Source organism: Corythoichthys intestinalis, chromosome 3, assembly GCF_030265065.1.
Source record: "Corythoichthys intestinalis isolate RoL2023-P3 chromosome 3, ASM3026506v1, whole genome shotgun sequence".
NCBI lineage: Eukaryota > Metazoa > Chordata > Actinopteri > Syngnathiformes > Syngnathidae > Corythoichthys > Corythoichthys intestinalis.
The window spans coordinates 34,037,205-34,160,830 of record NC_080397.1 but is presented as its reverse complement, the minus strand read 5'-3'; the positions used below and the strand labels follow the sequence as shown (position 1 = coordinate 34,160,830).

Here is a 123,626-nt window from a genome sequence, read left to right as displayed (position 1 = left end):
CAACACATCACCCCAGACTCCAGTCATTGCACGCTACAAAACCAATCCCTTTGAAAATGTATATTCATTTATTTTGAAATACATGCGCCATTGTTTATGATGTTATGTTTATCCAATGGCCCCGATGCAAAATGGCTGATAGATGACGACGTCATTCCTGATTAGCTCAGAGCGGCATCAGTCATCTGGCTTTGTGTATGTATGTATCTGAGGTCTAGTCCATCGACTTGAAAATGGTTGTATATTTCACTGCTTGTGATGAATTGCAGTATACAGATCATCCGTACAAATGGCCCTCTCAGTGCTACGGATAACCATTGAGACCAAATAAGCAAAGTATGGCGCCAGTTAATTGCTCCTCTTGCCTAATTTTGTTCTTAAATTAGCACAACAGAAAACAGGAAGTGATTACAATCGGAAGGCAATCAATTAAGACGTTTATCCTACCATAATTATACATGCTTTACTCTGGAATGTGAGCAAGAACAACAATAACAAAAAAAAAAACAACCAAAAAGGGTCAGTAGATCAGCCCCTTAATGAATTTTAGCAAAAGTAAGCCTACTAGCTGTGTTTATAATTCATCTTAATGCTGTAACTATTTTAAGGAAATTGCATCGTTTGTACGAAATAATATTCCACAGCACACATTTACTTTTTACACCATTTATGCGGTTGTCTACAAAACAGCTGTAACAATTATATGGGCATCTTAAAATCTGAGGATAAATACTTAGTGATTGTCGTAAATTCTGTCAGGCCCTAAACATTTACCAAAGGTCAAAGTAAATGACTGATTTTAATTGGAATTCATTCTTGACCCAAATGAATAAAACACCAAATGGAAACTAAATACAAACCATTTACAATGAATACAAAATTCAGATTATGCAAATGGAGAACTTTATAATACCTTGATGGTCTCCTTGACATTTGTGTCTGCCATGATGCTTTGTTTAAAAGAAAGAAAGAAAAAAAAAAAAACGTGAGATACTGTGAGAGCTGACAGCAATCGCTGGTAGCCCTCTCAGTCAAAATGGATTGGAGTTAAAGCAAAAGATAAGACTGAGTGTAAATGACCTTAATGTCAAGGTCAATTGCACAAAGTATTTTTGTATACAAATTGTGCATTTCACAGAACTCTGGTAATGGAGGAGATCATGTTTAAACTAGGGCTGTCAAACGATCAAAAATTTTAATCGAGTTGATCACAGCTTAAAAATGAATTAATCGTAATTAATCGCAATTCAAACTATCTGTTAAATATGCCATATTTTTCTGTAAATTATTGTTGGGATGGAAAGATAAGACACAATATATATAATATATACAGTATATATATATATATATATATATATATATATATATATATATATATATATATATATATATATATATATATATAATCATTCAACATACTGTACATAAATACCGTATTTGTTTATTATAACAATAAATCCACAAGATGGCATTAACATTATTAACATCTTTCTGTTAAAGGGATCCATGGATAGAAACACTTGTGGTTCTTAAAAGATAAATGTGAGTACAAGTTATTGTAATTTTATATTAAAACCCCTCTTAATGTTTTTGTTTTAATAAAATTTGTAAAATTTTCAATCAAAAAATAAACTAATAGCTCGCCATTGTTGACATCGCCTAGCGGGACGTCACATGGGCTCCCTGCCGTTCTTCCACAGTGTCTTTAAATACGTAAGGTAGTGATTTAAAATAAACTACAAGGTGTCAATGGTGAGTTTTAAATTAATCAGAGATCTAGCCAAGGCAAAGTCTGAGTAAGTTGTATGTGTATTTTGCACAACTATTTTGATTTGGAATGCCAGTTCTCTTTTCATTGTGCGCTTTTCTTTTTGTGAACATTATTTTTTTGAGAGATAGGAATATGATTCTGTTGTGCTTTCACGAAATGATACTGTAGCGAATTAACTGTTCCGCCCAAATGCATAATGGGAAGTTGAGCAACCATGACTGTCAGTGTTGGCTGCAAATGGTATATATTCTGCATTGTGTTCAACAAAGCATGTTATGAAAAAGATCATCTCCTGTCATACCTACCCACGTCGCTTGCCATAATAGTTATGTTTGTTGTGCAAGAGTTGCTAAAGCGTATGCCAATAAACAGCGCAGTCTAGTGAACGCCCGTGTTTACTCGCATTTCTCTGCCTGTTAGTTTTCAATGGGCAAAAAAACGGCGTCATTGTAATATGTTTGTAGCAATACATGAGCGAGTCAATCCGCGCATGCGTTAATGCGTCAAATATTTTAACGTGAATTAATTACCGCTCGTTAACGCGATAAATTTGACAGCACTAGTTTAAACATGAAAAATATGAGCGCAGCCACTGTATGACGAACATGACGTTAGCCACGCCACACCTGTACAGCATAAAAACGCTGAAACATTTGAAACAGGAAAAAGTAGCAAAATAAAATAGGTACACACTCTTTATAGTTTCTGTCCCCGTTCAATCTGTCGCTGTTTTCTGTTTCTGTCTGAGAATCATACAAAGCCCACTTCACTTCCTGGGACCATTAAAGCTTGTTCCCCCAATAGCCGTTCAGAGCAGAGTAGCCTATGCGTGACAAATAGGTGGGGCAATTAGATACTCCCATTTGATTGATCGAAGTAGCACTTGCATTTAAAAATGTCTGACAACAGCTATTTCTATGTTTTTCTCTCCACTACTACACATTTAAAAATTAATTTCTGACTTTCCACGATATTAAGGCCACATTTACACAACAACAATCTTGCGCAATAAAGCAAAAGTGGCGTTTTGTTCATGTTGAAGGCAGTGCTCTATGTCAAATACTTTTTACGGTGCTTTAAAAACGCCACGTGATTGAACAGGCTGGCGTCATCATAGATTGTTGTAATGGAGTCGTGATTATTGTTGCGACGTCTCATTGGTGAAATTGGTAGAGCTACTCTTGGCATCGCTAGCAAAAAATAATAAATCTAATACACAGAATAAAGAAGAAAAATGTAACGACTCTTGTGTAGCCCGAAGTAGTGGAGTAAGAGTAACGTTTCTTCATTAACGTTTCTTCACAAATCTACTCAAGTAAAACGTATGGCTTAGTATAACTACTCTTAGAAATACATTTTCCTCAAAAAGTTACTCAAGTAAGTGTAACGGAGTAAACGTAATGCGTTTCTACCCACCTTTGGTTTACAGTCGATACATTATCACAAATTTTATGAAAATATTTTATAAAGGTTACAGGTTGAGAAGTTACTTAGTGTTGCTTTAAGTAATTGAAATTTTAAGAACATCTTTTGAAAATATCACAAAAAGGCAAAACTGTAATTTGCCAAACCGCATGGCGACAGAGAGCAAAGCTTCTGGGGCAAAATCATATGGACAAAAACAAAAGTAAAACTTTTTATGGTGTCGGAGGGCACACACTGTTGGACTCAAATGCACAAGACGAGTGGGAGTGGCAGGTTTAAATAAACAGTTTATGTAAAGGAAACGTGAAAACAGGAAGGCTTCGGAGTTCCCAAAAAACACAACTGGGAGCGAGGACGGTAGAAGAAAAGAACAAGACGAAAATTTGATTTAAGTAAAAAAAATCCAATTTATTGCCAAGTTTTCTCACACCCTTGAATATGGTATCCCGGTTGTGGCTCTGTTGTACAATTAGCGTCTTTAGTGGACAAGCTGAAACTCCCGGCGTTTCATTATCCACATCTTCAATCCTTGGTTGACGCTCAGTAGTTGTTGTCGCTTTGGAAAGCTCAGGTTAGAAAAAAAATACGTATATCCATCTAGTTTCTTCTGTCCTCAGGTGGTTTTGGCTAAGCAAAGCAAATGACCATCTCTAAGGTGCTAGTCACATGATCTGTTCAAAAATTAATTTTGACTGATTATAGAAATATTTTTTTGTTCATTTCATTAATTTTTGTTGTGTTTTACTGCTTTACAACTTTTATATACAGCATTTTGTCCCGGCATAGTCTTAATTTTAAATTCATGTACCGCAGTACCGCTAAATACAAAGTTAATTCATTCCAGGACCTTGTTTGTAAGGCGAAATGGTCGTATGTCGAGCAGGATTTTCCCATATGAATACATTATACATTATAACTCCATTAATTCCTTCCATAGCCCTGGTACTATTACAAATTGCAATTACACATAGCAAAACAAATAAATTATTAATAGAAACCGGAATAATAAAATAATAATAATTACTGTAATAATGTAACGAATCGTTTACTTTCACTTTTAATGTTTTGTTGAGAACGCGGTCAACTGTGGTGGACATTAGGTGTATTGCGTTAGACAAGTTCTGAAAAAAATGATAAAAACCTGACTAAGCTGGCAATTTCTTTGGCGATGTTACAACAATAATAATTGTCACCTTAACTTATAAAGACTGGCGAACGGAGGTCGGAGGACGACCGTGGCGATCGTAGACATTCTACAACTGTATTGTTAAGCCAGTCCACGGATGCGCACCCCACGCTCATATTTTTTCTATCATTTGCATCTTCATTTCAATGGTTTTTCCTTTTTTTTTTACCAGCTGTACCAACCTTTTTGAAACCTGTGTTGATTTCTCTCACAAGAGAAATCCACCGTGCATTCGTCTGTGGCGCTGTCATGTCGTCGTATTTCGAGCATGTCGTCGGATGTAGAAACAAATGGCGAGTCAGATTTTATCTCAAAACATCGGGCGTCGAAGCGATCGTATGTCGAGGTACCACTGTATTGGAAAGTCAATTACATGCAATGACAATTTCGGCCACCAGGTGGGGGCATAGCCCCTCTGGCCCCGCCTTAATCTCCGCGTATGGGTGGGCGCATGATAAACAGGTGTGGGCAATCAGGTAATTAGGAGAGGAATGACAAACAGAGGAACCCACCAAAATAAAACTGAATAGGAACAAACATTCATCAAAGTGAAACATTCAGCAGATATGTTGCCAAATGAAAAATTAAGCATACCAAGAGAAGTACACTGCCTTACTGTAAAACATGGAGGCGATACTTTATGAGCTCTGACTCTGAAAGGTCTTTTTTGGCGAAAAGCAGAGGTGGAGCCTGACTGCCTGGTTCAACCCATTTTTACTGTACATTTACTGACATCCAGCACTCCCTCAAACAGACACAGAAGGCCACATCCACACATATTAGATAATGAATTTATAAATAGACAAATCAAGTTTGGGATGAAACCTGATTGAGAAGGATGGCCAGGTCAAAGGGGCGACTATATGCATGCATCGCACTGATAGTGCTCTTCTGCGTCATTGTCGTGTCTGTATGCATCAGTCAATTTACGAGGCGTGGATGTCCAAAAGATTCCTTCTCTCATGGTGCAGTCGCTGCAGACACTGGCACATGTTCACAGATTGGACGGTAAGTGACATTTCTCGTTCGTTTGATCATAGTCCAGGTGAGACAGAGGAAAAAAGACACAACGAATTGCGACATTGAGTCAAAGGGAAATTTGCGTCCGCCCACTCGAAAAGTCAATCTTATCACCTGCACTTAATGCACGTGAATAGGCCGACGTCAAAGACCTGCGCAAACCTCCTTTAAAATAAAAGCCAATAGGCAGATAAATACTTGGAATAAATATTTGAATTGTAATAACAAATATCTGTTATTAGGCAACCAAGCCACTTCTAGGAGACAGTAAACTGTTCCAGGATTGCAATTTTCAAACCAGGAAGTTTTATTTATAAAGCATTTGATAAAGGATTTTCATTAAATATCTACAAACTCAGGTGCAATATGATTGTTATTTTTCAGGGACATGCTTCAAAAAGGGGGTTCAGCGGTAGATGGCGCCATTGCTGCGCTGGTCTGCACTTCTCTCCTGAACCCACAGAGTATGAGCCTCGGGGGCGGAGCCATTTTCACAGTGATGGATAGCGCTGGTGCCTAGTACCACAGTCATTCATGCATTCTTCTAATAAGCCGAAATCAGAAGTGAAAACAACTTATCTTCTCTTTTCTAAGGCAAAGTAAAAATCATCAACGCCAGAGAGCGTGTCCCTGGGAAGTATAATGCTGACACACTGAAGTCCTGTCCCAATCCCCCCAGGTTCGTGGCAGGTATACCACAGTTTATTTGCATTAATGGTACAGTTTTATTTTCCGACAAATTTATGGCCCATAGTTTTAACTTATATATTTATTGTTTTTATTTATTTTAAAAAAATACATATATTTATTGGTTTCTTCTTTTAATAAATAAATAACATCTTTTAAAAAGAAATATTGAAAAGAAAAAGTGAGTTTGATTGTTAATATTTGCAATCACTTTCATATTTACATATTTATTGTAATTCTTGCACTGCTCACTTGATTTAGATGTACATCACAAAAAAACCCATCTGGTTTGAGACTGATAGATATACATATAGTATATATGGAAAAAAAAAAAAAAGAAAAGACTGTGGAACAAAACATGCTACCTGACGAGTAGCGAAAACAATTCACAGTCTACCAAATGTAGGAGAAAAATGAAGTACAGACAAATTGGTAGAGGAGGTAGTACAACGGTAGCGCCAACAAACTAGCATGGCAGAATTCAATACGGATTTGAAGACTGTTAATCACATTGCACACAGGTGCGTACCTATAGATATCACATATTAGTGCCCCCCGGAATCAACAATTTTGCAATCACGGAATTTAGCGCATGTTTTAATGTCATATCAAAACAGTCCATGGAAAACAAGGCGAGGTGCAGACTATTACATTTTACCTGTAGTTTTCTTCACGGCCCTAGATGCAGTTTGTTAAATAGCACCCAAAAGAAACTGCATTTTATTGCCTGACTGAATGCTAACATTTTTTCCCAGCAGTCAATAGTAATATTTATTTAAAAAAAAACAAAAACAAAACGTGGATAATTTACCCTTTGTTTTAATGGTTTAGTTCAATGCAATGTTCTGTGCTTTACAAGGTTTTTTTCCCCCCTGCTGCATAATGTAAGTCTGTGTACGATATCCAAGTGGCAAGCTTCCACTTATCTTTCCTTAAATATCACCTCTGCCCCAAACCCATTCTTTGCAAATAAATCCGCCCAAGAGTGCAAATAGTTTCATAACTGAATATTCATGTCATTATTGTGTAAAATTTAGGGCTGTCAAACGATTAGAATTTATAACCGAGTTAATCACAGCTTAAAAATTAATTAATCGTAATTAATCGCAATTCAAACCATCTATAAAATATGCCATATTTTTCTGTAAATTATTGTTGGAATGGAAAGATAAGACACAAGACGGATATACTGTATACATTCAACATACTGTACATAAGTACTGTATTTGTTTATTATAACAATAAATCAACAAGATGGCATTAACATTATTAACATTCTGTTAAAGCGATCCATGAATAGAAAGACCTGTAGTTCTTAAAAGATAAATGTTAGTACAAGTTATAGAAATTATTTATTAAAACTCCTCTTAATGTTTTCGTTTTAATAAAGTTTGTAAAATTTTAAATCAAAAAATAAACTAGTAGCTCGCCATTGTTGATGTCAATAATAATTATGGAGCTGAAACCCATGAAATCAGTCGCACCCAAGCGCCAGCAGAGGGCGGCAAAACACCAAAAAACACAAGTAACAAGTGGAAATGACACTTTGCTGTCATTTTAATCTGAGCGGGGCATGTGCGTTAAATGCGTCAAATATTTTACTGTGTTAAAAAAAAATAATTAACACCCGTTAATGCGATAATTTTGACAGCCCTAGTAAATTTGCTTTATTACTGTTCATTTTATTTTTTAATTGCCTGTGGAAAGAATTTCAAGCCACAAAATCAATAATTGCTCTCTGCAAAATCAGGATTGTGCTCTGTGAAATAGAATAGGATATAATATAATATAATATAATATAATATAATATAATATAATATGAGCAGCACTGTGCCTAAGTGGTTAGCACATCTGCCTCACAGTTCTGAGATCAAGGGTTCAATCCCGGGCTTCGGCCTTCCTGTGTGGAGTTTTCATGTTCTCCCCGTGCCTGCGTGGGTTTCCTCCGGGAACTCCGGTTTCCTCCCACGTCCCCAAAACATGCATGGTAGGCTGATTGAAAACTCTAAATTGTCCGTAGTTGTGAGTGTGTGCGTGAATGGTTGTATGTCTCCTTGTGCCCTGCGATTGGCTGGCAACCAGTTCGGGGTGTCCCCTGCCTACTGCCCGTAGTTAGCTGGGATGGGCTCCAGCACCTCCGCGACCCTCGTGAGGAAAAGCGGCGTGGAAAATGAATGAATGAATGAATAATATAATACAATACATTTTTATTTAACAGACTCATTGTCCAAATCACTACAACACAACACAAGAGAACAAAAACATAATAATAAAAACAATAAAAATAATCAGAATCAGAATAGAATAGAAATCCTTTTTTGTCATTGTACAGAGTAGCTTCGGCATAATGCTTAATGTTTTTCGCCGCTGATTCCTTGGTGGACTAACATATATAAAGCGAGATGTTTAAAGGCGGAGTCGTCAGCGTAAGTAACTGGCGGCCACCTTTTTTCAGGAAAATTCGTAAAGTTAGTGATTCCCTCCACTAAAATACTCTTAATTTGTTGAATTTTTACCAGATTTAAAAACAGTTTGGTTTATAACAAACCATATAAACGAGGGTATGATTCAGGCTAGATGTTGAAAAATCTATTATAATTATTTTTAAGTACACAGTTAATTTACTGCATCTTTGACATTTATGAAAACCAACCGTTTGAAAATCGGTTGAGAAGTGGAAAAAGTACACTCTCCATTTACTAAACTGTTATCGAAATCATCGCAAGATACTGTAGCCGACAAGTGATGACGCTCATCTGCATTAGTTCACAGCGTACATCAGACACCTACAAGTAGTTTTATATACAGAATACTGTATGATATGTATGTGTGCACCTCGATGCTCAAGTCCTCATTACATCAATTGTAGGCAAATCAGTTCTACACAAAATCAGGCAGAAAACAAAACAAAACAAAACAGGAATGTTGCATGCTTTGTATTTCAGTGGCTCCCTCTCCCACTGGTGTATGGATTGGAATCCCAGGAGAACTCCGTGGTTATGAAGAAGCACACAGGCTTTATGGCAAGTTGCCATGGGCAACACTCTTCCAGCCAAGCATCAAGTTAGCCAGACAGGGGTTTCCAATTCCAAAAATCCTTGGTCAATACCTGCCTCTGATTCCTTCCAATGAGTCGCAACCACTTCGGTAGGCTACAAAGAAGCACCAACACAACATCCTAACTCAGGGGTCTCCAAACTGGTCCTCGGGTCCTGTGGGTCCTGGTTTTTGTTCCTACTGATCAAGCACAGACAGTTTAACCCAGTGATCCCCAACCTTTTTAGCACCACAGACCGGTGTGATGTGGGCCCTTTTTTCACATACCAGCAACGTGTGGCAGAAATTTACAGTAAATATAAAATAACACGACGGGGCTAAAAACGAACACTAAGTGGAGGGAAAATGTAACTCACCATACACTGAATCAACCTTTTTAAAACAGCGGCCTCTCCTAAAATTTGACGAAAAATATCCTTGGTTGAAGGCATAATGAGTTCTTCTCCAATCGTGAACGGTTTCTTGGCTTTAGCGATACGATTCGCCACGAGGTATGATGCTCTCAGTGCCTTCACTTTTGTTGCCTTGTTTGCTAACTTTTAGCCATATGTTATGCAGAATGGACTTGATTGTAGGCTCCTCTTCTGGCTCAGCAGATTTTTTCCCCGTAAAAAGAGCTGCTGTTTTTCAGACATTTTCGTTAACGTTTGGGCTTACTATTTCCGAAATCTGAAGTGCCCACATCATAATCAAGAAAAAGCGCACATAGATATAAAAAACAGATGCTAGCATTTGTTTAAAGATAATATATTGATGTCATATAAAAAAAAAACACTACAAGATTTCCAAATCAGAGGTGTCAATTTCCTTCAAAACAATAAAATTAGGGCAGACATCAAAAGCAAATTCCCATCACTGGCAGGTACCCTTGATCTACCACCTTTTGTAAATATAATAGTAAATATCCTCCCTCAACAACAAAACTTTCAAACGTGTATAAATTATTCTCATGTAAAAACTCTACTTGTTTACCATTGAAAATTGAAAAATGGACAGTCCAGAAACCTGATTGATCTAGAGAAGATCTGTGTGAAGCAGTAGTGCAAAATCCCTGCTGCGGTGTGTGCAAACCTGGTGAAAAGTTATAGGAAACGTTTGACCTTTGTAATTGTAAACATAGGCTACTGTACCAAATACTGACATTGAATTTCTCAGGCGTTCAAATACTTAGTCATATGAAAAAAATAGGACACCCCATTAAAGATTCAGTTCTTTATTAAGAAATGTTTACATATCAGTGTCTGATCTTGTTTTGCAAAGAAAGTTTATTTCTAGATTTAATTGCAGGTAAACAACAAAAATTAACATAGTTTTACTCACTAAACCAAATATATCAACAAAAATGCATATTCTAACTGAGGAAAAAGTGATTCCACCCTACCACCTAATAGCTAGTGTTACCCCCTAACTTCGGTGAGACGCTTTTTGTAGCCATCTATCAGTCTTTAACATCGGTCTGAAGAAAGATTTCCCCACTCCTCAACGCAGAATACTTTCAGCTGTGAGATGTTTGAGGGGTTTCTTGCATGTAGAGCCCAATGGGATTAAGATCTGGGTTTTGACTCGGCCATTCCAGGACTCTCCATTTCTTTTCAGCCAGTCCTTGGTGGATTTACTGGTATTTTTTTGGGGTCATTGTCATGTTGCAGGGTCCAGTTCCCGCTTCAGCTTTAATTTTTTCACAGATGATCTCACATGTTCCTGAAACACCCTCTGATACAAGATAGAATTCATGGTGGCTTCACATTTGGTACAAGGTTATTTTACCGGAATGCTGTATTGGGTTTACGCCAAACATGTCCTATGTTTTGGTGTCCAAATAATTCAATTTTAGATTAATCTGTCCAAAGAACATTATTCCAGAAGTCCTGGCCTTTGTCTACAGTCACTCTGGCAAACTTCAGTCTGGCCTTTATGTTCTTCTTGGAGAGCAAAGGTTTCCTCCTTGCACACCCCCCATGAAGGTTAAACTTGTGAAATCTGTTTCTGATTGTAGAGGCATGCACTTCAACATCAACAGTAGCAAGAGCCTGCTGTTTCCCCCGTGATGACATTTTAGGGTTTTTGGAGACTTCTTTTAGCTTACTGCGGTCTGCTCTTGGGGTGAACTTTCTTGGACGACCAGACCTGGGAATGTTGGCAGTTGTTTTGAACGTCCTCCACTTGTAGACTACCTTCTGGACAGTGGAATGGCGGATTTTATATTCTTGACATCTTTTGAAATCCCTTACCTGACTCGCAAGCGTCCACAATCTTCTTTCTGAAGGCCTCAGACAGCTCTTTTGATGTCACCATGGTGTTCTCTCTCACTTCAACAGTCAGTCACTGTTGACAGTATTCTTGAGGAGTGGGAAAAACTTTCTTCAGACTGATGTTAAAGACTGGTAGATGGCTACAAAAGTGTCTTACCGAAGTTAAGGGGGTACAAGGGGGTAACACTATTAGGTGGTTAGGTGTCCTAACTTTTTCCTCAATTAGAATATGCATTTTTGTTGATGTATTTGGTTTAATGAGTAAAACTATGGTTATTTTTATTGTTTAGCTGCAATTAAATCACTGTCTTTTCCACAGATAAAAAAGATCAGACATTAATATGTGAACATTTCTTAATAAAGAACTGAATATTTAATGGTGTGTCCTAATTTTTTCACGTGACTGTATTTGCAGCAGTATAATTGTTTAAAAAATACACTGTGATTAATGGATTTTTTAAAAGATTATCTCTCACAGTGAACACGTGCCTACCATGAAAATTTCAAACCCGCCCATCATTTCTAAGTTTCAGAACTTGCAAAATCGCAGGGTGTTCAAATACTTATTTTGCTCACTGTACAAGTGATTCACATATTACTGGGTTCTACACTTCACATTGCTGATTTGTGTACGATTTGTGTATTTGACTCACCCGACCTCCTCTTTCTTCTCGACCCCCCCACACATGGTGTCCACTGGAAATACAATTAGCTAACAATACCGCCACTAGATTCATAGGTAGTGTAGGCGTTCAAAGTACAGTATTTCTTGTTGTTGTTTGTTCTTCTCTTCTTATGTCCCCCCATACTCCTTCCTGCTCGCTACTTTCTCCTAATGAACGAAACACAATGAATAATCACAGCGGAGTGTATCATACTGTACTCCCATGTGATACATCAAAACTGTTCAGACCATAAGGACACTCAGATTCCCATTTTCCGTGTCAAACAGCTGAACAGGACAGGTTAAAAGGAAAAAAAAAAGAGCCAATGGATTTCAATGACAACTTCCTATCCAGTTTTATTATTATATTTATAGAGTAGACAGACATATTGATGTGTCAAGAGGCACAGGCCATATTTCGTTCGTTAACAAATTATTTATTTCTCTGCGGCCCGGTAGCAAATGCGCCACGGACCGGTACTGGTCCCCGGGCCGGTGGTTGGGAATCCCTAGTTTAACCAATAAGGTTTCTGCTAAATCAAGATGCACCTGATTGTAATCAACTGATTACAATTGTTAGACACGACATTAGTGGAAAGTTTCATCTTGTTTTGGTGGAATGAAATCCTGCACCTACTGCGGCCCTACGTGGAATAGTTTGGAGACCCCTGTCCTAACTGAATACAGGTTATCCTAGTGGTTTTGCTTTGTCCATATCATCCATATCAGTTTGACACTCGCAAAGTCATCTACTGTACCTAATTACAGTATAGTATGTAATTTTGTTCAAATTGTACATTAGTGGAAAGTTTCATCTTGTTTTGGTGGAATGAAATCCTGCACCTACTGCGGCCCTAGGTGGAATAGTTTGGAGACCCCTGTCCTAACTGAATACAGGTTATCCTAGTGCTTTTGCTTTGTCCATATCATCCATATCAGTTTGACACTCACAAAGTCATCTACTGTACCTAATTACAGTATAGTATGTAATTTTGTTCAAATTGCACATCCTTTATGCAGTGTTACTATTACAGCTGTGTGAAAATTACTATTCCTACATTCGTCCTCTAGTGAGCTGTTCTCCGATGAAAATGGAAACCTGCTGCAAACAGGAGACATTGTAAAATTTGAGAAGCTAGCCGACACATTGGAAACCATTGCAAAACGTGGAGCAGATGTTTTCTACATTGGAAAAATCGCAGAAGATTTAGTCCGAGACATACAGGAGGCAGGTATTGTTGGATGACGTCAATCATGATCCATTTACAAACATTTTTTTATTCTCTTGTTATGTTAAAAAAGAAAACAAGTCCCTTTTGTAACCATCCTATTAAAAATTAAGCACCATCAGACCATTAGCGAGGACTTTTCAGAGTTCGAAAGATTGCAGCTTAAGTATATTCAACCATTATTGGTTTGTATTTAGAAAGCATACGATTTGTTTTCAGTGTAATTTTATAGTCATGTGATGAAATGACATTAAGACCTCTGTGACTTGAAAGACTTCTAGCAAAAGTTAGATTTTCCAAATTAGCCAAGTATTCGCTCTCATTCACTCTGTTATATACAGTGCATATGTGAACCAGAGGTGGGTAGAAACGCATTACATGTACTCTGTTACATTTACTTGAGTAACTTTTTGAGAAAAATGTACTTCTAAGAGTAGTTTTACAAAGCTATACTTCTTACTTTTACTTGATTAGACTTGTGAAGAAAAAAAATGCTACTCTTACTCCGCAACATTGGGCTACACGAGTTGTTACATTTTCCCTCTTTATTCTACATATTAAATTTTTTTTTTCTACCAGCGATGCCAAGAGTAGCTCGACTAATTTCACCAATGAGACGTGGAAACAATAATCACATGATTCCATTAAACCAATCAGACGCAAGCTTGCTGTTCTACGATCACGGCGGCCTGTTCGATCACGTGGGGTCTTTAAAGGACTGTAAAAATGAAGTATTTGACATAGAGCGCTACCCTCAGCATGACTCGAAAGGTGGATTAAAACCTCTCTCCCAGTTTTTATTTGGCACTGATTGACCACGGAAAACCGGAGATATGATCCTTTTAATTTCATAATAGTAACTTTTCAAGGAACTATTCAAACTAGGAACTATTTTCTCCACTAGAGGGCACTCATGCTCTTTGGATGAATAATGCTTAATTTGTTTTTTTTCCTCTCGCCATGATTCAGATTTTTTTTTTTTTTTTTAGTATTTCTCAGGCTTAATGTGGTTATGTAATGGGTTATTGTGCAGTATCATTATAACAACAGTTTATAAAAAAATAATTTAAAAAATACCCCCCTAAAAAAACATTGTTTAAAAGAAAAAAAATCAAACAAAAATAAGCAGTTACTCACAATGTTACTTATTACTTGAGTATTTGTTTCACTGGATACCCTTTTTTACTTGCACTTGAGTGCATTTTTTGGATGACTACTTTTATTTGAATAATATTATTTTGATGTAACGCTACTCTTAAGGCCGAGTTTTGCTTCCGCGTCAGACCTGCACCGTCAAGGAAGACCCGATTTACGACCCTGCGCCGTAGCCTGACGTGTACCTATTGATTTCTCAAACCCTAGCGTCACTTCAATGCATATGACGTGGCGGAAATGGACTGTCATTGGTCCGCTCGGACTTTTGTTTCCGGTTCAGCGCGAAATCAGCGCCATTGTAAAACATTATTTTTCTTCACGCAAAAATGGACCAAGCCGACAGGAGTATCATCGAAGAGCAAGTCTCGTCAAGAGATCATAAAGATTGCCAAATGGCAAGGTCAGCGATTGAATAAAAAAATGGAAGAACTACCGAGAGGCGTGTGTTCGGATTCGAGTGGCCACACGAAGTGGTGACCCAGTCGGCCAAAAACTGCCAGCTTTTTATCACTTTATGTCGTATTTTCTGTTGGTGCGCTTCATCATTTATTGTGTACATATGATTGCTGTGAGTTTGTGACTTATTTACGTGTCACACTTCAAGTATATGAAGAATAAAGCATAGGTTTGGTGTCAAAAGAATTGTTTTAATGTTTAATTTTCAACAACAGACAGTTCACACACAATACATCATCACTGATTGAGAGTGCCTCGGTGCTTTTATGATCACATTAACATCAAGGCTTCCGACGCAGTTTGGGAAGTTCCATAGACGCCAGAAATCTGCTATGACTTCTCACTGGCTGGTTGTAGAACAGGGCACACAAATCTGGCTGGAGGGCTTTGCAGAACTCTGACAAAACGCTGGACTCAGTGCTCAACGGCAGTTTGAAGCTAGCCGCCACAGCTAGTTGGTTTTCACCCGAGGCTACTCTCTATGCGGCATCAAAAGTTGGAAAGACCGCCTCGAAACAGTCTTCTGCGTCGGCTGCGCCTCAACAGTTGTATGATCAACATTTATTCAATGTTGATGAGCTGAAGAGCCACATTCAAGAGTTCCATCTTGCATTGTTTATTTTTTTCTCCGTTAAACTAGACAAGAGGAAGTCAACAAGCATGCCCCAAAACCGTAAAAACATAACGCAACAACCCTCTACTGGCTTGGCGGTGAATTACAGAGCAATGCGTCACCTGGCCGTAGAATCATCGAATGTCGAATGGCGCCGTAGTCGCTGCCCCGTCACCGCAACGCGGGAGCATAACACAGGCTTTACTAGAGTAAAATTTTTGGCTACTCTACCCACCTCTGATGTGAACTTAGAATACCCTCCATAAAACCAAGCTTTTAACCCAGAACTAAACATAAAAACTAATTGTACTTATTTTACTTTTGCATTTGAACTAATTAGTCTGTAATTCAAAATGCTCCACGTTTCTTTGTTTCTGCTCAGGAGGGGCAGTAACATTGGAAGACTTGGCATCCTACAGAACAACCGTTAGTGATGCCTGGACTATTCCTTTGGGAGAATACCAGATGTATAGCGCTCCACCACCAGGAGGAGGCAACATCCTTAATTTCATACTAAACATCATGAAAGGTTACTTTAGCACTCAGGCCACATCTGCAGCTCTGCAAAAATCAAATACCGACTCAGTGACAGTTGAGAGTGTGCTGTATGAGCAGACATTTTTTTTTCTTTCTTTTTTTTTTAGGATATGACCTGAAACCGACATCACTGAGAGGTGAACAAAAATCACTGTTTTATCACCGCTACATAGAAGCACTCAAATTTGCCAACGGATTAAAGAAATATTCCAATGATCCTGTATACAGTGCAGTAAGTTCATACTGTATATTTTTTGTAAAATGCAAGAAGTCAATTAGTCAGTAGGCAAATAACGTGTTCCAATTATGATACTACTGTATATGAAATATGAACAGTCTGTATTCACTGCTTCTCCTCACAAAGGTTGGGGGTGTACCATGCATGTTTTTGGGATGAAAAGGAAAACAAAGTCAGACAATTACAATTAAAAACAACAGCACTATAAGAAAGGAAGTCTAACAATGAAGGACAACATACAGTCGGGCGAATAAGTATTTAGTCAACCACTAATTGTGCAAGTTCTCCCACTTGAAAATATTACAGAGGCCAGTAATTGTCAACTTGGGCAAACCTCAACCATGAGAGACCGAATGTGGAAAAAAACAAACAGAAAATCACAATGATTTTTAAAGAATTTATTTGCAAATAATGGTGGTAAATAAGTATTTGGTCAATACCAAAAGTTAATCTCAATACTTTGTTATGTACCCTTTGTTGGCAATAACGGAGGCCAAACATTTTCTGTAACTCTTCACAAGCTTTTCACACACTGTTGCTGGTATGTTGGCCCATTCCTCCATGCAGATCTCCTCTAGAGCAGTGATGCTTTGGGGCTGTCGTTGGGCAACACGGACTTTCAACTCCCTCCGCAGATTTTCTAAGGGGTTGAGATCTGGAGACTGGCTAGGCCACTCCAGGACCTTGAAATGCTTCTTACGAAGCCACTCATTTGTTGCCCTGGCTGTGTGTTTGGGATCATTGTCATGCTGAAAGACCCAGCCACGTCTCATCTTCAATGCCCTTGCTGATGGAAGGTGATTTTCACTCAAAATCTCTCGATACATGGCCCCATTCATTCTTTCCTTTACACAGATCAGTCGTCCTGGTCCCTTTGCAGAAAAAAAGCCCCAAAGCATGAAGTTTCCACCCCCATGCTTCACAGTGGGTATGGTGTTCTTCAGATGCAATTCAGTATTCTTTCTGCTCCAAACATGAGAAGCTGTGTTTCTACCAAAAAGATCTATTTTGGTTTCATCTGACCATAACACATTCTCCCAGTCCTCTTCTGGATCATAGAAATGGTCTCTAGCGAACCGCAGGTGGGCCTGGAAGTGTACTGGCTTCAGCAGGGGGACACGTCTGGCAGTGGAGGATTTGAGTCCCGAGCGGCGCATTGTGTTACTGCCTTTGTTACTGTGGTCACAGCTCTCTGTAGGTAATTCACTAGGTCCCCCCATGTGGTTCTGGGATTTTTGCTCACCGTTCTTGTTATCATTTTGACGCCACAGGGTGAGATGCATGGAGCCCCAGATCGAGGGAGATTATCAGTGGTCTTGTATGTCTTCCATTTTCTAATAATTGCTCCCACAGTTGATTTCTTTACACCAAGCGTTTTACCTATTGCAGATTCAGTCTTCCCAGCCTGGTGCAGGTCTACAATTTTGTCTCTGGTGTCCTTCAACAGCTCTTTGGTCTTGTCTGTGGACAAGTGTTTTTTATACCGGTAGTGAGTTAAAACAGGTGCCATTAATACATGTAACTAGTGGAGCCTTATTAGACCTCGTTAGAAGTTAGACCTCTTTGACAGCCAGAAATATCGCTTGTTTGTAGGTGACCAAATATGTATTTTCCACTCTTATTTGGAATTAAATTCTTTAAAAATCAAACAATGTGATTTTCTGTTTTTTTTCCCCCATATTCTGTCTCTCGTGGTTGAAGTTTACCCATGTTGACAATTACAGGCCTCTCTAATCTTTTCAAGTAGGAGAACTTGCACAATTGGTGGCTGACCAAATACTTTTTTGCCCCACCGTAAGTCTGATAAAAGAACAAATTTCAAATTTCACTTTTTCAAGTTGTGGTTCTTGTGACACACACATTATGTTCTGTTTTTCTTCCGGCTGACAAAGAATATCACCAAGTACAGTTTCGCCGATCACATCCGCAGTTTAATCAGCGACAAAATGTCACATGAGCCGCAGTATTACGACATGACACCCTTCCTGGAGAGTATGGGCACCACACATGTCTCAGTGCTGGCCCAGGATGGATCTGCTGTGTCTGTCACCAGCAGCATCAACCACCTGTCAGTTTACCAAGAAAACTGAATCCATTGTGTTGCTACTGTGGACGTGAGTAGTTTTTCATTCTTTATTTTCTCAGATTTGGCTCAAGAGTCTTATCGACCAGCACAGGAGTCATCCTCAACAGTCAGCTGTGTGATTTCTGTGAAAGAGTTGATCGCTTAGTCGCAGGTAGGCCCAAATGCCAATGTACCAGTACATAAGTGTGAATTGTCTGTCACAAGTATGACCGACATCAGTGATCCCTAACCAACTGGCCCGTGGCGCATTTGCTTCCAGGCCACAGAGAAATAATAAATCACTTGTTAACGCCCGCAATCTGGCCTGTATCTTTTGACACATCAATATGCCTGTCTACTCTATTTACTAATCCGAGTAGAGATTTGTGTACGTCCCCCTTGTCATCCACTGTCTAGTGGATGGCCGCCATTACTGGGGTGTTTGCACACCTCTAGCAGCCCAGCGTTAGTCAATGTAAACAGTAATATTAGCTGCTGTTGGAAGTGTGCTGTGGGCGGCGACCTCTTTAAAGCGCTTTTTTATGGGGAAAAGGCCACCTGCTCAACCAGAAGAGGAGCCTACAACCAAGTCCATTTTGCATAATATGTGGCTAAAAGCTAGCAAACGAGGCAACAAAATCGGATGCACTGAGAGTGTTATACCTCGTGGTGAACCATATTGCTAAAGGCAAGAGACCTTTCACGATTGGAGAACAACTTATTATGCCTGCGACCAAAGATAATTTCTTTCAAGTTTAAAAAGTAAAAAAAAAAGCTGTCAACAAAGGTTAATTTAGCATATGGTGAGTCACATTTCCCCTGCACTTAATGTTCATTTTTAGACCCTTCATGTTAATATAAAATTTACTATAATTTTCTGCCACACATTGCCGGTCCGTGAAAAAAAAGAAAGGCCCACATTACACCGGTCCGTGGTGCAAAAAAGTTTGGGGACCAACTGACCTACATGACCAAATTTGTAATGTTTACATATCGATGCCTTCTTAAAATAAACGCCTAGGTAATTTTTTAATGATTTTTGTAGGATTTGTTAAAAATGGAAACTTTTGCAGTTTTTTTGTATTTACTAAGAATTTTTGTTAAAAAAAATACTTGCAACTAGTATAAGGTTGAAGAAGATAATGATGTGTAGACGCCAGGTAATAATTATTATTGTATTCTTAGTAGAGTGATCCCTCGTTTTTCGCAGTTAATAATGGGGACCAGAACCCGCTGTGATACGTGAAAAACCGCAAAGTAGCGCCCCCCCCCAAAAAGATTTTTTTGGGGGGCTCCAATGTATTTATTCAGATTTAACATTGGAAAGAGATACTTATAAGAGGTTTTTTTCAACTTATTATTATTTTTTTTTTTACCCCAAAGTATAATAAACCCCTCCAAACTTTTAAGTATATAAATACATATTTTAATAGATATTTTTTAAGCACTTCAAATGTAATAATTATGATAAGTTTCAAACATGTTACTGTCCCCCCGAATATTTTTTAAACAAGAATAAAGTAGAAAAACACTTTTCTTTATGAAATGCTTCATTGAGTGAATCCACTCAAATCTGCTCAAGCTGCTCACTTACACACAATGAGCAACTGTTTAACAAGTTAACGATGATTGACACATGTGGCGCTTTGAAGCTTCGACTTCCAAGCATCTGTGGCAAGATGAAACATTGAAACCTCAGTCAATCATCATTAACTTTAATAAGCAACTCCAGTGCACTGCCTGACCAACAAAGAGCAGCAGGAGTGAGAGTGAGACTACGTGATCGGCTCGGGACGGCTCATCTGTATTTATTTTTTTTTAATTGAAAAAAAATTCCGCGTTTGACTGAGAGCGCCAAGTTTGCAGCGCGAAGTAGCGAGGATCAGTGTATTTCTAATTATTTGTACTATTAATCAGTATTGTAATTTTTAATATGAATAGTTTAAAAAAAAATCAAATTCATCAATTGATAAAATGTTCATCAAAAACAAAATTAATATAATCACAATAATAGAATACAATTACAATGGTTATGGCCGTGATTAAATTCCAAGGTGCATTAAAAAAAAAAAAAATTACATCATCGTACATTTCATTGCCTACCATTAGGACCGATAGACATCCAATTAATTTCAGACTGGGACGACTGGCTGTGAATGCTCATGCTTCCCTGCCATGGACTGTGCTAGACGTCCATTCTATTTTGACTGGGAGGTCTGGCATCGATCATTCGTTGCTAGCCTCTCCCAGTCAAAATGGATTTGATATCTAGCGTTGTTAATGGTAGCCAATGATTTAAATGAGTCCCCTTTGTGCCATGAAACCATTTCCTATAATAGTCATTTTAAATATGATCTTAGAGATGCTGACCAGCTGGGAAAATATATTTTTAAGATGATTAAAAATGGAAAAAATGATTGACGTTACGAAACATCCTGAACCATCTGCACTGTGTGTGTCTATCCTGAAAGGTCAGAATGATTGTCAGTAATTCTTTTTGTGCAAGAATCAGATGGACATGAAATGTGGAAAAATGTCATCTTCCAAAATGTCAGTTCTTCCCATTTAAAAAATGACATGTGCTTTATACAATTTCTAGGCTATAAATATCCCCTCTGCAAAGATATTCAGTGGAGCAGCTGTGATCCTGCATAGTCAAAAGACGCCTGCTGATTGCATTTGCAGATTTTGCACCCATTATTTTCATGCATTATCACATTGATGAATCCAATAGTGGCTGTCAAGGTTTTTTCCCCCTCATTGCAGGGGACCAGCCTCCTTCATCCATGGCTCCTACTGTGCTCAAGTCCAAGTCAAAGGTGCTGGTTATTGGATCCACAGGCGGTAGCATGATCACCACTGGAATGGCTTCAGTGCGTGGCAATGCAAAGTGCTTCTAACAATGACTGCTCTCAATGTGTCATAGCATGTTCTTTGTTCACAATTGTGTCATCTGCCTGATGTATAATTATCCTTTTCAGGCAATTATGAACAACCTTTGGTTAGGAAAGAGCCTTAAGGAGGCAATTGCTGCTCCAGTTCTTTATGTCGATTCTGAAAATGCAGTGAAGTTTGAATCCAACTTTGATAAGGTGATGAACCGAATGCATGCTTTTGGCCTTGCTGTACCGGCTAAATCTTTTTTCATTGTCTTTCAGGACGTAATCGAGGATCTGAAAACTCTAGGACAAATTCATAAACCTACTAGGAAGTTTTTCAATGTTGTAAATGCTGTGGAGAAGGAGGGTGGATGCATCAGTGCAGTGTCTGATGCAAGGAAAATGGGTAAAGCAGTTGGTTACTGATGGTTTGGCAGCAAAATTTGAGGAGGTAAATTAATACAGCACCTACTGTTGAATGTTACGTTGCTACACGAAAGCACAAAAAAAGACCAAAATATATAATACTTTGATCTTAAAATACAGATACCTCTTTTTGTGCAATTTACTGCATTGATGATCAGATATATTATTCTTTTACTTTTATTAATTTCAAAAGTATTTTTCCTACTGGTGGGTTTAGGGTTTGGGTAAGTAGAGGCATAAAATATATCATTGTGGTAAATTCCAATAAAACCTGTATGCACTATTGTAATATGATACATTTGATTAAATTAAATTGAATGAAAAAAAAAAAAACCTAGACATTTAATGTATAGAAATAAGTTACCTGTGTTTCAAACCTATTTGGACAATAAAAAAGGGAGCCAAGATTATTATGCTTCCATCATGCCCTGAATATGATACTGAACTATGGTGTTTATAAGGATTGGCTTTTTGGTCTGTATTTGTTAAAAACATATACAAAATTTGGAATTTTGTACGTGGTTCAAATAAGTCAAAGACTTTAAACTTGATTGGCATTTCTAGCAGATGACATGACACGTTTCCCCCACACCAAAAATGATTTAATAAGACATGTAAGACATACTTTGCATTAATTCTCCTTTAACAAGAAAGTTTTCTTTTTATGATGAGCAACTCTGTAAAATATCACCTCATGAACTGTTGGATGTCGTATTGTTTAAATTGCCCAAAAATGAAAGGACAAAATACCTGGTGCTGAAAATGCCAGTATTTTTTTTTCACTTGGACGGTAACACTTGACGGAGGACACTGATGTTATTCATTTCCTACTGAAATATTGCAGTTGCTGCTATAATAAAAGCCATTTTGGGGTGGTTCTGTTGCTGTGCAACATGAAATTTAGACCTCAGGGGGTGTGACAGTCATACTGTGCTGTTGAACTTATGGGAGCCACCTGTTGTAAATGGCACATTACCATGTCAGACAACAGGAACAAAAGATTGCCCTAGGAGGATCGTGTTTCTGATGACAAACTCGGATAGCCAACCTGGCGATGCAAAAGGGACACAGATGATCCACAGCCTGCTGGCTTAGAAACATGTTTAGTTCTGGCCTAGCTATTCAGAGCATTAGTCACAATAATCACTGGCCTATTTTCAGACTCCTCAGAGTAGCAGCAAAAAAAGGACCAGGCATCACTTTCTCCGTTAGGATAGATTTTTTTTATTGGTCGTTTTTGGTTTTGGAATGTACAAACTACATCAAGGAAGAATTGCTCAGAGATGCTACAAACCAATTGGACAGTGTTCACTCCCACTCAGATTAAACATTCAACATAAAATGTGCCTGATTTCAATGTAATCAAGAATTAAATATGCTAATGCAATACCTTTTGCCACATCTACTTTTGTTTTCTGTTTCTTTCAGTAAACACAAGAAGGCCACTGTGCTCAATTTGATGAGATTGGAGTCACAGAATTGGACAAGACACCAAAACACAAATAATTACAACAATAACCAGACGTTTCAGTGTGACAAACATATATATTACATTTAGACATTGAGTGTATATTCTAACGGAGCAGCAATTGTTTGTAGAACTTTCTAACAATCACGAGCCATTTGGATCAGCAATTTAAAAGACGACAACTTCTGCACTGTGAATGATCATTTCAAACAATTACCCACAGAGACTATGCTTATATGTAGAGGTCGAAACATAAAAGTGCATTTAAGTGCATTGCACTGTTTTGATCTGCCTGACCATGTGCTACTGCAAATGACATGACCCTGAAAGTCCGTCTAGATACATGAGATAACAGTCATGGTATTTTTTAGTGAACAGGAAAAGGTTATGAAGGGACAGAAAGGAAGGAAGACAGAAGAGGAGAAGGACAAACAACAACAAGAAATACATTATACGCCTATGCTACCTATGAACACAGTGGTGCTATCATTAGCTAATTATATTTACCCGTGGACACAATGTGGGGGGCCTGATAACCGATGATAACCGATGAGAAAAACGAGAGTAGGTAAGTCAAAAGGAGACGTAATTAGGTGAGGTGGAGTGTGCACAATTCAGAAATGTGAGGTGGGGAACCCGGTATTATGTAAATCACCTGTAAGCGTGGATAAATTGACATCCTATTCTATGCTACCTGATCGCTAATCCTGGCACAGACAATTTCTCTACCTGAGTGTCTAACTGCACCCAGTCATGCGTGAACCCACTCAGACGTGTGATAGTTCTGCAGAAAAGTGGAAATGCTGTGTGGTGGCCACCCCAGCACCACCCCCACCAATCAGGAGGGGAGTGAGTGTGGCACACCCCTCCCCCTGTAGCTCTGGCAAACGGGCCACCGTCATCCCCCAAGACCCAGAGCAGTCCCCTGGACCATTTGTACCCCCATTAACCAGTCATGGCATTCTAAAAACAGAAATAGAGCCAAGCAAGTGAGGCAGTAAATTGGGGTGGAACGGTTCACAAATACTTCCACATTTCTGTTCGGTTCTCGGTTTTGTGCTCACGGCTTTTCGTTTGGTACGCAAAAAAATTAATTGTCCTGTATAGTTGGCTAAATGTGTGAATCATTATATTTAAACACCCCCCCTGCCCCTGAAGTTTCGCCTTATTTAGTACACTAGTACACCTGTTAAAGGAGCCGTGTGTGCCGATGAACCGAAGAGACACATGGACTGAAACGAACAGTGGAACTGAACAATTTGGACAATTTTCAAAAACCGTTCCATCCCTCAAGTAACACATAAATGCCTACAAATGACAACACAGACCAAAGAATTGAACAACAAACAACAACAGTTTTGTACACTTTGAATTCAGAAGCCAGTACTAAAACTTCGTTCAATTGAAACTGCGTTAACAAACACATGTATTTAAGCAAGTAAAGAAACAATTAGTCATCGCTACCACTGTTTAGTCCTATTTGTTAAATTCTACGATTGTTTTGCTCACCAAAAGTGCAAAAGAAAAACAAAAAAACTGTGGTAACACAACAGAGCCATGTTTTGTGCCCTCATTTACATACAAACAAGGGCAGGGTATTCACAAGTAGACATTAGGAAAGGGGTGAAAAAGTCTTGACCGAGCAGTTTTGCCAGCGTCACGTGACAGGTCAGTGGCTGTGTAGTCTGTTGAACTTCTGTCATAGCTTTTGTTGAGAGATTAACAGAGAACACACAATGTGGAGTGAGGCTCTGCCTGTCGGAAATCGTCTCAGTCTTAGTTGAGAATTCGGGGGAACCACTGCTTCCAAACGGACTGGTCTTGCGCTGGCAATACTGGCGAAATGCTGCTCAACCAGTCAGACAACTGATCGAAATCTCCTTGGGATTGGTTTCTTCGCTGCTACAATCAGACAGATATATAGTAAAAGGGACGTGAGAGGGCAAGTGAGAGATGATTCTCCAATGAATTCAGTCCTCCAGGCCTTGTTCCCAAGAGCATCATCCACCTACACAGTAAGTCCATTGCGTCAACCTCATTCTGCTGTCAACTAGCGCAGATTCATTTTGAGACGTCTTGTTGTTACTTGGTGTCTGATTTAGTTTCACAATGTGGTCCTCCTTCATGCCTCAAGGGTGACTGGACTGGAAGGTGTGAGAGTGATCAAGTTAAGGAAGGTCTCTGATTGATAACATTTCAGCCAGAGTTTAGAAAGCCTCTTAGAGAAACACCTGATCACCTCTCACAGTAGTGAAGGGTAAAGTCTTTAGAAAGCTGCTTCTCACCTAAGCCCCATGATTCCAGCTCAAATTTTTTACCCATGTCGTCGATGTCGTCCTGCTCATCCTCTTCTTCCTCATCTTCCTCATAGTGGCTGGGTTCCTCAATTGACGTCTCTAGCCGGTAGCAGTAGGGTTGACCCTCTGTGTACTCATAGATTGTGGGTAGACTACTTTTGAGGCTACAACGTCGACGTAAAGCTACCAACAGCGGTTGAGGCATGGTGAAAATATCAACATTGTTTCCAAGGTCTATCCAGGCAAGGCTGGAGAACTTCTTGGGGTCTTTCAGCATCTCAGTCAGGTCTTTGAGTATACTCAGGGTGAGACGGTTCCCGTTGAGGGCAAGGGTGTTGAGTTTGGGCAGTGAGGCAAGAAGAGGAAGAAGCAGCCTCAGGTTTTCATCTTGGAGTTCCGTAAAGCTGATATCCACGGCCACCACGCTATCTCTATTGTTTTGGAGGTAGAAAGCCACTTGACGGACATCTCGGGTGGACAGAGGAATGCCTGACAAGTCCACAGTGTCATTGGACAGTTTCTTCTGGAGCGTTGTCTTGAGACTATAATGAAAAGAAGAGCAAGAACATGATTAAAGCTTTAAAAGCACAAACTAAATAAGGTGTTAGTAGGGCCACTGATCTGGAAACATGGCTCTGGCTTAATGTTGTGTTTTCTGTGTTTTCTAACTGAGGGACCGAATGGCTTCAGGCAAAAGGCTGACTAAGACCGCGGCATGGTCACTAACTAAACAGAGGAGCCAAAACATCCATGCCAGCCAAGAGCAAAGAGCTCTCAGCAAATGTCCCCAAACATTAGATACCTCTACGTTTGGAAACAATGTGTTATTTTTAGCCCTTACTAGCACGGCTCGTTGATTGATCTTTTGAATTATGAAAATGGAGGTACCACTCGTAATCTCTCGTATGCCCACAGCTGCAAGGCCTGTCACTTCTGTTGCTTCATAATGATACATGGTGACAATCACAAGCGAGGGCTGAGGCAAATGTGCCCCATGTGACTCACTCCCTTTCAAGGCATTCAAAGGCCAATGTGAAAGAAAAAAAGCTATAAAATAATGTTAAGCCAGTTCAACAAGAGTTCAATATACTTTTAAGCACATAATATATAGACCACCCCTGGCTATCTATTTATCATACTGCTAGCTCACAGTAAAATCTTCACCACAGACATGAAAGTCATTCATGAATGTTTGAATAGGATTTGACCAAGTTATTGCCCCCCCCCCCCCCCCCCCAATTTGGAGCTCCCTAAGCATAAAAAATAGATGTCATTGTCAGCGCTGTACCGATACCAATAATTGTACCGGTATGTGGGAGTATTAAGAAATAACGTGCCGAATCGAATCTGCTGATGTTGCGCAATATGTACTTTTCGACATCTCTCTGAAAAAAACAAAAACAAAGGAGCGCTTGTCGCCCTTCTCAAGATTATGATAAAAAGACAAACTTGTGCGGCGTCCGATCATTCTTTTACCATGAATTTAAATAGGTTTACCACTAGTAGATGCACAAACTGTAACCTTTGAGTCAATAACTCAAGGTCTCAAGGGCGGCGAACAATCACAAAATTGATAAGATTAATAATGACATAATCGCAATCAGGTAACTGTTGATGATCAGCATGCTAAGTGTTGATCCATCATTTATTTATCAATTACATAACCATGCTTTCAATGAAATTTATATTGCATAATCAAGAGATCTATTAGGTAAAATATAAGCCTTGTCACATGAGGATTAACAACTGCTAAAAATATAACACAAATTTGGGATTGAGATCTCTTTTGAATACCATACGAAATTGAATCATAACCGTTATATTTACAGAGTGGATATTACATTTCATCATGGATGTATGGTGCGCTTTAAGTGAAGATGATTTATGATAATCACACTTCAGTTTAGTTATTCACAGTACAGATAATGGATTCTTAACCCTTTATTGCCAGACGTATCACATTTGATACACCTAAAATTTCATGATTTTGAGACTAATTCAGAATTTTGACAATTCTTTTTGGAAAAAAAAAAGATGCAAGTCAACACATGCATCTGCAGGTTCCATGAGAAAAACAGACATGATTTAGCAAGGGTTATAGATATCAGAGCGCTTATTACAGATATTCATTTTGACTTTTCTTTTTACAAATTTGGAAAAAAATGTTTCATTAGGACCTTATTTTTCAAATTTTGGGATTCTCTGGTAATTGCTTCATGTTGGAGCCTTTTTTTTTTCTTAAATTTGGGCACAGAAATTACCAGTTTTTTAAGCTTCGATTCATTTTTTAAACAAATTACAGCAACTATTTTCTTGTTTAACTATGCCAAAGAAAAGATTCAGTATCAAATTAGTGGTAAATGATGGCAAATGGATGACATAATTGTTCTTCAACTAAAAATAGTAGAAATTACTACAGACAGGTATTGCCAATTTTTTTACCCTTTTATGCACAAATGATGATTAAAAATCTTTTATCTCAAATGTATTATTTGTATTACATTCATATAGGACAGTGGTCTCAAACCTACAGATCAGGGGCCAATTGCAGCCCATGAGACAATATTGTGTCATTTGACGCCAAATTGTAGTGTTTGTGTTCAGTGTTGTTAATTTTACTTTACAGTTTACCTCATTGTAAGAGTAAACAGTTACTCGGCAAAGTAACTGACGTTACTTTTCATGTTCTACACATTCTTGAATTAGACATTTTATAATATCTTTCACATCTAATATGTGTATATGAACTGATTGAATTAAATTGATTTTTTTCATTTATTAAAAACGTAGGGCACAATGTAAGACTTTTTTTGGTTTAAATAAAATCACCTATATAAAAGTGCAATGGTTTACAAACTTTAACTTTCAAATGCTGTGAGAAAAAAAGCCTTTTTGTTTTTTCTGTTGTACTGAACCTGCACCCAACCGTGAAACTGTACCAAGGTAAATACTAAATCGTGACTTGTGTGTATTGGCACAACCCTAATATACAGTGATCCCTCGCTACTTCGTGCTTCAAACTTCGCGCCCTCAGCAAGCTGTCCTGAGCCGATCGCGAAGTCTTATTCTCGCTCGCTCCCTCCCTCTCCCTGCTCGTTGTTCATCAGGCAGTGCACTGGAGTTGCTTATAAAGTTAACGATGATTGACAGATGTTTGGGTTTGATCTTGCCAAGGACATGAACTTCAGAACAGCCACATGCGTCAATCATCATTTAACTTGTTAAACAGTTGCTGTAAGTGAGCTTGAGTGGATTTGAGTGGACTCACTCAATGAAGCATTTAAAAAAAGTCCCCCAAACAGAAGAAATTATTATTATATTGTAATGTCTACAAGGACAATGCCAACTTGGTGATGATAATGCCCTCACCAGGAAAATAGTACATTATTTCAATTAGTTGTGTCCACCTGGACAACACGAACTGTATGTGTAAAAAAAAAAAAAAAAGTTGCACGAGTGTTTAAGATGACGCTTCCCACGCTAAATACTAATGCTAACAGTGTGAATGCTATGCTAACGCGCCGGGCTACGTAGCCAATCATCATCGCGTTTGCAACGGCGTCACTACCCCTTCCCCTCTCCCGCTCTGCGCTCTCCCAGGAAGTTTTGACAAAATCAGACAACTTGCGTTTCATTCAACTAAATTACAGTAACACGCGCCTTCACATCCTCAGTAATGGTAACGGCATTGCAAAGATGGGAAAATTAAATAATTAGATTACTCACTACTGAAAAAAATAACGCCGTTAGAGAGGCCTTATTTTTCCAAGGGCAATAAAAAAATAAAAATAAATCATTTTAGATAAAATGAATTGAAGGAGCCTTTATGGGGGAAAAATGAACTACTGAAATAGTAAAAAAAAAAAACACACAAATAAAAAGCCATGAATAATAAAAAATATATTTCTCACAAAATTATTTAAAAAATATCAAAAAATAAAATTGTGATGAAATGAAAAAAGAAATTCAAAAAATTGTGGCCCATGTGTATTTTTCTCTGGGAATAGTTGTTTGAAATTTTTGTTTCGTTAAATAAATATCTTGCGACCTCACGTAACTCTTTGCCTGCCATTGAGGTCCAATGCAGGATTGCTGGAAGTGATCAAAGCTCCTCCCAGTTAAATGGATTGGACGTTTATTGACGTCAATAGGTGTTTTCAATATTAATTCGTCTTTTACCAACTACCACAACACATATTGTGATCTGGGCTGGCAGGGAATGAGTTAAACTAATGGTAACTTTTGAGGGACCATTTAATTGCAGGCAACGTCCATGTCTGCTGGCTCAAATTGTGTATTTCACACTACAAAAACACATTCAGAAAACTAATATATTATTTACAATTGCTATAAGTATCTTTTCATGCCTAAAATACCTGAGCCGCACAAGCGCTATGAAAGCTTATTTTGTATTCACCGTGCACTCTTCAAGTAGTTTTCTTCCTCTTTCAGACAGATGGAAAATGTGTTGCAGTGCTACTTTTTATGGGGGGTCGGGAGAGTGCGACAGAGAGAGGGAGAAGCCGGAGGCAACGGACAAGCGATGCACGTAATCAAGCACTTAAAACGAAAAATGATTGACAGATGTGGTTACCATGGCTCTCCCATCAGGTCGGCCTGTGGCCAACGCTGTTCTAATTCAATGTCAGCTACAGAGATCGCTACAGCCCGACATGGAGTCGTGCCCTGCTTTGTGTTGAACTGGGCTGCAGATTTATGACTGTTATGATTAGTGGATGTCTGGACACAAGGGCTTACCATGCCTGGGATTTCCGACGGGACATGCTCTGCCTCAGCCATTTTGAATGTGGGGTCAGGTGGTAGATTAGCTGTCTGCAAATTTTATCCGACGACTTTATGGTGTCTGAATCCTGTGGACCAAAGTAGATCACATTCAGCAAAAACAAACTGTTTTGCAATTCTCATTTCCATTCTGCCGATACAACTACAGTGGTATGAAAAAGTATCTGAAGCTTTTGGAATTTCTCACATTTCTGCATAAAATCAACATCAAATGTGATGTGATCTTTGTCAAAATCACAAAGATGTAAAAACAGTGTCTGTTTTAACTAAACCACCCAAACATTTATAGGTTTTCAAGTTTTAATGAGAATAGCATGCAAACAATGACAGAAGGGGGAAAAATAAGCGAACCCTCTGCCTAAGGAGACTTAAAGAGCAATTGAAACCAATTCTTACCAAACATTTTAAGTCAGCTTTGTGCCCAATCACTGATGAGTGGTTTAAAGCTGCCCTGCCCACTTTAAAACAAACACCTGGTAAGAATTGTCTTGATGAGAAGCATTGTCTGATGTGCATCATGGCTGGGTCAAAAGAGCTGTCTGAAGACCTGCGATCAAGGATTGTTGAGTTGTATAAAGCTGGGAAAGGATACAAAACCATCTCTAAAAGTCGATGTTCATCAATCGACAGTCAGAGAAGTTGTCTACAAATGGAGAGAGTTTGGCACTTTTGCTTCTCTCCCAAGGAGTGGCCGTCTACCAAAGACGACGCCAAGAGTTCAGTGCAGAATATTCAGAAAGGTAAAAAAAGATCCCTAGAGTGTCTGCTAAAGACTTACAGAAATAACTGGCAGTCTAATATCTCTGTGCACACATCAACTAAAAACCAAAACTATGGCCAAGAATGGTGTTAATGGGAAGACTCCATGGAGGAAGCCACTGCTGTCTAAAAAAAAACAACAACATTGCTGCTTGTTTAATTTTCGCAAAAAGGCATTTGGATACTCTAGAGAAGCTTTGGCGAAACATTTTGTGGACTGATGAAACCAAAGTTGAATTGTTTGGGAGTAACACATGTCATGTGTAGAGGAAAAAAGGAACAGTTCACCAACATCAACACCTCATCCCCACTGTGAAGCATGGTGGAGGGAGCATCATGATTTGGGGCTGTTTTGCTGCCTCAGGCTGACCCGGCAGCATGGGCAGGCATTAGGGGGCCGTGCCCGCCCTGAGGGACGGCTGTGCCCGCCCTAGCTCGATTAAACTGTACTGTGTAATTTTTTTTTTTTTTTTAAATCTTCCACAAAAACACACACACACGGGGAGAATGAACCCTATATTCCAGTGTTTTTCAACCGATTGTGCCGCCGCCGTGAGAGATCGTCAGGTGTGCCGCGAGAAATTATCCAATGTCGCTTTTTTAAAATTCGTCGGGCAAAGTTGCAGTAGGAAGGAAGGAATGGGGAAAAAGTTCTCGGTTGTGTGCAGATGAGTCGTGTTGCGTTCATGAACTGCTCGGATTTCTAGGCATCAGCCACCTTGCTCTCCGTAACAATGTGGACCCCAGTACTTCTACTGTTCATTATTTGACTCGTCAAGTGTCGATACATACAAAAGTGTCCTTTCCATTTTATCCATATGTGACGACCGTTAATCCTCCCTCTTTTTTTTATTCCAACACATTATCGAGGACAGCTAGGTGGGAGATGCCTAGAAATCCGAGCAGTTCTTGAACGCGACATGAGCGGCTATCTAGCGCCATGGCGCCATACAAGCTTAAACGTCATCTCCAAATGAACGCCCGTCGCTTCAGAACAAGTCGATGGATTAAATAGGCAACTTTTTTGAGAAAAACTACAAATGTAAATAAGAACGCCCTGAAAGCCAGTTACTTTGTTGCTATTGTCAGCGAGACGACCAGCCCTGATGTGCTTAAATGCATTGCTCAAGTCCCCTGTCTCATAGTTTTTCAAGCCTAATTGCTAAACGTTTCACATTGAGTAAGTATAAATACTGAGAAATTATTTTATAATTAAATATACTATACAGAAAGTAATTTTGGAACATTTTGGTGTGGTGTGCCGCGAGATTTTTTCCAACGTAAAAACGTTCCATGACTCAGAAAAGGTTGAAAAACACTGCTCTAGTCATCCTATCTTGATCTGTTGTCATTCAATTCAACCAATCAGAGCAGCGAATGTAGGCAATTTCTAGCCAATCACAGATAAGGGGGGCGGGCTGAGTAGCCGGCCATTGTGTACTGCGATTGGATAGGGATTGCTCCGGTTACAGAAATGGCGATTGAGCGGCTCCTGTGTTGCTAATTCAAATTGGAATGGACATCCGTGTTTTTTTCAAGAAACTAAAGACGAACTCAAGCCATGACAAAGACGCGGCCGAAAGTCAACATGAAGGGATAGCGCTGATAGCGCTGCCACCTCCTGCAGTTTCACTGGCTGACACTATCATCAGAAAATATAATGGGTAAAAACGCCACTGTTACGGCTAAATTTACATTGAAGAAGTGTGTCCCCCCCCAAAAAATGTAATGCCCCCCCTGTAATTTCTTTCTGCAGCTGGGTCTGGCCTCAGGGCCTGGACAACTTGCAATCATTAATGGAAGAATGAATTCAATAGTTTATCAAGATGTTTTGCAGGAAAACCTGAGGCCGTCTGTCAGACAGTTGTAGCTAAAAAGAGGATGGATGCTGCAACAAGACAAATGATCCAAAACACAGAAGTAAATCAACTTCAGAATGGTTTCAGAAGAAGAAAATACACGTTCTAAAGTGGCCAAGTCCAAGGCCAGACTTGAACCCCATTGAGATGCTGTGGCACGAGCCAAAGATGGCGATTCATGCCAGACATCCTAGGAGTCTTACTGAACTACAGTAGTAGTAGAGAAGAATGGGCCAAGATTATTCCTGATCGATGTGCCAGACTGATATGCAGCTAGACGAAGTGTCTGGTTGAAGTTATTGCTGCCAATGGGGGGGGGGGACAAAATATTAAATGTGATTACTTATTTTTCCCCCTTCTGTCATTGTTTGCATGCCATCCTCATTAAAATAAGAAAACATATAAATGCTTGAGTGGTTTTAGTCAAAGCAGTTTTTCATCTGTGTGATTTTGACAAAGATCAGATCACATTTGATGGTGATTTTATGCAGAAATGTGAGAAATTCCAAAAGGTTCAGATACTTTTTCATACCACGGTAACCACCAGAAATAACACGTACTATTTTACTCACTATTCTCCTAATCAGATTTTTTTCCCATTAACATGGATTAACAACCAGTTCATGGATACAGTATTTGGCTTCTGTAGCTGTCAAAGGCAGTGAACGACTTTCGTGCCAGCTCTTTCTGTCAAACTATAACAGGATTTTGCATGGGGTGCATTGCTTCTCGAGAAAAAAAAAGCTGACCTTCTTAGGATTTTGCATCTCTCGGGCCAAACTCAGCAGCAGCTCGTGTGAAATTGGATCCACCAGATTGAGGAAGGCAGCATTTTTATATAAAATGTCATTGAGTGAGGTACCTTCCAATCCCAGATCCTAGACGAAAATAGAAAATGAATAATCATTTCCACAGAATTGTATAAAATGATAATACGGCAAGTAAGAGTCAAGTTAAATTGTGAAGTTAATTGAACAAAGTGACATCCAATTATTTAATTAGTCCATTATAAAAATAATTGTTAGTTGCAGCCCTAAATTACAACTATATATGAAATGCAGCAGTTTAGGAATGTAATGACAAGACGGGCTGCTAGTAAGCGACACAACTGTCCAACAGCCTTCATCAACAAGTCTAGCATTGCGGCTCTAATGAGTAAAACTAAAATGACAAGCCAGCCAAAAGAACTTTAATAAGAAGTAAGCCTTAGAGACAGATACACACTTGCACACATACATTTGTTTTCAGCATATCACAATAGGCACTGATTGCAACAGACAATGTGAGTGGGAGGCCAGCAGTACATTACTGACTCTCTGTTAAACAAAGATAACAGTAAACAGACGGACCTCGGATTGAGTTTAGTGCTGCAACGATTCATCTAGAGCTGTCCCGACTAGTCGACGTCATCGATGACGTAAATACGTCGACAGGTAATGACGGGTTAAAAAAAAAAAAAATTACATGCGGATAAAATATAGAATGGCGGACGCTCGCCTTGCAAGCGGTGAAAGCGGCATAAAGCCAAAAAATGTGGACCAGAATGGCCATAGCCTGGAATTATTTCAAGGAAAATATGTAGGGTGCCACTGTGTGTCTCTTTGCCAAGCTGAACTCTCATACCACGGTAGCACGTCGGCTATGAACGAATACTTGAAGCGCAGTCACGCAGGTGTAGTTTTGGAAGACGAGGAGAAACAAGCTAGCGGATCGTAAGTCCATACAGCTTTCTAACGATTTTTTAAAAGTTGAAGTTGCCTTTATGTGCGCCGTATCAACATGCAAATTTTTTTTCCCCCACGTACTTCACGTTTTTAATCTACCCTACTAATGCTCCCGAAAGCTGTAGATCTCGACATCTCTGTGTACGGCATGCAGATTGTATTTATTAGGATCATGGAAGCTCCCATTTGGGGAAAAACAAAAAAATATATATACATACATAATTTAATAAAAATATATATGGAAGCACAGTGCTGGCCTGCATGCTATAATCCATGACTGCACTAATGTTAGTTACTTTATATTATATAGTAGTGCGGCAACGATTAATCGATTAACTCAAGTATTCGATTAGAAAAAATTATTTAAATTAAATTTTGTTGCTTCGAGTATTTGTTTATTTAAAGTGGCGTTGTAATGGTTTATTTTGAAAGTGTTTGCATTTCGTTTTATTGATTAGGGTGGCTACACTACCCTTTGGTCTGCCTCATTTCATATGACTGAATCCAACTGCTCCCTGTTCAGACCAACGTAAGCTTTTGTTTGAGCTCATGTTTTTTAATGCATTCATGATTAAGTTTATAGGTATATTTAGGCTTTTTTGTGGGAATATGTGTCTGAACCATTTGTTAGGAGCATTGTAAAAAAACTAGGGCTGTCAAACGATTAAAATTTTTAATCGAGTTAATTACAGTTTAAAAATTAATCGTAATTAATCGCAATTAATCGCAATTCAAACCATCTATAAAATATGCCATATTTTTCTGTAAATTATATATATATATACTGTAAAATAAATTGTTGGAATGGAAAGATAAGACACAAGATGGATATATACATTCAACATACGGTAAATAAGGACTGTAGTGGGCATTTCACTCTACTGTCATTTAAATCTGTCTATGCTGTCCTCACTCCGAAGCGTCTACTTTTTCCAAAGCTAGACAGCTAGTGAACGGCGCCTTAATAATCAGACTTCTTCCTTTTTCATCTGATTTATTAATAAAATGGCCTCAAACCATTGTCCTCTTTAGACCGTCGTAAAACTACAAAAAAAAAAAAAAAACACAAGCATTGCATTAGCAACAACGTTAGCTTAGCACGCTATACAGGTTCACTAAACATAAAAAGCGTCTCATACAAAAAATATAACATTTCGCTTACTAACATGATATGTACATTCTTTACAACAACCATACTTACGGACAAATCTTGTCCAAGGATCATATAAGCACAACATTATAACGTAAGGTAGTGAATGAAATAAACTACAAGGTGTCAATGGAGAGTTTTACATTAATTAGAGATCTAGTCACTCTGTGTAAGTTTTATGTGTATATTGCATAGCTATTTTGATTGGGAATGCCAGTTCTCTTTGCATTAAGCACTTTTTGTGAACATTATTTTTTTTGAGAGATAGAAATAATATTTTTGTTGTGCAAAGTTGGGCAACCATGACTGTCAGTTGTGGCTGCAAATGGTATATAGTATGTTCTGCGTTGTGTTCAATTAAGCATGTTAAGAAAAAGATTGTCTCCTGTGAGTGATAGCACAACACAAATAATATTATTATCTTATTTGGAATACCTTTGGACACCTTTTAACCAATTAGATCTTTTACATGTATAATCAGTTAAACTTTTTCAGGTGCTGCTTGTTTCAGCAGGAAGTTCATTGGTTAAACTCCCTGCGCGTTATCGTTTGGAAAGAAATCCAGCACCCACTTGGCCCTTTCTGGAATCGGTTTAACACCTGTGCACTAAATGATACAGTAGCGACTTAACTGTTCCGCCTAAATGCATGATGGGAAGTTGGGCAACCATGACTGTCAGTGGTGGCTGCAAATGGTATACAGTATATTTTGCACTGTGTTCAATTAAGCCTGTTAAGACAAAGATCGTCTCCAGTCATTCTTCCCCACGTTGTTCGCCACAATACTATATATTTGTTGTGAAAGACTTGCCAAAGTGTAAATCAATTAAAGAAGCGGTCCAATGAACGCCTGTGTCCACTCGCATTTCTCTGCCTTTTCGCTCTCAATGTGTTAAAACGGCGTCATTGTAAACTGTTTGAGACAACGCATGCACAGGTCATTCCGTGCATGCGTTAATTGCGTCAAAATATTTTAACGAAATTAATTAAAAAATTAATTACCGCCCGTTAACGCGATAAATTTGACAGCACTAATGGAAACACAGCGCTGGCCTGCATCCTATAATCCATGACTGCACTAATGTTAATTACTTTATATGATACAGTATTATTGTGCATATACATATAGGAGTATACTCTAAAATTAATACTATGTATTTCATTTTTGTTACTATGACTGTGTGCCTTTGATTTAAAAAAATGGTGGTAATATTTCAATATGCCTTCTGCTTGATCTATTTTCAGGTTAAAACAAAAGTTTAACAGTTTTTTCCCTCCCCAAAACATGCGGAATGCACACCAGAAAGAGCATCTGAACTCACATACACACAAGTATTCTGAAATTGATTGTCCGGACATGAGGCCGATTGCAATTCATTTCAACATTTAGAATATGGACACACCACAAAAAGAGTAAGAATTGTTTTGACTCCTGTTAAAAAGGTGAAGTCAGTGTTTCTATTTACTGTACATTTTTCTTTTGCACTAGTAAATGCCAGCAGCATTTGACCTCATTGTTTGTGATTTATTATTGATATTTATGTTTTTAAACGTTAATAAAGAATTTAAGTGTTCCAAAATGTTTTTTATGAATTAATAAGCTTAAAAAAATATTCATTAAATTAGTAAAAAAAAAAAAAAAAATTAGATTAGTCGACTAATCGTGAAAATAGTCGGCTGACTAATCGGGAGAAAATTAGTCGTTTGGGACAGCCCTCGATTAATCGATTAAGTCAAGTAATTCTGTTAGAAGATTTGAATCAATTTTTCCTGCTTTGAGTATTGTTTAATTAAAGTGGCGTTGTAACAGTTTGTTTTGAACGTGTTTGCATTAATTTTTTGTTGATTTGGGTGGATTTTAATGCATTCTTGATTTTGTTTATAGGTATATTTAGCTTTTTGTGGGAATATGTGTTTGAACTATTTGTAAAACTATTTGTAAAAAAAAAAAAAGTTAGGATTTTATAGCATTTAAGCTAGCGGACTTTTGCTATGGAAATTAGCCAACTTTCTTTTGCTTTACTTAGATCCTCAATTATTTATACCGTTTGAGGCTAAACTCAAACTTCGAACTAACTAGTTCATAGATTAATCGACTACTAAAATAATCGATAGCTGCAGACTTAATTGGGTTTACACATTAAAAAAGCAAAGGCACATACATGACTTTTGAATCTTTAAAGCAGCTGTAAAGAAGGTTTTAACATGAAATAGAATTCGGTATGCTTTCTTCTGGTTGATTTTACACTCAAAACAGTGTTGCAGTAAAATTAAATTCAAATGTCATATTTAGGAAAACTTGAAACCACCAGCGATGTACTCTTTTTTTTTTTTTTTTTTTAAATCGGGAGGGCAGTTGCAAATGAAACTCATCTGTAGAATCAATTCAAATAAGATTGTGAGCATTTTTAGAGCTATTTAAAACCTATCGCAGATAGCTAGACTATATGGCTGGATTCCCAGATGATTGCCAGCCAAATAGGCCAGCCAACAGGGGGGGAGAAGGGTAATGTAACCTCTGGCAATAATGATGGAATCTTTTCCTTTTTACGGTTGTTATACACCAATGAATTAATTGCCGATTCCATAAATCTACAAGGTCCAAACTCATTCGGCTGTCAGGAGGCATTTTTTTGGGGCACAAATTAAGTTCTCAAGTATCTGTGCAATTCTTCTGTCCAACTACACCAAATAATCAATATTTGACACATTGTTTTATTTTCAAACAAGGCTGAGTTACTTGAAGGGTTACACAAAAAGCATTATATATATTTACTGGATGTTTTACATTTTTAATTCACTTTAATTAACATTGTAGGACTGGTTTTATTTCCCCTTTTATATTTTCTTTGTTAGGGATGGGTACCATTGTCTGTGGTAAATCAGGCACGGTGATTAGAATCTTGCTGCAGACTTAAATATGGAAATTGAACTTGCACTATGAAAGGCACCAAAACCCTACGACTGTGCAGACCCGTTCATCTGATATCTTTACCTCTTCTGCATGTCTGTAGAACAGTTTTAGACTTGTGTGAGGAAGGCCTTAGAAAAATATATACACTGCTGGCCAAAAGTATTGGCACCCCTGCAATTCTGTCAGATAATGCTCAATTTCTCTCAGAAAATGATTGAAATTACAAATGATTTGGTAGAAATATCTTCATTTATATTGGTTGCACTGAAAAAAAAAACACAGAATGAAAGAAAAAAAAAAATCACCATTTCACAAAAAACTCCAAAAATGGGCCGGACAGAAGTATTGGCACCTTCAGCCTAATACTTGGTAGCACAACCATTGCACAAAATAACTGCGAAAAAACGCTTCCGGTATCCATCACTGAGTTTCTTACAATGCTCTGCTGGAATTTTAGACCGTTCTTCTTTGGCCAACTGCTCAAGGTCTCTGCCTTCTCTAAACTGCCATTGTCTGATCTCTCCACAGGGGTTCTATGGGATTCAGGTCTGGACTCATTGCTGGCCACTTTAGACATGTCCAGTGCTTTCTCTCAAACCATTTTCTAGTGCTTTTTGAAGTGTGTTTTGGGTCATTGTCCTGCTGAAACACTCATGACCTCTTAGGGAGACCCAGCTTTCTCACACTGGGCCCTACATTATGCTGCAAAATTTGTTGGTAGTCTTCAGACTTCGTAATGCCATGCACATGGTCAAGCAGTCCAGTGCCAGAGGCAGCAAAGCAACCCCAAAACATCAAGGAACCTCCGCTATGTTTGACTGTTGGGACCGTGTTCTTTTCTTTGAAGGCCTCGTTTTATTTCCTGTAAACTCTATGGCCTGGCTTTTTTATGTCTCTGGGTCAGAAGTGGGGTCTTCCTGGGTATCCTACCATAGAGTCCCTTTTTACTCAGACGCCGATGGATAGTGCGTGTTGACACTGTTGTACCCTCGGACTGCAGGACAGCTTGAACTTGTTTGGATGTTAGTCGAGGTTCTTTATCCACCATCCACACAATCTTTTGTTGAAATCTCTCGTCAAATTTTCTTTTCCGTCCACATCTAGGGTTAGCCACAATGCCATGGACTTTACACTTATGACACTGCACACGGTAGACACAGGAACATTCAAGTCTTTGGAGATGGACTTGTAGCCTTGAGATTGCCCATGCTTCCTCACAATTTGGCTTCTCAAGTCCTCAGACAGTTCTTTGGTCTTCTTTCTTTTCTCCATGCTCAATGTGGTACACACGAGGACACAGGACAGAGCTTGAGTCAACTTTAATCCATTTTAACTGGCTGCAAGTGTGATTTAGTTTTTGCCAACACCTGTTATGTGCCACAGGTAAGTAACAGGTACTGTTAATTACACAAATTAGTGAAGCATCACATGATTTTTCAATGGGTGCCAATACTTTTGTCCGACCTATTTTTGGAGTTTTGTTTAAAATGATCATGATTTAATTTTTTTTCCCATTCTCTTTTGTGTTTTTTCATTGCAAGCAAAATAAATGAAGATATTACTACTAAAGCATTTGTAACTGCAATCATTTTCTGGGAGAAATTGAACATTATCTTACAGAATTGCAGGGGTGCCAATACTTTTGGCCAGCAGTGTATGGCAGGATAACAAACATGGAATTCATTACCTAAATTTTAATATCACCAGGGGCAAGGAATGATACCAAATTAAAATGGCTGACTTTGTATTGTTCTATGGCATGGCAATATAGTTTGATCAAGAATTTGCAATTCAAAGTCAAACACAATTAGTACAATGATTTCACATCCCTACATCAGGGCGGACAACAGAATAAAAGGGCAGAGGCAGCGCCATATTTCCTTGTCGGTGACCTTCTTTTCATAGAGCGCAGGCCATTATAGAGCATGTAGTGCTCAAATCTGCTCTAATGGGCATGTCGAAACAGCCCAACAGTGAAACTCCTCTGCAAAGTGGTGGAAACCAGGACAAAAACATAAAAGAAGATAGAAGAGGGATGACTGCAGGAAAACCCTGTCCTTTTTTTTTTTTTTAAATAGATGATAGTCTGGTCAAAGACCATGATGCATTTCTTCACTTTGCGAGTGGAGGTTTTGCTGTTTCAAAATAACAAAGCACATTTGACTGTGAGTGAACTTGACCACTGAGTTACATGTTGTGTCTGCTTGACCATGTGTCTACACAACGATTTCAGTGGCCTACTTTTGATGACTAACACATCAGGAGGTGGCTGAATATGCAGACTGTATTTGGAAAGGATGAGGTCTTATTGTGAAGCTTATGGCACAGTGAATCTCTAAACCACGGTTTGAGCTTTATCACCTCAAGTCAGAAAGATGGTTCCTCACAGAAACCCAAGTTATCCATACCGTGTGTTGCCATTACACCAATATTCATATAAAAGGGGGTAAATCACAAATAATAATATATCGACTATTTGGAAAATATACCATATTCTGCCATGATTCGAGTCGATATAACGGCCTTTGATCAATGTTGTGTACACATTTAACACTGCCAGTTACAGTTAATCTAAAGCAATAAAAAAATACAAGGCAATTATAATGTTTTTGACTCTTTTGATGCTTAAAAAACTGGGAAAATGGTCTAACTAAAAGAACGATGTTGATGGATATTTGTCGTTTCCATCGATTTAAATTCATATCCAAATCGTGAATTTCCTTGGCCTCTGATAATGGAGGAAATGTGTAAAAACAAAAATTAACATCCCTTTGTAAAATCAGTCATACCTAAGCACATACAGTGGGGAGAACAAGTATTTGATACACAGTCAATGGGAAAACCCATTGGCAGTGTATCAAATACTTGTTCTCCCCACTGTAAACACTGATAGGACTCCAGCACAGGTACTGTACATACGGTAATAAGTATTAATGAAGTCACAAGGAAGGGCTGGCAATCTGGGAAACTCGCATTTGACTTGCTAAAATATAGTGGGCTACCACCATTGATGAAATATCTGCCCACATTTCAGGCAGCCACATCCTGGAAAAACTGGTTGCTTTTTTTTTTGTTTCAGTAAAACCAAACTTTTACCTTTTTGATGCAACTTTTTCATTTAGTTTGGACGCAAGCAACACAAATAATACAAGCTAGGAACAATTATTATTATTATTTTTTACCTGTAACATGGCGTAAGCTGCACGGAAGATGAATGAATGAAATTATAATTGAGAGCTGGCGTCCACATATGTTGACATCAAATTTTGGGTCGTGTAGGCCACACTTGAATTCCAAATGTTAATATTATGAACAACCTGAACCCAAATGTGATGTTTATGTGCATGGACGTCAGATCTTTATTACAGTGGTACCTCTACATACAAAGTTAATTCGTTCCAGGACCTTCTTTGTAAGTCGAAACGGTTATATGTCGAGCAGGATTTTCCCATAATAAATTATATTTCCATTAATTCGTTCCACAGCCCAAAAACCTACACTAAATCCTTACTAAATATTCCTGCTACTATTGCAAATGGCAATTACAAAGAGCAAAACAAATAAATTATGCATAAAAATCATAATAATATAATAGTAATAATAATAATATTACCTGTGATAATGTAACGAATCGGTTCTGATGTGGTGGACTTTTTTTGCTGTACCTGAACGCACCGCGGGGCTGACGTGATGGTGAGCAAGAGAGTACGGTTCTATTTCACTTTCTGTTTTGATACTGGCGTCAACAACAACAGACACTAGATGTGTTCTGTTGCACAAGTTGATGGAATAAATGATTAGAAACCTGATGAAGCTGGCAATTTCTTTGGGGATGTTACCACAATAAGAATTGTCACCTTAACTTATAAAGAGTGGCGAACAAAGGAGGACCGCCGGCCAAGATCGCCATTCTACAGCCCTATCTTCGACCCAGTTCGTGGATGCACACACCATGCTTATATTTTGCTATCATTTACATCTTCATTTTAATGGTAAGCGTCACCTTTTCTTTTTTTCTCCACCTGCATTAACCTTTTTGGATCCAGTGTTGATTTCTCTCACAAGAAAATCAGAAGTGTGTCCGTCTTCCGGCAAAACAAAGAAACTGCGGCACTGTCAAAAATCGTCGTATTTCGAGCATGTTGTCGGATGTAGAAACAAATGTCGAGTCAAATTTCACGTCAGATGTCGAAAAGATCGTGTGTCGAAGCTATCGTATATTGAGGTACCACTGTGGTCTTTTATTTCTATTTAAACAGTTTTTATTGAGTTTTTAGTTTTTTTTAACAATAGCAGTGTGGAGCATCAAACATAACAAAATGACCGACAAAGATGAATAAAATGAATTACCATATTGGCCCGAATATAAGACTTGTGTTTTTTGCATTGAAATAAGACTGAAAGACTGGGGGTCGTCTTATATTTGCGGTCTAGACATTATACCCATTTACGACGCTAGATGGCGCCAGATATCATTGAAGCGATGTATTGTCATGACATATTTCAGGTTTAACCAGTTTGCATTATTTTATTGCAATGTTTCAGTTAGACTTCCATTTGATGGTTAATGCAGTTATTGCAATTTTGTTGTTTTATCACAATAGATTGGTTTATTTACATTTCAAAGACCAGAAGCCATTCATTTACAAATGTGATTGCACTTTCATTTAGTTTACATATTTAAATGTTCAGATATTAAGATTTGAATGAGGCAAAATAACATGCTTTTTCTCTCAAATACATCGTTATAATCATTTGTTTCAGATGTACTGTAATTCTTTTCTTTATAAAAATTAATTTGGTGTTCAAAAAGTCTTTTTTCAAACTTGAGTCTTGAAAAAGAGAGGGTCGTCTTATAATCGCGGCCGTCTTATATTCGGGCCAATAAGGTATTAAATAAAAAATTATATAAAAGGGGGTTGGGCATCCAGGGCTTGTCTATAGGAATATGCTAACATAACGATCACAACCCAAAGTTTAGAAAACGTTTCCATTTCTCATAGTATCTTTCACATTTTTCAGCAAAGTGTCTTAGGGAAAGGTTCATTCGCTCCATAATGTAAATCTCGTGTATTGTGTCCATCCATTCAGTGACAGTAGGTGGTGTTTCCTTTAACCACTTTCGAGTTGTTTTCTTGCAGTATCTGGAGGAGATACCTGTCTCGTTTTGTAAGTCCATTTGGGATATTACCCAAATAAAACATATTAAAACTTGCTTCCAATTTTAAACACAAAATCTTCTCAGCAACGATCGCTACATTTCTCCAGAAAGAGGAGATCTTGGGGCACTTCCAGAAGATATAGAAGCGGCCCACAGGTGAAGAACATCCACATTTCCTCCAACATTTACCATATTCATAATTTTTGCTTTAGAGTTCCTTTACTATTGGTGTAATAAAAAAACGCATAGTATTCTTCTATGTGAATTCACGCCTTAAGCCAAGAGCTAGACTTAGTTGCCACTGTTTTACATATGTTTAACCAGTCCTCATCGGAAAGTTCGATTCCCGCCTCCCTCTCCCACCTGAGCTTCTGTAGTGGTCAGGTTTTTCATCCTGTGTCATGCTCAGTATGTTTTAGAGATCTGTTTTTTTTAGTAAGTGTACCCCTTGAAGCATCCACAAAGATAGTAATTATTGGGTGTCAGTCACATTCACTTAAAATGCTTGTGTTGAAATAGTGGCGCAGTTGTAGATATCGAAAAAATATCAGCCTTCCCCAGACCATATTTGTTTATAAGTTGTTGAAAAGAGTAAAGGTTCCCTGCTAATGTTATTGACCAATATGCGGTGATGCCTTTGCTACACCAGTGTTTAAAACCAACGTTGGTTTTTGCTGGAGTAAAGTCAGTGTGTCACCGTAAAACCTTTGCATCTTTCTCAAAAGTCTTATTTTGAAGTATACCAATTGAGACTTTTAGTGGCACTTTAGTCCAAGTAGAAACTTTATCCAGATAAAAAGCCAATAATACCTTATTCCCAAGTATTGAAGAGAGAGGAATGTGAATTTGTGTTTGTTCTATTTCTTTCCACCTAACATCATGGGGTCACACCATGCAATCAACGTTTTAAGTTGTGCAGCTTTATAATCATTTTCCGAGCATGGTAAAGCTATACCTCCGTCTCCTTTGGTCAACTGAAGTGTAGCGTACTTTATTCTTGGTCTCTGATGATTCCAAATAAAATTAGAGATTAATCCATTCCATTCGGTAAATTGTTTTGTATTCACCTCAAGTGGGAGAGCCAGAAAGACGTACAATAACCTGGGGAGTATATTCATTTTTATCATGTCAATTTTCTTGTATAGATTCATTGGCATGATGGCCCATCAGTTCAAGTCAGCTGTAATATCACCTGTAAGGGGAACAAATTTTTGCGCATAAACAGGGGTCGTACCCTTGGGGCACCCACGGACACTCTCTGCCCATCCAAAGAAAACTGGATGTAGTACTAACTGCAGTCTGGGCACCGCATATGGTATCCCATTCATATAGTACTGATGTGTTCTAAGTTTTAACCTTTGCGTTGTTACCTCCTCTTTCACCTTAAGAAAAAAAAAAATTAAAAAATGAAATGTTAAGTTTTGTTCCTAGGGGGCAATTCACACATTTACGCATATTTTTTTTTTTTTTTTTTTTACATTTTATCAAAGTTTTCACCAGTGTTCACCTGGTTGTTGAGTTTGGTGAGTGTTGAAGCATTCTGAGGGGGTCAAAGTAGGGCTCAACGCGTCGGCGGGACAAAGAATGACTGCTAGGGGGCGCTACATAGTGTATTCTGAATTTGTCTTCACACGGTATCAAAGGTTGCACCTGTCTTGACCTGCCTGCCGATTTTGGTGCATTTTGAAGCATTCTAAGAGGGTCAAATTGAGCTCAAAGGGGCTGCGGAATAAAGAATAACTATAATAATAATAATAATAATAAATCCGAGGAACCACAATAGGTTACTTAAAGAAAACATTTGTCACCTGCATGTCCATACTGTTCAGTTATGGATGTGTTCTAAGTCAAATCAAATCAACTTTTATTTGTTTAGACCAAATCACAACAGTTATCTCAAGGAGAAAACAAAACATGTTTAAAGGTGCAGTAGCCCTACGCTGGATTTCGACCTACTTGAGCATTGTAGCTATTTTTCATTTTTTGCCCCCCAGGTAAGACTAATGCCCACCCACACATGGCATCCTGGTAACACTACTGCTTATAAATATCATCAAGGGTTTGGGTATCCAGACTCCCAGGTACAGTGCCCTCCATAATTATTGGTACCCCTGAAAAAGATTTTAGCTTCTAATAATTTTTTTTCTGTGTAGATTTGGCCATATGTTTAGGGCCATAGTCTTGCTGAAAGACCCAGTGACGACCCATCTTCAGCTTTCGGGCAGAGAGCAACAGATTTTGATCTAAAATGTCCTGGTATTTCAAAGCATTCATGATGCCATGAACCCTAACAAGGTTCCCAGGGCCTTTGGAAGCAAAACAGCCCCACAGCATCACTGACCCACCCCCATACTTCACAGTGGGTATGAGGTGCTTTTCAGCATGCGCATCTTTCGTGGCACGCCAGACCCACTTAGAGTGTTTGTTGCCAAAAAGCTCAATCTTGGTCTCACACAAAAATACACACAGTTCCAGGCTTCAACTGGGACCGTGTGCTTTGGTCAGATGATTTTAAATCAAAATCTGTTGCCCTCTGCCCGAAAGCTGAAGATGGGTCGTCACTGGGTCTTTCAGCAAGACAATGACCCTAAACATATGGCCAAATCTACACAGAAATGGTTCACCAGACACAAAATCAAGCTCCTCCCATGGCCATCTCAGTCCCCAGACCTTGTTTTGTTGGCAAAAGGTGGTTGTACAAAGTATTAACACCAGGGGTGCTAATAATTGTGACACACATTATTTGATGTCAAATAATTTTTTCTTTATGTGGGCTTTTTTCCCCACTGAATGAATGCACTTGTATTGAAGGTGGGATTTTTCTCTTTTTTTCCATTAAGGTCCCATATTATCTGAATAAAAAAAAAATATTAGAAGCTAAAAAACATCGTTTTCAGGGGTGCCAATAATTATGGAGGGCACTGTATTGAAATGTATCATTCCTCCAATTACCTTTTATTAGTGGTTGAACATGCTTGGGTTGAAATTGTTATTACTCAATTTTAATTCAATAATAAATAATAATGAATTAAGATATTATTTACTTTATTATTTATTTTTTTTAACTGCCAAAAATAGTCACTTTCCCTTTAGAAGGGTTAACCAATCGACCTGTCCAGATGTCTGATTTATCATTATTTATACGCTTCTACTCTACAGCCAGGTATATTATTTTGAACACACAGAAACAACTCTGTCTGCAAACGATTACACAGCACTCTGCACGGCCATCTCCATGTCTGCTAGCCATCTGTTGCGTTTGGATTGCATCAGTAACATAACAGGCCCGACGAATATGACAACAGGCTTTGATATGTCCCAAGCAGCAAGTTCCCCGTGTGTCCTCACCTTCCTCAGCAATCTGAGCACGTCGGTTGCTTGCTCCATCCTGCGATCGCGAAGCAGTTTCTGAATCTCCCTTATCCACGCCACCCGTCTCATGTAGGGGCTGTGGTTGGACCTACGCAGCATCCCGGGCAGTTTGTCCGTCTTGAGCATCAGGGCAAACAGGAAGTCGCCCCCGACCCGGCCGCTCCTATTGTCGCTTTCCGTGGCGACATCGAGAAGCCTGCGTCGCTTTTTAGAGAAATTCTCGCTGTCCAAGCTGTTCTGTCTGCTAAGTCTGGAACCCATGGCTATGCGATGTACAGGTTTCGTTGTTGTTGTTCCTAGTCAGACGGGATTAGCAGCAGGGCTGACCCATGATCAGCCTCCTTGGAACACGGCGTCGAGGTCTGCTTTTGCAGCCCGTCACCACTAAATAAAGCATCCGATATACACCACCATAAGACTTCTTGCACTCTCACGTAACGTAGATTTCTCCAAAATATATAGAAAGACTTTGACGTGTCACACCTTTGTTGGGATGACGATGACAAACGACCAGGACACGAAGCTCCGTCTGCTTTATCTCGAACAGTCTACTGTTTTTACGCTGCTGTTTAGGTTTGAGCAGCGTGGAGCGTCTGGCCAATCAAAGCGCGCGTAGCCCTCCGCTTGCCCCTCCTCTCTCGATCGAAACCTCCCACCGTTAGGAGCGGAGGGTTATGTGAAAAAACTAAATAATAACTGAGATGATGAAAACCAGTGGCGTCGTTAGGCTTATTTTAGGAGGGTTTAAAATATACTTAAGCCCCCCTAAATAATTTGGTGTTAAAAAAAAAAAAAAAAAAAAAAAAAAAAAAAAAACCTGGCAAAAAATGCTGACAGAGCCAATATAAAGTTGCCTGAATATTGGTTTAAATCAACAATCATATGCGAAAACGCAGACAAGACTGAAAAAACAGTTTCTGCTCTTGCACTCCTCTTTAAAATAAACTGCTGTATTTTAAGCCAAAATAACTGTTGTATTTGATAGAACAATATGTCTATATGCTGCCATAGCAGATTCATAGCACATTAAACCCCCGAACTATTTTTAATTTGTCCGTTTTACCCTGAAAACCCCCGTTTACAGACGTCGCGCAACCACTTTTGTTTCAACCCAGCCATAAAAGGTAGGTAATTAATTATATTCATTATTGGAGATGTCTGTCATTTTTAGCTTTGAATCATTAATTGATGTCTAATATTTGGTTTGAAAAAATGATAAAACGACTTCAAAAAATTATTCACTCGCACATTTTAAACTTTTAAACAAATTACGTCACAATGAAAAAAACGGTGTCTGTAAAAAAAGTCACGGGTAACTACCTCATAACTATCGCTTAATTGTATTTTTTTGTTACTATCGCATTTTCTCTGATATGTTAGATGATAAATAATCGATCCAAACAAAGAAAAATTGAAAAACAACATTTAAAACGGTAAATATATGAACAAGAACATCTCGACCACTCCTTGATGTCTGCGATTTCTGCATTGTGACCCTTTTTATATTACCATGTTTCACCTATAAAATCCCACAAAAATCCAGCTGTAGCCATTCACAGCTGTGTCTTGACACTCAGTGATACATGCTACATGGAGTTTTTGGATCGGAACAAGGTAAGTACGTTATAATATCTCGTTAAAGTCATGGCGTCTTTAATTCTGCTCTCGCGTGCTTTCACCTCCATATAGGGTTTTGCTGTTTAAATTTTTTTTTGTTTTTTAAAAATGCCCTCCTGTTCAAATTTTTTCTTAGCCCAGAAAATTGAGATTTTAAGCTTTCCAATGATGTATCACACATGCATATCGGACAATTTTGAGAGTTGGCCAAATCTGGGGTCTCAGAGTGGAACTTCAAGTCACCTCAGTGTTTTCCGCTCACACACACACACACACACACACACACACACACACACACACACACACACACACACACACACACACACACACATATATATATATATATATATATATATATATATATATATATATAGGGATGTACGTAGTTCTTATGCGGTGTACTCACTTTTGTTGCCAGGGGTTTAGATATTAATGGCTATATTTTGATTTATTTTGAGGGGAAAACAAATTAACTCTATTATATAAGCTGCACACAGACTACTTTTCATTGTGTCAAAGTGTCATTTTGTCAGTGTTGTCCCATGAAAAGATATAAATACGTATCTGAAGAAATGCAAGGGGTGTACTCACTTTTGTGATACACTGTAAGTAGACAATATAAAAACCCAACTGACATTTACAAACTGATATATAAAGAGAAAACTACCTTCATACAATTTTTTTATATCATTATTGTAAGAATCCTCACTGAGAATTTGGGTGGCAAGCCTGTCTTTTGGGGTGGCGGTGCCATCCATGCCACCTCGGTGGCATAGATGATCATTATCCCTGGTGGCATACCTCTGAGAAGTAATTGAAACACCAACTCATTCACCATAATAACAGTCTCTGTGAACATAACCCGCTCGCTGGAAGGTTTTTCTGAAGTTACCCTGCTTTTGTGTCATATCTGTGAACTGTATTTTTCCCCTACAAAATTAAACAACTGCATGAACATCCTCTGGGACTGGTGATTCCATTATTTTTGCCAGGGTTTGTACATCTGGCTTTTTGTTTCGTGTTTTTGAGCATGTTAGAGAAAGTTATGCTTTACAATAGAGTTTGTCAGGGACAGTAAAGTCTGGTGACTGGTCTGGTGAACATATTATTCTGTTTTATAGATCCACAAAGCTTGTTCCTTTAGTCAACTAGGATATCATTTAGCCCAAAACATGCAAATGCAATACCAAGATGTACCACATTATAGTATTCATTCTAAAACGTGAAACCATGTAAGACGACAGTGTAAACTAGTTAGTTCACATTGCTCGTAATGCAATGTTTTCAAAGTGAAGCAAACAATGACTATAGCTTACCTGTGCATTTAGCATATGTTAAAAAAAAACTGGACAATATAACATGGACATTGCTAAAATTTAAACAATTTTTAGACCTAATCTGTGACAATAATGTTCATAAAAAAGGCAATTGAGTAATTCTGTTAAACAAAAAGATCCAAAATCGCACCCTTCTGCTGCAAATGATTGTTGAACATAGAATAAGGATTCTCTCTCACCTGCGAAGGAATGCCACAAAAATAATAGAAATGTATACATAAATGGATGTATGCGGGGTGTCCAGGGAAGTTGTATGCATCCTTCTGCAGCTGGAAACTGGACATGTTTAAATCCGAACTGTTTTATACACTCCCAACAGCATGTAATAAATAATTTTTCTTCCTTCACAGTTTAGTCGGTCAATGGGCTTATTTTACAAGGATACTCATAGACAATTTGTTTTCCAGCTACTGGGGATCATATGCAACTTTTTTTGGAACACCCTATATATTACTTATCAGACTTGGAACAATTAAGGAACTATGCGTAAATAATACACTTCACTGGTCCTTGGCATACATCTAATGGTGTTTGATAAACCTCTTCTTCTATCAGCTTTACAGGTGGAGTTTGTTGGCGTCCTGCCCTGGGCCGTCCCGCCGCCGGTCTTGGCCCCTGGGATTTTCGGCCGGGGCTTGTCTGGTTGCGTCTGGCTGTGCGGGGGGTCCCGTCGGGCGCGTGCTGGTGTCGTGGGCGGGTGGGGGGGCCGCGCGGGTGCCGGTCCGGGGCCGTGGCCCTTCCCCGGCCGGCCGGGGTGGGGTGGAGTTGGGGTGGGGGCCGGGGGGTGTATGCTGCAGCCATGGTTCCCTCCCAGGTCTGCCCGGTCGGAGCCGCGTCTCCCTGTACCGGGTGCCGGGGAGGTGCCCTCTGGTGCCATACCGCGCGCCCCTCTTGGCCCGGGGGTGGGTTGTGGGGGGTGCGCTTCCCTCCCCTTGGTCTGTTTCCGGCCCTGTCCGCCTCCCTAGGCCGCGGCGGCCGCGGCTGCCCCCCGGCCGGCGGGGTCATTGGCGGGGCCTCTTGGGGCCCGCGGGGCCTAGGGTGAGGCTTGCTGTCCCTTGCCGGTGGGGTGGACGCCCCCTGGTCGCCGGCGCTTGGTGTGGCGCCTGCTCGGGGTGCGGGGTGGGTGCTTGGTGGGTGGGAGGGGGGTGGGCGGTCGCGGAGGCGCCGTGGGTGGTCTGGGGCGGGGATTGATCAGGGCCCTGACGCTTCTTCCGCCCTGGGGCCGGTGGTTCTGGTGGACGGGGCCACGCCCGCGGGAGCCTGCCTCTTAACTCACGCACTTCTCACTTCGGCACTGTAAATATTTTTCACCCTGGCACTTACATGCTCATACATTTCTCCGGGGAGAGTTGGGACGGGGCTTTACAGTCCCAGCCCGACTCCCCCCTGTTTTTAATGCACCACACACCAAGGTTGTGGGATGGTTGGGACCTGTTGGGGGGGGGGGGGGGGGGGGGGCTCACGGCTGCCTCCTCACCACAGGCCCCGCCATCCCTGCACCTTTTTTAAATGCACCACACACATCATACTCCACAGGAGAGCTCCGGCAAAGGGCGGTGGGACGGGCGGCTGGGCAGAAACTCCATGCTGCGGTCCCACTGCCCCAAGCCAAGCTCTCCTATTTTAATGCATACATTGCACTACCCTCCCCTCACACCCCCATCACGGTGCTGGGTGATGGCTGCCAGTTGGGAACCTGGCAGCCACAGTAATAGGGTGGTAGGTGGGTCCCACACTTTTTCTATATGGCGTGGCTCCCGGGGTGTGGCCTCCCCTCTGCCTCGGCTGCAGCCGCGGGAGTGGGTTGGGGGGTCGGGTCTCCGATCTTGCATCGCCCCGTGGCAGTTCCTGGGCGTTCTCCTGCCTCCGCCTTCCCCTCTCTTCTCTGGCTGGGCATCCGCCCTGCGCTCCGTCGCGGGTCGCTGGCTGGGCGCCGGTGTATCAGCGGGGTGTCGCCTGCACCGGCGGGGGACCCTGCCTTGCCTGGGGCTTGGTGGGCCGCTGGGGGTCCCGTGGCGTGCCGTGCCGGTTGGGGGGCTGTGGCTGTGGCTCGTGGCCCGGGTGGGTGGGCGGGGGTGGGTGTAGGCGTGGGGTTGGTGATGCGTCCCCTCCTGCCATCCCTGAAGGCCGGTTGATGGGCGCGCTGGCCCGGGGGACCACCCTGGGTCCCGGGGGGGGGGGCAGTGGCTCCTTTGCTGGGCGGCTGGAGGAGGGATGGGCTGCACATGGACCCCTCACCCCCCCGCCCGCCCTCCCTTCCCGGGCTGGCTGGGTGGGGGCCGTGGCCCTGGGTTGGCGCCCGCGCGGTTTCTCCGCCCGTCTGCGTGGCTGTCGCGCGCCCGGTGGGGCTTGCGTGCTGCTGGATGTGGTAGGGCATGCTCGGGTTGGGGGTTCCGGTGCCGGGATTGGCGATGCGGCGGCGTAGGGTTGGTCGCCAACGGGCTTACACTCATAAGAGATTCACACGATTACTGGGTTCTAGATCACAGAACTGATTTGTGTACACTCTACCCCTTTCAATCACTTAGCTTATAGTCTTAGACACCCCCACCCCCATTCTCCTCTTTCACTGGCCAATTGGCCCCCACATGGTGTAAACCGGAAATACATCTCGCTGACGATAGCACCAGCATATTAGTAACTAGTTTAGATGTTCAATGTATTTCTTGTTGTTGTTTATGTGTTTCTTTTCTTTCTTCTCTTGTATTTCTTTTCTTCTGTCCCCCCATAATCCCTTCCTGTTCGCTGCTTTGTCATAATAAAAAGGTATTTTGAAGGATCACAATGGGAGTATGTCAGACTCTCCATGTGAAACATTAAAACTGCTCAGAATCCGGGCACTTAGACTTCCATTCTCTGTGTCAAACAGCTGAACAGGACAGGTTTAACAAAAAAAAAAAAAAAAAAAAAAAAAGATTGTTGCTCCTCCTGAGGCAGACTTGGAACCTGTGGGACTAGAACAGGATCACTGTGATTAGATTTAGATTAGATTTAGCAATAAAAACAGCAGGAGCAGCAGCAGCCATAGGCGCATTATTAGTCTTGCCCAGCAGCAACAGCAGCAGCAGCAGCAGCATCAGACAGAGAATAAATGAGGTAGCACATGCAGTTGAGAAGCTTGCATCACAAATACCGACAAGGCGGAAGGAGGCCTTTCTCACAAATCAAGAGCTGAATAAGCGAAATAGACTGAAAATGAATCCATGCATCGTACCACTGCTAACTTTAGAAACAACAAGAAAAAAACTGCAATTTGAAGCACATCCTATTTATCAATAAACATCAAAATTTGGTGGAAGGTAAATGCACCATCATAAGATTGACGTCTTTTGGAAGAAAAGTGAGAAAACACATTTCATGAATGGACTTTTATTTATAGGTCTCTAGGTTAATCGAAGTTCACTAAATTCTGTTCAACGTTGGTCTTTGTTGAATTGACTTGGCAGGAAAATGATTGCAAAGCGTCTGGTTGCTGGTGTGGTGGTCCTTCTGGTGCTTGTTGTGGTCCTGTTCCTGTTCCTAGTCATAGGTGAGGGGAAGAAAAATCTTGCTCCCCCAGCAGCCAACTTCTTAAGAGCTGCTGTCGCTGCTGATGCTGGAAAGTGTTCAGAAATCGGAAGGTAAGTAGGTGTTTATTCCACAAATCTGATTTTTATATTGGCAGTTCTCCCACTTGGCCAGATGATTTTTTTAAGATAATGGAATAAGTTAGATGTGCTTGTGAGTTTTCTTGCAAGGGGCTTTAAAAAAAAATTATAGTCCAGTCAAATGGAGCGCATTTGTTGCTGCAAAACCGAATCAGTTCCAAACCACTGACAATACAATTAATTCTTGTAAATGAACGTTTCGCTCTCTCTATTTGCAGCTATGGTTTTGGTGGAACCAAAAGGGGAAGAACATTGACAGCAAAACAAGACGAGAGAAAACAACAAATCAATTTGTATTTTTACATTGTCCGCGGAAAAAAATAAAATAAAAAAAGATTTAAAGGTTAACTTAAAAGTCTGACCTAGATAAGTAGATTCAAAAAGAGTCTTTTTAACGAGTCTTTGTGAAAAGATTTGATTTAAAAAGAGTCAAGTCAAGAAATGTAAGTTTCGAAAAGGGTTGATACAGGAGAGTCGATTCGAGAAGAGTGATGACACAGTAAGGTCTGTAATTGACAACGCTACTGATTAATTATTTGCCGTATGACTGGAATAAATCAGCCAAACTAAAACTATCCATGTAGGCATGTCATTACTGGTAGCCTATGTGTACGTTCGAGTTCTGAAGGTGTACTCAGTATTGGCTTGATATAGAGTTTGCTAAAATTCCAGTTCAGGATTTGCACTGCCATTGCATCTCTAGCCCATTTCACATATAGGCCTTGTACAGTATGTCAAAGCAATTTCCCGGGTTGACAGACACGGAGAATACGCGGACATTTAACCGGTCGCGTCTTAATATATTGTCCGGGACTTTGCCGGGACGAGGCGTGATGGAGGAAAAATATTCCTTAACATTAGCACATTATGTATGATTGCCTCTGTGACCAAGATGCCCTAACATTAGCACATTCACCCATAGTCAGAAGAGAATCTCACGAGATAACTTGTTTAGCGCCATAGTACCGTTTTATTCCCATAGTCAGAAGGGAATCTCACGAGATAACTTGGTTAGACTGTTTTATTCCCATAGAATCTCACGAGATTGCACCCAAGTATTGTTTTACTACATGTCTGGGTCCCATAGAATCTTACGAGATAACTTGTTTTGTTCCCATAATATTTACGTCTGTTGCAGCACAGCTCACTTGTCCCATGTGAAAAAGCCTTTTTTTTTTCGAGGGGCTGAACCAAAGTAATTTTAATGTTTGTCATTGGACGGGGCCACGCCGCTTGGAGGCGGAAGTTGCCTCTCCGCCTCCGAGAGGTGCGTCCTTACAAAAGCGAACGTTTCTGGGCAACCCGTGAAGTCCGCTGGTGGATTAAGTACGGATCGCCCAGTTTTTGTCCTTTTTGACGCTTTATTGGAGTGTTGTTGGCTTCCCACTCATTTGTAACGGTAAGCGATTTTCATTTCTAAGGGACAACTAGTTGTGCTGTAACGTACCGCGGGGATTCTGAGATTGACAAACTCAAATCTAGCAACACGTTACCATTTCTTTGCTTGTTTTTGATATCTGTTTTCTTGCTTTTGTGGGATTGTAATCAATAAATCTCATTTATTCTGCATTTTCTAATCAATAAACATCGTCTATTGAGCAAAGGTGTGTTTGTTACTGATTCACCGCGAACCTAGAAATTTCGGAAAACAAGGCGTATGTGAAAGCAAGCGTTAAATTCCCGGGTCACAGCACGATGGCTGATGACGTAATCATGGCGGGCCGATCGTCACTTCCTATTTCTTCGCAGTAAGACGAAAAGCGGTAAACAAACATCGCAATTATCAAGGCAAGGCAAGGTAAATTCATTTATATAGCACAATTCAACACAAGGCAATTCAAAGTGCTTTACATCACATGGAGATCATAAAAATCACATTAAAATCAATTGGATGTAAAAACAAAGACAATTGAAATAGGAAATAAAATTATACACAAAAATCACATTTAATCATGAATAGAATAAAAATAAAATAATAATAATAATAATAAAAAAAGTAAAACATAAATAAATAAATAAATAATGCACAAGAGGAATAGAAAGCAAATAGATTGAAATATATAGACAGTTATGGATATGCAGTGCTAAACAAAAGTGTTTTTTGCCCAGATTTAAAGGAGCTAACAGTTCGAGCATACTTCAGACCATCAGGTAACTTGTTCCAGAGGCGAGGAGCATAATAACTAAATGCTGCCTCACCCTGCTTGGTTCTTGTTCTTGGAACATACAAGAGACCGGTTCCAGACGACCTTAGGGGTCTAGATGTTTCATAGGAATCTAACAAATCAAGCATGTATTTTGGTCCAAGGCCATTAAGTGTTTTGTAGACGAGCAGTAGTGTTTTATAGTCTATCCTATGACTCACTGGAAGCCAGTGTAACGATTTTAAAACCGGTCCAGTTTCCTTGTATTTGTGAAGACTCTGGCTGCAGCATTCTGTACTAGTTGCAGCTTCCTGAATGATTTTTTATCAAGACCTGTAAATATACCATTGCAATAATCCAATCTGCTGAAAATGAATGCATGCTTAAGTTTTTCCATGTCTTTTTCAGTCAGAAGCCCCTTAATTCTGGCTATATTTTTTAGGTGGTAATAAGCAGATTTAGTGACGAACTTTAGATGGCTATTAAATTTTAGGTCTGAGTCAATAATTACGCCAAGGTTTCTGAGTTGATTTGTAGCTGTAAGTAACATTGTGCTAAGGTGCCTGCTTATCTTTGATCTTTCCTTTTTTGGCTCAAAAATGATCACCTCTGTCTTTTCCACATTTAACTGTAGAAAATTCTGGCACATCCATTCATTGATTTGATGAATGCAATTACTCAGGGAGACTAAGGGACTATAATCATGGGGGGACACAGACATATAGAGTTGTGTGTCATCTGCATAGGTGTGATAAGAGATGTCATACTGTTCCATAATCTGAGCTTAGGAAAGCATATAGATGTTAAATAAGAGTGGTCCAAGAATTGACCCTTGAGGGCCTCCACACGTGAATTTGGTTCAAAGCAAAAAACAACGGAGGGATGCGTTTAAGGGTTTATTAAATACAAACAAAAATACACGCGATCGCGGAAAAGGGAGAATAACAATGGGTCCGTGACAGTAGGTTGACGAGGCTCAATAATACTAACCTAAGCGGCAGTCAGAGAGCTAATAAGACAACAAAACAAATACACTCAAATACCAGCACAACGTAGGGGATTTCAAAACGAGGGCAGCAGACGAACAAGCTAGCAAATTCACGAAATTCGATAGTACAAGGTGTCGAATGGGACCCAGCAAGTTAATATGTCGGCAACCTTCTCTTGGATCGCCTGGGCTTAAATGCAGTCTTGATGAGCTTGATTTTGCTGCAGTTACAACGTTGGCCATGCTCCCACAAGACTAACAAAACACGATTTGACCAACATTGTGACAGCCGATGGTGACCAAAAGTGATATAATGTCCTGGTTATAAAATCGCGCCAGTAGCGCTTCCCGCACAGAGAGCGCCAGTGGGCAACACGGGACAAGTCTGTGAAAGTGTCCAAACCCTGTCATTCCCAGGATATCTTTACATGCGTGAAAGCAATGACACGGGTAAATCCTGCGTCACTTTACACGGGAATTTACTGGGATATGTTTGTGAAACGTGCTTATGACAAAACAAAAACTCTCTTTATACTAGCCTATTATGGCATTTGAAAGGATTTTCAGCTGTTTGGGAGAAATCGTTTCAAGAAAATGCAATTTTCTCAAACATGAGGTTATGGATTACTTTATCCTCCCCGAGAAAAATCTGCCATGGAATCTACGATGATATATAATCTTCTCCAATGTCCTTAGGGATATTTTAAAGAAAAACGGTTCAGCAGTGGATGCTTCCATTGCTGCATTACTCTGTGTTGGCCTTCTTAACCCACACAGCATGGGTATTGGAGGAGGGGGGTTCTTTGTCATCTACAGTGCCTCTTCAGGTGAATGTGCCTTATCATTTACAACATACTGGTGAAGCCTATTGGGTAAAACTGACCCTTGCTTACATTTTCTACTCAATAGGAACAGTAGAAACCATCGATGCAAGAGAGACGGCGCCCAAGAAAGCCACTGAAGACATGTTTGGCAACAACACACAACTTTCACGTATAGGTACAATCACATACTGAACAGGCATATGAAATTACAGTGTATCACAAAAGTGAGTACACTCCTTGCATTTCTGCAGATATTTAAGTATATCTTTTCATGGGACAACACTGACAAAAGGACACTTTGACACGATGAAAAGTAGTCTGTGTGCAGATTATATAATACAGTTAATTTATTTTCCCCTCAAAATAACTCAAAATATAGCCATTAATATCTAAACCCCTGGCAAAAGAAGTGAGTACACCGCATGGAAACTACGTACATCCCTAAATGTCCAAATTGAGTACTGCTTGTCATTTTCCCTCCAAAATGTCATGTGACTCATTACGTTTGGCTATCAGCATTGCTGCAGAGATTGAAGATGTGTGTGTGGGGGGGGGGTGTCATTCCCACCACCTTGCTTGACTGTAGGCATGACACACTTATCTTTGTACTCCTCACCTGGTCGCCGCCACACATGCTTGAGACCATCGAAACCAAACAAATTAATCTTCGTCTCATCAGACCATAGGAGAGGGGTCATGAGTTAAAAATCCTCTGGGTCCGAAATTGAAAAATTACAACAATCTCGGGTCCGGAAATATTTTTAATGCTTCTTTTTTTCCAAAAAATACAAACGTATCTTTACGTGGCCATGCTGATAATTCCAACATTCAAAAATGTAAACAAAATATAAAAAAAAAAAAAAATTATAGTAAGCAATAAATAATATTTAATAATAATTAATTAGTAATAAATAATAAAGCGATCATATTGAGACCTTAATTCCGCTATTTTTTGAGAACGGATGGCAGAGTTCATAGGGAAACTTTGCGAAAAATCTGCGTGCTTCGTCTCATAGTGCCTTTTAAAATTGCTGCTTTTTACAAGCGCTAGCGTTGTTCGGCCATTCCTTACTACGCGGCGAAACGTCTACACAACGCTTAGCGCGCTTGCGCAAGCATCCGCACACATGCGCACATCGGTTAGAAGCGGCGAGTACTCACTATTTTTGTTTTTATTTAGTTTTTTCAAACCTTTTCATTGCCTCAAAAATACTTCTGCATGTATTACCCTCTCATACTTTTAACCATTGTGTTTTTTTTGTGTTAGCTTTGAAGCAGTTGACTACATTAGTTACGTAGCGTATTTAAACCGTCCATATTTGGTATAACTGCATAAAGTATTTTCCTAAGGCATTTTTTAGTACGTTCTGCCTGTATGCATCCAAACAAAACAAGTTTAGCGCGCACGGTAGTACTTTGGGTGTCAAATTCGACTAATGTAGACGTTTCGCCGATGTAGCAGATTTTGGCAGAACACAGTCTCTGAACAGATGAGGCATAGGGGTTTTGTGCTGCCGCCAGGTAAAATGAACAAAAATGTGTTGGTCTACTCTTCCTTAAACACTCTGTTTTCTGCATCAATCTTGCGTAGTTTTGAGCATGCCATTTGCCGTACCGTTTCGCCTCTTCCTCCAACTTCATTCGGCTCAGTTTTTGGCTGTCACTCTGCAGAGTCTGGAAAGTGAGTGTGAGACATGCTGTTCTAAAAATAACTTTCAAATGCTTCACTCCCATTGGCTGGCTCACGCGCGTCACCGCTAAGGTTTTTGTTTGTTGCCCACCTCCGCTCTGCAAACCCGCAGAAAAAAATGATTTTTGTTGTTGCAACGTGTATTAGTCCAGACAGCTTGAGATCCGGTCCAGACGGCTTGGGGGTCCGGAACTGGACCGAGGTCCGCGGTTCCGTGACCTCTGCCATAGGACATGGTTCCATTAATCCATGTGCTTTGTTGACATGTCTTCAGCAAACTGTTTTGCCTGTCTTAAGAAGAGGCTTCCTCCTGGGGTGACAGCCATGCACACCAATTTGATGTAGAGTACGGCGTATGGTCTGAGCACTAACAGGCTGACCCCCCACTTCTTCAATCTCTGCAGCAATGCTGACAGCACTCCTGTAATGAGTCACATGACATTTTGGAGGGAAAATGACAAGCAGTACTCAATTTGGACATTTGGGGATGTATGTAGTTCCCATGCGGTGCACTCGCTTTTGTTGCCAGGGGTTTGGATATTAATGGCTATATTTTGAGTTATTTTGAGGGGAAAATAAATTATCTCAAATATATAAGCTGCACACAGACTACGTTTCATTGTGTTAAGGTGTCATTTTGTCAGTGTTTTCCCATGAAAAGATATACTTAAATATCTGCAGAAATGCAACGAGTGTACTCATTTTTGTGATACACTGTATAAACAATATTAATGTTTATACCTGACAGGTGGACTGTCCATCGCCATCCCAGGGCAGATTCGTGGCTATGAGATGGCACACAAGAGACATGGTAGGCTGCCATGGAAAGAGCTGTTTGAGCCAAGTATCACCTTAGCTCGAGAAGGCTTTCCCATTGGGAAATCCTTAGCTCGTGCCATCTATAGAAGCAGAGATTCCATACAAGGAAACGCTAATCTTTGGTGAGAAGTAAGCAATGCCAGCATAAATGGTGCCAACAGTAATCCTACACTAAATAGCTCTTTAACTCATTCACTACCAGCCTAGTTATGTGTATCATATTGATGAAGTATGCGTTGGGGTAATTAGTAATCCAATAAGTATCCATAACCTCACATGCTGTTTTACCTCATTAAACTGTGCTTGAGTTGTAAAATTACATTTTCTTCTCTCCTCATCGTATAGTGAAGTGTTTTGTGATTCGCAAAAAAGCATTCTCAGGGAAAATGACTTGATAAGATTTCCAAAGCTGGCAGACACATACCAGAGAATAGCAGAAGAGAGTCCTGACATATTCTATAATGGCTCAATAGCACAGAGACTCGTGGAAGACATCCAGGCAGCAGGTTGTGTTTTATTGTCTTATTACAAAAATTTTAAATCTACAAAATAAAATGAACCGCAAAAGGAAAAGGACAGTTACTCATAATCAATGCTCTAGGTGGGATTATAACCTTGGATGATTTATTGGAGTACCAGCCAGTGCTGAATGAAAATCCCCTGAAGCTGAGTGTGGGGGATTACACTATGTATGTCCCAGACGCCCCCTCCAGTGGACCAGTGTTGGCACTCATTCTCAACATACTTAATGGTGAGCAGCCTGGCCAAACTCTTGTGTGGCCCATCATTCCAATGTGTAATTAGTTTGAAATCACATCTAAAGTTTGTTTCAATGATAACTAGAGCTGTCAAAATTATCGCGTTAACAGGCATAAATGAATTTTTTAAATTAATCACGTTAACATATTTGACGCATTTAACGCACATGCCCCGCTCAAACAGATTAAAATGACAGCAAAGTGTCATTTACACTTGTTACTTGTGTTTTTTGGTATTTTGTCGCCCTCTGCTGGCGCTTGGGTGTGGCTGATTTTATGGGTTTCAGCACCATAAATATTATTGACATCAACAACGGCGAGCTACTAGTTTATTTTTTGATTGAAATTTTACAAACTTTATTAAAACGAAAACATTAAGAGGGGTTTTAATATAACATTTCTATAACTTGTACTAACATTTATCTTTTGAGAACTACAAGTCTTTCTATCCATGGATTGCTTTAACAGAATGTTAATAATGTTAATGCCATCTTGTTGATTTATTGTCATAATAAACAAATACAGTACTTATGTACAGTATGTTGAATGTATATATATCCGTCTTGTGTCTTATCTTTCCATTCCAACAATAATTTACAGAAAAATATGGCATATTTTATAGATGGTTTGAATTGCGATTAATTACGATTAATTAATTTTTAAGCTGTGATTAGCTCGTTTAAAAATTGTAATCGTTTGACAGCCCTAATGACAACACGTGGCAAAAAAAAAGTAGTATTCTTTTTTTCCTTTTCTTTCTTTCATATTTTTTATTTTTATTTTTTGGTCTGACAGCTCTTTCTAACTAATTTTTGGGTGTCCTCCTATCAGCCCCCCTCCCAGCAATGTTGTTACTACATGCATTCACGAAGCAATATCCTTTATTAAAACATAATAGTGTTTAATAAACACTACAGTGAATGCTACTATTTCATTGTCAACATAAATCCATAGACTTCACTATCAGTTGACGGGAAACGGGGCGTAGGGCACCTCTGTAGTAGACCCTTTTTCAAAAACCTAAAAATCAAATATTTTCAAAACCAAAGCCATTAGCGATCTAAAACCAAAACAGGCACCTCTCTTAAGCACATATGAGTCTCGATGAGCAGCGTCATCGAAAAATTCAAAGTCGTTCCCTAATAAAATCCCGGATAATGATTTTTTATATATAAGTATAACAAAACTTAAAATGGCTAAAAAATTCTCCGATTTTTCGCTAGATGCACAAAATTCACCAAATGCAGAGATAATCACCTATATATTCAGGATCAATTGCAATACTTAACAAATCAATAAGTTTTTGCCCAAAATAGCAATTTTTTTTTTAAAAAATTCAGTGCAATTTTGACTGAAGTTTTCACTAGCAAATCACTCATTTTCACATCAGAAACTTAATACTTGAGGAGAGCATGCAGAATCATCTTAATTTTACTCAACAAAAGCAAAATTTGCACTTTTCTATATACAATCACAACTTATTTTGGTTGAATTCCAATGTCACTCTTGCCTCAGCACATCTTGCTGGCTGTCTGGCCCTGGTTGTTTTTAGATTGAAACGTTACATAAAAATAAAACACGTAAAAGCCGATTTTTTTTGTATGGACGTAAAATGTTTAAATTAGTATTTTTGTTTTTTTTTTTAATACCAAAAAACGGGCAGTTGGCCAAAAATTACCAAATTATTTGAACGAAAAGTTATGCTACTGTGTATGGATACAAATACAACATGGCGGCCATCACAAAATAAAGAGCTTTTTAAGTTGAAAATCCTTTTAAATGAATGTGTAAAACCTGGCATTTCTATAGATATGACAGTAAAACAGTCTAGATTCTTGGTTAAAAAAAAAAAAAAAAAAGAAACGGGCAGTTATCATTCATTTTACGTAAATATTTCAAAGTAAAGTCACGCGAATCTTTTACATTCATAAAATTTTTTTCACATTTGAAATAGGGTTGACATATTTCAGAAATAGAAATAAGGGACGCACCCCTCGCGTCCAAAGTCGTACAGGCGAAGAAAAAAAAGGAACATCCCCAAAAGTCCTAAAATGCATAGAAATGTATCCATTTATATATATTCTATATTGGTTCAATACGGAATGCAAATTTTAATTCCCAATTCGGAACGATTCCTTATTTCAAGGGACGTGTGGCAAGCCTAGTTTCAAAATGCATGCATGGTGCTATTTAAGATAATATTTACCTTGAATCCTCGACCAAATCACGCTTGAGACACTCCTGCCTTCTTGTATGCACTAAAACTTTCGTCCTGTTTCCATCTATTTCCGACGTTAGAACGCATTGGCGTTTGTGTTAATTGCAATGAAAGCTTCCACGACGCTCTGCATGGCCTGGCCCACTACGGGAAGCCGTGGCGCAATGTCTGTAGGAGCTGTCTCGTCAACTGATCGTGAAGTCAATGATACATCTATATCTACGTACAGTGGGGCAACTAAGTATTTAGTCAACCTCTAATTGTGCAAGTTCTCCCACTTGAAAATATTAGAGAGGCCTGTAATTGTCAACATGGGTAAACCTCAACCATGAGAGACAATGTGAACCCCCCCCCCAAAATCACATTGTTTGATTTTTAAAGAATTTATTTGCAAATCATGATGGAAAATAAGTATTTGGTCAATACCAAAAGTTCATCTCAATACTTTGTTATGTACCCTTTGTTGGCAATAACGGAGGCCAAATGTTTTCTGTAACTCTTCACAAGCTTTTCACACACTGTTGCTGGTATTTTGGCCCATTCCTCCATGCAGATTTCCTCTAGCGAAGTGATGTTTTGGGGCTGTCGTTGGGCAACACGGACTTTAACTCCCTCTGCAGATTTTCTATGGGGTTGAGATCTGGAGACTGGCTAGGCCACTCCAGGACCTTGAAATGCTTCTTATGAAGTCACTCCTTTGTAGCTTTGGCTGTGTGTTTGGGATCATTGTCATGCTGAAAGACCCAGCCACGTCTCATCTTCAATTTCCTTGCTGATGGAAGGAAATTTTCACTCAAAATCTCTCGATACATGGCCCCATTCAGTCTTTCCTTTATACAGATCAGTTGTCCTGGACCCTTTGCAGAAAAACAGCCCCAAAGCATGATGTTTCCACCCCCATGCTTCACAGTGGGTATGGTGTTCTTCGGATGCAATTCAGTATTCTTTCTCCTCCAAACATGAGAACCTGTGTTTCTACCAAAAAGTTATATTTTGGTTTCATCTGACCATAACACATTCTCCCAATCCTCTTCTGGATCATCCAGATGCTCTCTAGTGAACCGCAGACGGGCCTGGACATGTACTGGCTTTAGCAGAGGGACACGTCTGACAGTGCAGGATTTGAGTCCCTGACGGCGCATTGTGTTACTGATAGTAGCCTTTGTTACTGTGGTCCCAGCTCTCTGTAGATCATTCACTAGGTCCCCCCGTGTGGTTCTGGGATTTTTGCTCACCGTTCTTATCATTTTGACGCCACGGGGTAAGATCTTGCATGGAGCCCCAGATCGAGGGAGATAAAGGTCTTGTATGTCTTCCATTTTCTAATAATTGCTCACACAGTTGATTTCTTTACACCAAGCGTTTTACCTATTGCAGATTCAGTCTTCCCAGCCTGGTGCAGGTCTACAATTTTGTCTCTGGTGTCCTTCGACAGCTCTTTGGTCTTGGCCATAATGGAGTTTGGAGTGTGACTGACTGAGATTGTGGACAGGTGTCTTTTATACCGATAATGAGTTAAAACAGGTGCCATTAATACACGTAACGACTGGAGCCTCGTTAGACCTCGTTAGAAGAAGTTAGACCTCTTTGACAGCCAGAAATCTAGCTTGTTTGTAGGTGACCAAATTCTTATTTTCCACTCTAATTTGGAAATAAAAAAAATCTTTAAAAATCAAACAATGTGATTTTCTGTTTTTTTTTTCCCACATTCTGTCTCTCATGGTTGAGGTTTACCCATGTTGACAATTACAGGCCTCTCTAATCTTTTCAAGTAGGAGAACTTGCACAATTGGTGGTTGACTAAATACTTATTTGCCCCACTGTATATACAGTGCCTTGCAAAAGTATTCGCCCCCCTTGAATCTTGCAACCTTTCGCCACATTTCAGGCTTCAAACATAAAGATATGAAATTTAATTTTTTTGTCAAGAATCAACAACAAGTGGGACACAATCGTGAAGTGGAACAACATTTATTGGATAATTTAAACTTTTTTAACAAATAAAAAACTGAAAAGTGGGGCGTGCAATATTATTCGGTCCCTTTACTTTCAGTGCAGCAAACTCACTCCAGAAGTTCAGTGAGGATCTCTGAATGATCCAATGTTGTCCTATATGACCGATGATGATAAATAGAATCCACCTGTGTGTAATCAAGTCTCCGTATAAATGCACCTGCTCTGTGATAGTCTCAGGGTTCTGTTTAAAGTGCAGAGAGCATTATGAAAACCAAGGAACACACCAGGCAGGTCCGAGATACTGTTGTGGAGAAGTTTAAAGCCGAATTTGGATACAAAAAGATTTCCCAAGCTTTAAACATCTCAAGGAGCACTGTGCAAGCCATCATATTGAAATGGAAGGAGCATCAGACCACTGCAAATCTACCAAGACCCGGCCGTCCTTCCAAACTTTCTTCTCAAACAAGGAGAAAACTGATCAGAGATGCAGCTAAGAGGCCCATGATCACTCTGGATGAACTGCAGAGATCTACAGCTGAGGTGGGAGAGTCTGTCCATAGGACAACAATCAGTCGTACACTGCACAAATCTGGCCTTTATGGAAGAGTGGCAAGAAAGCCATTTCTCAAAGATATCCATAAAAAGTCTTGTTTAAAGTTTGCCACAAGCCACCTGGGAGACACACCAAACATGTGGAAGAAGGTGCTTTGGTCAGATGAAACCAAAATTGAACTTTTTTGGCCACAATGCAAAACGATATGTTTGGCGTAAAAGCAACACAGCTCATCACCCTGAACACACCATCCCCACTGTCAAACATGGTGGTGGCAGCATCATGGTTTGGGCCTGCTTTTCTTCAGCAGGGACAGGGAAGATGGTTAAAATTGACGGGAAGATGGATGCAGCCAAATACAGGAACATTCTGGAAGAAAACCTGTTGGTATCTGCACAAGACCTGAGACTGGGACGGAGATTTATCTTCCAACAGGACAATGATCCAAAACATAAAGCCAAATCTACAATGGAATGGTTCAAAAATAAACGTATCCAGGTGTTAAAATGGCCAAGTCAAAGTCCAGACCTGAATCCAATCGAGAATCTGTGGAAAAAGCTGAAAACTGCTGTTCACAAACACTCTCCATCCAACCTCACTGAGCTCGAGCTGTTTTGCAAGGAAGAATGGGCAAGAATGTCAGTCTCTCGATGTGCAAAACTGATAGAAACATACCCCAAGCGACTTGCAGCTGTAATTGGAGCAAAAGGTGGCGCTACAAAGTATTAACGCAAGGGGGCCGAATAATATTGCACGCCCCACTTTTCAGTTTTTTATTTGTTAAAAAAGTTTAAATTATCCAATAAATTTTGTTCCACTTCACGATTGTGTCCCACTTGTTGTTGATTCTTGACAAAAAATTTAAATTTTTTATCTTTACGTTTGAAGCCTGAAATGTGGCGAAAGGTTGCTAGGTTCAAGGGGGCCGAATACTTTTGCAAGGCACTGTATATGTATTTTAAACTAGCATACATTATATGTTTAGTACAGTGTTTTTTTTATATATATTTTTTTTATACTTTTCAAAAAGAAAATGGGGATCCTATTACAAAACCTGAGGTAATGATGAAAAACTGAAATCAGTTTTGGATTCCACATCCAAACAATAGTGAAAATAAGGTTTGCAGACCTAAAACAACGTAAACAACTCCCTACATAAGAATCTTGAATCCTTATCTGATATTGATGAAGAAGCCTCATTGACTGTTCGAACCATGAAAATGTGATTGACTTTTCCCCCTTGGATATTTTACAGGATACAATTTTACGGAATCAAGCGTTTCCACCCCTGAGAAAAAGACCCTGACGTATCATCGCATCATAGAGGCTTTCCGTTTTGCTTATGCCAAGAGAAGCAGACTCGGGGATCCACGTTTTCTCAATGTTACAGATGTAAGCCTCGAAGTTATCACTGTCTTTCACAAGGTAGTATTTCATAGAATATGAAGTACTCTTCAGGATGTTATCCTTGACTCATTCACTGCCATTAACGGCAATGGATGTACAATCCGTTTCAACTGAGAGTTCTAGCAATGATAATTCACTGCAGAAGAGTTATTGAAGATGAAAACTATAGTTTAGAATACTTTGTTAAATAAGTTATGTTGTTTTGAAACATACCCGACGTACCAGATAAAACATTTTATTTTCATTACTATAGAATGTACTTCATATAATGTTTACTTTTGGTCTGTAATCAAATAAACTGCGACTTATACTCTAGTTTTACTCAAGTAATCTACTCAAGTTTTTTTTTTGCTTGTGGGATTTATACTTTGGTGGGACTTATAGTCTGAAAAATACAGTAATATTATTTTATTTTAAAAAAAAAATAATAATAATAATAATAATAAAAAAAAAAAAAGAAAACACATGCAAATTTGTGTGCTTTGTGGAATTTAACTGAAAATAATTTGCTGTTTCCAGCTTATCCAAAACATGACATCCACCTACTTTGCTGAAGGCATAAGGATGAAAATTACGGATGATACCACACATCCAGACGTTTACTATGAGCCGGATTATTTTGTTCCTGACAACCACGGAACAGCTCATCTGTCAGTTATAGCTGAAGACGGAAGTGCCGTGGCAGCCACCAGCACCATTAATCGATAGTAAGATTCTTATCTGTCTCGTCAAAATAAATCCAAACTCACTTCCCTTTGACCTACAGAGTAAATCTGAGCATTTCCACATCAATAGATTTGCAGAAAAGTACATAAAAACCAACATTATTCATAACCAGGCCAAACTATTCATTGATCTCAATTGTAATAAATGATATGTCATATCAATAATTTTGGGACTAACTATATGTCAAACTATACACAATTGTTTGTGCATCCAGTTTTGGGTCCAAAGTCATGTCCCGATCAACTGGAATCATCTTTAACGATCAAATGGATGACTTCAGCTCTCCATACATCACCAATGGCTTTGGAGTCCCTCCCTCACCTAACAACTTCATCCAACCAGGTGAGACCCGTCCACTTTAAGATATTGGACTGCTTCTGTTAAGGATTAAATATAAATGGTCATGACAGGAGAAAAAAAAAAGTCTTAAATAGCATTATTATGTGAAGTGGAATAATATTTTGAGACGATTTGACTATATATAACAATTTAGCAAAGCGCAGATGACGAGATATTAGTCTTTTAATCTGCCGGTTAGCCACGCCTACCATTATAGGGCTCTAGCGTCCCCAACAGGTGGATGACATCAGCGGAGTCACAATTTCATCTGATTTAGTATAGGCCTATAGCCTATTGAGGGGGAATTATTCAGAACGAGGAAAACGCGACGAAGAGAGCCGCAAAATGTAATTGTTTCAGTCTCTCCACTCCAATATTTTTACAGGATATTCTTTTTATCCAAGTATTTTTCCCCAATAGCTAAATAAATGGCTTGAGAAGGACCAGTCAGCCCGTTGAGGGGGAATTATTCAGAACGAGGAAAACGCAACGATGAGAGCCGCAAAATGTCATTGTTTCAGTCTCTCTATTCCAATATTTTTACAGGATATTCTTTTTTATCCGAGTATATTTCCCCAATAGCTAAATAAATGACATGGTCATGACAAATAACAGTCTTGTGCTGAATGGAATATGAAATAATAAAAATGCATTTATTCAGGACGACATGGCAAAATTACTCCATAATGGTCAAAACTGTCGACTTCACCTTTACTGTCGCACCTCCCGAACGATATTTTATGCCACCTTATGTCATTATGCCGGGCTTATGTCATTTCTCTTCCCCGGCTTCGGAGAATGTAAACAAACCAAGAGGCTTGACAGCTGGCCGACATGCTAAACCGAACTGAGTGATGTTTCAAAGTCTTCGCAGCAGAAAATCACACATAACTAGCCCGGATTATTTCACATGACGACTGGGTTGTCGATTGTCTTCGCCGATTGGCAACCCCCCCGGCGGAGAGCAATTTACAGCTCGTTCCCCTGCTACTACGGACAGGAGAGCTCGCCGGGGAAGCAGGTGGACAATGACCGCCGAACAAACCGGCCGACGTCGGAGGAGCGTGTACCTGCCAAATGGTCAACACGAATATGGCAAAATAATGCTTTACTACACAGCGAAGACATAAACAGCGAGAGTCATACGCGAGCATGTGCAGCTAATTTGTATGAGGAGAGCTTTTTACATGCCATTCATGATCAAATGTAAGTAGTCCTTTATTGAAAGAAAGTTTGTTGTGTTTACTTTGTAATTGCTGTATCTGCGGCTATTTTTAACGCAAAGTTGCAATTTCTGATCGGTCGAAAAATTTGACAGAACACCGGGCACATGAAGAGGGCAATAAGCCGAATATAGTGCTCTACCGGCGGGGGGATGTGCGACAATCCGTCGACCGAGGGGACAAGGAGCATGTCAGCCACCTACATATTAAAATGATCCCAGTATTTGACATAAAACAAAACACAATGTTTACTCACTTCCTCGTAAGTCCCATGGTCCCACAGTAGTAGGGCTTGTTTTGGCCAATATCCACCGGTGAATTTTGAAACCTGCAAAAGGCGCACATGCCTCTCCCTCGTACAGCAAGATTTTTCTGCTGCCGCTTGGCTGGCGTGATGCGAAAAATAAACGTATTAATCCGCAAAATCAGCTGAATCCTTAGTCCTTCTCATACAACAGTACGGCTGTATAGTGAAGAGGACTCCTTCCTCCGTACACATCACAGCGCCCTCTTCCTCAGTGCAAGACTGAAGTCTGTCATTTTCGTAGCGCGGGATTAAAAAAATTGAATAAATATATTGATCGCTTCTTCACACATCCAAGTGGTCAATTTCATTCAGGAGCATAAAATACCATGTGTATTATGAAATAAACATGCTTTTTCTTGTCACAGGCACTTTAAATGTTTTATGTGTTTTTTTTTTTTTTTTTAACATCTTAATTTACAGGAAAAAGGCCTCTGTCTTCCATGTCTCCCACCATAATCTTTGATGAAGAAAAAAGGGTTAAAATGGTTGTCGGAGCATCTGGGGGCACAAAAATTACCACATCTACTGCCTTGGTAAGAGTGGATTTGAAATCCTGAGCAACTTCACATGCAGCTTTGAGATGCAATCCTACTCACTGACCTACTTTATACAGTGCCTTGCAAAAGTATTCGGCCCCCTTGAATCTTGCAACCTTTCGCCACATTTCAGGCTTCAAACATAAAGATATAAAATTTTAATTTTTTGTCAAGAATCAACAACAAGTGGGACACAATCGTGAAGTGGAACAAAATTTATTGGATAATTTAAACTTTTTTAACAAATAAAAAACTGAAAAGTGGGGCGTGCAATATTATTCGGCCCCCTTGCGTTAATACTTTGTAGCGCCACCTTTTGCTCCAATTACAGCTGCAAGTCGCTTGGGGTATGTTTCTATCAGTTTTGCACATCGAGAGACTGACATTTTTGCCCATTCTTCCTTGCAAAACAGCTCGAGCTCAGTGAGGTTGGATGGAGAGTGTTTGTGAACAGCAGTCTTCAGCTCTTTCCACAGATTCTCGATTGGATTCAGGTCTGGACTTTGACTTGGCCATTCTAACACCCAGATACGTTTATTTTTGAACCATTCCATTGTAGATTTGGCTTTATGTTTTAGATCATTGTCCTGTTGGAAGATAAATCTCCGTCCCAGTCTCAGGTCTTGTGCAGATACCAACAGGTTTTCTTCCAGAATGTTCCTGTATTTGGCTGCATCCATCTTCCCGTCAATTTTAACCATCTTCCCTGTCCCTGCTGAAGAAAAGCAGGCCCAAACCATGATGCTGCCACCACCATGTTTGACAGTGGGGATGGGGTGTTCAGGGTGATGAGCTGTGTTGCTTTTACGCCATTGTGGCCAAAAAGTTCCAATTTGGTTTCATCTGACCAGAGCACCTTCTTCCACATGTTTGGTGTGTCTCCCAGGTGGCTTGTGGCAAACTTTAAACGAGACTTTTTATGGATATCTTTGAGAAATGGCTTTCTTCTTGCCACTCTTCCATAAAGGCCAGATTTGTGCAGTGTACGACTGATTGTTGTCCTATGGACAGACTCTCCCACCTCAGCTGTAGATCTCTGCAGTTCATCCAGAGTGATCATGGGCCTCTTTTCTCCTTGTTTGAGAAGAAAGTTTGGAAGGACGGCCGGGTCTTGGTAGATTTGCAGTGGTCTGATGCTCCTTCCATTTCAATATGATGGCTTGCACAGTGCTCCTTGAGATGTTTAAAGCTTGGGAAATCTTTTTGTATTCAAACCCGGCTTTAAACTTCTCCACAACAGTATCTCTGACCTGCCTGGTGTGTTCCTTGGTTTTCATAATGCTCTCTGCATTTTAAACAGAACCCTGAGACTATCACGGAGCAGGTGCATTCATACGGAGACTTGATTACACACAGGTGGATTCTATTTATCATCATCGGTCATTTAGGACAACATTGGATCATTCAGAGATCCTCACTGAACTCCTGGAGTGAGTTTGATGCACTGAAAGTAAAGGGGCCGAATAATATTGCACGCCCCACTTTTCAGTTTTTTATTTGTTAAAAAAGTTTAAATTATCCAATAAATGTTGTTCCACTTCACGATTGTGTCCCACTTGTTGTTGATTCTTGACAAAAAAATTAAATTTCATATCTTTATGTTTGAAGCCTGAAATGTGGCGAAAGGTTGCAAGATTCAAGGGGGCCGAATACTTTTGCAAGGCACTGTACATATTACATGCTCCTTGTTGGTCTGTAAACAGGTCATCTTGAACTCTTTGTTCTTTAAGTACAACCTGAGGAAAGCGGTGACTGAGCCGCGAGTGCACAATCAGCTCATTCCAAATATGACAGTGGTGGAGCATGGTTTTGAAAAGGTAGGTGAAGATTTTGAGAGTTAAAATGGCATCTGAATGAAGGTTAAATAATCAGAAAAGCATTCATTTATTGACATTGAGCAGGAGCGAGCACAATGGACAGGTCTCAGGACAGTGCAAAAAAATAAGTTCACTAAATAAATTTAGATACATAATAACATAACATAATAAATAGTAAATAATAATGAGAGGCAACAGAATAAATTACGGAAAAAACTCAAATATGGCAAATAACATGGGCAAGAACATAACATTTTTAAATACAGCACCTACCATAACTTTTATAATTATTTGTTTTTAAAATAAATTTTATCATTTTGTGTTCATAGCAGTCCCAGCTCTGGGTTAGAAACTTTTCCTAAGTCTGTCCGTTCTTGTGTTATTCCCTCAAACGTCTACCTGAGGGGAGGCGTAGGAAGAGTGTGTGTCCAGGGAATGAAAAGTTGTTGATGATGCGGCGTGCTCTCCTGAGGCAGCTAGTGATAATAATGTCCTGCAGAGATGAAGGAAGAAGCCAGTTAGCCTTTAGAGCCGCTACCTTTCAGCCCAAAGTGTATCTGGGGATGCCGTGGCTCAGCACCGACTTTACCGATCAGCATTAGAGGAAACCAGGAGCTCAGATCTTAAGTTATTCTCCCTGTGCAGTTAGGAGTCCACGTCAGGTCCTTGCTGAAGTAGGTGCCTATAGGAACTTCAAAGATGGTACCGTTTCCAATCATTCCGCGTTTATAGTAATAGGTTGAAGCTCCGGTTTACATCTCCGAAAGTCGACAACCAATCCTTTGACTTGAAGGTGATTAGGATCAGGTTGCTGATGGTATACACTAATAGTTGCTTCACTTCTGCCCATCCCTACCCAGAAATAAGATCCACCACCGTGGTCCTTCGATAGTGAGGCAAAACGAAAGTGTGACACTTTAGATGTTGTCGTCTAATAATTTGGTGTTGCTTTATTTAAAAAAATAAAATTAAAAAATGCTGACATTTTCGCTATAAAGTTGCCAGAATATTAATCAGTAATAATATAACCTGTCATTCTTAACTTAAATGTGATCATAAATCTGTCAGTTTCCCCCTTACTTCATATAGTAATGTAGAGAGCTCCTTCAGTACATCGTTATCCAGTCCATTCCACTTGTTCATATAGAGAATGCCCACATCTCTGATAATCCAGTCAGTGTTTTCCCTGGGACCTTGCTCGCAGTCAGGACCGCCTGCGTGTGTGTGTACGCACACAGAGCAGAGCGTGAACAGATGGATGAAGGATGGACATAAGAAGGTTTTTAAAGAAAGTGAGTAATTATCACTGCTGGTCGTTACAGTTGGTTAGCTCCAGCCCCAAGCTAACAGCAGAAAGTCCCAAGTAATTAATAAACCAAATGTTTGACAAATAAAAACCTGGCTTGCACACTATAGACAATCTCTGCGCACGTCATACCTTTGTTGTTTTGTGGTCAAAAGTTACATCCCAGATTTAAAATAACGCTGCTACCAGCTAGTTAGTCTGAAATGCATTGCGAAGGTCCTGTTTTTTTTTTTGTAGAGTTAGAGCGGAAGTTCAGGATTTTTGACATTAGGCTTAATCTTCAAGTTAGCAGAGGTTCAGTTAGTTGGTGGAGTTGATTTCAACACATTCAGTTTCGTTTGCAAGTTGTTACTTTCAGGGCTCCGGAGAGGCTAAGCTAGCGCTAGTCAATAGCACCGTTATAGCATGCCAGTAAAAAAACAATACAGATCTATGAACAGATCCAACATAGTCAAATAAATTCAAAATTTAGATCATTGTTCCAAAAAACCCATGCGTCCAAAACAATGTCACACCGCACTGCCGTAATACATTTCATTCTGCAGAACTATTTTTTTAGATGCGTAATGCGACCCCAAAAAAGAGGAGTGCTTTGGTCACTCGTTCTCACACTGCATTTGAGGAAGGTGGGAAGTCGGACATATCCCGCTAGGAGGGTACCAGTTGCGACCTTAAAGTATTGCAAGTGAATGTAAATAGCAAAGATGGCTCATTGCCACAAGTTGTTTTTTATTTTGGCCTTCAAAAGACATTTTGACCTCCAGCAAACCTGACTTCTCATAAGCCATCAAATAGTGGAGGCGAACTAATGATATTCTTCCAGATCAGAGGTTGGAAACTCTGACTTCCCACTTTCCTCAAATTCAGCATCAGTCTACTGAGTTAACAAACGGCCGGCAACATGGTGAAATGTCCATTTAGAGGCTGTGGAAACATACCGAAGAAACAGGCAAAGGAAAGTTTCCAAAAATTCTTTATGAAGAACGAGGACAAATATAAACTGGTCACTTGCTGCTGGCTACGACATACCAATACTATTGATTGCATGGGTCATTGATGATTTTAATGTGTGCACATTTATTGGCATGCTATAATGGTGCCATTGATCCATTCTAGCTTAGCCACTCCAGAGCGCTGAAACTAACAAATAACTTGCAAACGAAAGGGAATTTGTTAAAATCAACTCCACCAACTCTTTTTTTGCACTCTTTTTACCACTATCTTTGGCATGACTTCCTTCTGGAGCATCAGCTGTTTCTCACTATACGCATAGATGGGTACAGGAGCTGAGCTCATTCACATATGATTACCATCAGTGGATAATCATAATAATACACTCATAATAATCACTCCACCACCTTTATTGACATGTAAGTGTCAGAACAGTGTGATAGATCGATTTGCCACCCTTAAAAACAGACGGCATATTTTGATGCTTCCATCTACCGATTTTTTCCCCTATAGTTCTACACTATTAAAAAAAAGAGAACAAAACAACAACAACAATAATAATAATGAATAAATTATCAGTTTTTGTTAGCTGTTTGTGAAGTTTGTGCTCGTACACTACATTCAATTACATCCTGTGCATCTCCTGGGGGCTAAGCCTTCTAGTGACGCCCCTGGTAGTCTACTATGTTAAACACGGCAAACAACAAGAATGACTAATGATGATCAAGTCTTTCCTGTGTGTGTGTGTGTGTGAATATTCTAGAAAATCCTTGACGGTCTAATCTGGAAGAATCATGCAACACTGCTGCAGGGTCCAGATTCTGTGGTTCAGGTGGTGTTGCGACAGGGAGCGAATCTCTGTGCAGAATCGGACCCTAGGAAAGGAGGATACCCTGCCGGATACTGAATGCAGTTAAAGACCCACTCAAGCAAACACTTTTCAAGGAATAATTTAGTTTTAATATGTGTGAGAGGAACCGTGACTATTAAGCATTGCCACCTATTGCATATCAAATAAGTTATACAAGTGTTATACAATGTTAGACATTATGTTTGAAATGTGAGACATGGCAAAGTGTTGTTGAAAATATTATTGAATTTTGAAAAAGTGTTTAATGTCTAAAAAAATGCTTTCGGCCATCTAAAGAGATTTTAAAAGACTTGAAAACAGCTGCTCTTCGTAACAACAACAACAAAAAAAACGCCATCTCAAGTTGTTGCCTGTTAAATTTCTGTCAATACCAACCTTCTGATCTTAAATGTTATCCTCACTGTATGAAAAAAAAAAAAACCCATAACAATCACCACAAAAGAAGCTTATTACTTGACAACGAATTGTACATGTTTTATACAGATATCTTGTTACATTTATGTAATGTGGATTTTGAACACATTTACAAATATATTTTTCTAAAACATAAATTGTTTTGATGCAGTTTGTGACCTGGCTTGTAATTAAACTTTTCAAATACATTTTTTTGGGGGGGGGATTACTCAAATGCTTACAATAATTATTCCAAGTGATATTCATTGTTATCACTCAACACAGAGCAAGGCAGAATGCAGTAATTTTAACTTACTGAAAAGCAGGAGTCTCTCACCATTATCACTCAACCAGAGAATTTTCTCAGAATGGAAAAGCAATTCCTTCACTGTCTGTGAGTACATCCAACACTAAAATGTCAACAGGTCTCTTTCATTAAATTTCAGAGCAGAGGCAATTTTTTATAGCAATATACTGAAACTGTTATATTATATGCAATACACATTATGAAGATGCAATGGAGGAATGTAGTTTGTGGAGAATGTAGTCTTGCTTGCGCACTTGCTAGTGTTAGTATAAATAGGCTCGCATAGAGTGACCACATTTTGATTTCCAAAAAAAAGGACACTTGGCCCGGCCTCGAGATACTTGAATTTTACTCAAAGTTCACTCAAAGATGCCTATATCACTTTAATATATTTAAAGTGTGCCTCCTCTATCTGGATAGAATTTTTTTTTTTTTTTTAAACTGAAAACGCCATATACTGTATATAGTATATAACCAAAGACATTCAAATTATCAGCGGTTATTCAACAGGCTTTATTATTATTTATATTTATTATTATTATAGGCCTTATTATTCCTGAAAAATAACCAAACAATAAAACGCAAAAAAACAAAACAAAAATAATTAAATATTGGTTAAAAAAAATAACATAATGCAAACTCATGGAAATGTAGTATAAATTTGTATCACTACTATTTAACGTTTACAAATTGTTATTCTTAATCAATTGTTATTCTCATTCAATGTTCTAGATTGCACGCAAACAATAACCGAAATAAACTGGCAATTCAACCAGCATGTTTCCAAATGCAGAGGTTTAAAACTTCATTTCCCATCATGCCTAGTGCGGCTTAGCTAACTGACAGCTACCCTATAGAGGAAGTCGGACATCCAGGCATTTAATGACGTCACCAGCCAAAACAAAGCGTCGCCATATTGACAATGGGGCAAAAGACGAGTCACAAGCAGTTGCTCTGTCGTGCACTGTAATACAAACGCGTTTAACTTTCATTTTATTTGCGGTCTTTTTTCTGTCGGAATGACTAAAAGTTGCTGTGTTGTGGGTTGTCACACAAGGAAGAGTTCGGAGCCGCATTTGAAGTTCTTCATTCTTCCACGTAAGAAGAAAAGCAGAAACAAATGGCTGAGAGCAATCAGTCGAGGAACAGTAAAAGAAGACGGTTCCATGGACTATTTTCGCCTGTGGGAACCTAAATCCAAGCACATTTACGTTTGCAGCCGACATTTTATTACTTGTGAGTAAACTTTAATTTTTGCCCCAATTAGCTGCTAGGATTCAATAGACTAGGCAGTGGTTATTATTACCGTAACCGGCAATTCGCAAAGCATTATTTTTCTTTTGCCGTGAACTGCTCTGATTAGTCAAACGGTATATTATTGGCTTGGTGGGAATTGGTTATTTTGCCGTGACGTGTTCACGGCTAAATAACACTTGGAGGCGAATTACCGGTTACGGCAGACATAATCACTTCGTATATACTACCAATTTTCTCAGTTCCACACAGTACATATTCCACGTAAATGATATAAGGTCAACTTAATGGGTGACTTTATGAGGTAGTTGTACATGTTTCCGAACTCCACTGCAGGCCATTCCTTTGTTTATCCAGCTATCAGCTGTGACTTTGTATCGGCAGCTTTGTAAGCCAATATACGCGAATTTTAAATTGCATCGCCTCCTCGCGTCTGTCGGCAGTGACTCATGATAATAGTAAGCCACGTTTAAGACGTTTTTAGGAAAAAAAGACGCAAAACACACCTGAAATTTACTAATTTCAGACGTTTGTCTATGGAATGTTTAGCTGTGCGTTTCCCCTTCACAAAATGGCGACACGTTGCTAAGCGAGGTGACGTCATCGTGACATCACGCCGACTTCTTCCATTAGCGAGCATCGGTAGCCGAGGCAAAATCAAACACTGCTATAAAAGTTTACAATCATTGGCAACGCAACGATGCGACACCAAACGGGAGTTTACAGATCACACCAGTACAAAGCTCAGACAGAATTGATTATCATGGCATTAACAATGTAAATTCTCATTCACAGACAAACCGTCACGGCAGAAGCTCACATGCTATCGGTATGTACAGTCCCTGACAAAAGTCTTGTCGCTTATCCATTGTGTAGAAACAATTGCTAATAACCTGACTTTTGATTATTGAATTGGTTTCAGAAATGGCTCATATGAAAGCTAAGACACCCCCCCCCCCCCCCCCCAAATGATGTTGAATCTACAAAAATATATTTGTTTCATTGAAAAAAGATTTATCATTTAATGAAGACATAAAGTTCAAATTTTGGCAAGACAAAAGTTTTGTTGCCTACAGAAAGTAGTGTGAAAATTGAACAAAAATGTACTTCAAATTCAAAAATATGTTACATAACATAAGCGAATTAAGTAGTGGTGCTGTGAGATCCAAACTTAATATTTTGTCTGACTTCCCTGGGCTTGAAGGACTGCATCCATGCGGTTCGGCAAGGATTCATACAATTTATTGATGAAGTCATCAGGAACATCAAAGAAAGCAGTCTTGCATGCCTCCCAGAGTTCATCAACATTCTTGGGTTTCGTCTTCCATGCTTCCTCTTTCATCCTGCCCCAGACATGCTCAATGATGTTCATGTCTGGTTAATATTCATGACATTAGCTACTGTTGCTAAGTAGGGACAAGCCACTAGTTGTCCCTCATTGAAAATGAATGGAAATCGTGTACGAAGGAGATGTTTACAGAGCTAAACCTACCAATTATCTCAGAAAATAATGTGCCTTGTACCAAATTCACTGGCAAAGATGTGGAAGAACATAAAAATGTTCAGTTAAAGAGATGGCTTGAGTGTCGAAGACTGAAAAAGACGAAAAAAAAACGAGCTGACCTAAGCATAGCCTTAGCTTTTTTATCAAGGCGACTGACAATTACATTCTCCTGTTTCAACAAGCTATCCTTTGCCATCAGCCCTGTCTTTCTTATATATCCTCTGGTTGTCCTACGTCTCTTACCGTTCTTGGGGGTAATTTAGTTAGCTTTGTGTAGCGATCGCAAATGCTACTTAGTGACAGCCAACGAACAGTTTTAATATTTTCATTGATAACAAATCTTAATTCTATAATATATTTACACTTCCCCCCTACTAAAGTTGTTATGTACATATATAACAGAACAGCAGTACGGCACGTTACGCAAAAAAATAAGTTAAAAATAAAAAAATGGCTTACCTCTTTGTCCTCGAAAGACCATGCCAACCCAACAAAATGTTTACTGCGTATGAAATGTGAAAGGATTCACCGAGCTGGTGTTAAAGTCCACGCAAGTTGATTCGGTCTTCACATTTTTTCCTCCTGAGTTTTTGGTTTCCGGAAACGTATGAAGAAAACATCCTTCATGTGTCGTAATGTCTAGAATCATTTCGACAAGTTCCAAAAAAGCAATGCGTGATCGGCATGTTCGTTTTTGAAAGATTACCGGAGAAAAGTAGCACAAATTACGTTGTTTCTATGCGAGGTGGGTCTATAATGTCCCACTTCGGCTTTACTTCCGCTTTACGAAGTGACCTCACGGTCTAAAAATTGCATGCGTTTCATTATAAAACCGTGTGGCATTTGCCAAGGCTCACAGCCTGTCAAAAGGATGGACGCTGGAAAAGTGGCAAAAGGTGGATTTTTCAGATGAATCTTACATTGAATTACACCACAGTCGCTGCAAATATTGCAGGAGACCTACTGGAGCCCGCATGGATCCGAGATTCACTCAGAAAACTGAGGTTTGGTGGTGGCAAAATCATGGTCAGGGGTTACATCCAGTATGGGGGTGTGTGAGAGATCACTCTAGGCTAGCAAGACTAGTGCACTTGCTAGTGCTAGTATAAGCACACATATATTATATAATAAGCTAGTATAAGCAAGACAAACAAGTGTGCTAGCAAGACTGTTTAACTACATTTCTCTGTATCATAATGTTGTATTACCAGAGAGCTGAGTTCCATGATTAAGAAGAGCTGATCTCAATATATCCAGTCCATACATTTGAGGTTTAATGCTATGTAGAGTTGGCACTGTCTGTCGACCTGGCAGCTCACAGCCACAACGCTGCGTATTAGTTTTCTGTTCTGGAGGCTTTGAGAATAAATAAGTCAGCACACAAAGCCTAGTCTTAGGGTGTGGTCAAACAATTAGTAAAAACCTTAACACGCGGCTTAAGATCTGACTCCAATATATCTCAAGCTCGTGGGCGTTAGGTTGAACATTGGGGCATTTTTGCATACAAAGAGGTGTATACTATCTCATTCCCTTGGGTTGTTTTTGACTTAGGGCAAGGAAAAAGCTCGTAAAAGTGTCGTACTACCCAAACGATTGAAACCAGACATCTCTGTATCCCAGCGGTGCCGGATACCAGAGATCCTCTCTGCATTCAAGCAAAGGTGAAACTACAGAACACTATGTGTTAAACAGTATAAAAGTAATGAAATAAATGTGAATACAGAACCGTATCATTAAAAGCAATTTTAACACTGCATGTAAGCTACGTACTACATTCATTAGGTTCACACTTCAGTTCTGAACAATACAGATCAGGTTTTCTGACATTACAAAAACTTTCGTCTCAACACTGGTAAGTTAAAATTTGAGTTAAGAGAGACTCAACATCAATTTAGTATGTCTACATTTATTAATTATTGGAATTGAACATTGTTGTCTATATAGGTGAGAATTTGGGTGTGAATTGCAAAGGTGGGTAGTAGTAACGCGTTACATGCACTCCGTTATATTTACTTGAGTAAAATGTACTCCTAAGAGTAGTTTTACTAAGCCATACTTTTTACATCTACTTGAGTCGATTTGTGAAGACAAAAAAAAAAAAAAAAAAAAAAAAAAAAAAAAAAAAAAAAAACGCTATTCCGCTACTTTGGGCTACACAAGAGTGGTTACATTTTTTCTCTTTATTCTACATTTTAGATTATTATTTTTTTGCCAGCGATGCCAAGAGTAACTCTACCAATTTCACCAACGAGACATCGCAACAATAATCACGACTCATCAAACCAATCAAACGCAAGTTTGCCGTTCTATGATCATGCCAGCCTGTTCAATCACATCGCATCTTTAAAGCACCGTAAAAAATTTAATTATTTGACAGTGTGTGGCCCTCATCATGACTCGAAAGCGTGGATTTTAACCTCTCTCACAGTTTTTATTTGGCACTGGTTGACCACGGAAAACCGAAGATCCTTTCAATTTTATAACAGGAACTATGAAGGAACTAATCACTACTCAAACTAGGAACTATTTTCCCCACCAGAGGGCATTCATGCTCTTTGGACGAATAATGCTTCATTTCTGTCGTGTCATTCTCTCACCGGAATTCAATGATTTTTTTTAAAAAACAATGTATTTCTTTGGCTTAATGTGGTTATGTAATGGTTATTGTACAGTATCATTATAACAACAGTTCATATAAATAACTGTGCTGAGAAAAAAATACCATTGTTAAACAATAAAGTGTAAGCAGTTACTCACAATGTTACTCATTGCTTGAGTATTCTTTTCACCAAATACCTTTTTTACTTGTACTTGAGTACATTTTTTGGATGACTCACTTTTATATTATTAAACCTAAAAACTAAATCCTTTTGAAGTAACGCTACTCTTACTTGAGTCAAATTTTGGCTACTCTACCCACCTTTGGTGAATAGTTGTTTAACAATTTGGCACGCTTAAATCATTGGCAACTAAGGTGTACCCTGCCTCCTGATCAGTCAGCTGGGATAAGCTGTAGCACCTCGAGACCAAAGTGAAAAATGGTACAAAGTAGATGGAGTAATTTTTACATATGTAATTGGTTTTTATTTTTTTAAACAAAATTGTAAATGTTAATTAGAGCAAGGGTGCAGCCTAGACTGATTATATCTCAATATTTGTATTCATAGTGTGAGGATTTGAGCTTCCAGTGGGTCTATTTTTTTTTTTACCAGATGAATATTAAGTATTCTGACAAAACTTGAGTTTTTTTGGGGGAAAATATCCTGTCAGAAAACATAGACGTTATCGGTCTTCACGCAGTCAAAGCTAAGTGGGATTTAGACAGTGTCTAGTTATGTCATGGCAGGTCTCCTACAAATGGAATGACAATTTCCTCCTGCGGATTCTTCATCAGTATTCTCCTAGCGGACTGTGAATAAACCAGGCCAGTGAAGCTGCAAGATTACCTCCATTCATCAAAAAGCTGCTGTTAAAACTGCAACGGAATGACAGCTCCTGATAAACTTTCGCCTTATCTACCAGTGTCTGACAAACCTGGGCTGACAAAGCTGGGATAGTATTGTTTCAACCGTTATGTTTAGCAACCTGAACTACAGCACCTTTACAAATAATGGTTTTGGATTGGAGTAATTTGATTCTTCACAAATCTCGGAGTGCTGATTTTATTTGGCTTATGCACTTAAGACAACAGGTGACTGACCTTCATGTCCAATTACAGTATAAATACACAATGACATCGTCCATAGAGGCCAACCAAGCAGAACGGGGTCTTACTGCCATCTAGTGATCAAGTTTGGCTTCATTTGAAAACTCCAGGAGAATTAGAGACGCATAGACAGTGGGAGTGCGGGTGACCGCAGCTCCTGGTCCAAAAGGCGAAAGAGCATGGCACTTTTGTTGCGTTGTGACGTTTGTCCCAAAGAATTGTAGAGCTGAGCCTGCAAGTAGTGGACCTCTCGCAGGTGCTCTTTGCAATTTAACTTGGTGAAATAGGCAGCAGCCTCATTTAACATCTCCACCGCCGAAACAGCAACTTGTAAATCTGCTGGGAGACAATCAGACACTTGGTACCAGTTGCACAGTGGCCACTGCATGGTGTTCGAGATGTTTCGTTACTAATTCAGCTGAGTACTTCATCAGTTCTTTGGTTTAATTGTGTGGAACTATCAGTGGAATGAACATTAGTATACGACACAATCGTTCTACTTGTGAACCCTAGAAGTACAGTGCCTTGCAAAAGTAATCGGCCCCCTTGAATCTTGCAACCTTTCGCCACATTTCAGGCTTCAAACATAAAGATATGAAATTAAATTTTTTTGTCAATCAACAACAAGTGTGACACAATCGTGAAGTGGAACAACATTTATTGGATAATTTAAACTTTTTTAACAAATAAAAAACTGAAAAGTGGGGCGTGCATTATTATTCGGCCCCCTTGCGTTAATACTTTGTAGCGCCACCTTTTGCTCCAATTACAGCTGCAAGTCGCTTGGGGTATGTTTCTATCAGTTCTGCACATCGAGAGACTGACATTCTTGCCCATTCTTCCTTGCAAAACAGCTCGAGCTCAGTGAGGTTGGATGGAGAGTGTTTGTGAACAGCAGTCTTCAGCTCTTTCCACAGATTCTCGATTGGATTTAGGTCTGGACTTTGACTTGGCCATTCTAACACCTGGATATGTTTATTTTTGAACCAGTTCATTGTAGATTTGGCTTTATGTTTTGGATCATTGTCCTGTTGGAAGATAAATCTCCGTCCCAGTCTCAGGTCTTGTGCAGATACCAACAGGTTTTCTTCCAGAATGTTCCTGTATTTGGCTGCATCCATCTTCACGTCAATTTTAACCATCTTCCCTGTCCCTGCTGAAGAAAAGCAGGCCCAAACCATGATGCTGCCACCACCATGTTTGACAGTGGAGATGGTGTGTTCAGGGTGATGAGCTGTGTTGCTTTTACGCCAAACACATCGTTTTGCATTGTGGCCAAAAAGTTCAATTTTGGTTTCATCTGACCAGAGCACCTTCTTCCACATGTTTGGTGTGTCTCCCAGGTGGCTTGTGGCAAACTTTAAACGAGACTTTTTATGGATATCTTTGAGAAATGGCTTTCTTCTTGCCACTCTTCCATAAAGGCCAGATTTGTGCAGTGTACGACTGATTGTTGTCCTATGGACAGACTCTCCCACCTCAGCTGTAGATCTCTGCAGTTCATCCAGAGTGATCATGGGCCTCTTGGCTGCATCTCTGATCAGTTTTCTCCTTGTTTGAGAAGAAAGTTTGGAAGGACGGCCGGGTCTTGGTAGATTTGCAGTGGTCTGATGCGCCTTCCATTTCAATATGATGGCTTGCACAGTGCTCCTTGAGATGTTTAAAGCTTGGGAAATCTTTTTGTATCCAAATCCGGCTTTAAACTTCTCCACAACAGTATCTCGGACCTGCCTGGTGTGTTCCTTGGTTTTCATAATGCTCTCTGCACTTTAAACAGAACCCTGAGACTATCACAGAGCAGGTGCATTTATACGGAGACTTGATTACACACATTTGGAATCTATTTATCATCATCGGTCATTTAGGACAACATTGGATCATTCAGAGATCCTCACTGAACTTCTGGAGTGAGTTTGCTGCACTAAAAGTAAAGGGGCCGAATAATATTGCACGCCCCACTTTTCAGTTTTTTATTTGTTAAAAAAGTTTAAATTATCCAATAAATGTTGTTCCACTTCACGATTGTGTCCCGCTTGTTGTTGATTCTTGACAAAAAAAAATTAATTTCATATCTTTATGTTTGAAGCCTGAAATGTGGCGAAAGGTTGCAAGATTCAAGGGGGCCGAATACTTTTGCAAGGCACTGTATTCTCACTTGTCTTACACATGTGACAGAGTGTGTAATAGTACATGAACCTTAAAGTGCCTGTGACACAAAAAAAAGCATGTTTATTTCATATTACACGCGGTATTTTTATTCAGTTTTTTGAATCCCGCGCCATGAAAATGAGTGACTTCGGCGAATGTGACGTCAGTGGACCAGTCATCTTCACATTACAGCCATTACTATAGTATGCATATAGGACTGTGGATTCAGCCGATTTTGTGGATTAATTTGTTGATTTTTTGCGTCATGCTAGCCCAATATGCTGCAGGCTTTTGTTGCTACACCAGGGAGAGTGGTGTTAGGCTTTTTGGATTTCCAAAAGATCCTGTTCACCGTGAAGAATGGGCAAAACAAGTCTGACAATTGGACCATTGGACGGACGATGAAGTGAGTAAGCTAAGTGTTTTATGTTATGTCAAATAACATGGGATCATGCAAACGTTTTAATAAGGAGCTGGCTTGCATTTTGTAGGTGACAAAGTTCCCTGTCCACTAGAGGTGTGCATCGGCACTGCCCTCACGATTCGATTCGATTACGATTCGGAGGGCCACGATTCGATTCGATTCGATTCAGAGGGCCACGATTCGATTCGGTTCGATTCGGCAATGCGTCACGATGCATTAAAGCCTGGGATGCATTAAAATGCTAAAGCAAAGCATATTTTTCGTGAATCATGAGGCAACACAAGCCGTCAGACATTAAACAACTTTTTATAGGCTCTTGTGTCATTCCTGGTTGTAGTCAAATGAAAATAGTAATATATATAAAAATAAAAAAAACATCACAGCATTTAATTAGTGCTTTGAATGAGACCAGGGCTTTCTTTTCTTTTTTTTTTTTTTTTTACACACAATAGCAGCCTTTCATTTTTTACACACCGCATTAAGTTTGGTCAAGTTTCCCACCAACCTCATAGAAGCCAAAATGTCTCCATATGCCTGCTTTCAATGTCTTTGGTGCGTCAATAATCTTTCGCGCGCCCTCTTTCTCCGCTTCAGCCATTGTTGTTATGTCTTATCTCTCTGCTTTCTCGATTGCCACTGCGCAATTGTGCATGTCTGTGACGTTTAGAGCTGAAACGAATACTCGAGCAACTCGAGTAACTCGAGTTTAAAAACTGATCCGAGTAATTTTATTCACCTCGAGTAATCGTTTATTTTGACAGCTCTAAGCGTCACGTTTTGCTCGGACTACTTTTAATGCGGGACAACGCGCTGATGTCACGTGCGTAGAGGAAGAAGCAAAAAAAAAAAAAAACTTACTGCAGCCGACAACCGCTACAAACGATGCCGACGTTGCTAAATACTAGCCCGCACATGCTACATTAGTTGCAGGTAGCATCCAATGAGTCTCATAGAGATCACATGTATGTTGAACTAGATGCGCAATGACAGACTAGGCCGCGTCTGGGCAGCGTTAGCAAACAGCCGCCATCTTAAAGCAGTAGAGCGCTAAGCGCTAATAAAGAGCGCTAAGCGCTAATATATAAGATTAACGTTACTGTCACTACTAGCTCACCTTACGTTAGCCCTGCGGAGGGCTAGGTTTCAATTAATTAAGACCACTGTCGATGCGTGGCTAACGTGTCTTACATACAAGCTTTAACATAACATAGCGTTGTGGAGTGATGAGGGTGTCAAATAAAAACTCAATAATGCTAACTATCAATTTTAGCTCAGTAGTCATTGCTGGATAAAACACCAAGTAGCAGTAGTCCCTAATGTGCTCCAATACAGCCTGTATCATACATTTATTTTGAACAGTGCAAAAACTCAAAATCTTATCAGGACTTACAGTTTAGACTAACTTAAAACTTAACTAGAACTTAAAAATGGCTTGACACAAATAGAAATTCAATTGAAACACGTGGGGAAAAAATCCTAACTTTTAAGTGATGTGTGTTATCAAGCGTAAAGGCATTTTTAGTTGTGTTTATATATATATAATATATATATATATATATACTTTTTTTAAAATAAGATCTAAAGGTTTTTTGAGTGAAAGCAGTGAATTAGTCATTTTTTAAAATTCTAGTTACATCTGAGATGCAATTGATGGCTGTTTTCAACAATATACATCAAAAATAAAGACATCGATTGACTGAAAATGATAAAATGTCTTGTTTTCTCATGTATATCTATAATTGCTCTTCACCTGAAAATATATTTGTTTTATCCGATTACTCGATTAATCGATAGAATTTTCAGTCGATTACTCGATTACTAAAATATTCGATAGCTGCAGCCCTAGTGACGTTACTCCCGTGAGGAAGCAGATTTGGGTTCCTCGTCCCCCCTGCATTGCTTGTACAGTAGCTCCCTCTACAGGTAAACATGAGAATAATAATACAAATGGGGAAACCAAATCCATTGCAGCACCGGAAGATTTTTGAACGGACTTATATATTTTAGTATGTGCTGAATCGATTCGGCTTGTTGCCCGCATCGAATCGCATCGTCCATGGCCCGCATCGGGATGCATCGCCGCATCGATTATTGTTGACACCAGTACTGTCCACCGAGAAGGCCACTTGGCTGACGACCGGCGGTTTGTCGCACACCCTCGTTGCCGGCCGATAAAGGCGTGTCGGCCTATAGAGCGCTATCATCAGCTTGGGCCCGGAGAAACCCCTGCTCTCGTCTCCGGTTCTCGATTGTATTGAGACTTCCAGCCCCCCTCCGCCATCATCGCGTGCCCACCTAGAGAGCGCTATACACGGCTTGGGCTCGAGCAGCTACGCACTCCAACGTCGCGCGCTCCAACGTCGGCTGGGTTGTCCACCGAGTATGCACCATTTTTGGCGTTTATTCCCACTGCGTCCCCGGCGACGAGCACTGTCTGCCTGCCGGAGCCGCAGCATAACGAGGAGCCGAAACCTGCTCTGTGGCGGAGGCTGGCCGATCGGTGAAGACAATCACCCCCGTGTGTGACATGAGTCGGTGTAGTTTTGTGTGATTTTTCGTTTCGAAAAGCGAGGAAGAGACTTGGAAGAGCCGCTCGGTTCATGTTAGCATGTTGCCTAGCTCTCACGCCTCCTGTTTTGTTTAGCTCTTTCCTCAGTCTCTGAAGCCAGGGCAGAGGAATGACAAAAGCCGGACTAACTCTGGTGACATAAAATACCATTCGAGAGGTTTAAGAAGTCGGCAGTCTTGACCATTATGCAGCAATTTAGCTCTGTCTTACTGAATAAATGCATTTTTAATATTTAACATTAACCATTTAGCACTAGACTTATTTGTAATGACCATAACATTTATTTAGCAATTGGGGAAAATACTTAAAAAGAATATCCTGTAAAAATATCGGAGTAGAGAGATAAAAACAGTTATGACATTTTGATGCTCTGTCGCATTTTCCTCGTTCTGAATCTTCCTCCTCCATTGTGCTAAATTCTAAATCAGCTGAAATCGTTACTCTGCCGATGTCATCACCAAGATGGTGGCGCCAGAGCGCTATAGTGACCTGAGTAGCTAAATGGCAGATTAATAGATTAATTTCTCCTCATCTGCGCTTTGCCAAATTGTTGTATATAGTCGAATCCTCTCAAAATATGACTTAAATTTAAATAATAATCCTAATTAAGATTTTTCATGGTGTCAAAGGCACTTTAAAATGGATACCAAGGATATTTGAGGGGTGGGGGACTCAAATGGTGCTTACTAGCCACTGTGGCTATAGTGCTACTCTAAACTAGGAATGTTTATGAGGCAGTGTTACCTGCTTGCCCTTGACTATCTGGCCTAAATCCAGCAACAGCCATCTGACAGCGGGCTGCCAGCAGCAGTGCGCGACCTTTGTCCACCAGCGCTCCGTGCGCCAGAACAGGCTCAATGGCTTCATGCAAGACAAGAAGAGCCTTCTCAGGTACACCCAACATCAACTGCGGAGAGGACAAACAAAATTGTGTGGAATGGGATGACTGCAACTAGTGGCAAATGGGTTTGGACTGACCTGTGTGAAGGTCAAGTGGAGGAGCGTCTCTGAGGCCAGTGACTGTAGGTGGTGCTGTCGGGCCAGAGCCAAGGCTTGGAAGAGGAGAGGAAGGGCTGTCGAGAAACCATTTGACTCCCAATGGAGTTCAGCTGTAGATAGCATAACTCTGTGGAGGGGGGGGAACAAACAAAAAAAAACGGGTGATTCTTTCCGGAAAAGTAGTTCAAATTTTATAATCATAAGAAATGATGAGTTGTCTACCTGATAACTGTCTCTGTGCATTTGGTCTTTTCGCAGTGCATGTGCAGTCGCTGCAAGATGCTGTAAGCCTCAGTGGTTCGATTAAGAACTTTTAAAACTTGGACTTTCCTGGAAACATCAAAAACTGATTTTCATTTTCAACTGGGATAATCACACGCCATTGTGCCTTCATACTACCTGAAGAGACCCTCGGTTTTGTTTAAAGCAGAAATAGACGTGATCAGCTGCTCTGCCAAGTTGTATTTTCCCTCAATCATGTGCCTTTCGAACTGGATTTTTAGGTCACATAGCATCCAGAGCTGCATTGGGGAAAAATACAAGCTGAATGCAAGCCATCATTTTTAGAGAAATCTGCAGGTGAGAAGACACACCTTGGCATGCTGTGTGTGAGCAGGAAACTGATCTTTCAGGTGCTGGAGGATGTCTGAAGCTGCACCGTACAGGCCCTGTTGCACAAGTTAGACATTTATTTTGTCTCTAAACATATTTGGTATGTAACACCAGGGCATAAATCACCTGAATACAAGACTTACCTGCTCAGCATGCAACTCAGCCAGATGGCAGAGAGCCACATTGAAGGGCTCCGTGTTGTTCTGCTGGACCCCATAATTGACTGGTTCCAAGCTGCTCATGTGGAGAAGCAGTTGGGCCTGCTGCAGAGCCATCGTGCTGCAAATATTATCACACAATGGGAGTAAAACAATTGTTACTACGCTAGCTGGGTCTGTAATTCAGACTTCAGAATATTAAAAAAAACCAAAAAAAACGTAAAACAAGTGTGAAGACAGCTAGAAACTTAATGCTGGCCTGGCAATGTAAACAAATCTGACCTTTTGCCGTACATCCTCCATATGGATGTTGTCTGAGCCAAACTGATCTCGATCAGCTCCGACAGGCTGTGCTTCCAGTGGAGGATGTCCGTGTCCTTCAGCGCATCCATCAGTTTATGTGCAGTTTTCCCTTGCCTTGTCCCCTGCTGGACCAAAGACTGGATGCCTAGTGAGGCCAGGTACTGTTGCAAAGAGAGAAACACATTAATACAATGCAAATGGTGAATTTCTTTGACCTCTAACAATGGAGAACACAATAGCCAAACACAAAAAATGGCAAAGGCTTATGAGTGCAGTGTGTTAAAACAATTATAGACACGTTTCCGAGGCATTTCTGCTCGTGACTTCCGTTTTAACCTTTCTCCATCCAAAAGAACAGTGGAGCTGGAGTGACATTATTCATCAAAATTCTTCAAAAAAGACAGTTTGGAAATACCATATCCATCTGCCATCATCACGACATGGGAGGACAACATGTTCATGAAGGCAGATGTGGAACCAAGCCCGGGCCACCACAAAGACCGGGTGTTCATGTAGCCATGTTGCCACTATGGAAGGTATGTATTTAATATCCAAAACTACTTGTCTTTGATATTGTTATTATCATGATGACTGTAATTATGATGTTTAATATTATTTATTACAACTACTGTAAATGCTGTGGCTGCAACACATGGTATCTGCTGCTAGCTTGTTGCTAATCAGTACCTGTAGGATGGTACAATTATGTAAATGCAGAAATGCAAGTGTTACAAGATTTTTTGTTCGTTTGTTTACGGGTGGAAACGCTGTTAGGCAGGGGAAGACAAATTGATGCGCCTCACAACAACTTACTGTACGTCGATGGACATATATCGCGACTAAGTGCGTTCTACTTTGATGGAAGGCTGGACCTATGCTCCACCTTTGTTAATATTTTTCTAATAATTTTATAAATTGTGATTTATTGACCTGTTTTGCACATGCACCAATCGTTTTAAATAAAACAAGAAATGGAGTCATGTTGTCCAAAAGTTTTATTGCGATCCATATCCGAATATCAATATCTATAAAAAAGAAAAGACATACTATTTTGGTTTATACGTACATACCTTGTAGTATTTCCTTACAACGACAAAATCCGTGTCAGCCCTTCTATGGGGTTATATTGCTGACACTATTCTGAGCGAGCAATAATGGATATTGAGCACACTAAACTAGATTTCGAGCACAAAAAAATATATTGAGCGAGCAGTCAAAGATTTTAAGCGAGCAATCGTAGATTTTGAGCACAGATAATAATATTGAGCAAAAAAAAAAATCTACTCTGTGCCGCTCAATTCCCTCCTGCTCTTGCTCGGTATCTCAACTAGTGCTCGTCAGTTTGTTTTCTCTGCGCGCTGAGTTGAGCACACGTGTTACCAACGTGTCACGAAGCCAACCAATCAGAGAGCTGGCGGAAGTACACTTCGTCAGTCACAGGCTGAAGCTACTGTCTTAAAATATGAGGAAACTCAGATAAGGCAGGTCTAATATTACATCACTGAAGTAAACAAGACAATAATTATGGTAATAAATATAAATAGTGTCATAAGTTGTTTCAACGAAGTCGCCGTTCTCCCGTTGAAGTCAGTCACCTTTGCTTTTTCCGGGCGAATGTAACAAGTGATCTAATTGGAGGGCAAACAGCCAACCTGTGTACTTCCGCCAGCTCTCTGATTGGTTGGCTTCGTGACACGTTGGTAATGCGTGTGCTCAACTCAGCGCGCGCCGCGCAGAGAAAACAGACCGACGAGCACAGGAGTTGAGATATGGAGCAAGAGCAGGAGGGGGGAATTGAGCGGCACAGAGTAGATTTTTTTTTTTGCTCAATATTATTTTCTGTGCTCAAAATCTACGATTGCTTGCTTAAAATCTTCAACTGCTCGCTCAATATATATTTTTTATGCTCGAAATCTAGTTTAACGTGCTCAATATCCATTATTGCTCGCTCAGAATAGTGTCAGCAATATAACCCCATACCCTTCTGCATTTGGGAACTGAAATATTATTTGTAATTTCACCTAATTTTGGGCACTCAAGTGGCCGGCATATCAATCAGTACCTGATGTCAACACAGGCTGCACAGGTTGTTATAATTTTCTCCATGAATGACCAACGAAGTGATAACAAACATACAATATTTTAGGTAGATCCTTCGTTTAAAACATATCCTTAACTTATTGTCTGCGGCTGGTTTCGATTTAAGGCATATGGCGAGGTGGATCCACACTGGCGTTTCGAAGCTGGACGCTGTTCAAATCATTTCACTTCCAACCATATATATAGGCGCTTTCAGGAATTCATCCACAACACAGAAAGTCTCGGAGTCTCATCTACGTCACGCTGAATTCATTTTTGGAGATTTCGTGTGTTCCTCTGGTTTGATTTTGCAGTTTTAACTTTGTCAACACACTGCTTACTTCAACTGCACTTCATGTTGTTCTGTCTAAACCGGAAGTTCGGAGCAGAAATGATCAAAGATGACGCCACCCATGTTTCGCTCAGGAATAGAGTTGCACGATAATTATCGGTCCGATAACTATCGGTCCGATAATAGGAATTGTGACGTCATCCCAATAAATCCGATAACAATATGTTATCGGGCCTATTAATAATATTTTTGGCATGGTGTCTGATTGGGATGTGTGCATTTGTTTCCACTCCTGTTTTGCCAATATGCAAAGTTTTGTTACTGTTCTAGAGACCATATTTTTCCTTCACTGAGTTATAAACCCTACTATGGCAATTGTTTGCATTTTCCAGTGTTATGTTTACAAGTTCTTGAGAGGCCTTTTGTTTATCGATAGGCTTGCTGTTCTATAATTGCCAGGTTAAGAAAGTTGTTTCATGGACCAAGACGACAAAAGTCTCCTCTCCTGTTTATGTTTGTTTTTGGTCAGTGCTCATTGTTCAGGGATCACATCGTCAATGATATTGACTGATTGATTGTGATTGACTCAAATTATATTTATTTGACGAAATTTATATGAGCACTTTATTTGACGTCAAAACTGTTCTTGTCTTTGTTTTGTTCATTATAATACTGTTCATGTCATCGTGAAAATTCTAGTTTGGTCAAAGGCAAATTTATGCTGAATCAACCACTATTATTTTTGACCTACTGGTGTTCAAAAACTCAGGTGAATATACATTGAAAAATTATATATATATTTTATCGGTTATTGTATCGGTATCGGCTTTGAGGAGCAGGAAGTTATCGATATCGGTTTAAAAAAATGGATATCATGCACCCCTACTCAGGAAACTTGTTGATAAAAAAGTAGAAAATAAATAGGCACCATTTTTATAGTTACTGTACCTGTTCAATTTGAACGATGGGCCTTTTCTAATGTCACCGTATTTGTTGGATTCCAAGGTTAGGTTCATACTACAAGTCTTAATGCACAATTCCGGTTTTTTTGTCATATCAGTTTGTTAGGCGTGCCTGTTCAGAGCATTTTTTTTTAGCATTTAGTCCATTCAAGTATTATGCATGTGCACTAATTCGCAGTCCGACACGCGCTTAGCAAACTGACCTGCATGCGCAGAAGCATCAAAAACAAATCACTACACATGCTGGCTGTATGCCATTCCAGGGTGATATTTTGATTTCCAAAAAGAGGACACAAATAACAGACATTAATCGACATTAATAGTCTTTAGTCTCCCCGTTTAGTCTTATATTCAAAGTTTATATGGACTGATAGAACGCATACACGCACTATGCGTCCGTGACGCACACACATAAGCCTTACGTGTGTGCGCCAGTTTGCCCCGACTCGGCCATGTAAGCAATACTGAAATATTGCTCATTTGGTGCACAGAAAGAAAATTGAGCATTATCAGGCTTATCCTTTTCATCATTTTATTTTTTTAATGACTGTAGTCAAGTCCGCCTCTTCCCAAGCCGAGTTTAAGCTAGGCGCTAATGCTAACGTACAGCTCCAACTACAACTTTCCACAAAGAGAGCCACAAGAGAGGCATTCTAGGCATGCCATCTACTTCTGGGGTTGGCACAGTTGTTCAGAATTGAAAAGACTTTCATGGATTTGGTTTTGATATGGTGTGAGATCAAGAGTTTGGTAAACAAGTTTTGTTGTGTTGGCTACAGTTATCTGTGTAACTGTTAATGCCTTATATCAGTACTTCTCAAATAGTGGGGCGGGCCCCCCCTGGGGGGCGCAGAGCGATGCTGGGGGGGGCGCATGTGACCTTAGAGAACATACTTTTTTGCCTGACTAGAATAAAGTGTAGTTGCACATCCACTGAGTGGGTGGCAGTGGCGCTCTCATTTTTAGCATGTACGCAGTATTTTTGAACCAAACAAGAGCACACAGCAAAGAGCACTGGAGATATGAAAAGCTAAGACGAAGAAATATGACGAAGCGTATGTAGCATTTGGCTTTTGGCTTTGACTTTTAGTACAGTGAGAGACGACGAAAGACCAGTCTGTTTACTTTGTCTAAAAATGTTCATGGCGGACAGCAGGAATTCTTTTTTTTTTTTTTCTCAGTGAAAACGTGCCGAATACTGCCAACAATCGTCCCGCTTTGTCAGTGCTACATAAGTAAACCAGCGAGGACTATCAGCATCACATTTGGTGGCATACCAAATTGCTCAATGCAAAATAACCCAACACCACAGCAAAGGAGCTGATACTGCCTGCAGCAAAAAAAAAAAACCAAAAAAAAAAAAACTGTCTCTCTGTCCAATGTCACTGTCGTTTTTGTTCTACTGCTTTTTGTTTTTTCAGTCCAATAGTTTGGCATATTGTCCTCTCGAGTTAATGTTGCTAATCAATTCGAATTTATGATTAATTATTTATTTAATTTTTTTTTTTTTTTCCAGTGTCAAACGGTCAAAAAATGTATCTTGTCTTTTTCTTCTTCTTTAATACTAAAAATGACACAATGTTATGCAGAGGTGTACTTATAATAATAAAAATCTTATAGACAAATGATACTACAGTATATTTACAGTGGCGGCAGAGAGTTGGGGGGGTGGGGAACGTTTACGTCTTCCTGAGGGGGGCGTAACAGAAAATAATTGAGAAGCACTGCCTTACATTAGCAGATGCTAATTAAGCCGATGGTTTTCCATTTTGCTGTTGTTGCTAGGGCTGGGCGATATGGCCTTAAGTACGTATCACGATAAATTGAGCAGATTTACCTCGATAACGATAAATGACGATAAATTCGCCCAAGCAAACTGTTATATAATTTGAAAATTTGAATCAATGCATGGAATACAAATTAAGTTTCTCATTAAATTTATTTACCAGCTTTCAATTTAACAATTGCACATGCAGTCTAAACATTAAGTATTAAAAAAAATCTTGTAAACAATAAGAATTCTTGTGTGAACATTTATAACAGCTTGTATGACTTGAAAAATATCATCACTTGAATTTCATTAAATTCATTCCGCATTGTTATACACTAGATAGTGGCATACATTTAGATATTTAGAATAGATACAAATACGACACATCCACCCGCCCCCCAGAAATTATACTTAATTAAAAAATAAAATGTTTCACAAACCTTTCCTTTCTTTTATTCGGCTCAATTATTTACATCTTATGATTTTGGAAATCCTTACAGTATGCAATAAGTAATATTCCTGTTCCCAAGCACTGTGCTTACTGTACTGTAATTTTTTACAAAAAATAAACAATACATAGTTACTCCCCGTCATCTAGGACGAGCCACTTACAAGACTAGCACTGTCGTGTATTACAAATACTGCTTTGAACACATCTTCACAGACAAAAGCAATGACACAGGCTTAAAGAGGTCAACTTTAATTGTGTAAATCACACTTAATAACGACACGATCTCCTGGTTGAAATAGACGACATCCACTTAATTCTATTGAAGATATGTAATGCTGAGGCAATTTGTCAACTTTACTTTTTAAAAAAACGTGCACTGTTTATCCAGTAGATGGGGCTCTTGCAGTGTGTCAAACAGTGATTCAATTTAGGGCAATTGGTTCATTGTTTCAGAAAGCCTGGGTTTTTCCATCCCTATCTGGAACCCATCAAAAGTTTACTTAATGTCGGGTGAAAGTTTGGCGAAGCCAACTTAAGCCCGACTTCATCCCGTTTACTTGTAGCGTTAGCCGCTAGCGTCCGCGTTAGCCTACCGGGCTTCTGTTTGATTGGCTTCCTGAAAACCATGTGACTCCAAACGTAAGCACAATGTCTGCTTTCTTAAAGGGGAATGAACATAGCCGAACAACACAGAGTCAAAGCGGGATGAAAAGACTATATTTTCTTCTTTTATTAAATTACCGAATTTACCGACATGGTCAAAATTACGTTGGTCATCGTGAAGAATTTCGGTAACGGTAAATTTTCGGTTTACCGCCCTGCTCTAGTTGTTGCTCTAATGAATGTTTATTTTCTTCGTCTTTGACAAATTCCCCCGAAAAGCGACTTACTGTATGCTCCAGTGTGACTGATGTTTTTTTAATTTTTTTGGGCTGGTGCAACTTATACGCCAAAAATACAGTAATGGTGGACAATCTTGGATACATACTGGCATTTAAAATGTCTTAACACTTATGATAGCTACTTCCTGGAGCTATTGGCTTTTTTTTTCTTTTTTAAACTATTAAACATAAAAAAACATAAAAAAACATTAACTTCTATGTTATTTTGAATTAAACAAGATTCTTCTCACTGGTATACACATAATATGCTTTCCGTTTAAATTGCCCACATTTAAAATATCATCTGCTGGCAGCTACCAGTAAAAAAATAAAGCCTCTGGCATCAGGGTCACATAGCACTCACCGGCAGGCAGAAATGAACAGCCATTTTGACAGAATCCTCCGTTAAAACTGTGCTGTCGCATCCCTTCATCTGTTCCAGTGTATAGAGCCAACTCTGATGCAGAACACAAGTGGAAAAGGTAAGGCCAAGACCCTTGTGATCAATAATTTCCTCAAAAACACACAATTTAATGAAAGTTTGCTTTACCAAACAGTGCTGCAAACAGACATGGTCATTAGATTCTTGGGCGATGCGGATGGCTTCCTGCAGAACTAGAGCAGCCTGCTGACTGGAGATGAGAACATGAAAACAATCAGGTAGCCCAAAGTCCTGTCTGCTGAGATTAACTGCTCTTGTACTAACTAGTGTCCGAAGCGACAGTGGAGGCTGGCCAGGTTGAGGGTGGCGTAACGGAGATTTCTGCCGTAGCCTTCTTCTCCATTGCTCTTTCCTTCACTCCCAGACAAGATGAGGCGGTCAAAATAATGTAAGAGACTGTGGGTGGAAAGGAAGATGTCCTGTACTCTGATGCTGTTAAGATAGTTCAAGTAGTGCTGGGAAAGAGGAAAAAAATCAAGCATGAAAACATCAAAGGGTCAAAATTGAAACGTTGAAGAAGACATCTCTCACCGCCTCAGCAAAGTCTGGGTTAAACTTCAGCATGTTGTTGAGTTCCTCTTGCAGCAATGCAGGCTTCAGAGCTTTACACTCGTCATTTTTCAGAAGGTATGCCTAATGACACATGAACATGCCAAATGTGCATCACACAAATGCTAGATCATGTGAAACCAGTGTTGTTTTCGTCAACAATGATGATAACAAACATATTTCGTCGACGAACAATGTTTTCATGACGATGACTAGCTAAAAACGTGGCTTGGGAGACTAGAACCTAACGAGATAATTTTCGTCTGACGAGACGACGACAAGACGAAAATGTGGCGGTTTGTGTCACATGTTCACCTGAGATACGCTGCGCCTCTTTCTCACTCTCCTCACTGGACTTTAGAACGTGTTTCAAGTAGGCATGTTCTTATCGCATATTTTTGCACCCAAGTCAGAGTTACCTGATTTTGAGAATGTGCTGATAAGAGTCCTGATCTGACACCGAAAAAAAGTGTTTTTTATAAAATAAAATAAAAATAAAAAAAAGAAAAGTTCTTAACATTTAACTGTCCCCCCGTGCCAGCTTCATAATGTGAATTATTTTTAAACAAGAATAACGTAGAAAAATGCTTGTCTCTGTTAAATACCTCATTAGGTAAGTTCACTCAAATCCACTTACACTTTGACGCTCACGCTGCTGAGAACAGCGTCTCAGTTTCACAATGAGTCAACACAGAACACTGCCGCTAGTATTTAACAAGCCAAACGATGATTGACAGATGTACACTTTTGATCGTAGAGCTTCTATAGCAAGCAAGATCAAAGCCTCAAACCTTGTCAATCATTGTTAAGTTTAAATAGCTAACTCCTGGGCACTGTTGACCAATAAAAGCAGCAGGAGGGAGAGTGAGAGGCTGTATGAGCGTAAAACAGAAAAACATAAATATATTTCTTTAAAATTAAAACCCCGATCCTTTTCACCGGATTCTGGTCCTATGAAAAAGGGCCCGGTCGGCCCGATTTCCAATCATGTGATCGGATTGGGACATCCCTAGTCTCTAGCTGGGCTGCACTCTATCTTGCTTTTTTGGAAATGTGGTAAGATTTGTGCAATGTTGCTTTAGCCTTTAAAGGTCTGTGCTGAGTGATCATCACACACTAAATGTAACTCATCGCGTTAGCATAGCATTCGCGTTAGCATCAACTTTAGCATGGCGAGTATCCTCTTAAACGCTTGGACAACGTTTTTTTACATTACGTTTGTGGCTTCTATGTGGGTTTCATTGAAATAATGTCCTGCCTTCCCTGCTGAGTGTGTATTATGATCACGAAGTTGGCGTTGTCCTTGTAGCATCTACAATATGTGCTCGTCTGTATTGTCCATTCGAAATTTTAGGAAACCTTCGTTGGACTTAAACTTTTGAATTTTACAGACGAAAACATTATGAGTAATTCTCGACTAAAACTACACGAAATTTGTATGAGATTTCGTCAACTTGTCGAAGACGAACACATTTTGAAATGACTAAAATATGACTAGGACTAATAAGTATTTTCGTCCTAAAGACTAAGACAAAAATCAAAAGGGTTGCTGAAAACAACACTGAGTGAAACAAATAGCAAAAGTTAAAAAAAACTTGCCTGTCTCGCAAGAAAGTACTCTGCCTGTTTTTGTGACAGGGGACCTCTGCTTGGTGTAATTTCATGCCTAGAATAATGAAGAGTAAGCAATCATCCTAAACAAAGGACATTAAATAGTTAGAATAAAATCAATAAAAGCACGCACCCAATTTCTGATTGGTCTAAAAAGTTGTCCTTGTCGTCTCTGTCTAGTCGGTCCCCAACCGTATCTTCAGTGCTGGTGAGATCCATATCACAATCATCAACAGCCATTGCCATTGAACACATATGGCCTTCGGTGGGCTTGGGATCGTTATTGTGGTAGTAGTGCTGGAGGGACTTGTACAACTTGTACACCTGACTGAAGGAAAGCTTATTATAGGCCAGCAACATGTGTCTCATGAAAAGACCTGCAATACAGAAGAAAAGATTTATGCTTGATTAGTTGTATTGCTAACATAACATTTTGAAAAAACAGGCTATATTTTTTCTTTTTTTAAAAGCTTTGCACAGCTACCCACCCACAACACTTGTTTTATACGCCTCTGAATCAAAAGCCGTGAAGGGAGTAGGCAGAGTGGAAAAGAAACAGTCCATGTCTCTCAGCTCTCCGTTGACCATTTCATGAAGCCTTTGAATGCAAAAACAATCCAGCAAGAATAATGAGTGAAAACTTGATCCAGTCTCCCGTCTGTATTGCTTGTCAAAGCAAACTTTTGTCTTTTTTTGTAAATGTCTTTACATTTTCATTCATTTTGCCTTGCTTTTGCCGTGTACTAACAGGTAAACATTTCAATCGACAATGTGTTCCCAATTGTCTTACCTTGATAAAAATGCAATTTACTGATTTTTTTTCGATACACGAAGGGGAGAAAACTCTAAAAACTGTATGTAACCCTCTACAGACAAGTTTCTGAGGTACTTCCGCATTTCTGCTTACGACTCCCGTTTTATTCTTTCTCTGACCAAAACAACAGTGGAGCTGGAGTGGCATTACTCATCAAAATCCCTCAAAAAAGACAATTTGAAAATGCCGCATCCGTCTGCCATCATCACGACAGGGGAGGACCAAAATAGTTTAGCCTTTTATTGATTTAATGGAAGTGGATGGAAACGCAATCAGGGACCTGAAAATCTCTGAAGCATCCAGTTGAATGTGTCGTAATACATGAATATGGGAATTTTGTGTTCATGAAGACAGATGTGGAACCAAGACAGTGCCACCACAAAGCAAAAAGAGGTACAATTATGTTAAATTTGACAACAATTCTGTGCGTTGCGTCACAGCTGAGACATCATTAGCTTTGCATTAGCTTCAAGCAAATGCACAAGCAATAGGAACATTATTTCAACATCAACTGAGGACACATTTATGAATACAAAACATTTCCTCCACCATATCTCTCAACACCCCCACTTGTTCTCATGTTGATGCCTTTTTTAACAACTAAATGAAATTTTACATTTCAAATTCCAAAAGTAACACTGTCAAACTTCTTCAATTTAACTTTGTTACAGGTTTTGTCATGATATCAGCACTCATGTCATCCGTTGTCAATCAGGTAGCACACCGCATCTCCTCTTTTGAGTGTGACTCCACTGCACCGAGTACCATCTGCCGACTCGACGCTGTGGTTCTCTGATTTGAACGTCTCCTGGAAGCTTTTGAACTTGGTTACGTCAGTGATGATATGAGATGCCGCTCCCGTGTCCACCATCAGGCCTCGTTTTCGGATGCTGTGTGTATCCTGCCGCCTGGTGTCGGGCTGTTCATCTCTCACCTTGAACACGAAGTCAGGATCTCCATCTTCAGCAATTTTTCTCGCTCCGTCCGGTCTTTCCTTGCGTCTGCAAGTGGCGTCTTTGTGCGTGTCAGTTTTACAACGACTACACCCTATCTTTTGTCGACATGATTTTGCACGGTGGCCTTTGATCCCACATTTGAAGCACACCAACTCTGTGTCGTCTTTGATCCGGTCACGAGCGTTTGCTTTTGTGGTTTGCTTTGAAACTCTTGCTTTAGTCTTCATCACTCTGTCGCTTGTATCTGCTGCATTTAACTTTTCCGTTTCTTCAAAACTTCGGAGTTTGGTTTTGAATTCTGCAAATGTCATGTTCTCATCGGTATGCGCCACATGAATTGTAAATGGCTTGTAACTTTCTGGCAGCCCCTTCAAGACCATTGCGATAATTAGACCATCTCCCAATGTTTCACCTACATTTCGCAATGCTGTGATGGCGGTCTCAGCTCTTATTATGTAGTCCACTATGCTTTCTTCTTTTCCCTTTTGAAGAGATGTTAGCATGGTGTACAAGTTTATAATCCTGGGTTTTCCCTTCCCAGCATAATATTCTCTTAATATTTTCAGAGCTTTTCTTCCGTCATTTGGCGCATCTCTCATTATTAACGAAAGGTTTTTATCATCAAGAAGTTGTATCATTTCAGCATACGCGTCCGCATTTTTCATTTCATCATTTTCTCTCTCTGCTTCAGTGGTTGGTCCTACCAGCACTGTCTTCTTTAGCCCGATTAGATGAAAATGTCCCAACATTTTAGTTTCCCAGAGTTCATATTTAGCTTCATCTCCGTCAAATGCCAGTCGAGGTACCCTACTTGTTCCTCGTGGATCCATGTTGCCTGTTAGCTTTTTCCGCTAATTTAGCTTCATCTCCGTCAAATGCCAGTCGAGGTAACCTACTTGTTCCTCGTGGATCCATGTTGCCTGTTAGCTTTTTCCGCTAATCAGCAGTCCGTGAGCACGCTGTCCTTCGCGACCTTCTACACGGTGGAAACTGACTTTACCTTCGAATGACTCCTGGGCCCATAACCTGTTGAGGTGGTTGCAGCTCAACGTTGCATTCGTAGGAAGAATTGACAGAGAATAATTTGTCTTTTAGCCAAAACTCGGCGTATTTAATTTCCATTGACATGCGGATACATCCTCTCTCATTGCTGTCTTCACAGGCAATCCCACAAATCAAAGTCATCAAAGTCAAACACAAAGAAGTAATAAATGTAGCACTTTAGACAATTAAGTCCCATCCCGCCGAGTTTTGGCTAAAAGACAACCTATTCTCCGTCAATTCTTCCTACGAATGCAACGTTGAGCTGCAACCACCTCAACAACCATAAACTGTTTGGGGCCATCTTATCTCACAGATGCTCTGGTTCCATACTGCCACAACAGAACACTTCGTTCTCAGAATGCAGGTCTACTGGTAGTTCCCAGGGTCTCTAAAAGTACAGTAGGAGCTAGAGCCTTTAGTTACCAATCTCCTGTCTTATGGAATCAGCTTCCAGCTAATATTAAAGAGGCCGACACAGTCTGTACATTAAAGATTAGACTAAAAATGTTCCTATTTGACAAAGCTTATGGTCAGGCTAGGCTCACAGTTAAGTCGAAGCTGCACTAGAAGCTATAATACCGGGGGAAGTACAGACACTGAGTCCTATCCCCTGCTTCTCACTCAACCTACCACTTGTCTTTATTTCTCTTTTCTAATTCTAGTCACCCGGTGTCCACTTTCCCCCTTCCCCTCAGGGGGAGGGGCTATTTTTCAGCCACAGCCGTCTGACTATCTTGACCCCTCAAGTTCTCTCATGCCATTGCGTCTCTACAAACTCCTTCTGCTAATACCCATAAAAAAGCCACAATGGTGCTTTGAAGCTGGACGCTGTTCAAAACATTCCACTTCCAAGCATATATATAGGCGCTTCCAGGAGTTCACACAACCAAGCACAGCAAAGTAAGTCCTGGAGTCTCAACTACGTTGTGCTGAATCCATTTTTAGAGATTCCGTGGGTTCCTCTGGTTTGATTTGGCAGTTTAAAACTTTGTCTACTTCAACCCCAATTCATGGTGTTCTGTCTAAACCGTAGCAGAAACTTTCCACTCAGGAAACGTCTATAGGGCCCTTATTGAACACATTGGCTGCCTTAGATAATGCTAGATCCAATCCCTTTTGACTGGGAGAAGCTGGCAGTGGCCTCCCGGTCAAAATGGATTGGATGCCTAGCACCATCAATGGCACTGAAACATGAGCATTCACAGCCAGCCCTCACAGTTTGGTGCTCTATTGTTGCCAGCGGCAGATTATTTATTAAATATTATGAAATTTTAAAAAAAAGAAAAGAAAGAAACAACTTTAGAATATTATTGAAGGGCATAACCAGAATATTTATGTTTTTATTAACATTTTATTCATTTATAAATTTATTTAACTTCTGCTTTAAATCATTTTCATTTAAAATTATATTTAAATAAATACATTTAAAAAATTATATTAAAATTATACATAAGGCGGAAAACACTCAGGTGACTTAAAGTTCTGCTCTGAGACCCCCAATTTGACCAAATTTCAAAATTGTCCTATATGCATGTGTAATACATCATTGAAAAGCTTAAAATCTCTATTTTCTTGGGGAAGAAAAATTTTGAACAGGAGGGCATTTAAAAAAAAAATTTTTTTAAACAGCAAAACCCTAACTGGAGGCGACAGCACACAAGAGCAGGATTAAAGACGCCATGATTATAACGAGATATTACCACGTTTCCATCCAAAAACTCCATGTAGCATGTATCATCGTGTGTCAAGACACAGATGTGAATGGCCACAGACGGATTTTTGGGGGATTTTATGGGTGAAACATGGCAATATAACAATGATCGAGATGCAGAAATCGCAGACATCAAGGAGTGGTTGAGATGTTCTTTTTCATATATTTACCCTTTAAAACATTTTTTTTTTCAATTTTTCTTTGTTTGGATCGATTATTTATCATCTAACATATTGGGGAAAATGGGACAGTAACAAAAAAAAGAAAGAAAAAAAAATACAATTAATTGATAGTTATAAGGTAGATATATCCATGACTTTTTTAGAGACGCCATTTTTTTCCATTGTGACATAATTTGTTTAAAAGTTTAAAATATACGAGTGAATAATTTTTTAAAGTCGTTTTTTTTTTTTTTTTTTTAAACGAAGTATTAGACATCAATGAATGATTCTAAGATAAAAATGACAGACATTTTGATTAATAAATATAATTACTTACTTTTTATGGCTGGGTTGAAACAAAAGCGGCTGCGCGACATCTGTCAACGGGGGTTTCCAGGGTAAAACGGACAAATTAAAAATAGTTCGGGGGGCTTAATGCGCCATGAATCTGCTATGGCAGCATATAGACATATTGTTCTATCAAACACAACAGTTCTTTTGGCTTAAAATACAGCAGTTTATTTTAAAGAGGAGTGCAAGAGCAGAAACTGCTTTTTCAGTCTTATCTGCGTTTTCCGCCATATAAATGATACATGATATCATAATAATATTAATAATACAATAATTAAGACTATATAATGGAAAATACTACAAATCTAATTGATATTTTTTAAAAATAAAAATAGATTTTTTTAAATGAACTAAAATAGTCACTTGCCCTATAAATGTTAATGGTTGTGTACAGGGGTGAAAGTGGCTAGAATTTCTTGCCGGTACTCCCCGACTTGAAGGTCGCCAGAAATTTTATTAGATTTTTATTCATTTATTTATTTATTTCATCAAACCTCTTAAACTACCAAAATGCAAAGAAAACTTTTTAGCAGTTAATTCTATAACACATACAAAAACTGATTTTCATTCAAAATTGTGTTTTTTCAATGATTTGCAAAATAAAAGTTTACAAAAACAGCAACTACCCCAACCTCCATCTCGTAATTTTTTATTTTCCCTCATTTCCTCACATACTAAATGCCAATTCTAAATTTTAACTACTTAAGAACATAGGATATATGTTAAAATTGAAGTTAATGTAAACATGAACTTTTTTAATAATAAAGATATAAGTAACATAAATTCATAAAAATAAGTACAAATTACTTATGCAGAGTGAAATGGAATATATTTTGAACAAACACTGACCTTTTTAAATCATGAGGAAATGAAAAAGTAGCCTAACATAAATGAACAAATATAAGTCCAAAGTGCACATTGACAGCTAAGATGTTCTGAACCCCCCCATCAGAGTAAATAAAACTAAATATGATAAATAAGCCTCCTCAACTCTTTTGTTGCTCTTAAAGATTTGATTCATTTTCTATTGCATTGCCCTTTTTTTGTCGCATCAATTCAACAAGCTTTTTTTTGTGCTGTTCCAGAAAACATGCACATTTGAACCCATCAGACCTAAACATCTCTGCTGAGCACATGTCAGTATGTCAGCCTATTGAACGGATAAATGAGTCCAGGCTTTTTGCTTTGCATTCGCACATTGACGTGACTCATAATCGTCAGACTCAGATAACAGCAGCAGCTGGGGAAACCTCCATGCCGTCCGTGGAATAAAATCAATAATAAATATTGGTGGAAACGGATTACGCTACACAAGCACTTTATTATGCTTGTTGTTAACACTTGTCTATGTAAATCTGACGTTGGTAGATTGTTTTCTTCTTGGAGCTGAAATGCATGTATAGCAGCTTAGCTTTTGACAGTTGCTGTCATATTTTCGGAATCAAAGAACCGTGTAACGTAACAGCATTACGGCCCTGAATCTTATACCGGAACTGCGTTCTGGCCCTGAATCTTATACCGGAACTGCATTCTTGACCGTTCTGGCCCACTTTCACCCCTGGTTGTGTATGAATGAATTAATGTTTAGGCACAAAGTTTCGCTGTTTTTAAAAGATTTTTAAAAGCCAGCTACCTTATTTTGACGGAATATGCAGTCTCAGAACAACACTCTCCCACAGTCTTGAGGAAATGGCCAAGAGACACGTCCGAGCTCTGAAACAGCATGAAAACAAGCCACTCACAGATCGCAACAATACATCCACTTTAATGCACTCTACCTGCTGGAGAGGTAAAATAAGCTTGTTCAGGCGTCTTCTTTCCGGCAGAGTAATCTTCGACGACGATGTCATCTCGTACAGCAAAGACAACACGGAGATTTTATAAGGACTGACCCAGTCTTTAGTTCCAAAAACATTAGCGTGGACCACTCCGTTCGTCATCATTGGGTTGAAATACAAACTTTCATGCACACTTGCCATCCTTCAGAATGTTCCAAGGTGTTGGTATGAAGAGAGGAACCCGCACCGAACAGTCTTTGAGCAGATAGCAGTTGCTAGCAAGCCATCAAGCGATTTCTTTAACGTTAGCTAGACAGAAAATTATCATACTTTCAAAACTCATTGTTAACCTTAAAAAATAAGGTTATATATCGTTGAAAAAACGCATATTTGTTTTCTTAGTAAACGGCCGAACAAAAGTTATTAGCTTTCAAACGACCCTCCTTCTGGCGACTGAAAAAAACGTCACTGTGACGTACTACTGTTTTTTTCCCCTCCTCAATCCCTCGCACAACTTTATTTTGTGCACATTGTTTGACATCAACAATGTGAAATACCTGTTAATAATACTAAATTGACGCATTTCCACTATGAATTGCGATACATAATACAGTTTTCTACATGATAATTTACATTCATTCATTCATAAAAAAAAAAAAAATATATATATATATATATTTATTTTCCCTTCAGGCATGATTCAACCCGAAAAGAAAAGGGCAGACGGGAGAAGCCTAAGTTTATTGAAACCCGCCCCAGTATAACATATAGGCGTCCTTCGCTTTCGAGTGTCTGTGCTATTATTTTCCGTACCTCTTATCCCCTCACAATAATGGGGGTGCTAGAGCCTATCCCAGTTGACAATGGGCGAAAGGCAGACTACACCCTGTATTGGTCGCCAGACAGTTACATACTTGTTAATAGTATCATAATATACGACGAAGACATTGTTCATCACAAAACAATTTATCCATGATATACTGTATTATGATTCAGCCCTGGAAAGAATAGGAAATATGTATTTGAAGTAGATTTCATTTGTTGACTTCATTTTTATTTTCCCAGTGCATTCCGGTTGTGCAAAGTGCAATGCCACAATGCAGAACATGTAGCCTATAGCTTTTAATGTGCAAACTGCATAAAGTTAAATAAATGCAAAAACCAAATCTGTGTTCTTAATAGAACTTTTATGTTAAATGTCAGCCTAGTAATAAGGCTAAACACCATGTAAAAAGGAGAATGCGTTTAAATCACAACCCCCCCCCCCTTTTTTTTTTTTTTTTGTAATGGTATTTACAAAAGACAAAAGAGTCCTGCACCAACAACTACTGCAAGATCTAATGTGGTAAGCGGCTAATCGCCAAAGGTGGGTAGAGTAGCCAAAAATTTTACTCGAGTAGCATTACTTCTAAATAATATTACTCAAGTTAAATTAAAAGTAGTCATCCAAGTATTTACTCAAGTATAAGTAAGAAAAGTATTTGTTGAAAAAAATACTCAAGTAATGAGTGACATTGTGAGAAACTGCTTGCTGATTTTTTTTTTTTTTTATGATGGTATAACACATATGTTTTTCTCAGCACAAGTCCATCTGTATGAACTATAATTATTTTTATTATACTATACTTTAGCCCAGTGGTCCCTAGAGTTTTTACAAAACGGACTGGCAATGTGTGGCAGAAAATAACACTAAATATAAAATAACACGAAACGGCTAAAAATTATCAAATTAAATCAAATGTATTTATATAGCCAGGGGTGCACATAAGTGGTCCGCATGCGCGCATGCGTACTGGACGTAGACAAATGCGCTGGCCCTCAACGGCTTCCATACGCTTTTGCGTACCGATGGCTGACCACTGTATTTGCGGTGGACACGAGAAAATAACTTCTCAAAATTTTGAAGAGGCAGGCCACACTGACTAATTACTTTAGTGATGGGACGAAATGAGCCGAGGTTCCGAAGCTTGTGTCGAGTAATGGGAGGGGGGTTTCCACGAAGCTTGTAGCGAGGCGCGCTTCATTTCGGCAAAACCCGGAAATGATGACCTGTGGCCGGCGGCCGGCGGTCGGCGGCCGGCTGAATCTCGTGAGTGCTTCGGAAGTGATCCAACGTTTGGCGCACATTGCAAAAACAGGACGGACTACGGTATAAATTGGTTGCAAAACGCAATGGCGATCGCCTGTTATCTCACATTTTGTGGATTTTGGGCTCCTGTACTTGTTACATGATCTGTGCGCAACAGTGCAACCAGTGCAATCTTTTTTTCGAGCCTTGTCCTTTGCTTGCGATGGAACCTGCGCGAAAAGAGCGATCCTCCCCTGTATGGGAACATTTTGATTTGATTGCTTTCAATAAGGTAAGGGAGAAAAACTACTTTAATATAAATGTGAGCGTGTGTGTGTACCTATCTGAACCAAACATTAACAGAATGAACAATCCATTAGTGTACTGGGAGGCACAAAAGAATACCTACCCAAATTTATATAAACTGGCACTCACATTTCTCTGCACACCAGCTTCATCTGTGCCTTGTGAAAGAATATTTTCTAAAGCTGGTGAAATATTTTCCCAAAAAAAAAGAAACTGTTTAAAGCCAGTCACTGTGGGAAAGCTATTATTTCTAAATAAAAATGAATAACAAATTACCCTTAGCACTTGTTGTATTTTGTTCACATACTAAATTACTAACACAAGCACATTCATATATATCTTTGTCTTAAGCAAATAGCCATTGAATTCTTAACAATGTTGACCTCTTGGGCTTCTAGACCACTTGATGGCGCCATAGGGTAAATGAAGCACCATGAAGCTTTGCTACATGTGCAAACCAATTGGCTGCAAAGCTTCATTGCTTCATGAGGCTTCATTTGGCCATCACTAAATTACTTCCGTGTTCCCCCAGCCCCGTCAAAAGACAGACAGACGACAGAGACGTCACCGGAGCTTCCGAAAAAAAGGAGTTTTGCTGAAAAGTGGCTACAGGAGGTACCATGGCTAGAAGCAAATGATGCTCGCACGGAAATGCGGTACAAAATGTGCCGTGAGAATCCCAATGTCGCCGATAAGAGCAGCGCATTTTATGTAGGGTCAAACAATTTCAGCCATCCAAACTTTGAAAAGCACGAAAAAAACAGAGCATGTGGCAATTAAGCAAACTATCGATGTCAAACAGGACCCCACTCGCCCTATGGACAAGTGGCGGAATAAAGGTAATGAACAGCGACATGCACTGACAAACGTGTTTTTGCTCGCATTTTACAAAGCTAAACATGCACGTTCAATGAGGTCTTATGAGGAGGATATCCCACTTTTAAAAAGGCTTGGAGTTAATGTGGGAGCCGCATAATGCCCTTTATTTTGAATTGGTGCTTCTTATTTCTTTACATTTCACTTCAAAGTAATGGCAATTTTGTTGCGCCAGTTGATGTTAATCAAGCATTAATTGTTAATATAATTAATTAAAGTTAATTGGCTCTAAGTAAAGCTTGTCATAAATTTATCGCATCAGGCGGGTCGGCTCTCAAGCTCAATGAGGACCAAGTCACATCTCCAGGTCCTCCTCTGAGAACCTGGGCAAAAAAACTATGTGCACCCCTGTATATAGCACTTTACAAAACCCGAAAGGTCCCCAAAGTGCTTTACAACAAAGACAAACATGGCTTATAGTAAATAAAAAGCAGGAAAGCATTATACAATGACATCAAGAAAAAAAAAAAACAATGACATCAAGAAATAAAAAGAAAAGAAACAAAACAACACATCACGATAAAAGTCAGACAGCAAATAAAACAATAAAACAGATAAAATCCGAAGACATTAAAAACCCTAAAGAAATAAAACCAGGCTACACTAATCTAGGGGAAAGGCGAGTCTAAAAAGGTGTGTCTTTAACCGAGATTCAAAAAGGCCTAATTTCGTGGTGGTGCGGATTTCAGGGGGAAGACTATTACACAACCTGGGGGCAGCAACCGCAAAAGATCAGTCTCCCCACTGTTTGAGTTTGGACCTCGGAACGTGCAAATGAAGTTGGCCGGTAGAACGAAGAGTCCTGCCGTAATTACGGATGGTTAAAATTTCCAATAAGTAAGAAGGAGCCTGGCTATTAATAGAATTAAAAACAAACAGTAAAAGCTTGATATTAATTCTAAAATGGACTGGAAGCCAGTGGAGCGTTGATAGCACGGGAGTAATATGTTTACGTTTAGGTGTATCTGTTAAAAATTGAGCAGCAGCATTTTGAACAAGTTGGAGATGAGAAATTGAGGACTTGGGAAGACCAACATAAAGTGCTTTGCAGTAGTCCAGCCTTGAGCCTTGAAATTAACGTTAAGTGAAGGGAAAATGTAACTCACCATACTCTGAATTAACTTCTTTTAGGAGCGGCCTCTCCTAAAATATGACTACAAATATCCTTAGTCGCAGACATAATGAGTTCTTTGCTTTAGCAATACGGTTCGCCATGAGATATGATACTCTCAGTGCATTGGCTTTGTTGCCTCGTTTGCTAACTTTTAGCCACATACAGTATTATGCAGAATAAGCTTAGTTGTAGGCTCCTCTTTTGGCTCAGCAGGTGGCCTTTCCTCATAAAAAAAGCTGTCCAAAGACGTTGCCACCCGCAGCACACATCCGACAGCAGCTTACGTTACTGTTTTCATTGACTGACGCTGGGCTGCTATAGGTGTGCAAACAACCCAGTAATGGTGGCCAACCACTAGAAGGCGATATACACAAATCTGTACTCGGAATAGTCAATTGGCACAGGCCAGATTGATGTCGTTAACAAATTATTTATTATTCTCTGTGGCTCGGTTGTGCCACAGACTAGTGTAGCCCATTGTAGCAGAGTAAGAGTCGTGTTTGTTCTTCACAAATCTACTCAAGTAAGAGTAAAAAGTATTGTGTGGTAAAAATACTCTTAGAAGTTACTCAAGTAAATGAAATGGAGTAAATGTAATGCATTACTACCAGGGGTGAAATTGGCTAGAATTTCTTGCCGGAATGGGGGGTTGGGGGGGCCCTCCTAAAACCACCGAAATGCTATAACTGCTTTTGGCACAGTTACAAATACAACACACAATAAAACAACAGGTTTCACAGTGGTTTGCACGTTCCCCTCACAGTTCGGAGATCAACAAGGCTCCAACCTTCCAGTGTGGAGTTTGCATGTTCTCACAACGCCTGCGTTGGTTTTCTCCTGGTGTGCGTGAAAGCAGGGCTAAACTAAACAGGAAACAGGGCAAGCTGGAAATAGCTAAAACTGAAAACATAACGAAATTATATGTTCGGTTCGGGCCAGGGTTCTCGCTAACTTTTTAAAATAAATATATATTTATATATGTATACTAAATCGATGTATGAATGTTAACCAAGGAATCCTTGTTATCAAATAAATAATTTGGAAAAAAGAGAAGGCGCTGTATGGCCATTGCAGAGCCAGAGCGTGCCATGCGCCCTCTTTTTAATATTCACCTCTGCAAGACGGCAAAACCGCGTCTCTTTATTTATATTTAGCCAACTTTTCCAGCCTTATTTCGTTGTGTAAATGTATTTATAATGATCATAAAAATATGTAGACTATTTCAACATTAAGAAAAGTTGCGTTTTTTTCTCTGCCAACTGAGAATTCGTTACAAAAGACAGGCGTTTATGAATAGGCATTGTCACCAAATGTGATCACACAAAATGCAACCAGTCCATTTTTCCAAGCAGCAAGCAGTGCTTTGTCCATGTCTGACTGGCGCATCCCTTCCCTCTCCTTCTCCTCCTGAGTCCTCACAAATAATACATAGAATTTTGAGGTTTTTATCGGGCTCGGGCCTACAAATAAAATATAACGTTTGTTTTTTTTCCGGGCTCAGGCCTACAAATAAAACACAACATTTTGGGGTTTTTTTTGGGCTCGGGCCTGCAAATCCGGTTAATTGAATGGGCTCGGGCCGGGTCGGGCTACAATACCCGCGGACCCAGGTCGGGTCGGGCTGGATTTTTCAGCCCCGATCTTACCTCTTGATGACCTTAAATTGGTTGCAGTTACATGTTGGGAACGCTCCCTCCGGAACAAAACACGACACGATTTGACCAACATTGTGACAACCAATGCTGACCAAAAATGACGTAATGTCCAGGTTATAAAATTGCTCCAGCAGCCCTCCACGCACAGAGAGTGCTGGTAGGCAACACGGGACAAGTCCGTGAAAGCGTCCAACCTGCTTCATTCTCGAGACATCTTTTCATCTGAAAGCAATGACGAGAGTAGATCCCGGGTCACCTGATACGGGAATTTCCCTGGATATATGTGTGAAAAGGGCTACAGGTAACGCGACTTGTCAGATCGAGATGTTGGTAAGAACTATGTAGAATAAATGAATAGTAAAAATCAGCGAAAACAGACGACGCTAAACAAGCTCTTTATTAGGCTTGTTGTTAACACTTGTGGATGTAAATCTGACGTTAGTAGATTGTTCTTATTGGTGATGCGTGTGTGGCAGCGTGGCAGTTTTTTTTTTTTTTTTTAAATGGGTTTTGACAGTTGCCGTCATCTTTTCGGGATCAAAGCACCGTATGCCGTATCGGCGTTCCGCCAAGAAATACGATGGCGGAACGCCGATCCGTTGTTCCGGCTCACTTTCACCCCTGATTACTACCCACTTCTGCTAATCGCTATTGTGCGAACGCAAAAAAAAAAAAACTACAATTGAATTAATCTTAAACTTGCTAACGGTAGTGTTGATGACAGTATACTCATCTGTGACATTGGTGCCTTCAAGCTGACAGCGGCATTTTATGGTAAAAAGGCACTTTCCTAATCCTTAACATTGCATACCTATAGATGCGCTAAATCCTGTGAGCACTCAAAAACACACTGGAGTGTGTTGCATTTTGTTCCATCTCCTAAAAGGAGGAAAAATAAGTATCCTGCTTGAGGCTGCGCAGGATAAAGGTGGAAACATTTAACTTTAGGACTGTCCTGCATAATGCAGGGCGTATGGCCATCCAATATTGACTTGTTTAGTAGCATTTTTAAAAGCATGGATTGCGCTACACATTTATACTATGAGCAATATGAGCAGACAAGACCTTTGCTGCGTATGTCAACTTTTTTAATGTTCCAACGACACTCGCGCAATTCGCACTAGATATCATCAAATAGCAACCTAGATGTGGTACGTTAGATCCCCCAAAGTCCCATGCCATTGGCTGCGTGAGCCATGGGTGATCATGGGACACGTAGTCCGTATACTACAACCGGCGATTAGAAAGCCGGTTCGCAGTAAAGTTAGTGCGAAAGTGGCAAACATACATGTCGTTGTGTCTATCTATATTTTTATTTATCTATCAATTGCATTTGCAATGCAGATGAGTCAGAGACACTGTTAAAGTGGGGTCGCCGTATTTTGCTGTCGAAAACAGCGGCCGATGTGTGCATGTGCGTGAAGTAAACTTCCCTCGTTTTAAGTTTCGTTTTCCACGTTTGTCAGCTAATTTTGAAATCCTTTTAAGAAGATGGGAACAAGAAAAAAAAATGAGTAGTATCGTACTTTTCAGCAGGAACTGACAGGAATTTGTCTTTGTGTAGAGTTCCTGATGACTTTTCAGACAAAGACCGTCATGATGTCAAATCAAATTGAGGCAACACAAGTGAAGGACATAAATATGGCACTGTTTTTTCTCTCGCTTTGGATGAGTCAACAGACAAAATCAATTTATTCCAATTCTGCGTTATTGCCAGGTTTTGACTATGAAAGGGACAACAAGAGGGGAGGATTTACTCAAGTCCTTCTCTGAGTTCGCTAAAGAAAAATATCTACCGATGGATAAACTTGTTTCGGTGTGCACTGATTGTGCTCCGGGCATGGTGGGGAAAAACAGGATTCGTGGCACTTCGTGAACACGAAAAGAGACACATCCTAAGTTTCTCAACGCCTGCATGAAGCAAAATCATCAGCAAACCATACAGCACCAGAAGTTGCATTAATGGTAAGAAATACTTATCATTAATTGGCAACAGCATAACACTGTTGTTAAAAAGAATTCAGAGACTAACCCAAACTCTTGTACTTTAAAAGTGTTGAAATGACATAAAATGCACACATTACTTGTGTTTTTAGTTTTATACATATTGTATGGGTCTCACGGAATTACATTAAAAAAAAAAAAGTGGTGCTCATGGCCCTCTCAGCCAAAAAAGTTCCTGACCCCTGCTCTAAATGCTGCAAGCACTCACACACTGGAGTGTGTTGCATTTGGTTCCAACTCCAAAAAGGAGGAAAAATAAGTGTTGTGCTTTAGGCTGCACAGGATAAAGGAGGAGATATTTAAATTTAGGACTGTCCTGCATATTGCAGGGTGTATGGCCTTCCAGTAATTACTGGTTTAGTAGCATTTTCAAAAGCATGGATTGTACTACACATTTAGACTATAAAAAATAATTTTGTAAATTGAAATTTATATTAATATGACTTGACTAACTAGTTAGAGTAACCCTTTAAGGTGACTTTTTTGTGTTCCAGTGGTTAGATATATGCTCTAGGAAAGTCCAGGAAAAACTATATGTATATACTGTACGTAGCTATTAGTAAAGTGAGAACCTACCAATTTGAAGCTGAGAGTTAATTTTTGGGTACTAATTAATGCAAAGGGCTACTGGCTTAACTCAGAAATTATCTTTACTCATATGCCACTTGAAATATAGAATATGGAAGCTCTATCCAACAAAAAAAAATAATAATTATGAAGCACCAAAATTGAAATCACCTTAATGTTTCCAGTGTTAGACTTACAGACTCAGAATCTATTCATCTTTAGTCATAATTGCTGTTACCACACGTTATCTATCATCATCAATATAACTTTCTGTCAAATAATCAACAGTAATCAGTTCCAAAAAACCTCTGTATGTATGGCAAGTTATCCAAAATCTGAATCTCTACATTTGCTGCTTGCTGTTTTGCATCACGAGAGGATGGTAATTATCCAGGAGATGGCAGTATGGCACTGTCAAATCAATGTCTGGTTTTTAATCTACTTTAATGAGATTTTGCACAGACACAAACGCGCACCCACGCACGCACGAGAACAAGCACGCGCACACATCATTCCATTTCTCAGTGGAGCACACAGTTGACTAGGCTGACACCTGTCAGAGTTGACATTCTTTGCAAAGCCTAAACTGTCTGTAAATGCTTCTGTCAATATATGAGTCACAGTGAGCTAACAGTACCAGCTGCAGTTGCAAGGGTTTGATATATTCACAAAATGTCCAAAAAAGACAGACCGCTCCCTGACTTCAGCAAAATAAACAGCAATTTACTCTCCAGAACTTTAGGGACGTCTGCAAAAAATAAATATGATTAAAAAATGTATCATTATGTATAGTAGTATTTGTATTTATGCTATAGTCAATCACCAATCAAGAGAGGTATGCTGAAATTTTGGTCTCATTCAATAGCTTGAGACATTTCTATACAATTTGATGTTTGAAGCATTTGGAATCATTCTTAACATCTTTGATTATTATTCTTTAAGCAACACAATGTGTTTGTCTTTCATCTCACAATGAAGAAGTCCTGCTGTTGTGTATTGTTAAATTGTTTTGACATGAGTAAATGAGAACAATATAACATCATAAATAATTTGTAGTTTCATATTTGCTGTAGATTGAGCAGTTCAGCAAAATCTAATTTGCAATATTATTCAGTAAAAGTAATATTGAATAGAAATCACTTAAATTGAAAAGATTCAAGTGCTTTTCAAATGTCTGGCATCCCACTCAGCTGTTGAGTCATTGTTTAAAAGTCATGTTCTTTTTTATGCCGTGGACACACCAAATCTCTATTCTAAAATGTATTCCAAATGTCAGCTTCTATTTTTCCGCTGATACTTAATAAGAAAGTCGGAGGGACCGCAGTGCCCTGTACTGATCTTTTGCGTGGTTGGAACATGGCCTTTTTAATTAACATATTGAACTGCTTCTTTTTTAAAAGGTCATCATCTTATCTACCTTACCCACTTGAAGCATTTAGCATAATAATATCATATACAATCCACTGCTATCGGTGCATCCTGCTGTTTGAAAACGGTTGAAAACTTGAGTCACCATTGTTTGACCTCCATTTGACCGGGTTTGTATGTTGGAGCAACTTTTAATGATCATGATTCTCCTTCTCCTGCTTCTCTGCTGTATTTGTTTCAAGTGTATTTCATAGGTGAACAGAGATACTGTAAACTTATTGCGGCCCGTGTGAGAAATGACAGACCTCTGTGTAGGCTGACCCTGAGTAAGCTTCCTGCTGCTTACTTTGAGACTCTAAATGGATTAAGTTGTCAGTTGGACAACCCATCTGAGATTTTTAATATCCAGCCTGAGGTGTATCAAACAACCGTCTGCCAAACGATATCATAGGGATTTACTTTGCTTTTATTGCATCTTTCTTTCGCCGATTTCTCATCGAAGATGTGGTCACGCCCTCGATGATTCCTGTTGCACTTGTACGTTGAAGAGCGCGAGTGTAATATAGATTTCATTGACTCGAAAGTGAAAATTACATTTTATAGTGGCAATTCAGAACATAGAAGAGGTCAGGCAATTAAAAGTACTGCAGGTCCAGTTTTATGTTTTGGCAGGTTTCCATCATTATCGACAATACCCCCTCACCCCTACATGAAACTCAACTCATATCAAGAAGAATGAAAAACAAACAATGGTAAATCTAGAGGATTTATTGGATATGAGAAGAGAAAAAAGACCACAAGCCTTTTTGACTTCAAGCAAGAAGAAGTGATTGACATACTATGATCTCCCAATGTTTTTTGGTTCCACCAAAGCAAAGATTCAAATCTATTTAAATTGACCTCGATCTCAGTCACCTCTCTCACAACAATGGTTCTCAGACTTAAAAAAAAAAAAAAAAAAAAAAAGTAAAGTCACTTGAGACTGGAAGAACATAAATAAGTGCGACCCTCAAAAATAATACAAATATGCCCATTTACTTGTTTGGAATTTTTTTCCTCTTGTAAAAGAGTTTGGTTTGTAGAGCCTGTTTATTTGTACCTCTGTGTGTTTGTGCATACCTCAAGTAATGAGGAGTGGGTGTTCTCATACCATGAGGATACACTGGAACTGTTGCTGTTGTTTGTGACAGAAGAAATATACCAAAAAGAATAAACTAAATCCGACAAAAAAGGTATTTGCTAATTAGTTTCGGAGTCAGGATGGAACCGAAAATCCTCTTTGTGTGGTTCATTTCATTTGCCTCGTTGGCTCATCATCGATTTGTTAAAAGATATTTCAACATTTCAACCATCCATTCAGCCATTTTCTACTTTTTATCCTGTTCAAAGTCATGGGTCAGCTGGAGTGTAACCAAGGTGGCCTTGGACTGCCAGTTTATCACATTCAATTTACAGACAAAAAATATTCAAGTTCACATTCACACTTATAGGAAAGTATTCTTGCATTAAATTTCATGTGTATCTTTAAAATGTGGGAGGAAGCAGAAGATAGCAAATAACATAAATGACACACTGCTGATTCTGAGGCAATTGCATGTAGAAAGTGACACATTCTGACAAGGCCTTTGAGAATAATTTGCCGGAAAAGGAATAATTGATTACTGTAATATATTGATGTGTAAAAAAAGATTGTTGGTCACAATGGAGGCAAAATTGAGTTTACTGCGTGAGTGCAACTAACAGAAATGCTTTATATGCAGTCTGAACTAGTTAAAGGCCTGAAAAGGAAGAATATTTCATCACCTCTTGAAGGTTGAGCTACGACCATGCTATGGCAATTTCTCAAGGTCAGGTGCAATTCTAGGATCAGAGGTTTAGGGATGGTGAGCCCCCGAGCAGACGAGAAAAATATCAATGTTTGGTACATGTTGATGTTTTTTTGCCCTCACATTGATGAGAGAGAAGCATTTTTGCATCTAGAATAAATAATGTTGAATTTTAGGAGGTGCTGAGATTTAACTTTATAAAGAATAGGCTAGAAATGCATTTGCTCAAGGCAACATTGTTTTGCTCAGTATGACTGTATAATAAAAGTTCAGCGCATTTACATAGTGATTCACAATAAAAGTATTACATTTCATAAATGAATGATAAATTCTCAGTGTTGTCCATCAATTAAATCAACAATGGCTTTATCATAAATTATATTATTTTCTGAGTTTTGCCAAGGGCTATTGTTGGAATTATTATGCACACAGTTAACATTGATGCTTTCCTTATTACAGTTAGTCACCAGATTGTCACATTTGGCTACAGGTAATTGTTCTCATTACAGAGTAGGCGGAGTTCCCTGGACGCAGATGTGTCCAATATCATCAGCGATGCACTCAAACGCAGGCAACCCAAGAAAGCGTTGCTGAGCTATTGTCTGGCTGGTCGCCATCAGACTGTTTTGTAGTCTCGAGCCTCTTAGTCATATTTAGCTAGTTTCGCTACTGCCTTGGTTTGCAGGTTTTGCCACTCTCGTTTGATATCCTCTATCTTGTGTGTGTATTTGAGTGGTTTTGCATTTGTTTGTTTTGTTACCTTATTGTCTTATTTGCCTACCACCTTAGTTTACCCACGGGTTAGTTTTTGTAATCCCCATCGACCTGTTGTCACGGTCCCTTTTTGTTTCCCTTCTTTTCTGCGATTGCGTGTTTTTGTTTGGGTTCAATAAACCTTTTGACTGCCTCCCTTGTTGTCTGCTTTAAGGGTACAATCTTGTTCTCCGCATTCGCGGATCGTAACACAGATAGGATAACTTTTATCGAGTCAGCTTTTACTTACTGTATTCTATTCTATGTTCTATGTTGCTTTCCTGTCCCTCCAATCCTTTTGTTTTCCCCTGAATAAAAAGGGTTGCCGTTACAGCAATTGGGGGGTGATTAGCTAATTACCAACCTCCACAAAAGCTACATCGACTTCCTGTGTGTTCTTTTTAGCCAAGCTATGTGTACATAAACCTAACTTCAAATCTAACAAATATGCTAATTGAACAATTATAGAGGAAAATAACATTATAATAATAAATTCAATAAAGGGTGCTGGTTGTATATTTTGGTTATACATAATAAATCTTTAATCAATGTACATTTTTTCCAAAACAAATAAATTATGTTTCCCACCGACTGGTCCAAAACTTAAGCAAGCAGGGCTGTCAACAGACTTGCAGAGGCCCGGGGACAAGAGAGCATTATAGGGCCCCCCACCCCACCCCTGCTTGTCACGACAACACACGCAGTACTTTTAACGCTTTGCAAGCAATGACAGTTTAAAATTTCAAGTTATTTGAGATGGGAGGGATTGAGAGGGACAGTTAAATTTAACAGAACGTAATGTGATGTCACACAATATAAACAAACAATTTACATCTATTGTCCCATGTAGGCTACAATACAATACAACTGAGAGTGCTATGCCTGCCTGTTAAGAAACAAAACAGTATAACTAAACATCCTTGGGGTTATCAAGCCCTAAAACAGTGATGCGCCTAGATTTTTTGACAGCAAAGTAATTTATAACATCAGTGAAATCCAGTTTTTGAGCAAGCTCACGCTCAGTGGAGAGCATGGCTAGGTTGTTAAGCCTGCCCTGTGATATGGTGGAGTGTAGGTAGTTTTTTTTGTATTTTCATTTTACAGAAGGCTCGCTCTCCTCCAGCCACAGTCACTGGCAGTTCAATAGGCTACATGCGGCCGGTGACAGACTCGAATCGGGCGTTGGTCACGGTGATCGCGAATGCAAACGTTCAGTGTTAGCGGCTGTTGTTCACTTACCAACATCACCATCCACAGCCAACTCTAGCCCTAATTCTCTGGCTTCTTTCCCCCCTTTTAAAAACGTTATAATTTTTCTTGTTCACCTCTATGATATTCATCTCTTTTTCTACTTGTTTCTACGCACCAGATTTATGACAACTCGCCATGTTTATAACAATGACAGATTTTAATTTCCCACTTTAGGGCACGTACGTAGTGTAGCCTTGAGTGCGCCAGAGCGGGGTCAAACCATTCTCTGTTAAATCAGAGGGGGTTGGGGAGGGAGGCGTTGTGCAGAAAAAGGAAAAAATATATATTTGAAATATTTAACATGTTTAAGTTTTTAAGTATATATTGAGTAGAAAATAATATTTAATCAGACAATGATTTCAATAAAAAAGAAATATGTGAATGTAAAGTAAAATAGATTAAAGTGCACGTGACACGAAAAAGCATGTTTATTTCATAATACACGCGGTATTTTATGCTCCTGAATGATATGGACCGCTTGGATGTGTGTGGAAGCAATCGCTATATTTATTTAGTTCTTTTAATCCCTCACCATGAAAATGAGTGACTTCCGGCTTCGGTCTTGCATTGAGGAGGAGGGCGCTGTGACGTGTACGGATGAAGGCGTCCTCTTCACGATACAGTCGTACTGTTGTGTATGAGGACTAAGGATTCAGCTGATTTTGCGGATTAATACGTTTATTTTTCGCATCACGCCAGCCAAACGGCTGCAGAAAAATCTTACTGTATGAAGGACAGGCGTGTGCGCCTTTTTGGATTTTCAAAAGGTTCCCATTCACCGTGGATATTGGCCAAAACAAGCCCTACTACAGTGGGACCATTGGACTTACGAGGAAGTGAGTAAACATCTTATTTTGTATTATGTCAAATACGAATACAGCGATTACAAAGTAAACACTACAAACTTTCTTTAAATAAAGGACTACTTACGTTTGATCACTGATGGGCATGTAAAAAGCTCTGCTCATGCACATTAGCTGCACGTTAGCTGCACAACAACTGCAGCCACCCTCCTCCGGGGAACGAGCTGTACATTGCTCTCCGCCGGGCTGTTTGCCGATTCGCGAAGACAATCGACAACCCAGTCATCATGTCAAATAATCCGGGCTAGTTATGTGTGATTTTCCGCTTCGAAGACTTTGAAACATCACTCGGTTTGGGTTAGCATGTCGGCTAGCTGTCATGCCTCTTAGTTTGTTTACATTCTCCGAAGCCGGGGAAGGGAAATGACATATATCCGATTTAGGTGGCATAAAATATCGTTCGGGAGGTGCGACAGTAAAGGTGAAGTCGACAGTTTTGACCATTATGGAGTAATTTTGCCATGTCGTCCTGAATAAGTGCATTTTTATTATTTCATATTCCATTTAGCACAAGACTGTTATTTGTCATGACCATGCTATTTATTTAGCAATTGGGGAAAATATTTGGATAAAAAGAATATCCTGTAAAAAACAATTTAAGTAAAGAGACAGAAACAATGACATTTTGCAGCTCTCTTCGTCTCGTTTTCCTCGTTCTGAATAGTTCCCCCTTGACGGGCTGACTGGTCCTTCTCAAGCCATTTATTTAGCTATTGGGGAAAAATACTTGAATAAAAAGAATATCCTGTAAAAATATTGGAGTAGAGAGACTGAAACAATGACATTTTGCGGCTCTCTTCGTCGCGTTTTCCGCGTTCTGAATAATTCCCCCTCAATGGGCTGAATAGTAAAACCGATAAGCCCAGTCTCCCGCTGACGTCATCCACCTGTTGGGGACGCTAAAGCCCTATAATGGTAGGCGTGGCTACCCGGCAGATTAAAAGACTAATTTCTCGTCATCTGCGCTTTGATAAATTGTTGCATATAGTCGAATCGTCTCAAAATATGATTCTAATTCACATAATAATGCTATTTAAGACTTTTTTTTTCTCCTGTCGTATGCTCTTTAAGGGACATTCAGGGGCCCCTATGGTACTGAGGCCCGGGACAATATACCCAGTTAACCCCCCCGGTGAACGGGCTTGTATGCGAGCATTCTAAAACGTTCACACAGAATCTCATTATTTCTATCTACATATACTTATGGTATTAAGGAAAGAAATAACATCACTAGTTTGATTCGATAGGCCTGAGACTTGGTTAAGGAAATCATTAAAGTATGCTTGCAACCTTGTAAAGTAGCTAAATTTGTGACTACCTTATCGATAACATCACAAATCCATCCTGTTCAGCTACAAGCTATGGTAGGACGTTGTAGCCACTCCATAAATACAGCATGAACAGCATCTCCTGAGTAGATATAGGCTTTAGCTTAAAGTGTCAGGTGTAGTTTAGATGTTGCAAAGCTTCTCTAAATAGGGACTGGCACAGACCCTCGCAAGCAGCAGATTTCAAAGAACTCGTCAATAAGTCTTAAATAAAGAATGAGCACACAATGCTTTTCTGAATAGAAATGTTGTTGTTGTTCTCATGCACTTTTCTCCTGACTGGCTTCATTCAGCAAGAAGCTGCTTGTCAAACTGGTGACTCACTTGTTGAATGTATCCTAAATGGTAAAAAAAAAGTACAGACTTGAACTAAAAAAATGTAAATAACTTAAATGCACTCGAACTGAATATGAACACGTTTCTCCGCCATGTTAAACATTTATTCCACAATTCTTAGCAGATATGACCGTGCTGAGATTTCTTTGACTTGAATAAAGCAATCTATGAAATATAATGAGATTGGAAACTAGGTACAAAGAATTCTGCATCGCACAGCAGCAGCGTCACATGATTCATGTGGAAAAACATCACTAGGACCTTGAAGACAAATCTTGAAATGAAAGAAGCCAAGTGTAATGCTCAACAATGAGGGTCGCTCCTTTTATTCAGAGAGCTCCTGTCACATGCCTTCTTTTATGTTGCATTTGTTTTTCCCGCTTGTCACGATTCCTTTATATTTCTCACTCAATTCACATGGCAAATTACTTTTTGGGCCACATTCTTAACCATATTACCATTTTACAATCTTAGTAAATACTTTTTCCCTTTAAACATCTGTTTTAGAATCCATATTTATTGGAAAGCAAACCAACTTTACACCATATTATCATATAAAATGCTTGACAAGAATTGGAATCAAAGCCAGAGGAAACAAAAAAGCGTATTGGGAAGCATCCCAATGCAACACTGCTAGTTTAATCAATGCCTTCATTAAAGCTAAATATGAGATAATTACACATCGCTACATTTTAAGTTGAAGTCTCAACGTTTTACGTAACATTTATTCCTTCTGGGCAAGTGGTTAACATATCTCCCCCGAAGTTAACATTCTCTTACCTCTGGAGTTCACGCGTTCTTTGTTGGAGAACAGCGAATGTGTGAATGCGAATGTGACGCTTGCTCTTTTTTTCAGATTCGTACTGTAAGGTCTGGTATCTGAACAGTGTAATGAGATTCAATATTACTGCATGCAGTATTAAAACGTCTGCCGTGACAAGAGGTAATAACATTCAGTTGTGATTTTGACTGTCGAATAGAAATTCATCTGTTGCTATCACTTATAGCCATTATCATTTTGCCAATAGTCAGGAGCTGGATTGCATTATTCTGAAAGCTAAGGTTTTTCAATACCATTTATTATAACATTGCATATCTCATGTGAAACAAATCTGAAAGAGAGATTATAAAAACCACACTCATGTTCAGGCATAATCATTAAAAAAAACAGCTTAATAATCACCCATCACACTCACAGGTCACTTGATATAATGTACCTTCTGAACCTGTGCTTTTTTTCATAGCTTTATAATCTATCGCTCATCATAATGCTGTGGTTTGCTAAAAACAAACGTGATCTAACGCAGGAAAATGAAACACAGTGACCCATTTTTCAAAATTGAGGTTTTGGTATGTTAAAAATAAAATAATCTCAGTTTCCCAATGACATATCAACAACTTTACTACACCGTTTCATCTCTGCTGCGAAACTGGGGAAAAAAAAACAAAAAAAAAACAACGTTTGAAAATGGGTGATCCGAGCATCTTGGATTGCTTGGATGGCACTTACTGTATATTTTTATAACAACCTTTCACTGGTCTTCAGCAACGAGCATGCTAGTAAGGCTGAACAAACACCAATTTTGGAACAGAAACCCAAGACATATTGAGGAACAATTTATTACACATTTCAGCTATTAAATAACGACTTTATTTGCACTTTGAGATTTTACTTCTGAAACAATGTAACTGAAACTCATCACCAACAAAGGGGTCTTTGGTCTTTTTCTGGTTGGTCTGTAATGTTCAAACCTAACCCAATTTTGTTATTCCCTTTGATTTTACCACCACCAAAAGTCTTTTTTTTTTTTTTTTTTATGTTACAAGAGCAATCCTCACCCCACCCGCTGACTTCATGGCCATTATTATCAGAGAAGTAC

The 123,626-nt window shown here is 39.4% G+C and overlaps 5 protein-coding genes across 9 annotated transcripts; 2 read left to right on the top strand and 3 right to left on the bottom strand.

Annotated features, from left to right (window-relative positions):
• Positions 1-5,132: 5,132 nt before the first annotated feature.
• ggt5a (gamma-glutamyltransferase 5a) lies at positions 5,133-38,049 on the top strand. 2 transcript variants are annotated; one of them, XM_057831584.1, is made up of 13 exons: positions 5,133-5,390; positions 5,787-5,914; positions 5,997-6,092; positions 9,035-9,236; positions 13,134-13,294; positions 15,898-16,044; positions 16,160-16,284; positions 18,183-18,358; positions 18,436-18,527; positions 21,122-21,228; positions 21,337-21,447; positions 21,514-21,685; positions 36,966-38,049. In XM_057831584.1, the coding sequence occupies exons 1-12, from the start codon at positions 5,221-5,223 to the stop codon at positions 21,658-21,660; spliced, it is 1,662 nt and encodes a 553-aa protein (XP_057687567.1). In that variant the 5' UTR covers positions 5,133-5,220; the 3' UTR covers positions 21,661-21,685; positions 36,966-38,049. The 2 variants fall into 2 exon arrangements, with proteins under 2 accessions (XP_057687567.1, XP_057687566.1); XM_057831583.1 differs by lacking the exon at positions 36,966-38,049 and adding an exon at positions 29,878-30,374.
• Positions 22,850-47,728, bottom strand: lrrc75ba (leucine rich repeat containing 75Ba). Its single transcript, XM_057831585.1, has 5 exons — positions 47,651-47,728; positions 47,144-47,551; positions 33,596-33,724; positions 30,184-30,296; positions 22,850-25,967 (listed from the first exon to the last, which is right to left on the bottom strand). The coding sequence occupies exons 2-5, from the start codon at positions 47,426-47,428 to the stop codon at positions 25,364-25,366; spliced, it is 1,131 nt and encodes a 376-aa protein (XP_057687568.1). The 5' UTR covers positions 47,429-47,551; positions 47,651-47,728; the 3' UTR covers positions 22,850-25,363.
• ggt1a (gamma-glutamyltransferase 1a) lies at positions 25,006-76,767 on the top strand. 3 transcript variants are annotated; one of them, XM_057831582.1, is made up of 13 exons: positions 25,006-25,143; positions 53,568-53,741; positions 57,597-57,727; positions 57,810-57,899; positions 60,163-60,355; positions 60,579-60,739; positions 60,835-60,984; positions 66,974-67,110; positions 67,645-67,832; positions 68,066-68,193; positions 70,141-70,253; positions 71,960-72,073; positions 75,094-76,767. In XM_057831582.1, exons 2-13 carry the CDS (start codon positions 53,572-53,574, stop codon positions 75,235-75,237), a joined length of 1,719 nt encoding a protein of 572 aa, XP_057687565.1. In that variant the 5' UTR covers positions 25,006-25,143; positions 53,568-53,571; the 3' UTR covers positions 75,238-76,767. The 3 variants fall into 3 exon arrangements, with proteins under 3 accessions (XP_057687565.1, XP_057687564.1, XP_057687563.1); XM_057831581.1 differs by having other exon boundaries at positions 66,974-67,143; positions 71,987-72,073; XM_057831580.1 differs by having other exon boundaries at positions 66,974-67,143.
• A 5,130-nt stretch (positions 76,768-81,897) lies between these two features.
• Positions 81,898-105,901, bottom strand: anapc5 (anaphase promoting complex subunit 5). 2 transcript variants are annotated; one of them, XM_057830851.1, is made up of 17 exons: positions 105,432-105,901; positions 105,287-105,366; positions 99,105-99,214; positions 98,750-98,993; positions 98,605-98,671; positions 96,988-97,089; positions 96,721-96,911; positions 96,565-96,646; positions 96,379-96,471; positions 89,558-89,739; positions 89,261-89,396; positions 89,099-89,173; positions 88,905-89,026; positions 88,728-88,835; positions 88,485-88,632; positions 88,251-88,413; positions 81,898-82,704 (listed from the first exon to the last, which is right to left on the bottom strand). In XM_057830851.1, the coding sequence occupies exons 1-17, from the start codon at positions 105,630-105,632 to the stop codon at positions 82,481-82,483; spliced, it is 2,328 nt and encodes a 775-aa protein (XP_057686834.1). In that variant the 5' UTR covers positions 105,633-105,901; the 3' UTR covers positions 81,898-82,480. The 2 variants fall into 2 exon arrangements, with proteins under 2 accessions (XP_057686834.1, XP_057686835.1); XM_057830852.1 differs by having other exon boundaries at positions 81,898-82,701.
• Positions 99,765-102,384, bottom strand: LOC130912803 (uncharacterized). The gene is made up of 2 exons (XM_057830853.1): positions 101,274-102,384; positions 99,765-101,188 (listed from the first exon to the last, which is right to left on the bottom strand). Exons 1-2 carry the CDS (start codon positions 101,299-101,301, stop codon positions 100,128-100,130), a joined length of 1,089 nt encoding a protein of 362 aa, XP_057686836.1. The 5' UTR covers positions 101,302-102,384; the 3' UTR covers positions 99,765-100,127.
• Positions 105,902-123,626: the final 17,725 nt, after the last annotated feature.

Excerpts from the sequence above, each read along its gene's own strand:
- ggt5a (XM_057831584.1), top strand. The coding sequence starts at position 5,221 with ATGGCCAGGTCAAAGGGGCGACTATATGCATGCATCGCACTGATAGTG. Across the intron at positions 13,295-15,897 it reads CCGAGACATACAGGAGGCAG|GAGGGGCAGTAACATTGGAA; the intron begins GTATTGTTGGAT and ends GTTTCTGCTCAG. Across the intron at positions 21,229-21,336 it reads TCACCACTGGAATGGCTTCA|GCAATTATGAACAACCTTTG; the intron begins GTGCGTGGCAAT and ends TATCCTTTTCAG.
- lrrc75ba (XM_057831585.1), bottom strand. The coding sequence starts at position 47,428 with ATGGGTTCCAGACTTAGCAGACAGAACAGCTTGGACAGCGAGAATTTC. Across the intron at positions 33,725-47,143 it reads TGCTCAGATTGCTGAGGAAG|GATCTGGGATTGGAAGGTAC; the intron begins GTGAGGACACAC and ends ATTTTCGTCTAG. Across the intron at positions 25,968-30,183 it reads CGTCGGAAATCCCAGGCATG|TCTCAAGACAACGCTCCAGA; the intron begins GTAAGCCCTTGT and ends TTTTCATTATAG.
- ggt1a (XM_057831580.1), top strand. The coding sequence starts at position 53,572 with ATGATTGCAAAGCGTCTGGTTGCTGGTGTGGTGGTCCTTCTGGTGCTT. Across the intron at positions 53,742-57,596 it reads AAGTGTTCAGAAATCGGAAG|GGATATTTTAAAGAAAAACG; the intron begins GTAAGTAGGTGT and ends CAATGTCCTTAG. Across the intron at positions 60,356-60,578 it reads CAAGGAAACGCTAATCTTTG|TGAAGTGTTTTGTGATTCGC; the intron begins GTGAGAAGTAAG and ends CTCATCGTATAG.
- LOC130912803 (XM_057830853.1), bottom strand. The coding sequence starts at position 101,301 with ATGGATCCACGAGGAACAAGTAGGTTAC. Across the intron at positions 101,189-101,273 it reads ACGAGGAACAAGTAGGTTAC|CTCGACTGGCATTTGACGGA; the intron begins CTCGACTGGCAT and ends CAAGTAGGGTAC.
- anapc5 (XM_057830851.1), bottom strand. The coding sequence starts at position 105,632 with ATGGCAAGTGTGCATGAAAGTTTGTATTTCAACCCAATGATGACGAAC. Across the intron at positions 97,090-98,604 it reads AGTACTTTCTTGCGAGACAG|GCATACCTTCTGAAAAATGA; the intron begins GCAAGTTTTTTT and ends ATGTGTCATTAG. Across the intron at positions 82,705-88,250 it reads AGATAGTCAAGGGCAAGCAG|CAGATTTACAAGTTGCTGTT; the intron begins GTAACACTGCCT and ends ATTGTCTCCCAG.